Source organism: Crotalus tigris, unplaced genomic scaffold (genome assembly GCF_016545835.1).
Source record: "Crotalus tigris isolate CLP2741 ecotype Arizona unplaced genomic scaffold, ASM1654583v1 scf7180000017999.2816498, whole genome shotgun sequence".
NCBI lineage: Eukaryota > Metazoa > Chordata > Lepidosauria > Squamata > Viperidae > Crotalus > Crotalus tigris.
Genome location: NW_024096765.1, coordinates 123,555 through 267,733, shown reverse-complemented (window position 1 = coordinate 267,733; position 144,179 = coordinate 123,555). Strand labels below are relative to the sequence as shown.

The 144,179-nt window shown below is 42.6% G+C and overlaps 1 protein-coding gene and 1 long non-coding RNA gene across 9 annotated transcripts; one reads left to right on the top strand and one right to left on the bottom strand.

Moving 5' to 3' along the window:
- Positions 1–50,312: 50,312 nt before the first annotated feature.
- Positions 50,313–103,145, bottom strand: GATA5 (GATA binding protein 5). 6 transcript variants are annotated; one of them, XM_039346476.1, is made up of 7 exons: positions 102,940–103,145; positions 91,079–91,770; positions 64,192–64,358; positions 58,470–58,595; positions 55,893–55,983; positions 52,635–52,759; positions 50,313–50,944 (listed from the first exon to the last, which is right to left on the bottom strand). In XM_039346476.1, the coding sequence occupies exons 2-7, from the start codon at positions 91,611–91,613 to the stop codon at positions 50,789–50,791; spliced, it is 1,200 nt and encodes a 399-aa protein (XP_039202410.1). In that variant the 5' UTR covers positions 91,614–91,770; positions 102,940–103,145; the 3' UTR covers positions 50,313–50,788. The 6 variants fall into 6 exon arrangements, with proteins under 6 accessions (XP_039202410.1, XP_039202409.1, XP_039202412.1 ...); XM_039346475.1 differs by lacking the exon at positions 102,940–103,145 and adding an exon at positions 100,257–100,658; XM_039346478.1 differs by lacking the exon at positions 102,940–103,145 and adding an exon at positions 98,538–99,450.
- LOC120309340 lies at positions 101,144–132,478 on the top strand. Of its 3 annotated transcripts, none has more exons than XR_005557065.1 (4): positions 101,144–101,401; positions 102,455–102,540; positions 132,022–132,186; positions 132,425–132,478. It is a non-coding gene; the product is annotated as an uncharacterized LOC120309340 (long non-coding RNA). The 3 variants fall into 3 exon arrangements; XR_005557064.1 differs by lacking the exons at positions 132,022–132,186; positions 132,425–132,478 and adding exons at positions 108,974–109,042; positions 111,463–111,816; XR_005557066.1 differs by lacking the exons at positions 132,022–132,186; positions 132,425–132,478 and adding an exon at positions 111,463–111,816.
- Positions 132,479–144,179: the final 11,701 nt, after the last annotated feature.

The following is a 144,179-nucleotide window of genomic DNA, read 5'->3' as shown; positions in this document are numbered from 1 at the left end:
TTATGATGGTTGCAGTGTCCCAGGGTCCTGTGATCCCTTTCGACAAGCAGAGTCAATGAAGGAAGCCAGATTCATTTCACAACCATGTTACTAACTTAACAACTGCAGTGATTCACTTAATAACTGTAGCAAGGAAGGTTGTAAAATTGAGCCAAATTCACTTACCAACTGTCTTGCTTAGCAACAGAAATATTGGGCTCAATTGTGGTCATAAGTTGATGACCAGCTGTATTAGAGTGCTACCTTCACTGCATGTTCAAATATCCAAGAAAGCAGTGCACAGAATAACCTTAAGAAACCCTTATTTTGGTCAGTTTTCAAGAGGCGTGGCTACTCATTCATGACAGAAATGCTTTAGGGATTTCCTACTTGAGCAGGGGAGAATAGAATAGAATAGAATAGAATAGAATAGAATAGAGCAGAGCAGAGCAGACTAGAATAGAATAGAGTAGAATATAGAATAGAATAGAGTATAGTATAGAATAGAATAGAATAGAATATAGAATAGAGTAGAATATAGAATAGAATAGAATAGAATATAGAATAGAGTAGAATAGAGTAGAATATAGAACAGAACAGAACAGAATAGAATCTTGGAGGTCTTCTAGTCCAGCCCCCTGCTCAAGCAGGAGAACCTATACCATCTCAGACAAGTGATTGTCTAGTCTCTTCTTAAAAATCTCTACGATTTCTGGAGCCAAGCTATTGCACTGGTTAATTGTCCACACTGCCAGGAAGTTTCTCCTTAATTCCAGGTTGCTTCTCTCTTTGATCAGTTTCCAACCATTGTTTCTTGTCCTTCCTTCTGATGCCTTGGAGAATAATTTGACCCCCTCTTCTTTGTGGCAGCCCCTCAAATACTGGAATATTGCTATCATATCTCCCCTATTTCTTTTTTTCTTTAGACTAGCCAAACCCACAGCCGTTCTTCGTATGTTTTAGTCTCCAGGCCTTTGATCATCTTAGTTGTTCTTCTCTGAATTTTTTCCAAACTCTCAACATCTTTTTTATGATATGGTGACCAAAATTGTCTGCAGTATTCCAGGTGTGGTCTTACTAGGGTTTTATAAAGCGGTACTAATACTTTGCATGATCTTGATCCTATGCCTCTGTTTAAACAACCCAAGATTGTATTAGCTTTTTTGGTTGCTGCTGCACACTGTTTAGAATAGAATAGAATAGAATAGAATAGAATAGAATAGAATAGAATAGAATAGAATTCTTTATTGGCACAAGGAATATGTCTTCGGTAAGATCTCCAAAGTCCCTTCCAACTGTAATTCTGTTAAAGGAAAGGCACCTAACATTGAGATGAAACTTTTATCTCTTGTAGGTCTCTAAAGTCCAATTCTTTTCCATTCCCAAGAAGGAAATAGAAGTAATCCCCAAAGTGTGGGATCTTTAAGCATCTCCATATTTTTTTTCTCCACCTCACCTTGTAAGTGCCAGAAACGGCTGGCCACATTTCTCCCATGGCGCCTACCAGTTCTGCTTCTTAAACCTCCCAGGGTTATCACAGCTGGAAGGCGCTCCTGTTGCTGTTGGTGGTGCCTGTAGGTTGTCAACAAGGCAGCTTATCTTCTGAAAACATTTACTTAACCCTTTGTCTTGTAGCCCCCATGGAACAGGGCAGGGAGGGTGGGAGAAAGAAGGTAGAGTCGGTGAAGGATCAGATCGTTGGGCTGAAGAACTCTCTCTGAGAAACGGTAAGATTTTAGGGGCAGAATAAAACCCAGTAAAATGGAGCAGTAAACATTTCTAACCAGCAGTTATGAAATAATATTGTTGAAAAAAACAGAGTGTTTAAGATGAAATTCTATAAGTTAGAAGGTCTGGGGAGATTCTCACTCATTCAAGTCATGGTTCTCCCAAAAGTGCTTCTCCAAAAGGCAAGTGGACTTTCTTGGTTTTTTTTTTTTCCTTTGAAGATGTTCTGAAGAAGCTTCTTGGATGAAAAGCAAAATGTTTTGAAGGAAACAAAGAACACACAAAAATCCAGTTGCCTTTTAGAAAAGCACCTTTGGGATTTAGAAGTTTTTGTTTTTGTTTTCCCTAGAGCAGGGGTAGGCAACCTTGGCCCTTTTATGACTTGTGGACGTCAACTCCCAGAATTCCTGAGCCAGCACGGCTCAGCTTGGAAACCTCTCTCTTTCTCCTCAGCAGGGCTGGCTCAGGAATTCTGGGAGTTGAAGTCCACGAGTCACAAAAGAGCCAAGGTTGCCTACCCCTGACCTAGAGCCTTGACTGCATGCAGAAACCTATCACAGATAGTCCTTGACTTACAACCATTTGTTTAGTGACTGTTGGAAGTTACAATGGTACTGAAAAGAGGGACTGATAACTATTTTTCATACTTATATGACGGTTGCAGATTCTCTGTGGTCACACAATCAAAATTTGGGTGCTTGGCAACTGGCATGTATTTATGATGGTTTACATGTCCCGGCGTCATGTAATCACTGTTTGTAATTTTCCCAGGTGGCTTCCAACAAGCAAAGATAATGGGGGAAGCCAGATTCACTTAATGACTGACCTCACATGAATTAGGGCAAGACCATGTATATCTCCCTTCTATTATAAATCTAAGAGTCCTGCTTTGGTTTTTCTTTTTGCTTTTGCACCATTTAATTTAATGCTTAATACATCCTGGACCATAAGAAAGGCTGAGCACCAAAGAATGGAGGCCTTTGAACTATGGGTGCTGGAGAAGACTCCTGCGAATCCCCTGGACTGCAAGGCGATCAAACTGGTCAGTCCTAGAGGAGATCAACCCTGACTGTTCTTTAGAAGGCTAGATCCTGAAGATGAAACTCAAATACTTTGGCCACCTAATGAGAAGGAAGGACTCACAGGAGAAGAGCCTAATGCTGGGAAAGATGGAGGGCAATAGAAGAAGGGGACGACAGAGAATGAGATGGCTGGATGGAGTCACTGAAGCAGTAGGTATGAGCTTAAAGGGACTCCAGAAGATGGTAGAGGACAGGAAGGCCTGGAGGAACGTTGTCCATGGGGTCGCGCGCGATGGGTCGGACACAACTTCGCAACTAACAACAACAACAGCCTGTTCCCTTTTAATACAATGGACAATTGGCTCTTGATACGTTTCCAGACATCCATGTGGGAATGGTATCTGGGAGAGAAAAAAAAAGCTTTCTCCCAAATATTCTACAAAGATAAACGTCTGGGAATGACCCTAAAATTGTCTGGTTCTGCCCAGCCTCCTATCAAAAGGAGATTGATCCAATTTGTTTCCCCACTTAATGTAAGGTTTGCAGGACAGAAGTCACAGCTAATTTAGCAAGGCCTCTCGGAATGGATCTGAAAGCTTGTAATCCTGGTTTAAGAGCCTGGGTGCTGCAGGAATCATCAATCAAAGGGATTGAGCGGATCTGGTTATACCTCTTTCTGAGGTGCTTGCAGCCATAGGTTGGGTCTAACTCACGCATTAACACGGGGAAAGGAAAAAGGAAGACAGAAGAAGTGAGGGAGACATGAAAGGAAGGAGTGATTAGTAGGAACTCACTCCCATTTCTCCATTCAGTTGGTTGTGTATTTGATGGTGCCAGCCAAATCCAGGGGGAGGAGCTGGGAGCCAATCTCTTATCTCGGGTGATAAGACTCACAAGCTCCGTTTGGATATTACCCGTTTACAGTTTAGTTCTACCTCTCCAGCCTCTGGTTCATATCAGAGTGTGAGCTTAGTATTTGTAAAAAAAAAAAAAAGCTTTAGCAAAACAGATTTAGTTAAACAGAACAAGGAGTACCAAGGGAACTATTAAAAAATTCTGTTCTTCGTTTTAGGACAAAGTGTGCCATGGTTAAACCAGGGATGCTGCAGGAGAGCTGGATTTCAGACATGTTCATCTCTTCATCCGGGATCCTGACTGACCGTGGATGGAACCTAATCAAGGAGAGAAGCAACCTGTATTTTGGATATTAGATTTTGCTATGAGCTGAGGCAAGGGAAATCTTGGTTACCTAAAGCCTGAAAATTATAAATATCAAAGGTTAAATTGGAATATTGACGAGAAACTAAAAATTGGGTAAACATTAAAAACAGGATATGGATTGTTTATGAAGATTGAGTGTAATTAAGATATGTATAAGCTAAAAATTTATTGATAAATGTAATCATGATGTTTTTACTGAGTTGTTATAATAAGAACTGTACTAGCTTGAATACGAGACAGTCAATGTTAAGGGAAAAAGAGAAGAAATATTTGATGATGTAACCTGAGATTTGTACTAAAGATTTTGTTATCAAACTATTGATTAACCCAGTCACCACGTTGCTTTTTAAATACTTAAATGTAAAATTGGAAAATGAATAAAATATTATTTTTTAAAAAAGGAGAGAAGTAACCTGGAATTAAGGAGAAACTTTCTGACGGTGAGGACAATTAACCAGTGGAACAACTTGCCACCAAAAATCGTGGGCGCTCCATCACTGGAGGTTTTTAAGAAGAGACTGGACAGCCACTTGTCTGAGATGGTATAGGGTCTCCTGCTTGAGCAGGGGGCTGGACTAGAAGACCTCCAAGGTCCCTACCAGCTCTATTTTGATTCTTCCAATCTCATGTATTTCAAATGTGCGGGTGGGGACTACAACAACAATGATCTTCTAGGATGGATGCCAAAACCAGCAACTTTGAGCCTGGGGCCCTAATGTGGGATCAAGCCTATCTCTAGAAAATTGGTGAGATGCTGCCCACCTATTATATTTTGTGTTTTATTTTTAATCTTTTGCATTTTATTTATTTTATTCTAAAAACCACCTTACTAGGTGAGAACAGAATATAAAACTTTATGCATGTGAGAACAGAATATAAAACTTTATTTGGCCAAATGTGGGTAGACACAAAACGAACTTGACTCCAGTACACAAACTCTCAGCATACTTGCAAAACAACAGAGAAAATTATATTAAAAGTGTGTAACCAATAGAAGGGGGAAATAAAAGGTAGTAAAAGGATAAATGAAGGTAGTCCTTGATTTATGACCACAACTGAGCCCAAAATTTGTCTTGTTAAGTGAGACATTTGTTAAGTCAGTTTTGCCCCATGTTACGGCCTTTCTAGGCACAGCTGTTAAGTGAAACATTGTAGTTGTTAAGTTAGTAACATGATTGTTAAGTGAATCTGGCTTCCCCATTGAATTTGCTTGTTGCAAAAGGTGATCACATGACCCCAGGACACTGCAACCGTCATAAATATGAACCAGTTGCTAAACATCTGAGTTTTGATCATGTGACTATTAGATACTGTAATGGTTGTAAGTATGAAAAACAGTCATAAGTCACTTTTTTCAGTGCTGTTCTAACTTTGAACAATCGTTAAATGAACTCTTGTAAATCAAGGACTACCTGTAATACCACAGCCACACTTTATGGGTTATTATACATACACATTAGTAGTCACTGTGTTTTGTCAACTGCAAGAATTAGGTGTTCAGCAGAGTGATAGCACAAAGGAAAAACTGTCTTTGTGTCTAGTAGTTTTGGCATGCAATGCCCTATATCAGCGTCCCAAGGGAAGGAGTTGAAGCAGTTTGTGTACAGGATGTGAGTGTTTGGGACAGGGGTAGGCAACCTTGGCTCTTTTATGACTTGTGGACTTCAACTCCCAGAATTCCTGAGCCAGCATGGCTCAGCTTGGAAACCTCTCCCTTTCCCCTCAGCATGGCCGGCTGAGGAATTCTGGGAGTTGAAGTCCACGAACCATAAAAGAGCCAAGATTGCCCACCCCTGGTCTGGGAGATGATGGTTTGCCACTAGTAAAAGTAGGAGATTCATTTGCCATTAATTATTAGTATTTTCTAGTCAAAACCCTGCAGGAAAAAAAAAGCACCATTCCAGACTCAGGTGATCTTTTGAAGGATATTTCTAGGATACAGTTTAAAAATTCAAGATGGCAGCTGCGATGATGTGATTGAAAAGCTTTCTGATGTCTGTCTTCAGTTGTAGTGCTGTGCTGCTATTTTTATTTTTAATTTTATACAGAAATAGAACATCCTGCCTTTTATTATTTTTACAAATCATTCAAGGTGGTGAAGATACCCAACATACCTTCCTCCTCCTATTTTCCCCAAAACAACAACTCTGTGAATTGAGTTGCGTTGAGAGATTGAATTGGTCCAAAGCCACCCTCCTGGCTTGGAAGGTTAAAGTGGGACTAGAACTCACAGTTTCCTGGTGATTGGCCCAAAGTCACCCAGCTGGCTTTGATGGCTAAGGCAGGACTAGAACTCACAGTTTCCTGGTGATTGGCCCAAAGTCACCCAGCTGGCTTTTATGGCTAAGGCAGGACTAGAACTCACAGTTTCCTGGTGATTGGCCCAAAGTCACCCAGCTGGCTTTTATGGCTAAGGCAGGACTAGAACTCACAGTTTCCTGGTGATTGGCCCAAAGTCACCCAGCTGGCTTTTATGGCTAAGGCAGGACTAGAACTCACAGTTTCCTGGTGATTGGCCCGAAGTCACCCAACTGGCTTTTATGGCTTAACCACTGAGCCATACTAGGTCTATTTTGACTTTTTTTTCCGAGCACACCTTGCAGATAATCTTGGTAGAGAGACCAATGTGAGCATGTACTTTGTTGCTTCCTCTTTCAAAAGGCACGCCAGAGCAAACACGAGCGTCCAAAATCATGAGGCTCTTTTCTGTATCTATTAGTGGACGAGGACAATGAATAAGTCATTAAACAAGAACATGCCCTGTTAACGTCCGGAAATCCCCAGATAGGTACCCAACATTTCACCAATGGCTCCTTTGCCGTGTAATATTTCAATGTTGCATTTTTCTATTTAAGACAGATGGCCTGGCTATCATGTGGTACCTGGGCACTGTCAGCAACGTTGGTGCAAACTGGCATTCCCACACGTCCGTAGTGGTGGAAGACATGACCGCATTGGGAATATATCCCGAGACAATTGCAGTAGGAAAATCTCACATGCTTGGACAATGCCAGGAGGGTACCTGGTAAAGCTCACTCAACGGGCTGCTTTCTCTCCCTCCAGTTCAGTGTTACCTTTTAGGCTCTCTAAGATAATGGAAGCTGGCAGGCCTGTTTGGTTTAATCAGTTCAAGGCACGGTTGAATAATATAAATGGCTCCCCAGGGAACAGAAAAGATTCTACATTCCAAATGGCTATGATCAAATGCCTTACTCCTAATTTTAAAGCTGGCGATGGGGAAGGAAGGGGGGGCAGTGTGAGTCGCAGATAGAGCTTTGAACGAAAACTAGCCCTGGGCGGGAAAATTCTCTTCCGTTGTTTTCCCTAGCAGTTCTCGTTTGATCCAGGGAAAAATGTTATTTGCTTGGAAAACTTCTCCCTAAGCCAGTGTTTCTCAACCTTGACAATTTTAAGGCATGTGGACTTCAACTCCCAGAATTCCACAGCCAGCAATGCTGGCTGTGGAATTCTGGGAGTTGAAGTCCACATGCCTTAAAATTGTCAAGGTTGAGAAACACTGCCCTAAGCAGAAAAAGTCCCGCAGAACATTTTCATGCAGAGGTCAGATTTTCTTAATATTTAGAAGAATTTTTTTGTGGCCAACTCATTGGAGAAGAGCCTGATGCTGGGAAAGATGGAGGGCAATAGAAGAAGGGGGCGACAGAGAAGGAGGTGGCTGGATGGAGTCACTGAAGCAACAGGGTGAGCTTCAATGGACTCCAGAAGATGGTAGAAGACAGGCCTGGAGGAACGTTGTCCATGGGGTCGCGATGGGCCAGACACAACTTTGCAAATAACAACAACAACAATTTGTGGCCAAGATTGAACGGCAGGGTCCTTGATGCTCACTGAACTTGGTTGCTTTCTCACAGACAGTTTCATTACCAAACTAGAAGACCAAAACACAAAAACACCTTCTCACCAGCAATCAAAACCCAAATGAGCAGAGATTAGCACCAAGATAAACACTAGACCAGTGGTTCTCAACCTGTGGGTCGAACGACCATTTCACGGGGGTCGCCAAACAACGCAGTCCGCCATTTCCCCCCCCCCTTTTCCTTAGCTGTGCTACTCCCTTTTATTCTATTGGCTTTTGAAAGCCAATAGAATAGACTCTCTTGAATAGAGTCTAATTCTATTGGCTTTCAAAAGCCAATAGGAATTGTCCAGGCTGTCTCTGCCCTGCTGAGCCCGCCAAAAGTCCCATTCTGCAAACGGTGCTGCACCAGTTGAGTACTCCTCGACTTACGACCGGTTGAGTAGTCCTCGACTTATGACCGGTTGGGGGGTCGCGGCATTAAAAAGGTTGAGAACCACTGCACTAGACCAAGAATCAAGCAATACCCCAATCAAGGAATCACTGATTCATTTAATGACCACATGATTCACTTCACAACTTGCAGTGATTTACTTCCCGACTTGTGGCAAAGATGGTTGTAAAAGGGGACAAAAGTCGCTTAGCAACCGCCTCCCTTAGTAATGGAAATTTGGGCCTCAGTTGTTCTCTGTAGCCTTTTCTCCCCAGCTGCAGCAGAAATAGCCACAACTCTGGATATGATAAAAGTAATTACAGCACCAATTAAGAGTTTAGTTTATGTTTCTCGGTAATCTTTGTCCCTTTGACTGCTACTGATGGCTTCTCCCAGGGTTGAGAAGGGCTGGATGCTACCATAAATAAACCTTAATTTCCCATTATTGCCCCGGAGAGAATTATTGCTACCTTGATGATAATTAACAGTGCTGTACCGAGTTGGCACTGCACTTTGGTTTATGACCGTATGTTTTTGATACATGTGGGGGAACCTTTGAACTTTTTTTACAGACCCTCTGAAGGACATTCCTGAATTTCTGAGAAGAAAGGTTAACCCTTTCAAGTCCAAAACCACCTGAGATCGGGAGAAATGGCAGTTACCCATTCATAAGTGCCAATATTAACTTGTATAATCCTCTTCATGATGATTAGAAGGAAGTACTGCAGGCTACTTCTGCTGACTGCCAGCTGCCAGCAATTCAGCAGTTCGATCTTGACCGGTTCAAGGTTGACTCAGCCTTCCATCCTTCCGAGGTTGGTAAAACGACCCAGATTGTTTGGGGGCAGTAGGCTGACTCTGTAAATCAGGGGTCCCCAACCCCTGGCCCGTGAATTGGCACTGGGCCGCAGCATACTAGCAACCGGGCCGCACAAACAAGCAAAACCCCATCTGTGGGATGCAGCTAGTATACACAACCACACCCTTCTGGTCCTCAGAAAAACGGCACCGGTCCCTGGTGCCCAAAAGGTTGGGGACCTCTGCTGTAAACCGCTCAGAGAAGACTGTAAAGCACTGTGAAGCAGTATATAAGTCTTAAGTGCTATTGCTAAGTTTTATTAATAAAAGAGCTGGAAGGGGACTTGGAGGTCATCAAGTCCAACCCCCTGTGCAGGCAGGTAACCCTATACCAGTGGTTCTCAACCTGTGGGTCGGGACCCCATTTGGGGTCGAACGATCATTTCACGGGGGTTGCCAAACAACGCAGTCCGCCATTTTTTCCCCCCTTTTCCTTAGCTGTGCTACTCCCTTTTATTCTATTGACTTTTGAAAGCCAATAGAATAGACTCTCTTGAATAGAGTCTAATTCTATTGGCTTTCAAAAGCCAATAGGAATTGTCCAGGCTGTCCCTGCCCTGCTGAGCCTGCCAAAAGTCCCATTCTGCAAACGGTGCTGCACCAGTTGAGTAGTCCTCGACTTACGACCGGTTGAGTAGTCCTCGACTTACAACCGATTGGGAGTCGTGGCATTAAAAAGGTTGAGAACCACTGCCCTATACCATTTTGGACAAATGGCTGTCCAGTTTCTTAAAAACTTCCAGTGTTGGAGCATTCACTGCTTCTGGAGGCAGGTTGTTCCACTAGTTAATTGTTCTAACTGTCAGGAAGTTTCTCCTTAGTTCTAGGTTGCTTCTCTCCTTGATTAGTGTCCATCTGTTGCTTCTTGTCCTGCCTTCAGGCGCCTTGGAGAATAGCTTGACTCCCTCTTCTTTATGGCAACCTTTGAGATATAGGAACCCATTGCCTTGAGTTCTGTATGGATTCAATTTATGTCCGATAACACTTCAGCCAGAGCAGAAGCTGGCCTGGATAAAAGAGCTAGTTGGGTCTACTGGTTAAGGCATTGGACTAGCAACCTAGAACTAAGAAGCTGGATCTCCAAGGGCCATACTCAACAATGTAAGAACTCTTTTTTTATTAGAGTTTTATAAAGTTAAGGAAGGGATGGGATCAGTATAGGAATTGGGGTTCTGAGTAGGAGTCAGGGCTGGGATTGGAACAGGGAATTCTCAGAATTCCTGAGCCAGCATGGCTCAGCTTGGAAACCTCTCCTTTTTCCCTCAGCATGGCTGGCTCAGGAATTCTGGGAGTTGAAGTCCATGAGTCATAAAAGCGCCAAGATTGCCTACCTCTGGACTAGACATACCAAGTTCTTTCAGTCACTCATCATATGGTTTAGCTTCCAGGCCCCTTATCGTCTTAGTTGCTCTTCTCTGCACTCTTTCCAGGCTCTCAACCTCCTTTTTGTATCATAGTGACCAGAACTATGGTTAAGATGATTGAGCTTCAACGTTCATATTTTTTGTATTCTCATAATGCAGGGGAGGAATTAAGTATAACTTCATGGAATCTCCATAACAGTTCCACAATATAAAACTCTGTCTCTTGATAGGTGGTGTGAGGTGATTGTTGTTAAAAAACAGCAATAGGATTCTTCTGTCTCAGAAACTAGTCAAAATTTCAGGGATCTAATACTATGATTCCGGAGTCAAACCAATGTAATCAAAGGTTTTAAGTTGCACTTGAATTCCAGCTGAATGTCAGAAAACCCTTCCTAATATTTGAAGCAGTTCAAATTATTATGGATCATCGCACAGCTAGCCAGATGTTCAGACTGGATTTGGCATTTTGTCTACCTATCGAGTCCTTACCCAGGACCCAGGATAGGCAGATGTGGATGTTTGATGGTATTACAGGTATCGTTGCAGGATGGAAGCAGTTCCTAGTAAGGCTGCCTTTTGCAATTGACTAATAGCGAATTTGTCAATGCCATTTTCACTATTATTATTATTATTATTATTATTATTATTATTATTATTAATGTTCTATTATGATAAGTGTTTAAACAAAGGGGCTGTCATAGAGAAGATGGGCTCAACTTATTCTCCAAAGCTCCTGAAGGCAGGACAAGAAATAACAGATGGAAGATCATTAGAGAGAGATCCAACTTAAAACTCAGGAGAAATTTCCTGACAGTGAGAACAATTAATCAGCGGAACTGCTTGCCTCAAGATATTGTGGGTGCTCCATCACTGGAGGTTTTCAAGAAAAGACTGGAAAGCTAATTGTCTGGAATAGGGTAGGGTCTCCTGCTTGAGCAGGGGGTTGGACTAGAGGACCTCCAAGAACCCTTCCAACCCTATTATTACAGTATATGTTCTATGTTCTAAAGGTGACAGGGAGGTTAATGTTGGATTTCTACACTGAGTAGGAAATTGACTCTTGATAGTACCTTCTAATTCCAGTGCCTTCCCACTTTTAATAGTAGTAGTAGTAGCAGTAGTAGTAGTAGTAATAATAATAATAATAATAATAATAATAATAATAATAATAATAATAACCCCCAGTGAGGCACTACCTTGACGTGGTTGTGGGGCTTGTGTACTCTGAGGAAGATGAGAGCTATGCCAGAGGTTCAACCATACTGGACAGGTCTCATCAGAGGAGTCAGACAAAGAGTGTCTCTCCCATAAAAAATATGGTGAGACGTAAATTTCAGAATGCCATACCGGCTCGGACGTCGCCCGGGTTAACAAGGTCCGCGCTAGATATTGGAGTTCCTGGATATCTGGTGAAAAATGGGTTACAGGACTCAGGACTGTTGGCTGAGCAACCAGGGCCAGCAGCTGCAGAACTACTGGAAGAAAAGGTGTTTACCCGTCACAGATACACAGTGATGGAAAACAAAGAAATAATGATCTGTTACTACAGATCAAGTCCAACAAGACGAGGATATCTAAAACGAATGCACCAGTTCTGGAAAGAACAACATCCAGAATCAGAAATAACAGAACAGAGACTAGCAGATCAACGCCGATTTATAATACGAAATAAAGTATTCACAGAAACAGAATTGGACGAACTGCAAAGGTTTACCCAGGGCAAAGAAATCAAAGCCTTACAAGAAGTAATTCAGAATGTAGAGGCAAACCAGGGGGAGTTGGCAGTGAAAGAATCCAGTAGAGATATACAACTGTTCTCATTTGGAAACCAGGCACCTCTTCCTCAGGAAGAACAAAACCCTCTAACTAAAGAAATAAAAGAATTGAAACAAAGAATAACTGAGCATCTAGAACAGCACAAAAACAACAGAATAAGGCTGCCTGCATTGAAGCTTGTTCCAAAGAAACAGCTAGCACAAGCATTAAAAGATGCAAATACTGCAATAGCAAGTATAAGCACCAATTCACTGCAAGAAACAAACCAACTAATGTACAGCACAGCTGCAGTTATAACTGAATACCTGGGATGCAAAATCAACAAAGAAGAAAAACAAACAAACAGTGCACCAGAAAAATGGAAGGTTAGACTAGAAAATAAGATCAGCAAGTTAAGATCACATGCAAGCAAGCTAGAACAGATGAAAGAAAAGAAGCTGAAGAACAAGAAGACCAAAGAATACCTAATCAAGAAATACCACTTAGAAACAAGGAAGATCAAGGAAGCACTGGAAATAATAAAGCAACAAATAACAGCTATAGCCAGGAAAATCAGTAGATATGAAGCTCGAATTGCAAACTATAGGCAGAACCTCCAATTTCAATCCAATCAGAAACGTTTCTACCAATCCATCAATGGAGAAACTGCAAGGAATCAGTCAGTACCTGACAAGGAAGAAACAGTGCAGTTCTGGAAGCAGATATGGGATAACCCAAAGAAATACAACAAGGATGCGGCTTGGTTAAAAGAGGTGGATGCAAATAAAACAGAAGTTGAAATGAAAGAACTAGTAATAACAACAAAAATGGTAGAAAAAAGAGCAAAGAAAATCAAAAATTGGTCAGCACCAGGTGAAGATGAACTGCATGGGTTTTGGTTGAAACATCTAACTGTTATACACCCACTCATTGCCAAGCAGTTCAACAATATACTACAAGGAGGAGAAATTGAAAAGTGGCTAACAACTGGGAAAACCTACCTAATAATGAAAAATCCAGCAAAAGGGGCAACACCAGGTAACTACAGGCCAATTACCTGCTTACCAACAACTTTCAAATTACTAACTGGTGTGGTAGCTGATGCAGTACAACAGCATCTAGTTGAAAACAATCTCTTTCCACCTGAGCAGAAAGGAAACCGCCCCAATAGCAGAGGAACAAAAGATCAACTCCTAATAGACAAAATGATCTTGGAAAACTGCAAGAGAAGGAAGACCAACCTGAATGTGGCATGGATTGACTACAAAAAGGCATTTGACTCTCTGCCACATGATTGGATAATCAAGTGCCTAGAAATAACAGGAGTCAGTAGAAACATCAGAAAATTTGTGCAAAGATCGATGGCACAATGGAAGACACAGTTGCAGATCAATGGTGAGAAGCTGGGAGAGGTTAATATCAAGAGAGGAATATTTCAAGGAGATTCATTATCACCATTACTATTTGTTATTGCACTGTTTCCTCTGTCAACAATACTGAATAACTCAGGACATGGCTATCAAACATCAAAAACATCTGCCAGACTATCCCACCTCCTTTACATGGATGATCTGAAGCTGTATGGAAAAACATCATCTGAAATAGAATCGCTGCTCAACACTGTCCGTATATATAGCCAAGATATTGTAATGGAGTTTGGCTTGGACAAATGTGCCACACTTACTATCAAACAAGGAAAAATAGTGAAAACTGAAGGAATCAAGATGCCCCACGAAAATAACATTAAGAGTCTGGATGAGGAAGAGTACTACAAATACTTGGGTATCCTTCAAGCTGACAACATCAAGCACACTGAAGTCAAGAAAAAGATTAGAGGTGAATACATCAAGAGAGTGAAGAAGATTTAAATCCAAACTCAATGGAGGAAATACCATAAAGGCAATCAACACCTGGGCAATCCCAGTCATTAGGTACACAGCTGGAATAGTGGACTGGACTCAAGCAGAACTAAAAGCAATGGATAGGCAGACCAGAAAAATAATGACAATGAATCATGCCCTTCATCCACGCAGTGACATTGATAGACTTTATCTACCAAGGCAAATAGGTGGGCGTGGAATGCTACAAGTACATCAGATGGTTGAAGAAGAAAAAATGGCTTTGGAAGAATATCTGAAGAACAATGATGAAGATGCACTGAAATTAGTATATCAGGAAGGCTTACTAACTACTGGAGAGACCAAACTGGCCTACAAGAAAGACCAAATGAAGAACAGAATAGAGGCATGGGAAGACAAAGCACTACATGGCCAATACATGAAAAAAATAGCTGGGAAAGCAGATAATAATAAAACCTGGCAATGGCTAAGAGCAGGAAAATTGAAGAAAGAGACCGAGGGACTAATTCTGGCTGCACAAGACCAAGCCTTAAGGACAAATGCATACAAAGTCAAAATTGAGAAGACAGCAACAGACAGTAAGTGCCGCCTATGCAAAGAAGCTGAAGAAACAGTGGACCACTTGGTAAGCTGTTGCAAGAAGATTGCACAAACGGATTACAAGCAGCGGCATGACAAAGTAGCAACAATGGTGCATTGGAAGATCTGCAAAAAATATCATTTGCCTGTAAGCAAAAACTGGTGGGATCATAAAATAGAGAAAGTCATAGAAAATGATAAAATTAAACTGCTCTGGGACTTCAGAATTCAAACAGACAAGCACCTGCAACATAACACCCCAGACTTAACAATTGTCGATAAGAAAGACAAAAAAGTCTGGATAGTGGACGTGGCAGTGCCTGGAGACAGCAGAATAGAAGAGAAAGAACTGGAGAAGATAACAAAATACAAAGACCTACAAATAGAAATAGAAAGACTGTGGCAAAAGCAAGCAAGGGTAGTACCAATAGTCATAGGCTCCTTGGGTGCAATCCCAAAACAACTGGAGCACCACTTGAACACAATTGGCATTGACAAATTCGCTATTAGTCAATTGCAAAAGGCGGCCTTATTAGGAACTGCTTCCATCCTGCGACGATATCTGTAATACCATCAAACATCCACATCTGCCTATCCCAGGTCCTGGGTAAGGACTCGATAGGTAGACAAAATGCCAAATCCAGTCTGAACATCTGGCTGACTGTGCGATGATCGATAATAATAATAATAATAATGTAGTTGGAAGAGACCTTGGAGGTCATCTAGTCCAACCCCCTGCTCAGGCAGGAAACCCTATACCAGTGGTGGCGAACCTATGGCACGCGTGCCAGAGGTGGCACTCAGAGCCCTCTCTGTGGGCACGCACGCTGTTGCCCCAATCCCGCCTCCCCCTGTGGCCCCTTCCTCACCAGCAGCCCCCTCCCGAGAGTCGCCCCCGGGTGCAGCTTACGCAGAGCAGCACAGCCAAGAACATGGCAGCCAGGCAGCAGAGATAAGACTCTACCTTCGCGCCCCGATGCGCGCAGATGCTGCTGCTAAGTGTGGGTGGAGGGCATGGCTGCCATGGCATTGCAGGGCTGCCTGGGTGAACTGTGGCGGGCCGTGGAGGTGGTGGGTGGCCCTGAGAGTGGGCAGGGGCAGAGCAGGGGGTGGAGCGGGGGTGGAGCAGGGGCAGGCAGCGGAGCAGGTGGGCGGGCCGGGGGGGCAGGGTGGTTTTTGAGAACTCGGTCTCTAAAAGGTTCGCCATCACTGCCCTATACCATTTCAGACAAATGGCTGTCCAGTCTCCTCTTAAAAACTTCCAGTGTTGGAGCATTCACCATTTCTGGAGGCAGCTTGTTCCACTGGTTAATTGTTCTCACTGTCCAGAAGTTTCTCCTTAGTTCTAGGTTGCTTCTCTCCTTGATTAGTTTCCATCCGTTGCTTCTTGTCTTGCCTTCAGTGCTTTGGAGAATAGCTTGACTCCCTCTTCTTTGGGGCAGACCCTGAGATATTGGAACACTGCAATCGTATGTTTTTTTGTGATTCGTCTTTGGATTTGGCATTTAAAAATAGACTGATTCAAATGCTAAATGTGTGTGAAGGATTGCTTGAGGTTGAAATCCATGAATTAATTGTTGTTTCTGTCATTGTGTCAGGATAAACCGTTGGTAAGGTAATTTGATCGAGTTTGAATCACTGCACACTGAAAGGCTACAGATCTTGAAAGGAGATTTTCCAATGTTCAGAATATAAAGTATGAAATTCCAATGGATGAATTCTGAATGCCTCTGAATTAATAATTTGCCTAAGTGTAGCCTCATTAGTCTTTTGCAGTAAGACTAATGCAGGATCACGGAAGCTAATTTATCACTTCACAGATCAATCTTTCCCTAATTCAGGATCAGAGGCAGGACACATATTTTATATTATTTATTTTATTTAAGCAGGCAAGGACAGCTGTGGTATCACTGATGAAAAATGTAAAATACTGGGTGGATTTTGAGGAAAATATCATTATTATTTTTGTTTCATTTTTAAAAGGTGTGTTAAACCTATCACTATAGTGAGTTTTTTCTCTGCTCTCCACTAGTGGTTTTTTTAATATTTTTTTTTAACCACCTAAAATAAAATAGAGGTAGTCCTTGACTTACAACAGTTCATTTAGTGACCATTCCAAGTTACAATGGCATTGAAAAAAGTGACATGACCGTTTTTCACACTTAGGACCATTGCAGCATCCCCGTGGTCACATGATCAAAATTCGGACGCTTGGCAACTGACTCATATTTATGACGGTTGCAGTATCCCTCGGTCACGTGATCCCCTTTTGTGGCCCTTTGACAACCAAAGACAATGGGGAAGCCAGATTCACTTAACAACTGCGTTACTAACTTAACACCTGCAGTGATTCACTTCACAACTGTGGCAAGAAAAGTCGTAAAATGGGGCAAAACTCACTTAACAAATGTCTCACTTAAGCAACAGAAATTTTGGGCTTGGTTGTGGTCGTACGTTGAGGACTACCTGTACAAAACAAAGAGAAAGAAAGAAAGAAAGAAAGAAAGAAAGAAAGAAAGAGAAAGGAAGAAAGGAAGGAAGGAAGAAAGAAAGAAAGAAAGAAAGAAAGAAAGAAAGAAAGAAAGAGAGAAGGAAGGAAGGAAGGAAGGAAGGAAGGAAGGAAGGAAGGAAGGAAGGAAGGAAGGAAGGAAGGAAAGAAAGAAACCAGACCCTCCACCAGCAGCTTTGTTATTCCATTTTACATTTCAGAGGTTCAAGTCCAGACATCTGGAGAGGCTACAAAATGGAAGATTGCCTGTAGCCTCTGGGCTGAAAGTTGTCTAGTTTGAACTTCCCCAACCTGGTGCCCTCCAGATAATATTGAACCACAACGTCCAGATTTCCCAACCGGCCTTAGTCAGTAGGACTTAGTCCTTGACAGAGATGGCTCCAGCCTCACCTGAAAATTACATAGCTCATCTGTTCTCCCCAGGGCTGTCAGTGAAAGAATCTGAGCTGATTAATCATCTGCCAGGTGTTCAACATTCTGTTCACACTCAAATGTGACAAAGGCACGAAACGCAGATTAAATTCGATGCTTGATTTGACGTGTTCTTGTTTACAACCCATCTCCCTTGAAGATGCAGGTAGTCCTTGACTTATGACCACAATTGGACCTAAAATTTTCATTTCTAGGCAAGGGAGTTGTTAAGGGAGTTTTTGCCCCATTTTATGACTTATTAACCACAGTGAAGTGAATCGCTGCAGTTGTTAAGTGAAACCTGTGGTCATTAAGTGAATCTGGCTCCCCTGGTTGCATTTGCTTGTCAGAAGTCGACTGGGAAGGTCAAAGGGTGATTAAGTGACTGAGGACACTGCAACCATCATAAACATGAGTCAGTTACCAAGCACCCAGATTTTGATCATGTGACACCGGGGATGCGGCCACGGTTGTAAGTGTAACAAATGGTCATAAGTCTCTTTTAAGTCACATTGTAACCTCAAACGGTCACTAAATGAAACAGCTGCCTCCAGAAGCTGTGAATGCTCCAACACTGGAAGTTTTTAAGAAGAGAATGGACAACCATTTGTCTGGAATGGTATAGGGCAGGGGTAGGCAACCTTGGCCCTTTTATGACTCGTGGACTTCAACTCCCAGAATTCCTGAGCCAGCCATGCTGAGGGGAAAGGGAGAGGTTTCGAAGCTGAGCCATGCTGGCTCGGGAATTCTGGGAGTTGAAGTCCACGAATCATAAAAGAGCCAAGGTTACCTACCCCTGGTATAGGGTTTCCTGCCTGAGCAGGGGGTTGGACTAGACCTCCAAGATCCCTTCCAACTTTATTATTATTATTATGAACATTCTCTCATCGAAACTCTTGGAAAGAGGACAATGTGACTCTTCCACAAGTTGTCATTATGACAAACAGTTATGGCCTCTTTGCACTTGTTGCTTATGGTTTTTGCTTTCTTTCAAGCTCTACACATTTCATTCTAAGAGGCTTCCGTGAGACTAAGGTTTATTCTTTTTTAAAAAGAAAACAGATGTCATTCTAGGAGATGTTAGCTGCTTATAATCAAGTATTCATAATTAATTGAGTGCCCATATAAATATTGCAGAGCTCTTTCATAATCTTTATTGTGCAAAGCAGATAAGACACAAAGCTTGCTGGAGACAGGGGAGGTTGAGAGTGTATTTTGCTCTCTGCAAATCTTCCTCTTCTCTGTTCTCTCTGAAGCTGCTTAGTTTGGCTGTGTTTTTTCTTCCTATATTGGTTATTTGCAATAGATGCTGCATTCATGCTACATTCACAGCCTCCTCATTTTCTTTCTTCTATCTTCTGTCTTTCTTCTACTATCTTTCTTCTCTCTCTTTCTTTTTCCATCTTTTCCCTTTCTGTTTTCTTCTTCCATCTTGTTTTCCTTCTTTCTTCTTCTGCCTTCTTTCTTCTGCCAGATTCTGTTTTCCTTCTTCCATCTTTCTGCTTCTTTCTTGCGTCTTCTGTCATCCCTTCTTCCTTCTTTCCTCTTCTCTTTTTTTTTTTCTTCTTCTTCCATCTTCTGACTGTTCTTTCTTCTTGTCTTCTGTCTTCCTTCCTCTGTCTTCCATCTTCTGTCTTTCTTTTTGTCTTTTGCAGAGTTTCTCAACCTTGACAATTTAAAGGCATGTGGACTTCAACTCCCAGAATTCCACAGCCAGCATTGCTGGGAGTTGAAGTCCACATGCCTTAAAATTGTCAAGGTTGAGAAACACTGGTCTTTTGCCTTCCATTCTTGCTTCTCTCTGACTCAACATGGCAAACCATTCCTGCTGCTATAGCTCGGACCTCTTTTAAGGACTTCCTCATCCAGGATGGAGTCCTTAAAAGTAACACGGAGGAAGGAGCGGCCCAGTTTTTCCTATTGAACAGCCTTCCTTCTACATGCAACTTTTTCAGAGGACCTTTGAAATTTAATTGTTGCTGCTATTAACTGGTCCTGGGGCCAGAGTTACTTCTGTGACTACCATTTTATTGTTATATTACATTGTTTTATTGATTGCTGTTTTAATTTTATTACTGTGTGCCTATTTGGGAGTCAACTCCAACTGCAAAGGTCTATTTAAAAGACAAAATATTATTGTGAACGAAGGCAAATATACATGTTCCAGGGTAATGTGGACTAATCCAATCTGGGTTGGTCACCAGAACCAGACATTTAGTCTTCCAAGCTTTTGGACTTGTGCTGGAGCCGATCCTCAGGGAACTTCTCTCTACCAGAATGTGTGCTTTGGGCTGTTCAATGAGTTATATTTATGTGGTGCCTGGTTATGTGTGTCAGTTTACAGGAAGTCCTCGACTTGAGACCACAATTAAGCCCAAAATTTATGTTGCTAAGTGAGACATTTGTTAAGTGAATTTTGCCCCATTTAACGAACTTTCTTGCCAGAGTTGTTAAGTGAACCACTGCAGTTGTTCAGTTAGTAACACGGCTGTTAAGTGAATCTGGTTTCCCCATTTGACTTTGCTTGTCAGAAGATGGCAAAAGTTGATCCCAGGACCCTGGGGCACTGTGACCGTCATAAATATGAGTCAGTTGCCAAGCGTCTGAATTTTGATCACATGACCATGGGGATGCTGTAATGGTCATAAATGTGAAAAATGGTCATAAATCACTTTTTTTAGTGCTGTTATAACTTCGAACTGTCACTAAGCGCACTGTCGTAAGTTGAGGACTACTTGTAGTTTAGTGTTTAGTTTAACGTAGTTTTTAATTTAGCTTTTAGCTTTTGGTTTGGTTTGGTTTGGTTTGGCTTGGCTTGGCTTGGCTTGGCTTAGTTTAGTTGAGAGTCTGGAAAAAGTTCAGAGAAGAGCAACTAAGATGATCAAAGGCCTGGAGACTAAAACATGTGAAGGACGGCTGCAGGACTTGGGTTTGGCTAGTCTAAGAAAAGACGAAATAGGGGAGACATGATAGCAGTATTCCAGTATCTGAGCGGCTGCCACAAAGAAGAGGGGGTCCTGTTATTCACCAAAGCATCAGAGGGAAGGATGAGAAACAATGGATGGAAGCTGATCAAGGAGAAAAGCAACCTGGAATTAAGGAGAAACTTCCTGACAGTTAGGACAATCAACCAGTGGGACAACCTGCTTTCAGAAGTTGTAGGTGCTCCATCCCTGGAGGTTTTTAAGAAGAAATTGGACAGCCATTTGTCTGAAATGGTATAGGTTCTCCTGCTTGAGCAGGGTGCTGGACTAGAAGATCTGCAAGGTCCCTTCCATCTCTATTCTATTCTATTCTATTCTGTTCTGTTCTGTTCTGTTCTGTTCTGTTCTATTCTATTCTATCCTATTCTATTCTATTCAGTTTAGTTTAGTGATTTTCACAATTCTTTTCACCCCTCTGATGATTGGCCTTGGCTGTGACTCTTTGAGTTGCTGGACAGCCTGACGTTTTGCTGCCAAGAGATTGCTTTGCTGGAGAAAACCTGAACAACAGCACAATAGTGGAGCCTTGGTCATGAATTAGGCCTAGTTTGTGTCTGTATTGTGATGGTGTGCAAATCAGGTGCCGCTGAAGCTCCTGACACCGACAGGCTTAGACATGTCTCCAGTCCGTTGTCTCCAGTCCTAGTACTGTTGCCAGCAACTTGGCCTAAAGACATAAAATTTAATTCTATGATGTTTTTCCTGGCTCAGGATAATCATTGTTGAGTTCTGTTACCAATCTTCCAATGCAGTAGAGGCTGTAATTGTGACAGTTTTACTGTGGAAGCTTATTGGGGGGAAAAGGAACAAGGGAGCCATCAAAGTAATTGGGCCGATGGTCTCCACCTCCATCCAGTCCTCCTGCAGAGGGACCTTTTTACCAAGGGATTAGCTGAATTATTTACAATGTGTATTTAGAACAGGGGTCTTCAAACTTGGCCCTTTTATGACTTGTGAACTTCAATTCCCAGAATTCCTCAGCCAGGCATACTGACTGAGGAATTCTGGGAGCTGAAGTCCACGAGTCATAAAAGGGCCAAGATTGAAGACCCCTGATTTAGAACAACATACTCCATCCACCACTGACTATCCCTCACGATGCCATTGAGAAGGAATCCCTTTGCTTTCAGTTTCCTTTGCACAAGACTGTTGGTCCTGCCTTCATGCAACCAAATCCCAGAATCGATGCAGATTTATCTTAATAACAGAATAAGAGAGTTGGAAGGGACCTTGGAGGTCTTCTAGTCCAACCCCCTGCTCAGGCAGGAAACCCTACACCGTTTCAGACAGATGGTTGTCCAATCTCTTCTTAAAAATCTTAATCTTAAAAATATCTTCTTGCTTATGGAAGAGTGCCCAAGCAAAGGCAGGCATTTTTTTGTAATACAGGTAGTCCTCAACTTACAACAGTTCATTTAATGACCGTTCGAAGTTACAACAGCACTAAAAAAACTGACATGCGAGCGCTTTTCACACTTACAATCTTAGCGGCATCCCCATGCTGCATCATGTGATCAAAATTCAGATGCTTGGCCACTGGCTCATATTTATGATGGTTGCGGTGTCCTGGGATCATGTGATCCCCTTTTGTGACCTTCAATGGGGAAGCCAGATTCACTTAACAACCATGTTACTAACTTAACAACTTCAGGTGATTGACTTAACAATTGTGGCAAGAGATGTCATGAAATACACTTATCTGTCTCACTTAGCAACAGAAATTTTGGGCTAAATTGTGGTCCTAAGTTGAGGACTACATGTAAAGAGAAAAGACAAGGGCCTAAATATACTTGATCCTTCAATGCCAAGGGCCAACCATTTTCCACCTGTGTTAATAGTTCAGGAAAGCTCCTGTCCTGAGATATGAAGTTGTCCCCTTCAATCTTCAGCAAAGTAGTTCAACCATTTTACAAGACCTTTCTCCTTTATGAGATAAGAAGGTCTTGCCCTAATACTAATTTGAATAGCACTTCAACCATCCATCCATGAGTTGGCAGAAAATTCTACCGCAGTGTTTCTGAAACTCAGCATCTTTCAGCCGTGCGGACTTCAACTCCCAGAGTTAAAGTCCACAAAGCTTAAAGAGGATGAGGTTGAGAAGCACTGCTCTGGAGCACGACTGCAGAATGTAGAACATAGAATCAAAGGGCTAGAAGGGACTCAGACATCATCTAGTCCACACACACACACACACACACACACACACACACACACACACACACACAGCTCAAGGCAGGAGATCTTGTACCCTCCAGGTCAAATAGTTGCCCAGTCTATTCTTGAGAAGCTCCAGGGATGGAGCTGCCACAACTTTGGGAGGAAATTCTATTGTCTAGTTGTTCTCAGTGTCAGAAAATTTCTCCTTAGTTCTAAGCTGTATCCCCCTTTGATGAGCTTCCCTCCATTGCTTCTTCTGGTGCGTTGGAGTCCATCACCTCTTCTCTGTAAAAAGGTAAAGATTTCCTCTGTCTAGTTATGTCTGACTCTAGGGCAGAAATCCCCAACCTTTTGGGCATCACCGACCAGTTCCGTGGAGAGAGGTTTTTCCACAGACCCGGAGCGGGTGTGGTTTTGTGTGCTGCCTGCATCCCACAGATGGAGTTTGCTAGTTTGTGTGGACCGGTTGCTGGCATGCCGCGGGCTGGTACTGGTCCACGGACTGGGGGTTGGGGACCCTTGCTCTAGGGGACAGTGTTCATCTCTGTTTCTTAGTTGAGGGAGCCAGTATTGTCCGAAGATGCTTCTGTGGTCATGTGTCCAGCATGATGATATGCCGAGGTGCATGGAACGCTGTTACCTCCCACCAAAGTGGTACCTATTTATCTACTCGCATTTGCATGCTTTTGAACTGCTAGGTTAGCAGGAGCTGGGGCAGGAAAGGGAGTTCACGTGGTCATGTGGTACTTGGGTTTCAAACTGCCAAACTTCTGGTTGACAAACCCAACTTCTTAACCGCTAGGCTGCTACCACTCCCCTTTCTCTTCTCTGTAACAAGCCTTCAGTTGGATGTGTGGGAAGTCAGCCTCTCAGAGAAGGAAATATTAAAAAGGGCAGAAAAATATATTTCCTCAGAGGATCTTAAAGAGGCAGAAAAGCATGCCCAGATTTTTTTAATAGCCCCAAGTCTCCCTCCCCCAAGCAGAAACCAGCTCTGTAGAAATGCAGATGTAAAAATACAGGAAGGTTGGAGGCCCCCAGCTGGAAGATTAAGAAGACAAAGACACCTAAAATCTACATACCCACCCAAACTCTAAGACAGGACATAATAGGATTAACCCACAGATGCCAAAGGGCACACCCAGACTCAGGTCAGAATACATGACACAGGAAATACAAAGCCTTAAACAGGAACAGGAAACAACTCCAAACAAAAGGCTCCAGAGGGTATAAAAACTCACTCCCTACATGTGTTCACTCTCTTTTCTGCCAGAGCCATCTTTCTGTCTGGCTCTCAATTTCAATAAACTGCAATCTTCTTTTAAAGCAGTCGCCATGTTATTTATTCCCAGCTTGGACTGAACCATGATGAAGACATTGCCTTCAACAGATGCAAAGGAATGTTCAAGGGAAGAAAGTTGAATGCAAGGGATTCTACATCTGGGATACAGCATCCAGTTTTGGTCACTGCATTACAGAAAAGATGTTCAGACTTTAAGAAAAGTGCAGAGAAGAGCAACTAGGATGATTAAAGGCCTGGAGACTAAAACATATGAAGAAGAGTTGCAGGACCCGGGTCTAGACAAAAGAAGGACTAAAGGTGACATGATAGCGGTATTCCAGTATTTGAGGGGCTGCCACAAAGAAGAGGGGGTCAACTTATCTTCCAAAGCACCAGAAGGCAAGACAAGAAGCAACAGATGGAAACTAATAAAGGAGAGAAGCAACCTGGAATTAAAGAAAAACTTCCTAACAGTGAGGGACAATTAACCAGTGGAACAGCTTGCCTCCAGAAGTTGTGGTGCTTCATCCCTGGAGGATTTTAAGAAGAGATTGGACAGATTGGCTGTCCAATTGTAAACGGTCTCCTGTTTGAGCAAAGGGATGGACTAGAATGCCTCCAATATCCCTTCAGGGTCTAATCTGATTGACTGCACAAGCTTTAGTGACTTTTCATTAGCTGAAATATTTCCTCTGAAAAGGTGATGGGGATAAAAAGTCTGCTTTGAATATGACTCCTACGTACATTGGAGGTGGTGTAGGCCTGTCTGATTCAAAGCAAGCAAGGGAAAGCCAATTCAGAGATACCCCAGACACAAGCTAATTAATGAAATCTGTCTGAATTGCTATGTCTCCAGTATTCCCTCTGTGCATGCATGTCTCTTTCTCTGTGTCTGCTGGCGATAATAAACCCTTGAACCATGTTTGCATTTTAAATAGCATCCTGAATGATTCATCCTATTCAATAACAAAGGTCAATATTATGTGTTCTATCGTTGTGAAAACACACATTTCTTGTCATTCTAAGCTGCCGGCTAGACTGGGAAACTGGAAAATCATTTTTGAAAAAAAAAAGGCGCTGGGAAAGCACTTTAGTTCTGCTGCCAAATAAACTGTGTGGACTGGTCCATGTGGAAGTTGAATTCCAGTCAAGGAAAACTTTTTATGCTCATAGTACAGGAGTCTTCAAACTTGGCCCTTTTATGACTTGTGGACTTCAACTCCCAGAATTCCTGGCTGAGGAATTCTTGGAGTTGAAGTCCACAAGTCATAAAAGGGCCAAGTTTGAAGACCCCTGTCATAGTAGTTAGGAGCAGCATCTAATTAACTTTACCTGAACATGAAAAAGCTAAGCAGCCTTAGATTTGGTTAATAATTGGATGGGAGACTAACAGGATATCCCAGAATGGTAGGCTAAACCATGCTGGCAAGAAAATTGTTTTGAGTGAAGTCTACAGACCTTAAGTTTCCTGAGGTCGAGAAACTCAGAAGTTGCAAACAAATGCACAGGTTAGGACCAGCAAATCCCTTCCATGTATTGCTAAAAAAAATTAAGAAAAACCATGAAGCCACCAAGAGATAAATGCAATGAGGAACGAATTTGATGGTGTATTGCCCCACATTCAATCATAGACAAAAGTAACCTACTGGTAGCCATTTGTCTGAAATGGTAAGGTTTCCTGCCTGAGCAGGGGATTGGAGTAGATGACCTCCAAGATCCCTTCCATCATCATCATTATTATTATTATTATTATTATTATTATTATTCATCGCACAATCAGCCAGATGTTCAGGCTGGATTTGGCATTTTTGTCTACCTATCGAGTCCTTACCAAGGACCTGGGATAGGCAAATGTGGATGTTTGATATTACAGATATCGTCACAGGATGGAAGTGGTTCCTAGTAAGGCCTTGCAATTGACTAATGGCAAATCTGTCAATGCTAATGGTGTTCAAGTGGTGCTCCAGTTGTTTTGGGATTGCACCCAAGGCGCCTATTACTATTGGTACTATCTTGGGTGCAGTCCCCAAAACAACTAGGGCACTACTTGAACACCATTGGCATTGACATTATTGACACCATCATCATCATCATCATTGTTATTATTATTATTCCTCGTCTTACGACCATAATTACGTCCCAACATTTCTATTGCTAAGCAAGACAGTTGCTAAGTGAGTTTTGTCCCATTTTGTCCTTGCCACAGTTGTTAAGTGAATCACTGAAGTTGTTAAGTTAATAATATGGCTGTTAAGTCAATCTGGCTTCCCCATTGACTTTGTTTGTCAGAAGGTCACAAAAGGGGATCACATGACCCCCGGGACGCTGCCCCAGCTCCTGTCCACCTTGCAGTTTGAAAGCATGCAAATGTGAGTAGATTAATAGGTACCACTTCTGGACAGGAAAAACCTTTGCTTTTACCTTAAATGTAAGGACTACAATTTCCATCAGCCAAGGTAGATGGCTGCCTGGAAGGCAAGGAACTTACAACCGAACATTGGTGAAAAAGTACTGAACTGGGTGGGGAAAGCTGTCCTCAAGTTGTGTTTTAAAAATACTGTAGAACTTTATCTGCCTTGCCAGAACATACTGTGTTCTAAAGCTGTACTTGCATGTTGTTTGACATGTAAACTCAGAATGTAAAGTGCATTATGTGCTCGCTTCAACCAACTCCCCCTCCCGCAAGCCTCATGATATGGTTGGCAAACTTTAACCAATTAAAAAAACAAAACCACAGAGTGAGCAGTTGAAACATTTGTAGATTGAACTACAAGGGTTTCTATGGAGATTCTCAGTCATCCAGGTGATGGTTGATTGAGAATCTCCATTGACATTTAGCTATGCACTTTGGGATGAACCCCCTTCGAACGGGTGCGGGAGTATGAATGGATTTCCAGAAAACATTGCAGGCTACAGGAACCATTTGCGCTTCAGCTTGAGATGCAGACAACACAGACTCATCCCCAACAGCTTGAGCCTGTCTTCAACGGGGAAGGGACCCAGGACAGAAAAACATCCTGCGGCCAAGAAGGTATTTGCACTACTCAGGTGACCCTGACGACACAGAAAAACCTCCAAGTGGTCTCAATGACTCTCTAAAAGAATACAAAGGACCAGCTGTCTGCAAAGAGTATAAATCCTTCCATTCCCCACCATCCAGTCAGAGCTTCTTGGATGAGAAGTGAACTGGAGGCTAAACTATATAAGGAACAGTTACTGGAATTGGGTATGTCTAGTTTAATGAAGAGAAGGATGAGGGGGGACATGATAGCAGTCTTCCAATATCTCAGGGGCTTCCACAAAGAAGAAGGAGTCAAGCTATTTTCCAAGGCACCTGAAGGCAAGACAAGAAGCAATGGAGGGAAACTAACCAAGGAGAGAAGCAACCTAGAACTAAGGAGAAACTTCCTGACAGTTAGAACAAATAACCAGTGGAACAACCTGCCTCCAGAAGTGGTGAATGCTCCAACACTGGAAGTGTTTAAGAAGAGACTGGATAGCCATTTGTCTGAAATGGTATAGGGTTTCCTGCCTGAGCAGGGGGTTGGACTAGATGACCTCCAAGGTCCCTTCCAATTTTATTATTATTGTTGTTGTTATTGTTGTTGTTGTTATTATGTCTTCAAAGAAAAACAAGAAAGTCCAGTTGCCTCCTGAAAAAAGCACTTTTGGGACAACTAAAGGGTTACAATACTTATTCTCAGGGTACCCTGGTGCCTTATTGTAACAGGCATTTTAAAAAAGGGGATGAAAGGTGGCCTCTTCTAATATTTAGTACCAGGTAGTCCTCGACTTACGACCACGATGGAGCCCAACGTTTCTGTTGTTAAGTTAGTTTTGTCCCATTTTACGACTTTTCTCGCCACAGTTGTTAAGTGAATAAACTGCGGTGGATAAATGAGTAATCCTGTTTTTAGGTGAATCTGGCCTTCCCATTGATCTTACTTGTTCGGAAGCTTCCAAAAAGTGATCACATGACTGCAAGACAATGCCACCGTCATAAATGTGAATCCGAATTTTGATCACATGATTGTGGGGAATGCTGAAAAGGTCATGAAAACCTTTGAACGGTCACTAAATGAACCATTGTGATTCAAGGACTGTATGCAGTAATACCTAATTATTTGTTCACTTCTGTCATTTTCTCTTTTAATGACTGCTATTGATGTTTTGGTTATGGGAAGGAATTTAGTTCCAAGGATTCAGGATATCTGAGCAGTGCACACCACATACACCAAGTGACTTACACCAACTTTCTTCTCAACGCATGCTAAATAAAGATTATTCCTCCCCACCCCCATTTGTTCTCCACTGAAACCAAAAACTCAGTAATTAGGAGGTGTAGAAACCTAAAATATAATGATATTGCATGGGGTTATATTTTTAAAAGAATAACAGAGTTGGAGGTCTTCCAGTTCAACCCCCTGCTCAGGCAGGAAACCCTATATCATTTCGGATAAATGGCTGACCAGTCTCTTCTTAAAAACTTCCAGTGATGGAGCATTCACAGCTTCTGAAAGCAAATTATTCCACTGGTTAATTGTTCTCATTGTCAAGAAATTTCTTCTTAGTTCTAGGTTGCTTCTCTCCTTGATCAGTTTCCGTCTATTGCTTCTTATCCTGCTCTCAGGTGCTTTGGAGAATAGCTTGACTCCCTCTTCTTTGGGGCAACCCCTGAGATACTGCAACAATGCTATCATGTCCCCCCTCATCCTTCTCTTCATTAAACTAGACATACCCAATTCCAGCAACCGTTCCTTATATGTTTTAGCCTCCAGTCCCCTAATCAATCTTGGTGGCTCTTCTCTGCACTCTTTCTAGAGTCTCAACATCTTTCCTATATCGTGATGACCAAAACTGGATACAATATTCCAAATATGGTCCTACCAAGGTTTTTAAGGAATTTTAAAGAAATGAGCTTTCATTTTTGGGATGAAAAGTCTCCATGCATCTTTGAATACTGAGACTTGAATGAGGTTTCCTTTGAGTGGGGATCAGGGAATATCCTTCTCCTAAAAGAGACCATGATGTCAGACAGCTATATTGTTCCCTGTTCACAATAGTGTGAAGTCACAGCTGCCAGTTCTTTAGCTAGTGTTGCCTTCATACACATGGAGTTCTTCACAGGAACCTAGGACATTATAATGTATTAGCATAGTAAATGTGTGGATCCAAGCAGTATGATCTTTTGCAATGAATATAGTAAATACAGGTAGTCCTAACCAGGGGTAGGCAACCTTGGCTCTTTTATGACTCGTGGACTTCAACTCCCAGAATTCCTGAGCCAGCATGGCTCAGCTTGGAAACCTCTCCCTTTCCCCTCAGCATGGCTGGCTCAGGAATTCTGGGAGTTGAAGTCCACGAGTCATAAAAGAGCCAAGGTGGCCTACCCCTATCCTAGACTTACGACCACAATAGAGCCCAACATTTCCATGTTAAGTGAGACATTTAAGTGTGTTTTGCCCATTTTATGACCTTTCTTGCTACAGTTGTTAAGTGAATCACTGCAGTTGTTAAGTTAGTAAGTGAATCTGGCTTCCCCATTGACTTTGCTTGTCAGAAGGTCGCAAAAGGGAATCACATGACCTGCCTGGAACATTGCAATTGTCATAAATATGAACCAGCTGTTAAGCATCTGAGTTTTGATCATGTGACTGCGGGGATGCTGCAACAGTCATAAGTGTGAAAACCGGTCATAAGTCACTTTTTTCAGTGCCGTTGTAACTTCAAACGGTCGCTAAATGAATAGTTGTAAGTCGAGGACTATCAAGGGCTACCTGTACAGGGTGTTAATTGTCAGAAAGAAAGCCATCTAGATCACCTGAATTCAGTGGACACCGAGATGGCTATTGCACTGTTCTAATTGGTCTTAGAATCTGGTTATATGGAGGGAGAGCTCTGGAGAACTGATCTACTGGAGGTGATCAACCTTCATAGGAGTTTTGCCTTTTTTTAAAAAAAATCACACTTTTGCCATTATAGGCCAGTTGGTTTCCCTTTAACTTTGGGAGTGTTTTTTGAAATTCCTCAGTAGAGGGAGCCTTCCGCTGAATTTCCTTCCATTAACAGGATAATTTCCCACTGCACATTCAGCTGATGGCAAGAGATAATAACTCACTCATCAGTCAAAGCCTGACCTTTCTTTTACTAAAGGTTCCTCTTCAAATCCTTATCTTTTCCAATGTGTGTGTGTGTGTGTGTGTGTGAGAGAGAGAGAGAGAGAGAGAGAAATAGATAGATAGATAGATAGATAAATAGATAGATAGACAGACAGACAGACAGACAGACAGACAAACAGACAGACAATCATCTATCTGAAATGGTATAGGGTATAGGGTCTCCTGCTTGAGCAGAGAGTTGGGAGAGAGGGAGAGAGAGAGAAAAAGAGATGATAGATAGAGAGAAAAATAGAAAGATAGATAGATAGATAGATAGATAGATAGAAAAATAGAAAGATAGACAGCCATCTGTCTGAAATGGTATAGGGTATAGGGTCTCCTGCTTGAGCAGAGGGCTGGAAGAAAGAGAGAGAGAGAGAGAGAGAGAGAGAGAGAGAGAGAAGATGACAGAAGCAGATGAAACTCTCTATTAAGTTTCTGCTACTCAGAGTACAGGAGGTTGGCCTAGACCAGGGGTAGGCCACCTTGGCTCTTTTATGACTTGTGGACTTCAACTCCCAGAATTCCTGAGAATGGCTCAGCTTGGAAACCTCTCCCTTTCCCCTCAGCATAGCTGGCTCAGGAATTCTGGGAGTTGAAGTCCATGAATCATAAAAGATCCAAGGTTGCCTACCCCTGGCCTAGAATGATGGTCAAAGAGTTTGATCTGCAAGAAACTTTGCTGGAATCAGTTGCTAATGCTATCCAGGGTGCATGGTCCAAAAGTACAAGAACTCAAGAGGTTGTGAGTGCTCCATCACTGGAGAATTTCAAGAAGAGGCTGTCTGGAAAGGTATAGGGTTTCCTGCTTCAGCAGGGGGTTGGACTAGAACAGGGGTCTCAAACGCCGGTCCATGGCCCAGTATTGGACTGTGACCCATTGGGAACTGGGCTGCGCAAGCAGTGATTGAGCGCATGAACATGTGAAGTTGCCTTTGCGCAAATGACTGTGCACACGCAAAACCATCCCCTCTCTCCTGCCTCGCTACCGCCGGTCCACAGAGCCAGAAAGACTAGAAGACCTCCAAGGTCCCTTCCAACTCTATTCTATATTCTATATAGATAAAAACAACAAAAGTAGATGTAAGCTTGTGGTGTACGTTCTTTTTCTTCAGAAGTTCAGTTTTGTTGGGTTAAATCAGTGGTCTTCAAACTTGGCAACTTTAAGACTTATGGACTTCAACTCCCAGAATTCCTCAGCCAGGAATTCTGGGAGTTGAAGTCTACAAGTCTTAAAGTTGCCAAGTTTGAAGACCCCTGGACTAAATATAGGCTGTGCATGGCATCTAACAAGACAGCTCTACTTCTCCTGACCTTTCCCTCTACGAGCTGAAAAACATTCCTGGCAAACTATTATTCAGGGGCAATATATATTTTTTTGTTGCTATTGTCTACTCTGACAGCTGTTCGGTCATCAGTACACAGAGAGGCTTGTCATGTTTGTACAATTAATTGCATTTTGTAGGAAGCACGATGATACCGGATGATACGGTCATGGAAATAAATGTTTATTTCCCAGATCGTGGGTTTGCCTGATTTTTTTTTTCAAATCAAGAGTACAAGGAGCCCTGGATTTACAACCACAACTGAGCCCCAAATTCCTGTTGCTAAGCGAGATATTTGTTAAGTAAGTTTTACCCCATTTTATGACCTTTCCTGCCACAGTTGTTAAGTGAATCGCCACAGTTGTTAAATTAGGAACACAGTTGCAAAGTGAATCTGGCTTCCCCATTGACTTTGCTTGTCAATAAGGTTGCAAAAGGTGATCATACGATCCGGGGATACTATAAGCATCATAAATAGGAGTCAGTTGCCAAGCATCTGAATTTTGATCATGTGACCATGGGGATGATGTAATGGTCGTAAGTGTGAAAAAGAATCATAAGTCACCTTTTTTCAGTGCTGTTATAACTTCAAATGGGTCACTAAATGAACTGCTGTAAGTGGAGGACTATTAATAGTTGAGAGAAACCACAGGGAACATCTAATCAACATCTAACCTGCTTCTTCAGAGAAAGAGAGACAGACAGAGAAACAGAGAGACAGTGAGAGAGACAGAGACTGAGAGAGAAAGATAGAGTCAGACAGAGAGACAGAGAGAGACAGAGAGAGACACAGAGAGAGACACACACAGAGAGAGAAATAGAAAGAAAGAAAGAAAGAAAGAAAGAAAGAAAGAAAGAAAGAAAGAAAGACAGTCATCTATCTGAAATGGTATAGGGTATAGGGTCTCTTGGTTGAGACAGACAGAGACAGAGAGAGAGACAGAGACACAGACACAGACACACACACACACAGAGAGAGAGACAGAGACAGAGAGACAGACAGACAGACTGAGAGAGAAAGAGAGTCAGACAGAGAGTCAGAGAAACAGAGACAGAGAGACACACAGAGAGAAATAGAGACACACACAGAGAGAGAAATAGAAAGAAAGAAAGAAAGAAAGAAAGAAAGAAAGAAAGAAAGAAAGAAAGAAAGAAAGAAAGAAAGACAGTCATCTATCTGAAAGGGTATAGGGTCTCCTGGTTGAGACAGACAGAGACAGAGAGACAAAGAGAGACACACAGAGACACAGATACATACATACACACACACACACACACACACAGAGAGAGAGAGAGAGAGAGAGAGAGAGAGAGAGAGAGAGAGAGAGAGAGAGAGAGAGAGAGAGAGAGAGAGAATGTACATATGCACACATAAGCCAGGACATACTATCAAAATGGTGAATATAATTAAACTTACCAAAAAGGAGAATATTTGTAGCTCAGGGTTGACATGAGGGGTCACTGCTGTTCTCTGAGCTAGGTGGGTTTTTGTTTGTTTGTTTGTTTGTTTTACAGATGTTCCATTTCCCAATGAAGGTAACATTGCCCTGTCAGTGTTAGTGATGTTCTCTGGTTGGGCTGTTTACTGTTAGCTAGTTTGACAATTCCTTGATTGGGGCATTGTTTACGTCTTGATTATTGGTCTGATGTTAATCTTGGTGTTAATCTATGCTCATCTGCCTGCTGATTGCTGGTGGGGAGGTGTTTTGGTCTTTTTGTTCCCTATTTTCCAATAATTGATCTCAGGGGCTGCCACAAAGGAGTCAAGCTATTCTCCAAAGCACCAGAAGACAGGACAAGAAAAAGTGGATGAAAACTAATCAAGGAGAGAAGCAACCTAGAACTAAGGAAAAACTTCCTGACAGAATAATTAACCAGTGGAACAACCTGCCTCCAGAAGCGGTAAATGCTCCAACAATGGAATTTTTAAGATGAGACTGGACAAACATTTCTCTGAAATGGTATAGGGTTTCCTGCCTGAGTAGGGGGTTGGACTAGAAGACCTCCAAAGTCCCTTCCAACATTATTATTATTATTATTGTTGTTGTTGTTGTTGTTGTTGTTTGGCTTGTTGGTTGTTTCTTTTGCACAGTATGCACGTTGTTTATAGTTATATGTCTATTATTTTTATTTTAACCCTGAGCTACAAATATTTTGCTTTATCAGGTTCACTACATTAAGACATTGTATTTATTGCCTAGAGTTCCAAGCAGTAGGATTTGTTTTTATCCATTGTTAAAAGTGTATGTTGGATTATTATGTTTCATTTATTGTTACGAGTCCTCACGATTCTTCTAATTGTGATGGGATATACATTTGGGGAAAAAAAACACCCTTCTTCTTCTCTCAAGCCATTATAATAAAATAATAGAATAATAGAATTGGAAGGGACCTTGGAGGTCTTCTAGTCCAACACCCTGTTCAGGCAGGAAGCCCTGTACCAAATGATTGTCCAATGTCTTCGTAAAAACTTCCAGTAATAGAGCATCCACAACTTCTGAAGGCAAATTATTTCCACTAGTTATTTGTTCTCTCTCAGGAAGTTTCTCCTTAATTCCAGGTTGCTTCTCTTCTTGATTAGTTTCCATCCATTGGTTCTTGTCTTGCCTTCTGGTGCTTTGGAGAATAGCTTGACTCCCTCTTCTTTGTGGCAGCCCCTCAAATATTGGAACACTACTATCATGTCATCCTTAGTCAGTGCTGGGATTCAAACGAAGAGAAAGACGAAGGGGGATATGATAGCAGTGTTCCAATATCTCAGGGGCTGCCACAAAGAAGAGGGAGTCAAGCTATTCTCCAAGGCGCCTGAAGGCAGGACGAGAAACAACGGATGGAAACTGATCAAGGAGAGAAGCAACTTAGAACTAAGGAGAAACTTCCTGACAGTTAGAACAATTAACCAGTGGAACAACCTGCCTCCAGAAGCGGTGAATGCTCCAACACTGGAAGTTTTTAAGAAGAGACTGGACAGCCATTTGTCTGAAATGGTGTAGGGTTTCCTGCCTGAGCAGGGGGTTGGACTCGATGACCTCCAAGGTCCCTTCCAACTTTATTATTATTATTGTTGTTGTTATTGTTATTATTATGATTATCTGTGTGGATGCTGCTTCCTGAAGTCCATTCTCAGCCTGGGCAACAAAAAATTAGCCAATAGTTCTGCCAAACTGGTGCAAACTGGCTGAATCCCACCACTGCCCCTATTCCTTCTTTTCATTAAACTAGACATACCCAATTCTTGCAACCGCTCTTCATACGTTTTAGCCTCCAGTCCCCTGATCATCTTTTTTGCTCTTCTCTGCACTCTTTCTAGATTTTCAACATCTTTTTTATATTGTAGTGACCAGGGCTTTTTTTCTCGTAGAACGCCCAGAACGGAGTTCCGGCACCTTTTTTGGATGGAACTTGTAGGGTAGGCAAGGAGAGTTGTATGACGTATGTGAGTTCCGGCACCTTTTTATTTATTTTTTTAGAAAAAAAGCACTGGTAGTAACCAAACCTGGATGCAATATTCCAAATATGGCCTTACCAAGGCTGTGAGAGATACTGCAGTTTCTGGAGTTCGCTGAAGGAAAACGAATAAGACAACTGGAAAATCCTTCTCTTTCTCTTTCCTGTATTCGATCCGTGTAATGTTTAGAAAAAAAGAAGAAGAAAAGAAGCAAAAAAGGCACAGGTACTCCTCGACTTACGACCACAATTGAGCCCAACATTTCTGTTCTTAAGCAAGACATTTGTTAAGCGAGTTCTGCCCCATTTTACAAGCTTTCTTACCACCGTTGATTTTGCTTGTCAAAATGTCGCCAAAGGGAATCACATGACCCCCTGGGACACAGCAACGGTCATAAGTATGAACCCGTTGCCAAGCATCTGAAGTTTGATCACGTGATCATGGGGCTGCTGCAGAGGTCGTAATTGTGAAAAACGGTCACTTTTTTTCAGTGCCGGCATAACTTTTAACGGGCACTGAATGAATTGTTGTCAGTTGAGGATTTCCTGTGTGCATTTGGCATTGGGGATGTGAAGGAAGCCCCAAGGGTTTCCTGCCCACACATTTGAAATGGTCTGCCATGTTTTCTTCCCCCAGATAATAATAATAATAAAAAAAAACCCTGGATCCTTTGGGAACCAGAGTCTGCAGCAAAACAGCATCTGCCCGGAGAGGAGAAATACATCCCTTATTCCAGTCTCTGTTGCTGGCAGCCGGAGGGTCGGAGAAACACTTTGAAATCGTCCTGTTGCATAAATAACATGATATGTCAGCGTGCTGTGTTTGGACACGCTGCTGAAATATCGTGTGCCAAAAGATGAGCTTATAAACATTAAAGCCATATGGGCTCCTCAGCCCAGCCGTGCTGGCCTGGCTGCGGGAGCACCACTCCTGTGCCAAGCTCTGCTGGAGACTTGGCTGGGGGAGAGCGGGGCAACGAACCCAGCCTGACCTCCCTGCATGTAGCCGGCTGGGCTGCCGAGATTGTCCCGAAGGCGAACCAGACCGTTTACATAGGCCGTGGCTCATTTATCAAGCCATAATTGGTTGGGCTCCAGGGGAGACCCTGAAGATGTCAATCATTTCTGCCTTACTGCAGCGGTTTGTTATTACGGCTGGAGGAGAGATTGGATGGACTGTGAGGTGGGGCTGGAGACAGAAATCCTTAGATTAGGAATTTAATTTGTATTAGGGAATGATAAACTCAAACGATACAGTTGGTTGAATAAGCACTGTTGAACTGTATTAAAAAATCAATAAAAACTTATGAAATAAAATGAAAAAAAGAAATCCTTGCTGAAATGAGAGCCAGTTTGGTGCAGGGGTAGGCAACCTTGGCTCTTTTATGACTCGTGGACTTCAACTCCCAGAATTCCTGAGCCACCTCTCTTTCCCCTCAGCATGGCTGGCTCAGGAATGCTGGGAGTTGAAGTCCACGAGTCATAAAAGAGCCAAGGTTGCCTATCCCTAAGATGCTGGCCTAGAAACCAGGAATTGGTGAGTTCTAGTCCCGCCATAGGCATGAAAGATGGCTGGGTGATTTTGGACCAATCACCAGGAAATGGTGAATTCCAGTCCTGCCTTGTACATGAAAGCTGGCTGAGTGAGTTTGGGCCAATCACTAGGAGACAGTGAGTTCTAGTGTTGCCTTAGGCATGAAAGCCAGTTGCGTGACCTTGGGCCAATCACCAGGAGACTGAATTCTAGTCCCGCCTTATACATGAAAGCTGGCTGGGTGACTGTCTCTCAGCCCAACCCACTCCACAGGATTGTTGTAGGGAAAACAGGAGCAGGAAAAAGTATTAGGTATGTTTGCCACCTTGAAGTATTTATAATAAAGATGGTTTGTGTGTATCAGTCTAGATACATTAGTCCTGTGGCATCTTCCCTTTTCTTTTTCAGAACTGAACAGATTCAAACTTGTTTGGTTTGGTCTAAGGCACCAGGCTAGAAAGCATGAGAGCAGCGCGAGTTCAAGTTCCATCTTAGCCATGGAGGCTAATTGAATGAGTTTAGGCCAGTGATTGTCTCTTAGCCCAACCCTCTTCACAGTTGTGTGGAAAATAGGAGGAGGAAAGTGTAATGGATATGTTCACCACCTTGAGTTGTTTGTAAAAATAATAAAGACAGAATACAAAATCAATGCTAGTGCTAATGCTAATGCTAATGCTAATGCTAATAATGCTAATAATGCTAATAATGCTAATAATAATAATAATAATAATAATAATAATAATAATAATAATAATCAAATGGAACTGTAGAATTGAGTAGGAAAGGACCATAGAAGTCACCACTTTATGATCCCCTGGTCAATGTAAGATTCTCTAAATAATCTCTGGCAGATAATAATAATAGAACTGGAACGGACCTTGGAGGTCTTCTAGTCCAGCCCCCTGCTCAAGCAGGAGAACCTCAGACAAGTGACTGTCTAGCCTCTTCTTAAAAATCTCCAGTGATGGAGCGCCCATGATTTCTGGAGGCAAGCTGTTCCACTGGTTGATTGTCCTCACAGTCAGGAACTTTCTCCTTAATTCTAAGTTGCTTCTCTCTTTTTCCGTTTCCAACCATTGTCTCTTGTCCTTCCCTCTGGTGCTGTGGAGAATAATTTGACCCCCTCTTCTTTGTGGCAGCCCCTCAAATACTGCAACACTGCTATCATGTCGCCCCTGTTTCTTCTTTTCTTTAGACTAGCCAAACCCAAGTCTTTATCCAGTCTTTAAAGACTTCGCTTTCCTTGTCAGGATAATTTCTCAGAAGGGCGATATTTGCATAATTAACCAACTAAATGGGTATCCAACATTTGAGAGACAAAGCTTGATTTCATTTCAATGCAAATGGGCAGCACTGCAGAAAATGGCCGCTTTCGTTGTTAGACCCTCCTGATTTCTCTGTTCGTGGCCCATCAAGGATCTTATTTCCCCATAAAATATTTTTAAAGCCTCGTTCAGGAAACCCAACAACTTTAAAAGGGTCGTTAGCTCCTGGCATGACAATGAAGGACTGTATTAGGGGGGTCTTTTCCTTTTTCTTCCATTCATAACAAAAACCTCTTCTGATTTATTTGAGGGAGGCTGCAGCATGGGCCTGATATTTTCTTCAGGACTGGAGACCTTCCTGGTGTTGCCAAATGGTTTTGAGAACTTGACCTGGGAAGGACCAGCCTTTTAAATTACGCTAATTCAGGAAACAGTTGAATTCAACACAGGAGATGGAAAGGTTAAAATGTTTGTGATGAATTGTATTAAATCTTTCTATAGTAAACTCTAGAGGAAGGAATCGACTTATTCCTGGTGTCTTAAAATCCCTCCTGTCTTTTAGAAGGAAATGATCGTTAATCAGACTGGACAACGGCAAGCTAATAAAAGTGGAACATGTTTCTAATTTTTAGCTTTCATTGTTAAAAATTTCCTTCTTTTTTTTTTTTTCCTTACGAGGTAACTGGGGCTCTGCCTTAGCCTTCATTCTGAAATAAGACCTGAACTGCTAATGGTGGTTGTGGGAACCTTCTTAAATTCATATTGATTGGAGAATAAAATGGGACCTGGGAGCTAATTTAATTTAAATTAAATTGAAGAATATAAAAATGTTTTGGTTTTTGTTTTGTTTTTTTGCCGAGAAATTAAGCTTTCGGGTCTTGTGTTCTTTGGCTAGCTATGACCAGGCAGAGCCCTGTGAGAAAGTGACACAATAATATGAAACATTAATGTAATGTAACAGGGGAGACCAACTTTGGCAACTTTTAAGATTTGTGAACTTCAGCTCCCATAATTCCCCAGCCAGCCAGTCTTAAAGTTGCCAAGGTTGGACACCCCTGCTGTAGAGAAACTAATACTCAAGGGAGACTGCCCCTGTACCTGGAGGATCGATTCCTAGCTTTAATTGGATGATGAGCATAACAATAATGGTCTTTCTTCTTGGGGATTTATATTTATAGTGTCTTTGAATGTGATGGCTTTCCCATCATACACTAGACCAGTGGTTCTTAACCTGGGCGATATCGCCCCCCCAGGGGGAGATTTCATTTTTCAGGGGGGCGATGGAATGAAAAGGGGTGACGTGGGGGTGAAGGAACGAAAAGGGGGCGATATGGGGGCGATGGAGCGAGAAGTTTTGGGGACACTTTTGAGACTTTTTTGTACAGTGAATCGCTGCATATCTGTCATACAAAAACATCAGATCGCTCAATTAGTGGATTGAATTGTGTTTTCAAATGTTCCTCCAGCTAGCTTCAGTACAGAACGCCGTACATATGTGAATACGCATCGCTTATCTTCATGCGCATTGTGCAGCAGCCTCTTCCCTTTTTATATTTCTTTTTGCGTCTTAAATTTCACTTGTAATTCAATCATTAAATGTTACTGTTTTTCTTTTCGGGCATTTCACTTTCTTGCAATTGAATTTTGTTTTCAGTGGTGATTACATTTAAGTGTCTTGAATAAATAAGATAATAATGAAATACATGTATCACGAAGTTTGGGAATAAAGTGACGGGTGGCACCAAAATTTTTCAAACAGTTGAGATATGGGAAAAAGACTGGAAATAAACTATTTGCATCAATATGTCCTGATGACAATTTTAAAAAAAAACAAAAAAAAGTGTCTGCATAAATTGAAGAATTATTTCCTATGTTGTGATTGAGAGGTTATGTTGGGGGAGGGGGGCGATGACAACTTTCCCATTGGCTCAAGGGGGCGATTCTTTCAAAAAGGTTAAGAACCACTGCACTAGACCACAAATAAGCCAATTAAAATTTTAACTTACTACAAAACCAGTCCTGGAAAACTGGATTGAGTAAATCATGAGTATGTTAAACACATTTAGCATAAGCTTATCATGCAGATAGCCCCTTTGCATTCTTCCTCCCATTCTTTGCAATCTTACAGACTTCCCTCTTTTGCAGGAAATTGCAATATCCTGTTACATCATGGCCACCTAGGATGCATGCAAATCATAGTTTGCTTAGTTGGGATAAGTCAGCAAATTATGGCTTCCCAGGAAAGCAGAAGGCAAAGGCCACTTAATGACCAGCATGACTTACAACTCCAGTTGTAAGTTGAGGACCACCAGTAGATTGTAGCTGTTTCTCAATTCATATCTGTACATGTAGATTATGTATGGATTACAGATAGTCCTCGACTTATGACCACAATTGAGCCCAAAATTTCTGTTATTAAGCGAGACATTTGTTGCGAGTTTTGTCCCATTTTATGACTTTTCTTGCCACAGTTGTTAAGTGAATCACTGCAGTCGAAAAGTGAGTACCTGGTGGTTAAGTGAATCTGGCTTCCCCATTGACTTTGCTTAACAGAAGGTCACAAAAGGTGATCACATGACACTGCAACCCGTCATAAATATGAGTCAGTTGCCAAGCGCTTTGGACACGTGATCAAGGGGATGCTGCAAAGCTTGTAACTCTGAAAAATGGTCATCAGTCACATTTTTCAGTGCTGTTGAAACTGTGAACAGTCACTAAATGAACCGTTGTAAGTCGAGGACTACCTGTACTGTAGTACAGGGGTCCCCACCCCCCCGGTCCATGGACCGATACCAGGCCACAGCATGCCAGCAACAGGTCTGCACAAACAAGCAAAGCCCCATCCTTGGGATGCAGGCAGCACACAAAACCACGCATTTTCCATTTTCCGTGGAAAAATCTTTCTCCACGGAACCGGTCCCTGGTGCTCCAAAGATTGGAGACCTCTGCTGTAGTATATTTAGATTTGACTTGTAACATTGTTAATGATGCCTATAATATTGTCTCTTTGGGGGGCAATAGGCACGTGGCTGCACAGAATCAGGGTAATTTTGAAGAAAACCTACTTCAACTGTGAGCATCTTAAACACTGTGGCTAAGCAACTGTAATTTGCCATTAAAAGTGGTGAGGTTCATTCAGTGCCAGACAAGAATGGTAGCCATTTAAGATTCTCTCCTATTGTAGGAAAAGAACAGCCTGAGCTGAAAGGCAGGGTTAAATGTGTCATAAATCTGCAGTCATTGCATTACCACAAGACACCTTTCTGTGAATTCCGTTTATCTAGCGCCAATTCAGCTTTTTACCATTAATTGACTAGCACTAAATTCTTATATAGGGGTAGCAATAATAAACTCTTCTGTGCTTTGATTTCAACCAATGCTTTTGGTTATTTGATGTCCACACTGTGTGGTTCTAAAGCATGCAGAAGTACTTCCCTTTTTGATCGTCATCATTGATTTCCAGGCTCGACGTTACCACGGAACTGAAAATAGTGACTTATGACCAGTTTTCACCCTTACAACCAGTGGTGGGATTCAAACAGGTGAACAACTGGTTCTCTGTGTGGATGCCACTTCCGGAAGTCCATTCTGGGCCTGGAAAACAAAAAATTAGCTACCGGTTCTGCCGAAGTGGTGCGAACCAGCTGAATCTCACCACTGCTTACGACCATTGCAGCACCCCCATGGTCACGTAATCCACATTCGGATGCTTGGCAACTGGTTCATCTTTCTCCCTCTGTCCTGGCCAATTTTTACAGAGGGACGATTGAGAGCGTCTCAACAAACTGCATCACTGTTTGGTTTGGTGATAACAACGCCTCAGATAGAAAGTCCATACAGAGAGTGGTAAGGACAGCTGAGAAGATTATAGGAAACTCGCTTCCCGTGATTCAGGATATGTGCTTACAAGCGCTATGTGCTTAGTGCTCTAAGCATTATTAGAGACCCCACACGCCCCCACTTCATGGTCTGCGTCTATTGCTCCCCTCTGGGAGGAGGTTTTGAAGTACTTCCAGCAGGATTGCCAGATTCTGTACTAGCTTTATTCCCTATGCCGTCCGTCTGGTAAACTTGCAAGATTTGTTTTTCTTGCCACATAGATGTATATATCCGAACTAGACTGTCTTGTTTCTCTGTGTCATAGTATATCTGGGTATGTTGGTATAGGCATAATTTATTTTATTTATTTATTTTTGTCATGTTTATGCAGTGTATATTGGAGGTGGTTACCCTTTGAGAGCTATATGCAACGGAATCTCATTTTAATGTATGCTGATTAGTGTACATTTAAAGTGACAATGAAGTTTCTATTCTATTCTATTCTATTCTATTCTAGTCTAGTCTAGTCTAGTCTAGTCTATTCTATTCTAGTCTAGTCTAGTCTAGTCTAGTCTAGTCTAGTCTAGTCTAGTCTATTCTCTATAAAGATTCTATTCTATTCTATTCTATTCTATTCTAGTCTAGTCTAGTCTAGTCTATTTTATTCTCTATAAAGATTCTATTCTATTCTATTCTATTCTAGTCTAGTCTAGTCTATTTTATTCTCTATAAAGATTCTATTCTATTCTATTCTATTCTATTCTATTCTAGTCTAGTCTATTTTATTCTCTATAAAGATTCTATTCTATTCTATTCTATTCTATTCTATTCTATTCTATTCTAGTCTAGTCTAGTCTAGTCTAGTCTAGTCTAGTCTAGTCTAGTCTAGTCTAGTCTAGTCCAGTCCAGTCCAGTCCAGTCATATTTCTGACAGTTGCAGTGTCCTGGGGTCACGTGATCCCCTTTTACGACCTTCTGACAAGCAAAGTCAATAAGGAAGCCAGATTCACTTAACAACCGTGTTCCTAACTTAACAACTGGGGTGATTCACTGTGGCAAAAAAGGTCATAAAATGAGGCAAAATTCATTGAACAACTGTCTTGCTTCTCAACAGACGTTCCGGGCTCAGCTGGGATCCTAAGCCAAGGGCTACTTGTAGGGCATCATCCCAAAAGCCGCCTTGTAGCCTACGCGGAGGGAGAAGCAGATCCTTCTTCCGAGGGACTGTTTCATTTCTTCACACGCTTTTACCCTTTGTCAGGGAATGAGCTTGTGGGCTGTGTTTAGCATCAGTCCATAAATAAACCCCCTGGAGCCATCAGTGTCGGCTCTTGGCGGGGTTCAGAGTTCCCGCGGCTGCTTTAGAACATGACTCATGCCAGCAAGGTCAGATGACCCATTGCTGGTGACAGGACAATTGTCTTTGGACAAAGGATTGCAGTCGCATTGACTTGATCGGTGGATTTAAATAGTCCTTCTGCTATTATGGGATTGGCCTCTACTGGGTGACACCTCATGTTTACAGGCTTGTATTCCTGTCCCAAGAAAAGGCCAGGATGGGGCTGTTCCCGGTTCTATGTATATAGGTAGTTCTCTCATTGTACAGCCATTTGTTTAATGATGGTCCGAAGTTATAACACCACTGGAGAAAAGGGATGTATGACTGGTCCTCACACTTACGACTGTTGCAGCATTCCCCATGGTCACGTGATCAGAAATCGGTCACTGGCATGTACAGGTACTCCTCGACATACAACAGTTCATTTAGTGACTGTTCAAAGGGAGTTATGCCCGTTTCTCACACTTACGACCTTTCTAGCATCTCCATGATCAAGGGATCAAAATTCAGATGCTTGTGGTCACTGACTCATGCTTATGACTATTGCAGTGTCCCGGGGCCATGTGATCCCCTTTTGCAAAGCTGGGCTGTCTTAACTACCTCATTTAAGAACCGTGGCAAGGAAGAATGTAAAAATTGGGTGCAAGTCACTTATCAACCGCCTTGCTTAACCATGGAAATTGTGGTTGTAAGTTGAGGATTTCCTGCACAGTACATGTGGATTGGATGGGGACTCAAGAGGAAGTGCAGAGAGAGGAAGAATAAAAAAAAAACATCAAATTGGTAGTTGCAATGCTATGATTAAAGCCTGGCCCCTTTTCACACACTGAATCACACACAAAGGTGTTCAGAAGATATGGCTGAAATAGTGGCCATGATGATGAGATGAAAGCTTTGCCTGTTTTTTTGTGTGTGTTGCACAAGCAGGCCTTCCATTGGGTGTGCCATTTGGGCCTTTTTGACTGTGTCCTGCAGACACCTCTGATGGCACACATAAAAAAATAGGTGGGGGTTCAACGCTATGATTGCAATCATCACTGTAGCACAGGGGTCTTCAAACTTGGCCCTTTTATGACTTGTGGACTTCAACTCCCAGAATTCCTCAGCCAGCATGTTGGCTGAGGAATTCTGGGAGTTGAAGTCCACAAGTCATAAAAGGGCCAGGTTTGAAGACCCCTGCTGTAGCATTTTGATGTTACTGCACGTGATGTTTATTTCAACCCAGAATCCAATTAATCTGAGGGCCGCAGATTAATTTAGGCAGAAGCCCACAAGTCTTAAAGTTGCCAAGTCTGGACCCCCTTGCTCTAAAACTAAACATCGACTGTATTGATGCAATAAATTGAACTCAGATACTGGATTGTTTTATGGGTTCAGACATCACAGGGAATCATCTATTCATTGATTGACCTAAGTCTGCACAATTCCCCCTTTCTGACTGATCACCGTTAAAAATTAACCAAGTTTACCATGTTGTGCAAATGCATCAGCTAGGTCTTTACCTGACCTGCTTAAATGTGTTGCATGAGAGCAGCCAATGAAAGATCCTGCTATCCTGATTAAAGCACCTGAGGGTAGGACAAGAAGCAATGGATGGAAACAAATCAAGCAGAGAAGCAACCTAGAACTAAGGAGAAATTTCCTCACAGTTGGAATAATTAATCAGTGGAACGACTTGCCTTCTTCTTCTTCTTCTTCTTCTTCTTCTTCTTCTTCTTCTTCTTCTTCTTCTTCTTCTTCTTCTTCTTCTTCTTCTTCTTCTTCTTCTTCTTCTTCTTCTTCTTCTTCTTCTTCTTCTTCTTCTTCTTCTTCTTATTCTTCTTCTTCTTCTTCTTCTTCTTCTTATTCTTCTTCTTCTTCTTCTTCTTCTTCTTCTTCTTCTTCTTCTTCTTCTTCTTCTTCTTCTTCTTCTTCTTCTTCTTCTTCTTCTTCTTCTTCTCCTTCTCCTTCTCCTTCTCCTTCTCCTTCTCCTTCTCCGTCTCCTTCTCCTTCTCCTTCTCCTTCTCCTTCTCCTTCTCCTTCTCCTTCTCCTTCTCCTTCTCCTTCTCCTTCTCCTTCTCCTTCTCCTTCTCCTTCTCCTTCTCCTTCTTCTTCTGCCATATCTGTTATCGGACGCTGGCGATCATGTTGGCGATCCTGTTTTTATCAGCAGCCGCATGAAAAAGTGCTGCTGAGTTTTGTCCAAACCAGTCCCTTAGATTTTGAAGCCACGATGTTCTTCTTCTGCCTGGACCTCGTTTGCCTTCCATCTTTCCCTGGAGGATTAAATGGAGTATGCCGTACTTTTCTGGGTGTCCAAAATATTTTAATTTTCATTTTTTAATTGTTTTGATGATTTCCCTTGTCTTTCCCAGGCGGCTTATCACCTCCTCATTTCTGATCTTGTCAACCCAGCTTTTATACGTAACAGCCGCCTGCAAATCCACATTTCAAATGCTTCTAGTTTCTTCAGGTGGCCTTCTGACGTGCCTCCAGAAGCGGTGAATGCTCCAACACTGGAAGTTTTTAAGAAGAGACTGGACAGCCATTTGTCTGAAATGGTATAAGGTTTCCTACCTGAGCAGGGGGTTGGACTCGATGACCTCCAAAGTCCCTTCCAACTGTGTTATTCTGCTATTCTCTCAAAGTCACATTCCCCTAATTTACACCTTCCTTACTTTTTCATATCCTGGAAAATCTCTCTTGCCTAATGGCTCTTATCAGATTCTGTCCAACTTACACCTCTGTCCGTTCCTTGGATGCCAGATGTAAGTCCCAAAGGTTGCAATTAGCTGTTGCTTCATAATTTACGAAACCTCACTGATCTGTCGGGAATGAACCCCTTCCCCAGAGGGTTGTGTAGTAGGACATTGTGTGCATCTAACATTAGACAAACAAACCACATATTTCTCTTTGACAAGGGAAATGACCAAAGCAGGAAGCTTTCGTACCAGTTTGTTTCCATATAATGAACTACCTTTGGCCAGCTTCCTGATTATATAAATAACTATTGCTGCATTGAAATAGTTACTCCACACTTGGTTGTGATGAACTCATGACAGGTCACCATTGTCTTCCCTGTTTTTTAAACTTCTGATGGGGGCTTCAGCAGTTGGAGGGGACAACAGGGAACAATTCCAAATTCTTTTGGGGAGCTCCTGAGCCATTTCTTAGCGCTCTTCAATTTCCTCAAGATGTTTGAAGAAGCTGGCCCAGAAATGGCAATCTTTGTAACATTAATTTGTTTCACCTACGTTCTGAGAAACTTGGCAAAAATTAATGCTTATATTTAAATTCTGGCACTCAGGGAGCAAACTGCCTATTCAATAGCAGATGCTTGAACAATATCGAGAGAAAAATTGAGAGAGAAAAAAATCACAATATTTTCTTCTACTCCTAAGCATTGTGTAAGAGCTTTTTGATTTTTTTTTTTTTTTACCCTGGCAACATCTGAGACATCCTTCAACTTCTTCAAGTAGTCCTCGACTTACAACCATTTGTTTAGTGACTGTTCAAAGTTACGACGGCCCTGAAAAAAGTGACTTATGACCATTTGTCACACCGATGACTGCATCTCCACGGTCACATGATCTAAATTTGGACACTTGACAGCTTCCTCACATTTATGATGGTTGCAGTGTCCCGGGGGGTCATGTGATTCTCCTTTTGTGACCTTCTGACAAGCAAAAACAATGGGGAAGCCAGATTCACTTTACAATTGCGTCACCAACTTCACAGTTGTGGGGATTCGCTTAGCGACTGTGGCGAGAAAGGTCCGTAAAATGGGGCAAAACTCACTTAACAACTGTTTCACTTAGCAACAGAGATTTTTGGCTCAGTTGTGATCGTAAGACGAGGACTACCTGTTCTTCAGAATGAGATCTTACCATCTTCTTTCCATCTTCTTTGTCCTAGCTTAACAGTGCTAAAACTTTTTATTGGGAGGTTTCTCTTAAATGTTTGCGTTAAATTTGCTCCTTATGAAAGAAATTATCCTGTGTCCTTTTGGTTGACAGTCTACTTCTTCTCCAGCCAGTGGCCTGATGTCTGAAATTATAATCATGTCTCCTCTTAATTTTCCATTCTCCAGATTTAGTAAGTAGACATCTTCCAATGCTTGTTCCCAAGAGAGAATAGAATAGAATAGAATAGAATAGAATAGAATAGAATAGAATAGAATAGAATAGAACAGAACCTTGGAGGTCTTCTAGTCCAGCCCCCTGCTCAAGCAGGAGAACCTATACCATCTCGGACAGGTGACTGTCTAGCCTTTTAAAAAAAATCTCTATTGATAGAGCGCCCACAATTTTTGGAGGCAAGCTGTTCCACTGGTTGATTGTCCTCACTGTCAGGAAGTTTCTCCGTAATTCCAAGTTGCTTCTCTCCTTGATCAGTTTCCAACCATTGTTTCTCGTCCTTTCCTCTGGTGCTTTGGTGAACAACGTGACCCCCTCTGCCTTGTGACAGCCCCTCATATACTAGCACACTGCTATCATGTCTTCCCTATTTCTTCTTTTCTTTAAACTAGTCAAATCCAAGTCCCGCAGTCAAATTCCAGTTTCCAATTTCCAAATTTTCTTTGCCCTTCTCACAATATAGTATCCCAAATTGGGTACATTATTTTAAACACAGCCTGGTTGACAAAGTATAGCTGGATTTTATTTGTTCAGGATTTGACACACTGTTCCTGGTTAATGCAATTTGAGAATCCATTACCACTAATCTCTACAGCAGCTTCCTTATTTCGCAGCTTCCTCACTTGAGCTTCTACCAAATGTCCCAATCAAATATATGCATGCAGTGGAGGGGTGACTGGGGATAAAACCATCTCAAGATGTGTCTTCAGGAACACCATCCCCGTGCTCATTTCCCAGGATTTTTTAACCCAAAACTAAACCATTCTAATACTTGCAGTAGATTAGTTTAATGTATATATCAATAAAATACCTCTTTGGAAATGCATGTGTGACATGACATGCTTGCTGAAATAATTCCTTATTTATTCATTTGGTGTGTAACTGCAGTTCTTCCCAGAATGTCTTCAAGCATAACCCTTCAAGACTTTGTGCTTGAGGTGGAAAAAAATGAAATGTTGATTTTGGGCTTCACTGATTAGATAGATTTGTTGTTATTAAAATGGCTAATTCAGGGGTAGGCAACCTTGACTCTTTTATGACTCGTGGACTTCAACTCCCAGAATTCCTGAGCCAGCCATGCTGAGGGGAAAAGGAAAGGTTTCCAAGCTGAGCCATGCTGGCTCAGGAATTCTGGGAGTTGAAGTCCACGAGTCATAAAAGCTAAGGTTGCCTACCCCTGGGCTAGTTTATACTATTAAGTAAAAGTAAAAAGTTGAAGTTTGATGTTAATGTTCTATTCTACTGCACCAAGTCAACGCCCCCCCCCTTTTTTGCCCTTGCTTTCCCTCACTTTCCTCTTCTCTTTCCTCTTCCCTAACTTTCCTACTATTACTTTGTATTTTCTTTGCATCTTACACTATAAATTAATAAAATTCATAAACAAGAATGATTATGTTTAGAGAGTCCAAAGTTGTAACTGTTTTATAAACACCATAAACTGAAGAGTTAAACCTGCTCTGTTTCTAGTGGATTTTACTATTGAAAATTAAGACCAACTCCATTAGTGGTCAAAAGTACAACAGTGAATATCTAGCATCTCCCCTCTTAATTTATTTCCTGCCTTTACTATTGTTTATAAATACACATGGTGGTAAGCATACCTAATTCTCTTTCCTCCTCCCATTTTCCCCACAATCACCACCTTGTGAGGTGGGTTGAGCTGAGAGTGAGTGACTAGTCCAGGGGTAGGCAACCTTGGCTCTTTTATGACTTGTGGACTTCAACTCCCAGAATTCCTGAGCCAACATGGCTCAGCTTGGAAACCTCTTCCTTTCTCCTCAGCATGGCTGGCTCAGGAATTCTGGGAGTTGAAGTCCACAAGTCATAAAAGAGCCAAGGTTGCCTATCCCTCGACTAGCCCAAAGTCACCCAGCCAGCCTCCATGCCTAAGATGGAATTCAACATCTGCCAAAAATGGTGTAGGGTCTCCTATTGGGCAGGGGGTTGGACTAGATGACCTACAAGGTGCCTTCCAACTCTGTTATTCTCTTCTATCTCCTAGTGATTGTCCCGAAGTCATCCAGCTGACTTTCAAGCCTAAGGCGGGGACTAGAACTCATAATCTCTTACTGATTGACTCAACGTCACCCAGCAGGCTTTCAAGCCTAATTAGAACTCAAAGTCTCCTGGTGATTGGTCCAAAGTCATCCAGCCAAGTTTCATACTTAAGAACTTACACTCTCCTGCTTTCTAACTTGGTGTCTTAACTGTTAAACCAAACAGGCTCTTTTTGTGTGTAGCTTATGGAAGAAATTTCAGAACTGATATGGATGTTTCTTCAGAATTTACAAAGGAGATTCTGGGGGGGAAAGCAGTGCCATTTTATCATGCTCCTTGACCTGGATTGCTCTTCCTAATTTGTGTAGCTCTGTAGATTATAAATATGTATATTTAATTTATGAATTCTATTAAATGTCAATTTAATTCATTAGTTCAATTAATTTAATTTATTAGATAATTATGCTTATACATAATAGTCTAAATGACAACTCCAGCCTCTCCAACTAGCATGGTCCTGTTGAGGGTGCAGAGTTTTAATTCACCCACCTAGTAAGGAGCATAGGTCTCCAGACCTGATAAGCACCTGAAGGCAGGGCAAGAAGCAATGGATGGAAACTAATCAAGGGGGGATCCAACCTAGAATTAAGGAGAAATGTCGTGTGTGTGAGAATTATTAAGTAGTAGAATGACTTGCCTCCAGAAGTTTGAGTGCTCCAACACTGGAGGTTTTTAAGAAGAGATTGGACGACCATTTGTCTGAAATGGTATGGGGTTTTCCTGCTTGAGCAGGGGGCTGGACTAGAAGACCTCCAAGGTCCCTTGCCAAGACACTTCCCCCATTTGAGTTTGCACAGGAAAGAGACCCATTTGAGAGCCTCCACATGTGGCTTTTTAAAAATGCAGATCCCCCCCTTGATTAGTTTCCATCCATTGCTTCTTGCCCTGCCTTCAGGTGCTTATCAGGTCTGGAGACCTATGCTCCTTACTAGGTGGGTGAATTAAAACTCTGCACCCTCAACAGGACCATGCTAGTTGGAGAGGCTGGCAGTTAATTCTGCACTCCTGTCTTATCAGTCTGGCTGATGTTGTCTAGACTCAAAAACCAACCAAAGTTGAATAGCGGATGCCTGAAAATCCCAGTTTGGGTTGGAAACCATCCCTCTTGAAGGCAAGAACAGGTCATGAGTTCTCCCAAATTTTAAAAATTAAGCTCAGCTCAATGTGTTTATGTATGTGGGGGGGGGGGGCTTGAACCAGGAACCCCTGAAACTCCATTTTTCCAACTTTAGTTCACGGCGCATGTGAAGAAGGCGGCCCCGTTTGGGTTTTAATAAATTAAATGACCTTGGTGTTAGATGTTACCATCGTCTTTATTAGGAAGTGGAATAAAATTGCACACAAAGGAGTCATTTTAAAAAAAAAGAGAGAGAGAGGAGGGGAAGGAAGAGGAAGAATCACCGTGAACACAACATAGATTTCGATCTCTTTTGGATGGATCTCGAGAGAAGGGAGAAAGAGAGACTTGTGTCTGAGGTCAGGGCTCCCAAATCCCTTCCTTTTTGATTGGTGAAAGAATATCAACATTTAGAAATTCAAAGGGCCAACAGACTCAGCAGCAAAAGACGGCAGGTGGGGAGGAGTGTCACCTGCCAGTCTCCATAGAGAAGAAGGAAGGAAGTTATTTCCAAGGAACAGAAAACCATGCTGATTACAAGAAACCTGGCGGCTCCAAAGGATTAAAGCCCGGAAGTCTTTTTGTCTGCTCTCCAGTGATGTCCTCAAGGGGGGGGGGGTAGAAAGGATGCCTCGGTTTTCCGAATGGAAGGCTTAGGCCAGGGCCAAGGCACACCAGGAGTCTTGACGAGGGCCAACGTTCAGACCCAACGGCTGGGACATGGCGGATGCTGGGAAAGTGTAGTCTTCTGGCTCGTACTTGAACTGGGGATGGGGGTCCTCCAGCCCGTTTTCAGAATGACTTGGAGCCTGCAGGGATCAGGAATTAGTCAATGAGTTCATCACCACCACAGGTAGGAGGGCTGGCAGTCAAACGCCACAATCCCAAATCCTTATTAATCTCCACCCACACCGACAGCAGACAGCACCAATTCAACTGGAGCAGGGGTCGGCAACCTTGGCTCTTTTATGACTCGTGGACTTCAACTCCCAGAATTCCTCAGCCAGCATGGCTCAGCTTGGAAACCTCTCCCTTTCCCCTCAGCATGGCTGGCTCAGGAATTCTGGGAGTTGAAGTCCACGAGTCATAAAAGAGCCAAGGTTGCTTACCCCTGGACTGGAGCAACACAAAAATCATCGGCCATACTACCACCCGCCTCGCTCGTGAGTTCATCGAAGCCTGGTACTCCACAAGCAGTTCCATCCACACACACATCGACGTACAACCAGCCTACAAACCCCTCAGCATCCAAATCAACCGCACAGCCAGCCAGAGACAGCACTGATCCTCAACCAGCCCACGCAAGCCCCCCATCCCTCCCACCAGTTCATCTCCCAATATACTTGACCTGATGTAGCCTCCCCATCACAAACCTCTCATGATGGCTCCCATCTGACCCATCACAAGATTCATCCCAAGACCCTCACTGGACACACCCACACCTGAAGCCCTTATAAACAGAAGATCACCGACATCCCCTCTAAACTCCGCTGAAGATGTTACCTAGCCTGGTAACGAAACGTTCAGAAACCAACCCACGAACTTGGAGAACAGACCTCCACGCTTATCCTACACCAGAGCTAGAGATATTTGCCTCTATTGCAAATAAGACATTCTTAAAGACATTTGTTGGGTACCGTTCTGGCTCTTGTTACAGGGAGTCCTTGATATACAACCCTTCATTTAGTGCCTGTTCAAAGTTACAATGGTACTGCAAAGAGAGGGACTTACAAGTAGCTCTTCTGCTTATGACTTTCCCTGTTACGTGATCAAAATTCGGACTCTTGCAACCGGCATGGCTGCAACATCCTGGGGTCAAGTGATCCCGGAGTCAAGTGATCCCCATTTGTGACTTTCCTAGTCAATGGGGGGAAGCCAGATTCATTTAATGACCACATGATTCACTTAACGATTGCCGTGATTCTCTTTTAATAACTGTGCCCCCCCCCAAAAGTTGTAAAATTGAACACGACTCGGTCCCCCCAGGTTACTTGCTTAGGCTTCTCAATTTTGTAGCAAACTGCTTTTTTTAAAATACACGCGCGCGCGCACACACACACACACACACACACGGCTGTTTTTGCAATGTGTCTATTGAAAAAAAATGACATAAAAGTTTGTTAGGAATCCAAGTACTTCCTCAACTTGCAACTATTCATTCATTATACGGCATTGAAAAAATTTGGGCGCCTGGCAACTGGCGTGCATTTCCAGTGGTTGCCGAGCAACTAATTTGGGTCACATGATCACTCCTTGCGACCTTTCCAGATGGTTTCCGACAAAATCAGTGGGGGGAAAGTCAGTTTCACTGAATGACTGCACGATTCGTTTAGTGACCATGGTGATTTATTTAATGGTCCGCAGCAAAAAAAAAGTCATAAAATTGGGCACGGCCCACTTAAACACTGCCTCGCTTAGCTATGGAAGGGCCAGTCCCAAAAATTGTGGTTGTAAGTTGAGGACTTACATTGGTGTGAGGTCCCTGCTGATTGTACTGACCTGGGAAGTCGACACTATTGCTTGTCCCGGATATTGTGGGGTAATGGTGGGTTCGGTTTTTAAAGTGACTGTGCTCTCTGAGTTTGTAAGTGAGGAAGGAGAATTGGTGGTTGAAGTTGTGGAACCTGAGAGTGATAGAAAATATATATAAATATATATATTAGAATTGTATATTAAGGAACGCGTCAAGCAGATCAAGCAATTATCACCCACAATTGTCTCATATTGTCATTCATTTGTATTTCCATCGACTTCAAAAGTTTTCACTGCTTTATACTATACCAGAGGTAGGCAACCTTGGCTCTTTTATGACTCGTGGACTTCAACTCCCAGAATTCCTGAGCCAGCCATGCTGAGGGGAAAGGGAGAGGTTTCCAAGCTGAGCCATGCTGGCTCAGGAATTCTGGGAATTGAAGTCCACGAGTCACCAAAGTGCCAAGGTTGCCTACCCCGGCCTAGTCCATTGTTTCTCCACCTCAGCAACTTTAAGAGGTGTGGACTTCAACTCCCAGAATTCCTGAGCCAGCCATGCTGAGGGAAAAGGGAGAGGTTTCCAAGCTCAGCCATGCTGGCTCAGGAATTCTGGGAGTTGAAGTCCACGAGTCATAAAAGAGCCAAGTTTGCCTACCCCTGTACTATAGAGATAGTCTTCCACTCACAATCATTTGTTTAGTGACCATTCAAAGTTATGGCGGCACTGGAAAATTGATTTAAATCATTTTTCACACGTATGACCATTGCGGCATCCCTGGGGTCACATGATCAAAATCCCGATGCTTGGCAACTGGTTCATATTTATGACGGTTGCAGTGTGCCGGGGATCACATGATCCCCTTCTGCGACCTTCTGAGAAGCCAAGTCAAGGGGGAAGCCCCTTAACAACTGCATTATTAACTTAGCAACAGCAGTGATTCACTTAAGAACCGTGGCAAAGAAAGGTGGCAAAATGGGGCAAAACTCAGTTAACAAGTGTCTCGCTTAGTAACAGAAATTTGGGGGTTGTGGGCGTAAGTCGAGGGCTACCAGTACGATGATGAAGGCCAAATGCCACTCCATCTGGTTGTCTCTTGGTTAGGATTCTAACTTATCTTTCCATTAACTTCCCGTTCCATTTATAAGTTGCCACACTGATCAAAGGAGCTCTCCATAGGCTCCAGAAAATAAGCATTAAAAGCAGAAACCCTATAGTAAAAGGGAGATTATCTCAGACCCTGTCAGTGAACAACAATACGGTAAAAAAAACAGTTTTAAACCACTCTTTTGACCCTGAGAAGGCCTTGCTAGGATTGTAGGGGGAAGCCCAGCGTTTTCACAAATAAGAAAGAAAACCTAAACAACTCTGAAGAACTTAATGAGCTCAGTGGCCCTGAAATGCCATGAATACTTGCTAAGTGCTGGATAAGAAAACATTTCAGAATTGGTGGGAGTTGAACTGAAAATACAGGAAGAGGGCAGAGGTAGCAGAAATCTCCAAAAATGTCTGCCCTGTAACGTTTTGTTTGGATTCCGTTATGCATTTATTTACAGTCTTGCTGCCAAAGCACTCAAGAAGGTTTACAGTTCAAAATGACTGAAATCAATCTTTAACCATCATTCTTTGTCAGAGCTAGGCAAAATCATGGGGAGTGATCCATCCTGAAATTGCAGTGCTTTGGGCTAAGAATTTGGATAGGGCAAGGTTGAAAATAAAACACAACTCCCGGTTGTCCCAGAGCTGCAAAAAATGTAGTTCACAAATCAGATGAAGCTAATAACTTGCTTACCCTTAGTTTGTTGAAGTAACTATCACCTATCACTTATAGAACTAAGATGTAAAAACTAAGATCTGCAAGCCACAATGGATGCATTCATACAATACACTAAGCCAGCATTTCCCAATGGGACTCTTGCTATATGCATTGGGACTGCGTTTGCTTTTATAGTATTCCAACATGTCTTGATGCTTCTAAGCTAGACATGGCTACGCTAAGCTAAAATCAACCAAATGACATTATCTGTCAGAACCCTGTTTAAATTCAGTCAAAGAATAACTTAATCAAATCTAGGTTCCTTTCCTAAATCCTTATCTTCTTTCTTTCTGCTCTCCTTCCAGAGAATTTAATAGCAACAGCACCTAGACTTATATACTGCTTCACAGTGCTTTACAACGCCCTCTAAGCAGTTTACAGAGTCAGCATATGGCCCCCCAACAATCTGGGTCCTCATTTTACCAACCTCGGAAGGATGGAAGGTGAGTCAGCCTTGAGCCAGTCAGGATCAAACTGCTGGCAGTGAGCAGAGTTTGCCTGCAATACTGCATTCAAACAACTGCATCATGATGGTTCTGACAAACAACAACACTTTGGGGACTTCAAGATGTCTTCTACTGCAGTGGCCCCCAACCTTTTGGGCACCAGGGACCAGTTCTATGGAGAGAGGTTTTTCCATGGCCCAGAGGGGTGTATGATTTTGTGTGCGGATGGACTTTGCTTGATTGCGCAGCTCAGTTTTCTGGCATGCTGCAGCCCAGTGCTGGTCTGTGGGCCAGGGGTTGGGAACTCCTGTTCTACTGTTGAAAAATGCTATGCATTCTGAGAAGCAATAACAAAGATAGTCCCCAACTTATGACTGTTCAGTTAGTGACCGTTTGAAGTTCTGATGGACCTCCCCAGAGCTATTTATAATCTAGATTCAAAGTTCCAGTGGCCATCCACCCCTCCCTCACCCTGCATTTAGGGCCCACTTGCAGCCTCCCACAATCACATAACCACAATTTAAAAAGTTTTGTTGCAGAAATCTGGCACTTACTTCTGGCTTCCAGCCAAAACAAAAAACAAAAAAACCCCACCCATTAAGGGACAATGGATTCCTTTGATGACCCCCCCCCGTGTTTATTTAACAATGCAGTGATTTGCTTAACAACCAGCCTGAAAAAGGTTGTAAAATCAGATGTGCTTACACACCAATCCACTTAATGACCAGCACTACTTAAAACTGTGTAATTGTCATCTCAATTTATGGACTAACAAATAGAATATCCCCAAAGTATTTTTTTCAAGAGCAGCTGGACTCTCTTTGTTTTTCCTTGAAGATGTTTCGCTTCTAATCTAAAAGAAGCTTCTTCAGTTCAGAGCTTGGATGAGAAGAGAAATGTCTTCAAGGAAAAACACTTGAAGCCTCTTGAAAAAGTACTTTTGGGACCCCCCTGACTTGGATGACAGCGAATTCTCCGTAGACATTTAGCTGTGCACTAACAAACAGAATAATAATGAAACTCACTGTTTGTTGAGGATTTGCTTTTACTGACGTTTTTAGGTTTCCGTTTTCTGGTCTGGATGCTTTCCTTTTTCATTGCCAGAGGTCTTGGCACCTTGACATAAACAAACAAACAAACAAAAGGCATAAACCTTCAATACTTTTGCAGTTTCTGCTCTAGATGGCTACAACACATTCCTTTCTGCATGCGGACCGGAATTTGCACACAATATATCTCACGTCCTTGTCCTTCACTGCAGACTGTTTTCCTCAATGGCAGTCCTTGGCTAGTAAATGAGTGAGGCGCAATCTTTGGGAAACTTCCCAAATGATATATTATCGTTCCTCCCAGTTCTCTGCAACCACCACACAGCATCCCAAAGGTGCTTTTTTCAGGAGGCAACTGGACTTCCTAATTTTTTCTTTGAAGACGTTTCACTTCTCATCCCAGAAGCTTCTTCAGCTCTGACTGGATGGTGGGGAATGGAAGGATTTTTATACTACTTGCAGAGAGCTGGTCATTTGCATTCTTTTAGAGAGTCACTGAGGCTATTTGGAGGTTTACCTGTGTCCTCAAGGTCACCTGAGTGTGCAAATGGGTGTGGAGCCTTCTTGGCTGCAGGATGTTTTTCTGCCCTGGGTCCCTTATCCATTGAAGACAGGCACGGGCTGATGGGGATGAGTCTGTGTTGTCTGCATCTCAAACTGAAGCGCAAATGGTTCCTGTAGCCTGCAGTGTTTTCTGGAAATCCATTCATACTCCCGCACCATTCGAAGGGCGTTCATCCCATTGCAGTCTACGGCAGTGGTCCTCAACCTTTTTAATGCTGCGACCCCCCCAACCGGTCGTAAGTCAAGGACTACTCAACTGGTCGTAAGTCGAGGACTACTCAACTGGTGCAGCACCGTTTGCAGAATGGAACTTTTGGTGGGCTCAGCAGGGCAGAGACAGCTTGGACAATTCCTATTGGCTTTTGAAAGCCAATAGAATTAGACTCTATTCAAGAGAATCTATTCCATTGGCTTTCAAAAGCCAACAGAATAAAAGGGAGTAGCACAGCTAAGGAAAAGGGGGGGGGGGAAATGGCAGACTGCGTTGTTTGGCAACCCCCGTGAAATGGTCATTCGACCCCAAATGGGGTCCCGACCCACAGGTTGAGAACCACTGGTCTACATGAACCATTTGCGCTTCAGTTTGAGATTCAGTTTCAGTTAGTAACAGAAATTCTGGTCCCAGTTGTGGTTGTAAATCAAGGATCCCCCATCCCCTGCTCAAGCAGGAGACCTTACACCCAGTGGTGGGATTCAGCCGGTTCGCACCAGTTCAGCAGAACCGGTAGCTAATTTTTTTGTTGCCCAGGCCCAGAACGGACTTCCAGAAGCGGCATCCACACAGAGAACCGGTTGTTCACATATTTGAATCCCACTACTGCCTGCACCATTCCAGATAATTTGGCTCTTTGGTCTCTTCTTAAAAACCTCCAGTGGTGGAATACCCACAACCTCCAGAGGCAAGTTGTTCCATTTATTAATTGTTCTCACTGTCAGGAAATTTCTCCTTAGTTCTCATTTGGATCTCTTTTTTCCACCTTCTGGTCCTGCCTTCAGGTGCTTTGGAGAATAGCTTGACTCTCTCTTCTTTGTGGCAGCAGATATTGGAACACTGCTATCATGTCACTCCCCAGTTCTTCTTTTCATTAAGCTAGACATACCCAATTCCTGCAACCGTTCCTTGTATGTTTTAGCCACCACTCCTCTAATCATCTTTGTTGCTCTTCTCGGCCCTCTTTCCAGAGTCTCAACATCTTTTTTACATTGTGGCGACCAAAATTGAATGCAGTAATCCAAGTAGGGCTTTAGTAAAGCAGTACATAGCAGTACTGATATTTCACATGATCCTGATATTATTATATTAGTATTATATTATTCCTCTGTTGTTACAACCTAGGATTGCATTGACCTTTTTTTGGCAGACGATGGTTAGTCATGAATTTAAAAGATGCTTGCACCTTGGCAGGAAATCTATGGCAAACCTAGACAGCATATTAAAAAGCAGAGACATCACTTTGCCGACAAAGGTCTGTATAGTCAAAGCTGTGGTTTTCCCAGTAGTAAAGTATGGCTGTGAGGGTTGGGTCATAAGGCAGCTCAGAAGAATTGATGCTTTTGCATTGTGGTGTTGGAGAAGATTCTTGAGAGTCCCTTGGATGACAAGGAGATCCAATCAGTCGGTCCTAAAGGAAATCAACCCTCACTGTTTGGAAAGATAGAGACTGAAGCCGAAGTTCAAATCCTTTGGCCACTATTTAATGAGAAGAGAGGGATCATTGGGAAAGACCCTGCTGTTGGAAAGATGGAAGGCAATAAGAGAAGGGGATGGCAGAGGAGGAGATGGTTAGATGGTGTCCTTGATGCAATGAATCTGGGAGACAGTGGAAGATAGGAAGGCTTGGCATGCTATGGTCCACAGGGATGTGAAGAGTTGGACATGACGTAGCAACAACATCCAAGCAACTATTCCTGAACGATAATTATTGATAATCAACACATCAAAGTATTAAAAAGTATAAATAAATGCAGGAAATTATGCTCTCTTCTTACCCCATGGAGTTTCATGTATAATCCACAGGCGTTGCACACCGGCTCCCCATCTGCGTTCCGTCTCCAGAGGGTTGTGTTGGTCGTGTGACAGTTAGTGCAGCAAAGACCAGCTCGACGAGTTGAAGACTGCCAAGGAAAAGCAGAGAAACAGTCTTAAGAACAGAAGCACATTTTGGGAAGGAGGGAGAGCCAAGGAAAAAAAAATTATGATGAGGCATCAATTAGGAGGCAATCAAAATTAAAACCATTTCCCGAAACATGAAAAGGCTTGATCCCACATTAAAGGCAACACAGCTCATTGGAAGCAATAACAATCTGCTGAGATCATGTCTTTTTGCAGTGTGCATGTTTTTTTTTCTTTTTGAGGTTGTGACATACTCTGGTAATATCCCTTTAAATCCTCTTCCCTGAATTTAAGTGGACTTTTGCCAGAGAAATCTTTCACAAAGCACCAGAGGAGAAGCTAAGCCAAAGATTTAGCACTGTGTGTCCTCTCTCTCTCTTTCTCTCATCTCTCTCTTGCTCTCATGCATTTGTGTGCATACACACACAAATCTATCTGTCCATCCCTCTATCTATCTATCCATCTATCTATCTATCCATCCATCTATCTATCTATCCATATCTATCTATCCATCCATATCCATCTATCCGTCTATCCGTCTGTCTGTATGTCTATCTATTTATCTGTCTGTCTGTCTGTCTATCTATCCATCCATCCATATCCATCTATCCATCCATATCTATCCATCTATCCATCTATCTATCCATATCTATCTATCCATATCCATCTATCCATCTATCTATCTATCTATATGTGTAATCCAAGCCCGATCTGCTTTGATGTGTACCAACCCATCCCCACACAGACACATACAAAACAGACTTTTGCAAAATTCAAGAAAAGTACTGGGTGCTTTCAGAATTGTTTGAATGAGTGACTCATGAAAGCAGCTGCATTTTTGTTTTGCCTTGTGATGCTAAACAACCATGCGAGTTAACCACCTTTTTATTCCCATGATAAACTCCAAGGCAAAGAAATACATACGTGATGAATCAAAGGACAACTTTAAAACATAGCTCGTAAGTTTTCCCAAGATCAAAGATCATTGCATCATCAAAAACTCTCTGGCTCTTTTGCTTTTAACATTTTTAGAATTTTAAAAAAGAGAAGGCCCTTAAGCTGTGCAAACAGGTTTGCATTAAGATCATTTCTCTGCTCTGCTCTGAAGAGTAGGAAACAGATCCTTATTAGAGGCAGTGCTTGACTTATAATCATTCATTTAGTGATTGTTTGACATTACAGAGGACTTATAATCAGTCCTCACACTTATGATTGTTGCAGCATCCCTAGGGTCATGTGATCAAAATTTGGGTGCTTGGCAACTGGCATGTAAATATGACCCTTTAGTTAGGAGAGGCAACTGTGAACATCTAAGTCAGGGGTTCTCAACCTTGGCAACTTTAAGGCTTCTGGACTTCAACTCCCAGAATTCCTCAGCCAGCTTTGCTAGCTGAGGAATTCTGGGAGTTGAAGTCCACAAGCCTTAAAGTTGCCAAGGTTGAGAACCCCTGACTAAGTGTTTCTACAACATGACTACAACATCCATCAACCATTACCCTTGGTCACCCCAACAGGGTCTATGACAAATCACCACAGCCAAGTCACCACAGGACAAATGTGGGCAACTCAGTGCGGGACAAGAGTTACACTCATATCAAATAAATGGTTGAAAAGAATTATTAAAGAAAGGATTGCCAAAGGAGGGGAAAAAAATGAAATGTGAATGACAAAAATCGGAATGTTTTTGTATTTATAATTGTATTTATTTATTTATAATTGAAATGCTTTATTTATAAATTTTATTAATAAAAATAATTCAATTGAATTGTTAAATTGTCCAGTGGGGAGTCATTCCACAGCAAGTTGGTTGTGGCAAATTGTCCCGCAACAAGCTGGCCGTGGTGAGTTGGCTGCAGCGAATTGTCTCATTCTGACCCAAACAAGAGGATACTGGGAATTGTAGTTCAGCAACAGTTGGAAGACTCCCCGTTTCCTTCGCTAGCCTGACCTTTTCTTGACATGCTGACTGTCAAGGGACAATTTTTGGGTGGTGAGGAGGATTCTCCACAGCACAAACGTCTCCAAGGGACTGCTTGCAAAGCTACTATCCCGGTCCGACAGGCTGACCCTCGTCTCGCTTCAGCTCTCACTTCAGGTGCTTCAGGAATACTTTGCAACCTTTGCGAGAGAGAAGGCCTCGGCCTGTGATGATCATAACCCAGCTGGTTTGGAAATTATGTACGCGCCGAAGAATTCCATATCTGTTTACTTTACTATTAAAAACTTGGGACCACAAATGATGGATTAAGTGAAAGAAGCAGGAACTCAAATGCCCAGCTCGGCAAACTTCACAGCGGCGGATCAGCATTTAGAGAAAATGGATGACGTGACAAGGCAGAGAAGACAGTTCAACATTCAGGTTGCAAAAACAGTTGTGAAAGTAGAAAACGCAGCCACGGTGGAAGCTGCCATGAGTCTCTTTCCTGGCCTTGCACAAGATTTGTGGTTGGCTTCTTCTACCCAGACTTCAAGAAGCCAAAAGAGAGGCTTCTGACCTTGTAAAAAGGAGCAGATTATTCCCAATGGCCTTTTGGTGGTTTTAAAGGCACCTCATCCAATGCATGAGAGGTCGCCCTTAGCTGATACAGATAGTCCTTGACTTACAATAGTTCATTTTAGTGACCACACCGGCACTGAAAAAAAAAGTAACCTATTAATGTTTTTCACCTTTACGACTATTGCGGCATCCCCATGGTCACGTGATCAAAATTTGGACGCTTGGCAACTAACTCACGTTTATGACAGTTACAGTGTCCTAGGGTCCTTCTGCAACCTTCTGACAAGCAAAAGTCAATGGGGAAGCCAGATTCACTTAACAATCGTGTGACTAACTTATACAATGGCAGCGATTCACTTAACAACCATGGCAAGAAAAGTCGTAAAACGGAGCAGAATTCACTTAAGAGCTGCCTCATTTAGCAATATAATTTTTGGGATCAATTATGTCGAGGATTATCAGTGTGTTACAGCACACAGCCCCTTCAAGGAAGAAGGCTGCTCTTCTAAAGCCGACTTGAGTAACACATTCCTTTGTTTTGACATTTGGCAACACCAATGAAATGAGGGGAAAAAAAAATCTGTTTGGCTAATGGAAAGGGAGGGGGAACCTTCAAATCACTCCAATAGTTTTTGCAGAACAGAGAGTGAATTTCTTCTCCTACTTACGTCTCTGGAAAGGGTTGACCTTGCCCAAAGTTGCCGATTTCAGTGCTGGGCCAACAATGTTTGTTTATACAAAATCAGGCTGAGTCCTTAAGCAGAAAGCTAATCACCAACTGTGTAAAGCAGCCCAAATGTAGTTGATAAGCCCTCCGCATCGTGAGTTTCCAAGTGTGTTTATTCAAAACACGCCCAGAAGTTTCACCCGCTCTCTAAAGCTAGAGGACCTTACTGGTGATGCCTTTCTTTCTTTCTTTCTTTCTTTCTTTCTTTCTTTCTTTCTTTCTTTCTTTCTTTCTTTCTTTCTTTCTTGTGATTTATTGCAAGAGAAGAAGAAAGGAAAAGAAACCCAGAGAACAGAGATCCAAGAAGAGGATCAAAACAATAACATCCTCATCCCAAATAGAACAGAAACACAGCTCTTGTAAGGTTTTTCTTGATTAAATAAAAACTCACCACAGGGAGGAAAGAGACCACTGACTTTTCTCCCTTTTAATAGTTTATCTGCTCAGCTTTTATCTACTAAAGTCCAACTGCAGGAGGCACATTTGAGGTTGTATCCATAGGTCTGTACAATTCCTCCCCTCCCTACTTCTACTACAAGACATACTTTCCTCTCTGGTTGCTTTCAGTTATACACACTTCAAAGGCCGAAGAGACATTATCAAGACTCTGGAAAGTTCAGTGTTTTAAATTTCAGTATGGGATCTCAAGGACGAGGTGATGTTTTTGCAGCCCACGTGGCATGATCTATTCTCCAAACAACTGAAAGTGGGGGGGGGAAATGCTACATTCTTGAATGTTTGGTGAGTAACCCTGGAGGACGTGCAGACACACACAAACACACACAGGCGGGCACACACACAGAAGTACAATCTGCTAGAATGAAGTGAGAAACTCCGAATGGCAAAACATGGACCATTTACGGCTTATCCTGGGCCATGGTTTTTCCAGGCCGTAACTGGGAGTCAGTGTGGTTTCAGAATATATGAAGCCTGAACAGCCGAGGCTGAGAAGCTGGTTTGTTGGTTTGATGGCCCACTTTGTATCGGTTTGCAGAGCACAAACAATTATTTGAGGTACAAATGCTGTAAAAATATTCTGGAATTCTCCCTCCTTCAATACAGTAAGATACGATACAATACAGTAAGCACACTGGCAAATGTTACAAATGAAATTCTGTTGCCTGCTCCCAAAAGAAAGTATATATCAACTCATAAGATACATAACACACATACACATGCTATATACATTCTGTCTCTATCTCTCTATTTCTCTATCTCTCTATCTATATCTATAACTAAATCATCTATATCTATATCTACACCCGTACATATATATTCATATATATACATATACATGAGAGATCTGTACACAGGTAGTCCTCGGATTACAACCATTCACTTAGTGACTGTTCAAATTTACAACAGCATCGAAAGTGACTCGTGCGAGGCTCGTGCTGTCGCCCCTGCGTGAGAATCGCGCCACGAGCCCCAACGATGCCATCCTGGCAAAAGGTTTACACCGCCACTCTGACACGAGGTTCGTGCCACTGCCCCTGTGTGAGGATTGCGCCGCAGCCCGCAGCGATGCTGCCCCAGCATGAGGCTCGTGCCACGGCCCGTGCGAGGATCGTGCTGTGGCTCATTTGCCACTTGCAGTGCTGCCGCCGCCTGCACAAGGTTTGTGGCAATGCCGCCACCTGTGGGTGGTGCACCGCCACCCACCTGCCGCTCGTGGCACTGCTGCCCCCTGTGCAAGGTTTGTGGCAGCACCACTGCCCGCACAATACTCGCGGCAACAGAGGCACGAGGGAGGGTGAGCATGTGCACAAGCACGTGCACTGTCCAGCTACTCATGCGGCCCAGTGGCCAAGAGGCTATAGCCTGGTAGTGGGCCGGTCACTAAATTTACATGAATAGGGAGAACCGGCTGGCTTCCAGAAGTCCAGGCTAGATCTCGGAGGCCTGGACGAGTCTTCCCAGGCCTAGAACAGACCACTGGAAGTGTGTGGATGCCACCTCCGGAAGTCCGTTCTAGGCATTGGAGGCCTGGAGGAGTCCTCCCAGGCCTAGAACAGCCCATCGGAAGTGTATGGATGCCACTTCTGGAAATTCGTTCTAGGATCGGAGGCCCATGCCTGCATCAAATATGGGAACCGGTTGTTCAGATATTTGAATCCCACCACCAGCTGCAGCCCATAGGTTGGGAACCTCTGCTCTATAGGCAAGGTGAGTTGCTAGATGCTTTATATCTGACTGGCCAGGATCAGCTTTCCCCTTATTATTTCAGAGTTCAAAACCTCCAAGCATGGAAATCCCATTTCCCCTCTCAGACTGATGTGTCAGGACAGTGAAACACATGTTAGAGATACTATCAACGAGTAGTATCCTTTAAACATTCCTAGAAAAGCAACAACTCAGCCTGAGTCAGACTTACCAGTCTTTTCTGTGGCTTGATAAGAGGCCTGTTGATCCCGTTCATTTTGTGATAGAGGCCACAGGCATTGCACAGATAATGCCCTGTGCCATCTTTCCTCCATAAGGGGGTGGACATGGCCCCACAGTTAACACACTCTCGGCCATCGGGAAATTCCTCCAAGAACTCTGAAATGAGGTGGAAAAAAGAGAATGGTGAGAACTGAACCTCGGGTAGCAATCATGTCAGCCCTTCAACTGCTAATACATGCAGTCCTCAACTTACAACAGTTCATTTACTGACCGTTCAAAATGACACGGATACTGAAAAAAAAAACGACCTCTGACTGTTTTTCACACTTGCAACCATTGCAGCATCCTCACGGTCACAGGATCAAAATTCAGACTCTTGGCAACTGACTCATATTTACGAGGGCTGCAGTGATCCCTTTTTTGCGATCCCTTCTGACAAGCATAAGTCAATGGGGAAGCCAGTAACTTAACAACTACAGTGATTCACTTAACAACTGTGGCAAGAAAGGTCGTAAAATAGGTCAAAATTTACTTAACAAATGTCTCACTTAACAACAGAAATTTTGGGCTCAATTGTGGTCATAGATTGAGGATTACCTGAACTATTTTTATTATAAGGCTACAATAACTGAATGTATCTGAATGTGTTTTCTTTTTGTGTCTTTATCTTTGTGAGAAAAAGGGAGGGGTTTGTCCAAGACGCTTCCTCAGGTTACAGTTCTGTCCTGGAGTCAGATTTCTGTTATCAGACCATTTCTGTTAACAGACCAACTCTTCTTTCTGTTCTTCAGGATTATTCCTTCAACCCGTTATACATCAAGACACACAACCCATAATCTAACACTTGTAGCAATGCTTTACTGATCCTATCCATCAGTGGATCACAATATATGCGTCTATCTGATGGACTCAAAGAAGGACTCAAAGGAGGAGTTCAGCATTTCTGCCTCAGAGGACATGGTAGACCTCAAACTAGGCAGCACGCAGAGCCCTCTTTGGGGGTACACATGCCGTCACCCAGCCCCGCCTGTCCCCGTGGCTCCCTCCTCACCAGCAGCCCCCCGGGAGGAGAGTCGCCCCCGAGCGTGGCCCATGCGGAGCTGCACAGCCAAGGACATGGCAGCCGGGCAGCATAGACAAGACTCCGCCCTCGCGCCGTGTCACGTGCAGATGATGCTGCGGGACATGGGCGGAGAGTATGGCCGCCATGGCACTGCTGGGCCGCCTGGGCGATATGCTGCAGCAGGCCGTGGAGGTGGTGGGTGGACCTGTGGGTGGGTGGGATGGGGGGCAGGGCGCAGTTTTGGGGCCCTTAGTCTCTAAAAGGTTCACCATCACTGCTCTAGGAAAACAGAGACTTTACCAATGTCATTAAACAAGGGATGACTAAAGTCACATATACCAAAAGGTTTCAAGCTCTCTAAGAAGCCTTCAAAAATATTTTGCACACACAATTGTTAACTGATAAGGTACTGACAAATCTGTCTCATTTGTAGCCAGCATCTACATAACCAGGGTTTTTTTTTCTCATAGAACGCCCAGAACGGAGTTCCGGCACCTTTGTTGGATGGAACCTTGTAGGGTAGGCAAGGCGGGGTTGTATGACGTGTGTGAGTTCTGGCACCTTTTTTTTTTTTTAACAAAAAAAGCACTGTACATAACCCATCTGTTTTCTCTTCCTAGATCTGAATTTAAATCCTACATTAGTGTAGCCCAGTGTTTCTCAACTTTGGCAACTTGAAGATGGATGGACTACAACACCCAGAATTCCCCAGCCAGCCAGCCAGCCAGCCAGCCAGGTCCATTCATCTTCAAAAGTTGCCAATGTGGACAAATATTCAACTAGCCATTCTGTGAAGCTGAGGAAGCGAGTTTCAGCTCACAAAAGCATCTGCCTTTTAATAAAATTTGCTAATCAAAAAAGATGCTACCAGATTCCTCTATTTTTTTTTTTTACTATGGTAGATGAACAGACTTTCCTACAATGTCCGTGGTATGCCAATGCAGCGCATGCAGATGGATGCAACGGATGGAAACTAAGCAAGGAGAGAAGCAGCCTACAAGTAAGGAGAAACTTCCTGACAGTTAGAATAATTAACCAGTGGAACAACCTGCCTCCAGAAGCGGTGAATGCTCCAACACTGGAAGTTTTTAAGAAGGGACTGGATAGCCATTTGTCCGAAATGGTGTAGGGGTTCCTGCCTGAGCAGGACTAGAAGATCTCCAAAGTCCCTTGCAACTTTATTATTATTATTATTATTATCATCATCATCATCATCATTATGCTTAACCCCCAGAAATCATGGGCACTCCATCACTGGAAATGTTTAAGAAGAGACTAGACAATCACTTGTCTGAGATGGTATAGGTTTTCCTGCTTGAGCAGGGGGCTGGACTAGAAGACCTCCAAGGTCCCTTCCACCTCTATTCTATTCCAATTTCTAAGTTCATGTACATTCCCTGGGACTTATCATGTGTTTGCTTAGCCCACATTTCATTTATTTATTTATTAATCGAATTTATATAGCCACCCATCTCAGAATCAGAAGAGAAGCAGAATAGAGCTGGAAGGTACCACCTTCTAATCCAGCCCCCTGCGCGAGCAGGAGACCCTATACCATCTCAGACAAGAGACTGTCCAGTCTCTTCTTAAAAACCTCCAGGGATGGAGCGCTCACGACTTCTGAAGGCAAGTTTGTTCCACTGGTTAATTGTCCTCAATGTTAGGAAGTTTCTCCTTAGTTCTAGGTTGCTTCTTTCCTTGATTAGTTTCCATCCATTGTTTCTTGTCTTGCCTCCTGGTGCTTTGGAGAATAAGTTGGCCCCCTTCCTCTTTGTGGCAACCTCTCAAATACTGGGATACTGCTATCATGTCCCCCTTTAGTCCTTCTTTTCTCTAGACTAGCCTAACCCAAATCCTGCAACCGTTCTTCATATATTTTAGTCTCCAGGCCTTTAATCATCAGTTGCTCTTCTTTGTACTATTCCCAAAGTCTCAACCAAGAGACTTTGTTTAGGGTGACTCTAAACCAGTGGTTCTCAATCTTTTTAATGCCGTGACCCCCAACCGGTTGTAAGTCGAGGACTACTCAACTGGTGCAGCACCGTTTGCAGAATGGGACTTTTGGTGGGCTCAGCAGGGCAGAGACAGCCTGGACAATTCCTATTGGCTTTTGAAAGCCAATATAATTAGACTCTAGTCAAGAGAGTCTATTCTATTGGCTTTCAAAAGCCAATGGAATAAAAGGGAGTAGCACAGCTAAGGAAAAGGGGGAAAAAAGTGACGGACTGCGTTGTTTAGCGACCCCCGTGAAATGGTCGTTCGACCCCAAATGGGGTCCCGACCCACAGGTTGAGAACCACTGCTCTAAACTCTGAAACTTGTTGATTCAATGTGTTCTATAAATCCAGATAGTAGGCTAGTTTAATTTGATATCCAGGTTAAGTGTGCGAATAGAGCCAGTGAGATGATTAATATATACCAGCCTAGCTGAGCTCCACTAAGCCAGATTTTCCCTCTTCCAATGCCATAAAATCTGTTGTGCTGCAACTGCCATCAATCACTGTTTACATCAAAGCTGTACTCCCATAACGTATTTGGAAGACACCAGTTTTTTAAAAAATATTTCTATAGGGTAAAAAAGGGCAGGAAACCACACTGATAATAAGATAAAGGTAGTCTTTGACTTACAACTATTCATTGTTGTTCAAAGTTACAGCTGAAAAAAAAGTGACATGACCATGTTTCACTCTTATGGCCATTGCAGCGTCCCCATGGCCACATGATCAAAGTTCATACACTTGGCAACTGACATGTCTTTATGCTGGCTGCAGAGTCCCAGGGTTATGTGATCACCTTCTGTGGCATTCTGACAAGGTCTGAAAGTCAGACTGGTTGACAAGTGTCAAAAATGAGGTCAATGGGATTAGGGGGACAGCCATCAGAACATTAAATAGTAAGTAGCTTTTCAGTGGCCTGTTATAATTTCAAACAATCGCCAGGTGTCCCATTGTAAGTCAAGGACTACCTCTATTTTTTTTTGTTATTATTAAAAATCAGTTAAAATCAACAGCTTGAAATCTACTCCTTTCTCCCTTGCTCAGTGTACACACAGAGCCAGCGCAGCATCACGGAAGAAAACGTGTCGATGAATTCTAAAAAGGAAAGGCCGCCATCTTGGTCTTGAGGAAAAACAACCTATGAAATCTACCCCACACCATGCCTTCGGCAGGCCAGTTCAACAGTTTTATAACACTGGGCAAGGTTTTGCATTTTCAGAACGCTTCTTTAGGGAAGCTGGCAAAACTCCAAAGGAATTATAAAAGAATAAATATGGGAGGTGGTCAAGCCACTTTCACAATAGTTCTAAGCTTTGGAATGTGGGTGTGGACATGCAAATGAGCTACTCAAATAAAAAAATTAAATTTGTCTGTGTGCGAGATTCTTCCTTCACAAAAATCCACAACAACAGGCAAAGCATTGTTCCTTTCCTCTTCTGAAGAGTTTGCATCAATGCAATTTAATGTCACCAGTGCATCCACCAGGACTGAGTGTCTGCCTTCAGTCTAATTCCTGCTAAAGCCAGCCTAAAATCATCTAGACCGGCAGTTCTCAAATATTATATCTATTGATATTTGGTGATGATGTTACTTAGTTGTGTCATGAAATTTCTGCAAGCAAATAACCAGGCTTAGAGAGCACCAAGGACTCCACAGTTCAACCCAGAGATATACACATTCTCTTCTATTGATATTTACTCTATTAGAAATTAGAACTGAGAAATATTCAGATATGTATTTGATTTCATGGAACCCCCTGAAAAGAACCCAGGGTTCCCCCAAATCACATTTTGAGAACCGCTATCCTAAAGGAGTGCAGATGTGAACCACCAGTCATGTTTAGTTCTCTTTCTGATTTCTGTCTTTTTAAAAATCCCATTTGCCTGAAGAAGTATTTTCAAAGTTCAAATGTGTGAAATGTGGAATGCTTTGTAGCCTTGAAGTGGGTTAATAAAAGACGTTGGATGGAAAAAGCAAACACAGGATTCCATCTTTTGCTCATCCAGGGTCTGTGTCTGGGTATAATGTAACCTGCTTGAAGTACAGTGGTACTTTGGTACTCTCCTCCTTAATTGGTTCTGGGAGGTTCAATGAGTACCAAAAACTATGAGTACCAAACAAATTTTTCCCATAAGGAGTAATACAGTGAGGCAGCCAATACTGACAAGTTCTAGCTTGTGCATTGAGTACCAAACAAACAATGAGTACCGGGACAAAACGTTCATGTCAAAATTTATTTGAGTACCAAATTTGATGAGTTTCAAAGCAGTTGAGTACCAGGGTACCACTATAAGTTTTAGTTGTTTGGTGATAAGTCCATGTGTGTGATTGCAACAAAGATGAGGGTTCTAGAGGATAAGCCATGCGATGAACGATTGAGGGAACTAAGTATATCTAGTCCAGGGGTAGGCAACCTCGGCTCTTTTATGACTCATGGACTTCAACTCCTCAGGAATTCTGGGAGTTGAAGTCCATGAGTCATAAAAGAGCCGAGGTTGCCTACCCCTGATCTAGTCTAACAAAGAACATGATAGCTATCTTCCAGTAGTTGAGGGGCTGTCAAAGAGAAGAAGGGGAGTCCACCTATTCTCCAAAGCACCTCAGGGCAGGAGAAGAAGCAATGGATGGAAACTTATCAAAGAGAGAAGCAACCTAGAACTAAGAAGAAATGTCCTGACAGTGAGAACAATTAATCAGTGGATTAATGACTTGCCTCCAGAAATTGTGGGTGCTCCATCACTGGAGGTTTTTAAGAAGAGACTGGGCAGCCACTTGTCTGGAACAGTACAGGGTCTCCTGCTTGAGCAGTTGGGTTGGACTAGAACAGTGGTTCTCAACCTTTCTAATGCCGCGACCCCATAATACAGTTCTCCATGTTGTGGTGACCCCCAACCACTTATACATCACCGGGTGCCAGGGGCGTGGTCAAAGAAAAGGGGGAAAAAATGGCGGACAGCCTTGTTTGGCGACCCCCGTGAAATGGTCGTTCAACCCCAAATGGGGTCCCGACCCACAGGTTGAGAACCACTGGACTAGAAGATCTCTAAGGTCCCTTCCAACCGCATTATTCTATGTTCTACCAAGAAGGAGGGAGAAATTTGGTATAACAGTAGAAAGGGGGGGGATCATTATGGAGAAGTATTGTTTAATTAGCTCTTGGACCTTGCTTTAAACATGCTTCTAAACTGGAACATTTTGGCAAAGACAAACCTGGTAGAAAACAAAAAAGAAAAAATATCTTGTTCATCTGAAGAAGGAAGTATTTCTGTCACTGGCAAGGAAAGAGACAAACAGGAGGGACTAGAAACTGAAATGTTTTCTTCTGTTGCACGCAACAGTTAGGTTCCCGCTTTCGAACATGGAGAAACAAAGCCAAAGTTAATGATTACGAAGTCTCCTTTGCAAATTCAGTTCTTGCAGGCCTTAAACTTGACGTTACATGTACACTGTACACAGTCACATGGGCACAGACGAAGGGCACAGAGGTAGATGACAAAAGGGCAGCCTGAATTGCTTTGTTCCAAAAATCCCTGCTTGTAATTTGTACAGAATTGGGTTATAGGTGGGCTTTTAAAATTCTCCATCTGATTTGCGGACAGAGAAAAAGTGGGCGTGATTTCTCCAAGCGGAAAGAGGACATATCCCAGTTTTGTTCCCTTAAAATGCTACAGTAATATCACAGCTGAAAAAGTCCCTGTCAGAAAATTTATTTTGGGGATTGAATGGAAACAGGGAGAGCTGGCGAGTTTGCACACCACCAGAAAGATTTTTTTTTTTTTTAAAAAAAAAGGATGTTCATCCAGATTAATGGCAGCCACTTGGAAGATGTGTGGACTTCAACTCCCAGAATTCTCCAGCCACCCATGACAAATATTGGTCTATGTCAGGGGTAGGAAACCTTGGCACTTTTATGACTCATGAACTTCAATTCCCAGAATTCCTGAGCCAGCGACGCTGAGGGGAAAGGGAGAAGTTTCCAAGCTCAGCCAGGCTGGCTCAGGAATTCTGGGAGTTGAAGTCCACGAGTCATAAAACGGCCTAGGCCTAGGCCAGGGGTAGGCAACCTTGGCACTTTTATGACTCGTGAACTTCAACTCCCAGAATTCCTGAGCCAGCCACGCTGAGGGGAAAGGGACAAGTTTCCAAGCTGAGCCAGGCTGGCTCAGGAATTCTGGAAGTTGAAGTCCATGAGTCATAAAAGAGCCAAGGTTGCCTACCCCTGGTCTATATCTACCAGCCATCTCTAATTAAATAAGAACAAAAACATCATGCACCACCCAATTTTTTCTCACTTTGAAAGCAAATTTTGAAAGTCAGTTCTCCAGCATCACATTGAAATCAAAGGGTTTTTTGTTTATATGTTTATTTTTAGACAAAGTAATATTCCTGCCTGCCTCAGTCTTCTAGCACAGTCACAGGATGGCTCCAAAACCTATTTGGCCATTTATCCGATGCTGATAAAGCTAGTCCTCACTTTACAACCATTCATTTAGTGATCATTCAAAGTTCCAAAGGCACTGAAAAAAGGGACTTATGACTGTTTTTCATACTTATGACCGTTGTAGCATCCCCATGGTCACCTGATCAAAGTTCAGATGCTTGGCAACTGATTCATATTTGTGATGGTTGCAGTGTCCTGGGGTCATGTGATCACCTTTTATGACCTTCTTACAAGCAAAGTCAATGGATAAGCCAGATTCCCTTAACGACCGTGTTCCTAACTTAATAGCAGCAGTGGTTGACTTAACAATTGTGGCAAGAAAAGTCCTAAAATAGAGCAAAACCCATTTAACAACTATCTCATTTAGTAAAAGAAAGCTGAATTGTGGTCGTAAGTCGAGGACTACCTGCGTATAACGCGGCATATGCCCATGATATTCCCAATACATCATGAATTCGAGCAGCAATTTCCCCGTGGGCTGTCTTAACCTCCTAAATTGGAAAATACGTTCAAAAGAAAACCCACTAGACTCACTCATTGAAAAATTGCCCTCTTGAAAGACCAGCTATGTATAAAACCAATTATTATTACTAATTTCGTTAAAAACACGAATCCTGGATATAATCATATTATAAAAGCAAGCAAACATGAACACCAGGAAAAATTTAAAACTAGAAACATTTAATCAAATGCCAAGCTTTCATCGCCCAACTGCCGACATCATCAAGGCTTAAAACCGGTCGATGGGAGTCTCCTTTATAATGCTGGTCAGTGTATGCACACGGCTCCTGGACCTTGTCATGCAGCCCAATCAAGTAGGACTGATGACGAGGTCCAGGAGCTGTATGCATAAATTGACCAGCACTATAAAGGAGACTCCCATCAACCGGTTTTAAGCCCTGATGATGTCGGCAGTTGGCCGACAAAAGCTTGGCATTAGATTAAACGTTTCTAGTTTTAAATTTTTCCTGGTGTTCGTGTTTGCTTGTTTTTATAAAACCAATTATCTACACCAGACCCAAAGCAAAGAGTAGGATTTTTCCCATGCAAAAATGTGGATGGAAGAACACAACAGAGTGTTCAGTTTCACAGAGATCCTGGAACATCCTGATCTGAACAGCACAATTTGAGAAGACCACCACCAAGTATCAAATTACTTGCCACCTATTAGTTGGAAATCTGGGTCACGTTGACCCAAAGTGAGACAACCTGAAAATATTACTCAAAAGTGCTTCAGCAGCCAGTTAACGTGAGATTATTCACATTATTGATGCAAGCGTTTATATAGGCTTGCATTTCATGAAATCTTATCCCAAAACTAGACACATATAAAGATGGTCCTCGACATACAGTCATTCATTTAGTGACTGTTCAAGGTTGCAACGGCACTGAAAAAAAGTGACTTACAATCGGTCCACATACTTACGGCCATTGTAGCATCCCCCCCACCAGGGGTAGGCAACCTTGGCTCTTTTACGATTCGTGGACTTGCAACTCCCAGAATTCCTGAGCCAGCATGGCTCAGCTTGGAAACCTCTCCCTTTCCCCTCAGCGTGGCTGGCTCAGGAATTCATAAGTCATAAAAGAGCCAGGGTTGTCTACCCCTGGTCTAGTTTAATGAAAAGAAGGACCAGAGATGACATGGTAGCAGTCTTCCAATATTTGAGGGGTTGCCACAAAGAAGAGGGAGACAACCTATTCTCCAAGGAAGGACAAGTAGCAATGGATGGGAACTAATCAAGGAGAGAACCAACCTAGAACTAAGGAGAAATTTCCTGACAGTGAGAACAATCAACCAGTGGAACAGCTGGCCACCAGAAGTTGTGGGTACAGTGGAGGTTTTCAAGAAGAGACTGGATAGCCCTTTGTCCACAATGGTATAGAGCAGGGGTAGGCAATCTTGGACCCCTCATGACTTGTGGACTTCAACTCCCAGAATTCCTGAGCCAGCATGGCTCAGCTTGGAAGCCTCTCCCTTTTCCCTCAGCGTGGCTGGCTCAGGAATTCTGGAAGTTGAAGTCCAAGAGTCATAAAAGGGGACTAGATCTTCAAGGTCCATTCTAACTCTGATATTCTGTGTTCTATGTTCTACACAAGAATGGCAAGCAGAAAAGAGGTAAAACATTCCAACTTGAGGTGTTCAGCTATCAAAAGAAGCTTTTCTGTATAGGTCATATGTGACCTGCCAAAACCCCTTTTGTGATTTTTTTTTGAGGCCCTAGAATAACAAAAAAGCTCCAAACTATGCTCTCTGTCTCTCTCTCTCTCTTTTTTTTTTTTTTTTTGCATTTGGGAGAGATTTAAAGTGCAAAGGTGCACTTCAAGCCTTCCAGATGTTTAAAGAAGTTAATTAAAAATCCTGAAGCTAACCTCTGAAAATTGCTATGTTCTCACTCACCTGTGCAAACTCTGCAATGGCCCTTGAGTTAAGGTGTACATATCTTTGCGTTGTACCTTTTAGCATTTCTCTTTCCTACATATTACCAGATCAACTGCTATTTTTTTGCTAACCTGTCCCAGTTTGTATCCTCCAGAAATCACAACTACTGTACAATTCCCAGAAATCTGCAGTTAGCATACAGGTAGTCCTTGACTTACAATCTATCGCTTAGCAACCATTTAAAGTTACAAGGGTCAGCCCATCCCTCTGGTCATGGGGTCACACTATGGACAGATCAGCAACTGACCCTCATTTATGACCGTTTCAATGTCCTGGCGTCAAATGACCACAATTTACAACCTGACCTGGGGTTACTTCCAGTTTCTGGCATAAAATAATAGCTGCACTTAATGATTGCCACCATTGCTTAACAATTGCTCACGGTGATGAACCACTTAACAACTGGCAGAATTTATGACTGTATTTCCAATTCAATTATCGTTCATAACTTGAAGTATCTATAACCTTTGACTTACAAAATTCTGGGAAGTCTCTCCAAAGAAACTCACCAACGCTGGGATCAGCTACCTTTGCAATGGTTTCACTGATAAAATTTCTTTTCCAATTTGGATCGATTTCTAGAAATAATTTTTACCTTGCTGTATGTTTTCAGAATAATCAGGATTTTAAACAAGCAATTATCCAGGTTCCACAGAATTATAAATGCCTACGGTATTTTCACGGATAGCCAGTGGCAGGAGAAGACAAGCTTCTTCTAAACAACTGCAAAGCTCTCAAAATAAACCAAGCTTCACCTATTGTATATATTCTTCCTCAATGATTGGACAAATGGCCTCTGCCTCAAGAGTTTAAGATCAGAGTACAAAAGATAAAGGATTGTTACGTTGTGGCTTTTTAATGTTGGAAGCCATGCAGAGGGTCTTGTGTATGAGTTGAGCAGCCATTTAAATTTGTATAATAAAAATAAATAAATACCGTATTTTCCTGTGTATAAGGCGACTCGGCGTATAAGACGACCCCTGACTTCGGCGCACCGATTTCCATGCCTAGAAAGTCATCTTATACGCCGGAAACTATCGTAATTTCCGACGTATAAGACAACTCGGCATATAAGACGACTTGGGCGCTGATTTCAACGCTTTAGAAAGTTGTCTTATATACCGGAAAATACAGTACCAATAAAGGAGAGTGTTTATTGAAATTAGGGGCCTTTGCTGCTCTCTGAGCTTGCTTGTTTCCTTGCAGAGGTTTCATTACCCAAACACTGATGATGTTACCTCGTTTGGTTATGAAATGTTTGCAAGACGAGCACCAAGCTCCGAGAGCAGTAAAGGCCCCTCAAATAAATAAACGTCCACTCTTATTCTGTTACTTTCAACTTTACTTTTAAGAGGTAGAGTAGCCTATTTTTTTTTTCCTCCTTTTTGATTTCAGCACATCAACCTATTCTTTTCAAGCCTCCCCCCACCCCACCCCTTGGTTCATTTCTCTCCTTTTTTTCTTCTAAACTCCCCAATCATTATCTTGTCTTGCTACACAATGGCAGAAACTAATGGCCGTTGACTTCTCTGCAGGACACGGAGGGGTGTCTTACTAAAATTTAACATAGCAACACCCCCCTCCCCCTGTCATGTCGTTTGCAAGGGCCGGGTGACACGCAGCAGCCCGGCTTGGTTGTAAAAATAAATGATCGAGATGATGTTATTGTAAGATGATAAAAGGGGAGGACAAGGAGGATGAGGAGACTTCCCTGATTTCAATCAACCCATGTTGCTTGTTGACTGCTGGCGACAGGCAGGCTGGACCAGGCCTGCTGGAATGTCTTGGCTGACGGAGAAAGTCGGCGTATACTGAACTCTGCGTATCAATCACTCCGACAGCTTAGACCTGACAAATGACAGACTCTCTACAGAAGTAAGGTTGTGTGTGTGTGTGTGTGTGTGTGTAGTGGAGAAGGGCGAGAAGGTACCTTTCCCATCCATTTTACAGCTTTATCTCACCCAAATCCTGACTTAAAGGCAAGACAAAGATGAAGGGGATCGAGTATATGGATGGAAACTAATCAAGGAGAGAAGCAACCTGGAATTAAGGAGAAATGTCCTAACAGTGGGAAAAATTAACCAGTGGGACAGCTTGCCTTCAGAAGCTGTGGGCGCTTCATCACCGGAGGTTTTTAAGAAGAGACCGCTTGTCTGAAATGGTATAGGACAGGGATAGGCAACCTCAGCTCTTTTATGACATGGACTTCAATTCCCAGAATTCTTGAGTCAGCAGCTGACTCAGGAATTCTGGGAATTGAAGTCCATGAGTCATAAAAGAGCCGAGGTTGCCTAGCCCTGGTATAGGATCTCCTGCTAGAGCAGAGGGCTGGACTGGAAGACCTCCAAGGTCCCTTCCATCTCTTATTCTATTCTAGTCATCCTTATTCTCTACTAGAATAAGCCCTAGGCAATGATTGGGGTTACAGCTGACCTATTGTCTTTGGTGGGACCATCAACACGACGTTGATTCATCCAGAAAGCTCATTTCGAATTGAGAGGTTTTGCTTTCCTTTCCATCGAAATGGATGGATGTCCCAGGATCAATAGAAGGATTGGATGAACAACTGAAGGACCAGGTTAGTCAACAATCTGTTGGGCCAGGTATATAAAGCAGGAATGACCATGACATGAGAGGGCATGAAACATCCGAATGTCATTATTACAAGGAACCTCTCTCAAATATGGCTGACAATTATACCAACTGGAAGCTGTCATTGGTCGCCAAAGCTGGAGACACCCTAATTTCCGTATTCCAAGGAACCTCCCCCAAATATGGCTGACAATTATAGCAACTAGAAGCTATCATTGGTCACTAAAGCTGGTGTCTTCACTCATTGTGAGCTACAGCCCAACTCTTCACAGTCCTGATGGGAACTAAGACAGAACAGCCTAGAGGAGCCCTGTAGTTCAATTCTGATTAAGGAGAAAGCTGAGAAAATTATCCTTCCATAAAAGTATTGGTGGGCCTAAGCAAGTCATTCGTTCAAATATTTAATTCCAAAGTGATTTGACCAAGCTTCCGATTTCACAACCAGGTTTCCAAATTGTTTTTTAAAAACTTTGCTTTGATTCCTTAGGCTTATTGATTGCATGAGAGCACTTTTCTCAAATCAGTCCCAAACATACAGGTAATCCTCAACTTACAAGAATTCATTTAGTGATCGTTCAAAGTGACAATGGCAAATGTCTCACTTAACAACAAAAATTTTGGGGTCAATTGTGGTCCTAAATCGTTTCTGAATCAAAACTTAAAATCACCTGGAAAATCCAGATATGGGACAACAGGCATCTGCCTAGTTAAGTCACCACAATTGACTGTTTTCTGTAACACCATTTTTTTGTGTTGTTGTGGTACAGCAAGGGCAAAAGAAGCAGGAAAAGATGGTTGTAAGTCCTCGACTTACAGTTCATTTAGTGACTGTTTAAAGTTACAAGGGCACTGAAAAAAGTGACTTATGATCGTTTTTCACAGTTACGACCATTACACCATCCCCATGACCATGTGATCAAAATTCAGCTGCTTGGCAACTGGTTCATATTTATGACAGTTGCTTTGTCCCACAGTCATGTGATCCCCTTTTGTGACCTTCTGATAAAGCAAAGTCAATGGGGAAGCCAGATTCACTTAACAACCGTGTTACTAACCTAACAACGGCAGTGATTCACTTAACAGCTGAGGCAAGAAAGGTCATAAATGGAGCAAAAACGTACTTAACAAATGTCTCACTTAACAACAGACATTTTGGGCTTAATTGTGGTCATAATCACCTGCATTGATTTTCTGAATCAAAACTTCAAAATCACCCGGAAAAATGAGTTATGGAGCAACATGCATCTGCCTAGTAAGTCATCACAATTGACTGTTTTCTGTGATCCCCTGTTTTTGTGTTGGTGTGGTACAGCAAGGGCAGATAAAGGAGAAAACGCTGGTATAAGAAAAGGGTGCATAACTTTATCAGGGTTGAGCCTTGCTCTTAATCCAAAAGCTGCTGCTGTTGCACATGGAACTTTGTGGCTGTGTTTGTGGAACACAGAAGGCAACCACTTCTAGTGTCCTGCCAAATAAATCCAAGGTTATACCAAGGACATGCCCTACAGCAACACCAGGGAGGTGGTGGCAACCGAGAAGGAGAGCAGATGGAAGAGAAGCAGGAACTTTGGAAAATCAATCCGTCACTGCCACCACGACAGCAGCAACATGTTTTTTGCAAAACAGCTTTGTGCCAAGGAAAACACAAGCCTTGTGCCATTTTTAGAGCTTACTGAAGAATGATTTCTGCTGGAAGGGGTTAAGTGCTGGCCCTGAATACTCCATTTGACCCCGGCTTGCCCCGTAAATTTGCAGATTGAGGAAGGGACAGAAATCCAGGGCATTCTGGTCAATTTCAATTATTGACCCGCTGTAAGGAATGCCAGATTGTTCTAGTGGTTAAGACACCAGGGTAGAAGCCAGGAGACTGTGAGTTGTAGTCCCGCCTTAGGCATGAAAGCCAGCTGGGTCACTTAGGACCAATCACCAGGAGACTGTGAGTTCTAGTCCCTCTTTAGGCATGAAAGTATGGGTGACTTTGGGTCGATCACCAGGACATTGTGAATTCTAGTCCTGCCTTAAGCATGAAAGCCAGCTGGGTGTCTTTTGCCTATCACCAGGAGACTGTGAGTTCTAGTCCTGCCTTAAGCACAAAAGCCAGCTGGATGACTTTTGCCAATCACCAGGAGACTGTGAGTTCTAGTCCCGCCTTAGGCATAGAAGCCAGCTGGGTCACTTAGGACCAATCACCAGGAGACTGTGAGTTCTAGTCCCTCTTTAGGCATGAAAGTATGGGTGACTTTGGGTCGATCACCAGGACATTGTGAATTCTAGTCCTGCCTTAAGCATGAAAACCAGCTGGGTGCCTTTTGCCTATCACCGGGAGACTGTGAGTTCTAGTCCTGCCTTAAGCACAAAAGCCAGCTGGATGACTTTTGCCAATCACCAGGAGACTGTGAGTTCTAGTCCCTCTTTAGGCATGAAAGCCAGCTGGGTGACTTTGGGCCAGTCCCTCTTTCTCAGACCTACTCACCTAACAGGGTTGTTGTTGTGAGGAAAATAGGAGGAAGGAAGGAGTATTATGTCTGGTCACAGCTTTAAGTTATGTGAAAAATACTAAAGGTGAGAGAAAGAAAGAAAGAAAGAAAGAAAGAAAGAAAGAAAGAAAGAAAGAAAGAAAGAAAGAAAGAAAGAAGCTGCTGATTTCTTAATGCTTTCTGTACTTGACCCAATGTCTCTCTGTTGGTCCATCCCTTTGGTTGATCCCTTGTTAAAGGTTTGGTGTTCCCCCCCCCCCCATGAATTCCCTATCATGGCCACTGCTGAGAATCTAGAGAATTGTTGCCCAAATAGCTGGAGTTTTCCATCTTGGACAAGACATGTTCTCAGAATGAGCTTTCCACTCTCTTTCGCTTCACTCCCAGCAATCTCCTCTTTTGCCCCGTTCCTCACGTCTTTGTTTCTGATAACCATAGGTGGGGACCAAGGAAAGAGATGAACTGACTGTAGCTATGTGACCAAGATGACTATCCTGACAGGCCAGCTTAAGAAGGAAATAACTCATGTTGACATCTGATCATTCTAATCTTCTCCATCAAGAGAAAGTTTCGGTGATTCTGCCCGATTTCTTTTGTCCTGCAAGTTGTTTTGACAGTCTCCTAAGCCAAAAAACATCTTAAGGAAGAAGCAAAGTTGATATAGGTTGCCTTAGAGAGATTCTGATCAAGGCCTATCATCACTGAATAAGAGATTGGAGTTCTGTTCTGTTCTGTTCTGTTCTGTTCTGTTCTGCTCTGCTCTGTTCTGCTCTGCTCTGCTCTGCTCTGCTCTGCTCTACTCCACTCCACTCCACTCCATTTATTCTGTTCTGTTCCACTCAGCTCCACTCTAGTCTACTCTAGTCTACCCTACTCTGCTCTCCCCTGCTCTATCCTATCCACTCCACTCCACTCCACCCCACCCTACCCTACTTTACTCTTCTCTATCTCCGGATGTTCAAAGCTCCAGAATTTCCAGTGGCAACTATTCCCACCTTCTTCCTTCCTTATAAAATTAACAGATGTAAATCTTTTGCACCAGGCTGGAGATGCTACAACATTGCAAAGTCAATAGAAGAATGATTTGGAAGAGCCGAAGATGTAATTTTGATGTATCCTTTCTTGGGCTATCTACATTCAGTGTCATATTGGTTGATGGTGCAGCTGCTCTCTTGGTGGTACAGATGTTGGCAAAGTGTTTCAGGAACATCTCAGAAGGCTTCCAGGAGCAGCAGGTCCATCATCCCAGCATCCTATATCTACACTGAGGGTTGGCACAACACAATGGTCCAAAGTAGTACAGGTGGTCCTCGACTTACAACCGTTCATTTACTGACCATTCGAAGTTACAACGGCACTGAAAAAAGTGATTTATGACCGTTTTTCACACTTATGACCATTGCAGCATCCCCAGGTCACGTGATCAAAATTCAGGTGCTTGGCAACTGGCATGTAGTTATGACGGTTGCAGTGTCCTGGGATTACGTGATCCTCTTTTGCGACCTTCTGGCAAGCAAAGTCAATGGGGAAAGCCAGATTCAGCTCACAGCTGTGTTACTATCTTAACAACTGCAGTGATTTGCAGAACCATGGCAAGAAAGGTCGTAAAACAGGGCAGCCCTCCCTTAGCAACTTAGCAACCAAGGTAGGCCTGTCCAATTTCCCACTCGTCAGCTCATCCCTCCCAGCAGAACCAGGACCACATCCTGATTGTCTTAGGGATAAAATGAGGGAAGATCCTATGGATGCTACCTTGAACTTCCAGAGAACAGGCAAGATAAAAATGCAACAAAGAAATAAACATTTGCTATTGCACCGTGATAGATGGGTGTCCATCAACCGAAGCACTGCAGCCAACATGACATTAACTGGGATTGTATTCTTAGCCTCAGATATGGAACAAGCATACTGTAAATGCTAAACATAAAAGGGCAGCCTTTGGAAAGAAATGTCCACGTTGTCCATCAGCCTATGTTTCCCCACTCTGTTATTTATATTATGAGTAAAATGCATCTCTCTATATATAGTCGTAGGTTTGAGGACCGTTCAAAGTTACAATGGCACTGAAAAAGCTACTTATGACCATTTTTCACTTATGACGGGCCGCATCGCCCTGGTCACCTGATCAAAACTCTAATGCAGTGGTTCTCAACCTTTTTAATGCCGTGACCCCCAACCGGTCGTAAGTCGAGGACTACTCAACTAGTCGTAAGTCGAGGACTACTCAAGTGGTCGTAAGTCGAGGACTACTCAAGTGGTGCAGTACCATTTGCAGAATGGGACTTTTGGCGGGCTCAGCAGGGCAGAGACAGCCTGGACAATTCCTATTGGCTTTTGAAAGCCAATAGAATTAGACTCTATTCAAGAGAGTCTATTCTATTGGCTTTCAAAAGCCAATAGAATAAAAGGGAGTAGCATAGCTAAGGAAAAGGGGGAAAAAATGGCAGACTGCGTTGTTTGGCAACCCCCGTGAAATGGTCGTTTGACCCCAAATGGGGTCATGACTCACAGGTTGAGAACCACTGCTCTAATGCTTGGCAATTGGCTCATATTTATGATGGTTGCAGTGTCCCGGGGGTCAAGCGATCCCCTTTTGCAACCTTAAAATTACCTGGAAAATCCAGATATGGAACAACAGGCGTCTGCTTAGTAAGTCACCACAACTGACTATTTTCTGTAACACCATTTTTTGTGTGTGTGTGTGTGTTGTTGTGGTACAGCCAGGGCAAAGGAAGCAGGAAAAGATGGTAGTAGGTTGTAAGTCCTCGACTTATAGTTCATTTAGTGACCGTTTAAAGTTACAAGGGCAGTGTAAAAAATGACTTATGATTGTTTTTCACAGTTACGACCTTTGCAGCATCCCCAGGATCATGTGATCAAAATTCAGCTGCTGGGCAACTGGTTCATATTTATGACCATTGCTTTGTTCCAAAGTCATGTGATCCCCTTTTAAAATCTTCTGACAAGCAAAATCAAATGGGGAAGCTGGACTGACTTAATAACCATGTTACTAAGTTAACAATTGCAGCTGATTGAATTAACAACTGTGGCAAGAAAGGCCGTAAAGTGGGACAAAATCCACTTAACAACTGTCTCGCTTAGCAACAGAAATTTTGGGCTAAATTGCGGTCATAAGAAGAGGACTGCCTGTATGGACACAGAAGATGTTAATTTCCGTAGGATTGCTTCCATTCTGAATTTCTCGCATCTCGGAGACAGCATCTTCTTTAACAATAGCTTCTTTTCTGTCTGAACTATAACCTAGCATCAACTTTGTCTGGTTAAAACAACATCCATGATATGACCCAAAGGTTACTGAGTCAATTTAACCGGGGACAGGTTAGATTAATTTTAATTAAAATGGTGCATTTTCATCTGACCCTGGATTCTGCTTAACTCAGAAAGTGAAAAATTGCCTGGTTTACTTTCAGCTGACGCTGATTTTTGTTTTTTAAGATTCAAAGACAGATGCTAAGACACTGAAAAAAAAAATCCTGTTCATTTGCCATCCAATCAGATCCTGAGCAGAGCAAATTTGGAAGCTATTTCATTGATTTTTCTCTTTTGCTCAAAATATTTTTGCGGTTATTGTTCTGGAAAGGGTGCCTTAAAAGTAGGAAACATTGGAAGAAGAAGAATCGGCAGATCTTGAACAGTAAAGGCTACAGATAGTCCTTGAATTGCAACAGTGACTATTAGAAGCTACCACAGCACTGAAAAAAGTGATTTTTGACCAGTCACATGATCAAAATTTGGATGCGTGACATCCGATTCATATTTATGACGGTCGCAGTGTCCTGGGGTCATGTGATCCCCTTTTGAGACCTTTTGACCAGCAAAGTCAATGGAAAGCCAGATTCCTAACTTAACAACTGTCACTGATTCACTTAACAACTGTGGCAAGAAATGTCGTAAAATGGGGCCAAACTCACTTAACGGCTGTCTCACTGAGCAACAGAAATTTTGGGGTCAGTTGTGGTCATCAGTTAAGGAGTGCCTGTATATTAATTCTGCCAAAGCTATGTGAACACCCCAAGATTTAATCTTCTTTTCAACCTGGTTTGGGCCATAAATAGAAACATTTTTTTTAAACTCTATAAATAGAAGTTACTTAACATCAGCCTACACATCAAATAAGCTCTTGGGATTTCCTTGCAGGGCTCTGTAATCGTGGCTTTGATTAAACATTTTTGCAAGGTAATCCCAAATGTTTTTATCTTTACCGTTACCGAAGGTGGTAGCAGAAAAAGACAAAATAACATAAAAATGTCTGGGGGGGGGGGAGAAATCAAACAAACTCAAACTAAATTTTGACCCCCTTGCAATCTAGCTAGAAGTAAAAAAAAAATGTCTCCAGTCAAGTTTACACGGATATAACCCTGTTGTTTTCTTAACAAAGGGATAGAAATAGCTTGTCACTGTCCTCTGGGAATTTTTTTTTTCAATTTCCCAGTCTAATTTACAGTCTTCCATGTTTCCGTGTTGTCACCCCTCCAAGTACTAACCAGGACTGATCCTGCTTAGCTTCTAAAGACAGAAGCTCTTATTTGCTCAAGGGTGAACTTTGAATAGGGAAGAAAGAATTAGCTCACAACTCACACAATTCAATATTATATTGTGTGTAGTGTGATTCAGGCATGCCCTTTATTCACCAGTCATTCACATGCCCGCTTTTTTTCTTAATCAAATTATTTCTTCCTAACAACCCACTTCTATTGCCTGCTTACATATAAATCTGCTCCACCCCTAAACTTTAAAACCACTTTTTCTAATTTGAATGCCCTGAATCCACCCTAAGGATGGAAGATTTAAAAAAGAATCAGCAAGAAAGAGTACACATGAAAGAAATCAAATGTGCATTCATTAGAAAAAGAATGTGCAGGCTTAGAAGATAATTATTCTGCAGCTTTTAACTTGCTAACTGATACATTAAAAGTGATTTAAATCACCCAGTTCAAGGGATGTGGTTTTCAGATGAAGCTTATGATCTTTATCTTAAACGGATCCATTATTTAATTTCTGTTTTAAAGAGGCTTGTTAAAGTCAGCGTCATTTTTATTTTGGATTTTCATTTTAAGGGATAAATAAAAATGCTGGGGGAAAGTAATTATGTAATTTTTAGCATTCACTTCCAAATATCCCATATTTTGATGCCGGTTGAAAATTGGAAATTATGTTTGAAATGGGGGAATTCACATGACACATAAGTTGTTTTTGCACATTTTAATAAAATGAAGAAAAGAAATAATACTACATTTATCCTGTAAAGATGTAACTTTGTCAGTATGCCACAAAAATCGTTAAAGGACCATACACATGGGCTAATAAAAGAGAGAGATTTCAGCCGAAGAATTAAGAGGGGAAGAAAAAAAAACTGATGCGTTTTTCATAGAACTAATTTCCATTTAAGGGAATTTGGGATTAGGATCCGGCTTCCAAATTCACTGGGCATCAGACTGCATATTCTTTGCCAATTGCACTGTTATATACTCAACCATACTTAGGCGCCCGTGTTATTAAAGACGAAAGACTGTTGCAATTTTATTTCGTTGGATTTTTAGCGAAAGAGGCATTAAAATCCGGCTTCCGAATCAGTCCCGCAGACTGGGAGAAAGTAAAATAAAAACGGAGAATGCATAACGGAAAAGCGCAATATTTTCCTGCTTCGGAGCTTTAAAAAATTGGGAAATATTATTATTATTATTATTAATAATAATAATAATAATAATAATAATAATAATAATAATAATAATAATAATCCGGGAAAAATACATAGTTTTGAAAACGGCTGGGATTTGAAGCACAGACCCCAAATCTCCTAGTTTTGAAAACTCTCCGCGTCAGCACGAAAAAAGTCTATGAAATAAATACATCGAGACGGGAAACGCGTCTTTAATTCGACGGCGCGTTTCGGATAAAGGAGAACAAAGCAAAAAGGGGGCGAAAAATGCGGGCAAATCCGACGCGCCGAGACCGCAACAAAACCCCAGAAACTGACCTCGGGAATCCAAAGGGGTTCTTGCGAAACCAAACAACGACAAATCAACAACAAACAACGCTAAGCCGCGTCAAAGGGGTGATGGGCTTCACCCCCAAATTCACTCAAGCTCCCTTTGACTAGCCGCGCGCCAGTTTCGGGGAGTTTTCTCGTTTGGAGAAAACTTCTTGCGTGCTTTCTAGGTCGTGTGAACTGAAAGCCGAGCGGCTTCCAAAAGTCCCGTGTCCGCGCGGTTTTCCAGGATCTCAGCTGATGGGTGCCATGGAGGGCGATGCTTGGGGTGTGTGTGTCTCTCTCTCTCTGTGTGTGTGTGTGTGTGTATAGGGGGGGGATGAAGATAGACCACGAGATTTTCCCTTAGTGATTTAGGAACTCTGTTGGCTTCTAAACTCATTTTTTCCCCTCTCCGAAATTACTTAAAAAAAAAAAAAAATAGCGGAGCAGCTATATAAATCTGCTCCCTTCGTTGAAACGCCAACCCGTGTCACTCCTGAAGTCAGTATAAAAAAAATGGATAATCAGCGAAATAGGGGTTGAGAAAAACCTCTTGACTTACTGCTTTCATTTTAACCCCGCGGGATAAAAAAAAGGGGGGGAGAAAAAAATAACCCGCGGAGTTTCTCGCCTCTCTTTCGCTTTTAAACTTTGCTTTTAAACTTTGCAAGTTTAAAAAGGGGAGAGAAGGAATACCTCCAAGTTGCCGCTAGTCCCTGGAGAACCGAGATTCGGTGTAGGAATCGGGGCCCCGAAGAAAGTTTTCCCCCTCCTTCCGGTGGAAAAGTCGAGAGAATTTTATTTGGAATAAAAGTAGGGTTAAGAATAGGCTGGCAGAAGAGGGAAAGTTAAAAAGACTAGGCCGTTATAAGTCCCCCCCCCCATACCCATTTTCTGCTCCAAAAAACCCCCCAGTCCTTTAAATGCACAGCCCTCTCCACAAATCAGCAGAAAAATCTTCCCCAAACTATGTACTGGTTTTTAGATTTTCAACTTTTTAAAACAACAAACTCGGCTTCGACTAAAATTGGGAGCAATCAAAATAGCCGAGCCTTTGGAAGAAACATTTTCAATGTACAGACTTTAACACTGGTGTCAGAATAGGAGTTAAGTCTTACTCTTCGGTTACAACTGGACTCATCTGTTCAATCAGCTCTCTCTTCTATGAATTTTCCTACCAGTTGAAATTATTTCCATTTTTTTTCAAAGGGTTGAAGCTGAATGAGTCTTAAACCAAAAGATGAACATTTAACACTCGGTAGGAAGATGTACAAGTTTATATAGAGCAGTGTATCTCAACCCTGGCATCTTGTCTGGAATTCAACTCCCAGAATCCCCCAGCCAGTATGACTGGCTGGGGAATTCTGGGAGTTGGAAGTCCACACATCTTCAAGGTTGAGAAACTCTACCTTAGAGTAAGGTGCTAGTCCCTTTCATGGCAATGAAAAGAAAAAAGAAAAAAACTGGGGAGGGTGAGAAGGGAATTAATTACATTCCCTTGAGTATGTCTAGTTTAATGAAGAGAAGGACGAGGGGGGACATGATAGCTGTGTTCCAATATCTCAGGGGCTGCCCCAAAGAAGAGGGAGTCAAGCTATTCTCCAAAGCACCTGAAGGCAGGACAAGTAGTAACGGATGGAAACTAACCAAAGAGAGAAGCAACCTAGAACTAAGGAGAAATTTCCTGACAGTTAGAACAATGAATCAGTGGAACAACCTGCCTCCAGAATGCTCCAACACTGGAGGTTTTAGAGAAGAGATTGGACAACCGTTTGTCTGAAATGATAATAGGGTTTCCTGCCTGAGCAGGGGGTTGGACTAGAAGACCTCCAAGGTCCCTTCCAACTCTGTTATTCCTTTAACTTCTCAGGCATGAAACCTTTCCCCAAGGTTTACATTTTGCTGAGCTGAATGTTATCTAAATAACTTATTTCCCACTTGGGCTGGCTTTTTGACAGGCTCTGCAAAGGGGTGGGTGGGGGGGAGAGATCCAAAGGCATTTTATGCTGATGAAGTATGCATGCTGATGTGTGCACACATACCATGCCCAGGTCAAATCTCAAAGTCACAAACTCCAAAGTACACTTGGCAACAGGTCAGGCGTGTTCAAGTCAATGCATGTTTGGTTCAATTATGGCTGGGTGGCACCTTGTTTTTTCAGCATCTATCCAACATGTGATGTGCAAACTAATGGCACTAAACTTAGATCCTTCTTAAAAAGAGGGAACTCTGGAAATAAAGCTCAGCCTTCTACATTTCTGTGTCTGGCCAAGGACACTTTGCATAGAGACTAATTAATGGGTACTTGGTCTTCCTTTGGAATTCATCTTTAAGAGGTCTTCAGAATACTTTCCTGTAAATGACCCTGTCTGTTTCCATCCCACACTTAAAACCTTTTAGCTTTTCCTGTCTTCTCTTTGGCCAGACCATTGTAGTATTCTGTGATTTCTGTTAAGTTGGGGTGTGTAGCTTTGTAAAGTCACATCCATGAAAAGATACTAACATACACGCATACCTCCGGATACAGAAAAATACACCAGCACGCAAGTGTCTACGAAGAGTCTCAATCAATACAATTACATACAATTGTAATTAGTAAAGCTTAAAAACAGGATATAGATTATTATAATCGCATGTGATTGATGATTTTTGTTTGATTGAACTTTACCTAAAACTGTATTAATTTTAATAAGCAATATTATATTTAGGAAACAGAGAGGAAATTTTTTATAATTAATTTGAGCTATACTTTTATGATTTTGTCTTTGAATGACTTTGACACCCTGACCACCACGTTGTGTCCTTAACTGGAAAAAAATGGAAAAAACCAATAAAACTTTTTATAAAAAAAAAGTGTCTCAATCATCCAAGTCATGGTTATCCCAAAGGTGCTTTTTTTTTTTTTTTTGCAAAAAGCAACTGGACTTTCTTGATTTTTTTTTTCTTTGAAAACATTTTACTTCTCATCCAAGGAGCTTCTTTAGTGAACTGGAGAAGCTTCTTCGATGAGAAGCAAAACATTTTCCAAAAACCCCTCCCCCCCAAAGAAGTCCAGTTGTCTTTTGGGGGGAAAAAGTACCTCTGGGACACTGGCATGGAAGTTACTCAGAAAAATCAGAAAATCCTAATGGACATAGAATCAGACACGTTGGATTTGATTATTGATGGGAAACTAACAATTGGGAAAAACTAATTAGGACACTGATTTGTCTAAAACAGACATGTCAAACACAAGGCCCGGGGGCCGGATGCGGCCCACAAAGTGGTTTCATGTGGCCTGCGAAGCCATCCTGGAAACAGTGAGGTAACGGCCCTCTGCTGCCTTGGCCCTGGCCCAGACCGGCCAGGAGCCAATGTACAATTTTGTGGTGGCCATCTATGCTGAAACGTATTAGCTCCACAAGGCCGTCTGGAAACAGCGAGGAACCGGCTCCTGCCGTGTCACCCTCGCCCCCTGGGTGCATGCTGGGGAGGTGTCACCCTTTGTGAGGAATGAAGAAATGCACCATCGCCTGGAAGTGGCCAGCAAATGGCCCTCGCCTACTTCACCTATCTGGCTTGATGGGCTCCGGGGGAGGGGTTTCTGCAGGCAGTGGGATGCTCTCCTCACAGCGCCAAGAGGCTGAGCCCCCACAGGCACCCTTGACGCAAACAATGTAGAGCTAGCCATGCCCACCCAGTAGGCCACACCCACCCGCCCCCACCAGGGCAACCGCAATGCTGATGCGGCCCTCAATGAAATTGAGTTTGACACCCCTGGTCTAAAAGGATTGAATGTTAAAGTAACTGGGATATGTATAGATTAAAAATTATTGATAAACGTAAGAAAATTATTTTTATTTAGTCGATGTAATAAGAATTATATCAGTTTAAATATGAGACAGTAAATACCAAGGGGAAAAGAGAGGAAATGTTTAATGTAATACTCTGAGATCTGTACTAAATATACTTGTATGTTATTGAATTATTGATCAACTCAGCCACCACGTTGCTTTTCAAATATTTAAATGTAAAATTAGAAAATCAATAAAGTTCTCTTTAAAAAAAAAAAAGAATCAGACACAATTGATCCATATTTAAGAAGTGAGAAATACTGGGCTATATCGACAACCAGATTCCCACATTTGCTAAATAAATAATATTGTCTGTTTGGCTTGGTGTGAATTCAGTCATTCTTGTCTGCTAAACATCTCACTGCTTAGCACAATCTACAAATCAGGTTTGCAAGTATCTTTTCCATCTAAGCTCTTAATTTAAGCAAATGTTTTGTTAACATTCAAGGTCATCCAGCCATTTTTGTATAGTGACTTTCACACTAAGAATAATAGAATTTAACTGCTAGAACTGTATCCCACTATACAATCATATTAGAACACACCAGAACTTTTCTTTACAGTTTCTAGTCCTCATTGTTATAAGAAACTACTTTCTTATCTTCAAGCAGCTTTTGATAAAAAATTGTGGAACATTAAGGTTCTGGCAATTATTATGATTTATTAAATTTATTGGCAGCCCATTTATTCCACAGAGTAAGTAGATTTTATTTTTTTTCCCCAGACTCCCCTCTTTTAATTAATATTTTATGTTGTAACTCATCCCCTTGTAAAGCCACTATTCAGACAACAGATTTGAAACCATTTCTGAATAAAGCACAAAACTGGGAATCACACCTTGGAGACTTTTTTAAATTAACTTAAGTGCCTGAGAAGATTCCATAATATAAACCAGATGCCAAAAGCCTTTGGTCAAAAGGCTTTTTTCAAGTAATTGATAAACACTTGACTCTGTAACAAGGATTTCAGTCAATCAGACTAAGAACTGGAAGGGATCTTGGAGGTCTTCTAGTCTAACCCCCTACTCAAGCAGGAGTAGGAGGACCCTATACCACTTAGCCCTCAATAGGTCTGTTCAGCACAGAATTATTGATCCAACATTTTCAGCTCTTGGCTGAATCTAACTTACCCTTCTCACTGCCCCCTGTGAATGCTACTATGGCATGATTCAAGCATTTCTGCCTTTTGTTTTTGTGGCTGTTCCCAAACTCTGCAGTTTACAAGAGAGGCTACCAGAAAAAGGCTTTACTGTCAAACCATTCTTTAGACCTAAATCACTGGTGGCAAATCATTACAGGAGGCTGGCATTGCTACAATTGGGGATAGGAGAGCCAGTTTAGTCTAGTCACTTGGCTCTTTTATGACTCATGGACTTCAACTCCCAGAATTCTTGAGCCAGCATGGCTCAGTTTGGAAACCTCTCCCTTTCCCCTCAGCATAGCTGGCTCAGGAATTCTGGGAGTTGAGGTCCACGAGTCATAAAAGAGCCAAGGTTGCCTACCTCTGGGCTAGACCTAGGCCACTTTAAGACTCATGGACTTCAACTCCCAGAATTCCTGAGCCAGCATGGCTCAGCTTGGAAACCTCTCCCTTTCACCTCAGCATGGCTGGCTCAGGAATTCTGGGAGTTGAGGTCCACGAGTCATAAAAGAGCCAAGGTTGCCTATCCTGGTCTAGTGATTAAGGCACCAGGCAGGGGATCATGAGTTTGAGTCCTATCTTAACTGTGAATGCCAGCTGGGTGATTTGAGCCAAACACCAGGAGACTGTGAATTCATGCCTTCAAAACCGTAGGCATGAAAGCAGCTGGATGACTTTGGGCCAAGCACCAGGAGACTGAATTTTAGCCTCATTTTAGGCATGAAAGCTGGCTTGGTACTTTGAACCAGTCCCTCTTTCTTAGTCCAGCCCACCTCACAGGGTTGTTGTTGTTGTGGGGAAAACAGGAAGAGGAAGGTGCATTGGATATATTCACCACTAGGCTATTTGTAAAAATAACAAAGGCAGGATACAAATAGAAAAATAAATAAATGTTACATACCGAACGTGGATCTCCGGCCAGGCAAGGCTCCTTGTCGTGTTTGGAGGCTATGCAAGACGCTGCTCTCAAAATGGCTGGCGGGCCAGGATGGAGGCATCTCCGCTGGGTTCACATAAGCACCGGGGTACGGGCTGGAGTAGGATCCATTGACAGAACGCATCAGAGTGTTGCCGTACTGGTCACGCCCTCCAGTGCCCAGCAACAGTGGACTTTGGTAGCCCCCGTCTCGACCAGCAGTGCTCCCTCCAGGAGGGCTGTGGGTGTAGGAAAAACTGGACGGTGGGTGAGGGCTGCCAGCATTGAAGTGGGAAGCCTCAGCGCTGGCTGGCTGACCCCACCCAGGGTGGCCACCCAGAGGATGGCCTTGATGGGTGGGATCACAGCTTTGCAGGTAGGGTAGGCTTTGGAGCATGGAGGAAACTCGACTGGTGGGGACATACACCGCTGGACTTGCTGGGGAATGCAGGAAATTGCTGGAATCATGGGGGTAGGCGGACTGGCCAGGATTTGGAGCAAGTGCCAAACTCTGGTACATTTTATGTCCTTCAAAGCACAGTCAACACTGGATCAAAGCAAGTGGTCAGGACTCCGTCAAGGCAAGCCAGCAACTTGGATGGGAAAGGACCAGAACAGGAAGACAAAATGTTTGGCTAAACTTCTGGGCTGTTACAGTCAAAGGAATTGTCAAGCACCTGGAAAGGGAAAAAAGAGTAGTCAATATTACAATAACAAAATCTTTAGTACATATCTCAGGTTACATCATCAAAAAATTCCTTCTCTATTTCCCTTAACATTTACTGTATCATATTTAAGCTAATAGATTTCTAGTTATAACAAGCTCAGTTAAAACATTTATATTTTTGCTTATCCATATCCATATTCTGTATTTAAGTTTTACCTAATTTTTAATTAGAATATTCCAATTTAACCTTTAATATCCATAGTATTTAAATTCTGGATAACCAATCACCACGCTGCTTTCCAAATACTTAACTGTCAAACTGGAAAACCAATAAAAATTAAAAAAAGGAAAAAAAAGAGAAAAATCAAGACCCCCACTAGAAACACCAATCTATTTAGCTTCTTGTTCTAAATCTGGAAGGTGGATTAGAACCAGCAAAGAGGCAGGAAAAAAAATGTAGCTCATGAGATCTAAGTTTAAAAAGTGTCATCTTTTAGAAACCTGGTTGGCAAAGTTTTCCACCAGGATAATTCTCATGATAAAGCTCCTCTTCCTTTTTCTTATGGAGGCCAGGGCAATAAAAGGATAGACATCTGGCTGAATGCTACCTGTTTAATCTTCTCTAAGTCAGCTCTGGGTCATCTCCTCAAGGAATTACCAGTTCCACACTTCCAACAGGGAAGTAGCATGTAATTGCCTTTCCCCCAAAAAAACTTCCCAGCCTAGCCTACAACATGGACTTTCCAAGTGGTCCCTCTTCCATAGATTAATGAGGTCCAACTAGCTGACTTTCAGGCTGACAGATGAGAGAAAAAAAACTGTGCCCTTAAAAGCTGGAATCTTCTCCCCAAACCTGAGATTGTGCTAGGACTACATTTTCAACCATATGCTTAAAACGTCCTACTGGCTACTTGGACCAACATAGAATTCTGCAGAAGGTTAAAAGGGCATTTTCCCACCTTTCAACATCTAAATCCTTCCACAGAGGGGCCCTTCTTTGCTAATCAGTAGCTTTTGTGTAAGTAAAGTACCTTATGACAGGTAAGAGGGTCACCTTGTGAAGGCAAAGGAACTCAGGAGAGCTTGGAAATGACTTCTTCAGCTGAAAGTGAGTAGCCCAATATTCAAGAGGAATTACTTTCAAGGAGCAAAATCTCCCCAGGACAGTGGATCTGGGTTGCTTCGCAATCTAAAAGCCCTGAGATCAACTAAATAAATTGCTTTGCTGATTAGACATTTCTCTAGTCATTACTATTTTCCTACTTGGGTAGAATCTTAAAAAGTGCAACTTTAGCTAACAGTTTGCAGCTTACAGTATTCTTTAAGATGCTTACAACTGCATGCTATGGTGATTGCAAGCATATATCTCTTGACTGAAGATTAAATAACCATTGTTAATCTTAATCTTAAATGAATAATACAAATAGTCCTCGACTTACATTTCTGGGGGCTAAGTGAGACATTTGTTAATTTTGCCCCATTTTACAACTTTTCTTACAGCAGGTTAACAAACATTGTTAATTGAATCCCTGCAGCTATTAAGTTAGTGACACGGTTGTTAAGCAAAAGGGGATCATGTGGCCCCAGGACACTGCAACCGTCATAAATATGAGTCAGTTGCCAAGCATCTGAAGTTTGATCACATGGCCACAGGGAGGCTGCAAAGGTCCTAAGTGTGGAAAAACGGTCATAAGTCACTTTTTTCAATTCCTTTGTAACTTTGAATGGTCACTAAATGAACTGTTGTAAATTGAGGACTACCTGTATCTTAAAGCACCCTTCCCTGTCTTCTGGATATGCTGCGATTACAAATTCCCAGCCAGCAAAGTGATTAGCTGAAGTCAAAGGTCAACATATGAATCTGGAGGCTAATTGGAAAAAGTTGCATTAAACATATGGATCAAATCATATGCTTTGCATTTTAAAACTGGAAATAACAGCCTTGAGAGATACAGTTAGGAGCATGGGAAAGAGGGAGATTCTTAGTATCAAAATGTTGGAGGGGGGTCCTTGAGGCCATCTAGACCAACCCCTGCTCAGTAGGAACCCACATTAAAACATTCAGTCAGAGAGCTGTCCAGTCTAACTACCAACTTCTTTCAAAATCAGTTTCATGCTTTCCAAGATTCATACATCCATGGCTATGACGAATATCCCCCAAAGAAGCTATCATCCTCTCAAAAACAATTCTGGTTAGGATTGTTTTTGTTAGGAGTGATTATGTTACCCCTAACTTGGTTAATCCTGGTTAGGAATGACATAATACAGAGGATGCCCCTGGAGGAAGATTGCCTTAACACAGAACAGAGAATAATAGGTAGCAAAGGGACTTTGGAGGTCTTCTAGTCCAACCCCCTGCTTGCCTTAAGATAGAATCGGACAAATGGCAAATTTCAAAAACTGCATTTTGGTTCAGTTGATCGAATGTAGTGTATGGGAAATCGCAAGCTCATGTATATTGATTAAGGAGAGCCTTCAAAGAGTTTACAAATACTGTGTTAAATCCAATTCAGAGATTCTCTTGCAGAGGATCAGATGAGAATAGATCTTTGGGCTTGCAATAATTTGGTCTTCCATTTGTTGCATGTCAACCGATGTCAACCAGTTTTAGATGGATAATGGGTCAATTGGGGGGAAAAAATTCCCAAACCCTCTTATCTGACACCCTTTGAAATCCTCCCATTGCCCTCAGACCTAACTAAAGGGAGCTAGGAAAAAATGCAAAAGGGTAACTTACGAATTACAACCCACTCATTGTACAATAGATAGGATTTATAGCAAGAAAAATCCAGTGTACACATTTCCAGTTGACACCTACTCAAGACTGTGATGGCCATTGACTTGGAAGAAATAAAGCATCTGATACAAAGGTAGAGAAGCTTGTTTACATCTAACCATGAAATACTAAAAGCTGGAAATAAGAGACGCCTATAAAGAAACCCAAAAAATCAAGATGGTGGCCCAGCCATGACATCAAAGTATCCTTTTTTTAAAAAAACATATGTGGTGCTGCCTTTTGAAGTGGGATGTTCATGAAGCCAGAAGCTGGAAGTTGGTCTCCATCCCTCTTGTTTAATGAGAGATCTACCAGTAGTGTGTTTCTCAACCTTTGCAACTTTGAGTTGTGTGGACTTTGACTCCCAGAATTCCCCAACCAGCTATGCTATGCTATGCTTGCTGGGGAATTCTGGGAGTTGAAGTCCACACGACTTAAAGTGGCTAAGGTTGAGGAACACTGTACTCCAGCTTCTGATAAATGACCATCCACTGTCCATTTGAAGACTTCTACCAAAGGAGAACTTACCGCTTCATGTGGCAGCCTGTTCCACAGTTTATACAGTAAGGAATTACCTTTCTGATGCCTAGCCTGAACTTCTAATTTTAACCTACTGCCTTCGGGGAGGGACGATAAAGCAGGGGTCTTCAAACTTGGCCCTTTTATGACTTGTAGACTTCAACTCCCAGAATTCCTCAGCCAGCATGCCTGGCTGAGGAATTCTGGGAGTTGAAGTCCAAAAGTCATAAAAGGGCCAAGTTTGAAGACCCCTGCATTAAAGACTAGGTCTGCATCTTCTGAGAGATGTCCGGATCTCTTTCTCATCTACTCCTGACAAGTCCTGGTCTCTTTCCTAGGATTTGAAACTCTATAGATATCTGGCCACCATATTTGAACATGGGGCAGAAGGTTGGACTAGATCAGGGGTAGGCAACCTTGGCTCTTTTATGACTCGTGGACTTCAACTCCCAGAATTCCTGAGCCAGCATGGCTCAGCATGGAAACCTCTCCCTTTTCCCTCAGCGTGGCTGGCTCAGGAATTCTGGGAGTTGAAGTCCACGAGTCATAAAAGAGCCAAGGTTGCCTACCCCTGGACTAGATGATCTCTGAGGTGCCTTCCCCATTCTGTGATTCTAATCACGACTCACATTCACAGCCACTGAACTAAACAGTGCTTCCTGTCACCCAAGCCTCTCTTCTGACCCAACCCAGCCATTTTATCTGCACTGAAGAGAGAAGCTAGATATTATTTTGGTGTTTATTAACCTATTTATATGCAGCCTTCACCCAAACCTTGAGATGGCTCATCCTAGCCTAAAAACAATGAGACACAACTCTCCAGGGAATTGCAACAAACATTCCACAGGCATCAGCTGACCATAAAACCAACATTAAAAGGCCAGAAGAAGTCCCTTGGTCAATTGACTCTTTCTTTTGGAGAAACTTATGCCCCCCAAATACCAAGAAAAGAGAAGCCAATAACTCTTTTGAAAATCAGTATGGAAGGTGACATTCCCAGCCTCAAAAAACAAAAACAAAAAGGGGGATGGTGGCCGATGAGATGCCATTGCAGAATAAAGGATCTGCAACTGTGAATATACACAGCTCAAATACACAAAGTTGTGTTGATTTCCATTAGGGTTGATTGTAGGAGAGGAGAAAAAAAAGGTTGACTGAGAAGATCTCCAAAGTCCCTTTCCAATTCTGTTATCCCAGTCTGAATCTAGTCAGGAACAAAAAGCATTGTAAAAACTAATCAGCCTTCTTTAATCAACATCTGGGTTTGTCCTTCTCATTCAACCCTAACGGTGGTTCCATTCTCCAGGCCTTGCTGAACGTGGAACCTACTGCTTAAGGCTTTGCAATACAGGCAACCTAAGCTGTGCAAAACAAAATAATAAAAAAGCTGAAAAGGCAAAGACAATCTGTTTCTATAATGCAGACAACCCCCCCCCTACTCAGGTGAGACCCAAAGGTGCTTTTCCCAAAAGGCAACTGGATATCTTGTTTTTTTTTCCCCTTTGAAAACATTTTGCTTCTCATCCAAGAAGCTTCTTCAGTTCATTTAGCTTCTTGGATGAGAAGAGAAATGTATTCAAAGGGAAAATTCAAAAAAAAGTTTTGAAAAAGCATCTTTGGGATAACCTGGAGGACTGCAAATCTCCCTAGACACTCAGGTGAGCTGGAGAAGAATGTTTTTTTTTTCTTGGCTGCATATTGCAAGCAGTTTGTCCTTGCCTTTTCAGGTTTCTAGTCCAGCTTACAACTCTGAGATTTCCTTGTGGTTCCTCACCTCAGTACAAAACAGATCCAGTACACTTAATATCTTCAAGAGAAGCCAGTCTCCTGAGTGGACACTGTGAAAATGCAACCAGAATTACTCACTAAGGATGGAGTCCTGTCAATTAAAGGGAGGTGGTCCTTCTTGAGAGTAGATTAGGCTGTATCCCCGCACTAATAATGGCCATTTCAGTTAGTGCAGATCAGTGGAATTCTCTTTCTGGAATGAACCTAGATTTCAAATGGGTTATAAGCCATCCTAAAATAATTAATTCTGCTTACCAAGAAATTAAAAGACGCTTGCTCCTGGGGAGGAAAGCTATGGCAAATCTAGCCAGCATACTAAAAAGCAGAGACATCACCCTGCCAACAAAAGTGCGTATAGTCCAGGCCATGGTTTTCCCAGTTGCAATGTATGGCTGTGAAAGTTGGACCATAAGAATTGAGGCCTTTGAACTATGGTGCTGGAGAAGACTCCTGCGAGTCCCTTGGACTGCAAGGCAGATCAAACTGGTCAGTCCTAGAGGAGATCAACCCTGACTGTTCCTTAGAAGGCCAGTTCGTGAAGTTGAAACTCAAGTACTTTGGCCACCTAATGAGAAGGACTCACTGGAGAAGAGCCTGATGCTGGGAAAGATGGAGGGCAATAGAAGAAGGGGACGACAGAGAATGAGGTGGCTGGATGGAATCACTGAAGCAGTAGACGTGAGCTTAAATGGACTCCTGAAGATGGTAGAGGACAGGAAGGCCTGGCGGAACGTTGTCCATGGGGTTGTGATGGGTCGGACACGGCTTCGCAACTAACAACAACAACTTAAGAGACAAGACCTCAGAAACATTGACATTGTAGCAAAAATGCGGTGCTGAAGCTATTTATCCTGGCTGCAAAGGATAAAATGAAAAACCTCCTTTAAATCGAAACTCAAAGTTCAATGGCTCCTAGATCTCAACCTTGCCTTAGAAACACCCTTGAAATCCTAATATTGTTCACCTCCTGCCCTTCTAACACCGCTCAAGTTATTTTTGTACATCGATGGACAGTTCCAATTGGGAAAAAAAAATGCATGCGTTTTCTGACTGGATCTCAACTAAAATCTCAAAACAGAAACCACCAAGTCTCTTAAACTGACCTCAAAATCTCAATCCAGCTTTAATTCCCCCCCCCCCCAGGATTAAAATCCTAGAAAAAACGCTCCATGTCCAAATTTGTCCTTTGGTGGAGAGTAGAGTAGAAAGAGAAAGAGAGAGAGACTTTGCACCATAGAGGCAAGAAAACAGAGAAGCAGTGTCCCAACAACAAGGTTAATCCAATCATAGCTTGTTTCATCAAAGCCGTTTTCAAGGTTAAGTCTCTTGGGGGGGGTCCCGCCACCCCCCACCCACCCCCGCAGCCAGCCAAGTGGCAAATCAAGGCCCTTGCACCATAAAGGGAGCGGCTAATCTGGAATCTGGTGTTCCTGGAACACCAGAGACAAAAACGCGATCCCTTTAAATCTTTCCAGAGAACAGATCCCCCCTGATCCTGAGCGCATTTTCGTTTGAAGAAAAGTCGTCTTAGAAGACGGGGGCTTCGTCGTGCCGTTTTCCAGGCGCAAAATGCGGCTAGCAAAAAAACAGCTCCAAAAGCAGCTTCCGGAAAGGAGGGCGAGGAAAATAAAATAAAACAAATCCAAACGTTAGTTCAAAGCTCTTGGGACAAATAAACCTATTCCATAATTTACTTTTTCATTGATGGAAATCGGGGCGCCGGTCTCTTCCGAGTTCTCTCCCACCAAAACCAAGTCTAGGGATTAAAAATCATCTTATAAAGACGCAGAGAAAATGCTTCTTTCGTTGGAAAAACGAAACGAAAAAAAAACAAAACGAAAACTGGACTTTCCCCAGAGTTTTTAACTCGGAATATTGTTCCGAGGGGAAAAAAGGAAGGTAGTTAGCGGTCGAGCCGTATTTAAACGAGAGACTTTTTTTAAAAAAAGGCCCGGATCGGATTTACTCGGGAGGAGAAAGGGAAAGAAAACGAATAAATCGTATAAGACTTCAAAGAGTTGCGACCCCCCCTTTTTTTTCCTGTGTGTGTGTCTGTGTGTGTGTCTGTGTGTGCGTGCGTGCGTGTGTGTGTGTGTATGGAATGAAAGTAGCAGTGGGAATCAACGAACGAAGCCTCCTACTCGCAAGCAAACCGGCGTTCAGTTTTTCCAGAGGCTTCTTGAAGGCAGCAAAACAAACCAGAACGCTTTAATTCATTCAATCTCCACCGACTTCGGAACTAGATTTTGCCCGAGGAAGCGCCAAGGCCTCAATCGGCTACGAGTTAAAACCGAATACTCGATTTTTTTTTTCTTCCCAAGTAAAAAAAAGAAAAAGAAAGAAAAAAAAGGCGCAGCGCAAAGCAGCCGGAATTAGCAGGAAGTAACAAAATTTCTTCCTTGAAGTCAGAGGAACTACTTTTCCTCCCCCCCTCCTTTTTTTAAAAAATCAATTAACGGCTGGCTTTGCTCAATTGTGGCTCCTGGGAAATCGACACTCAATAAAAATAAAAATAAAAAAATAAAAATAGTCCCAGTCCGGTTCGAGCCCTTCCAACTTTATTATTATTATTATTATAGAACCAACTTAAAAGTTGATTTCACGCCCGCGTAAATTGGACTCTATGGGTCGATAGGAATTGTGTGCGTGCGTGTGTGAGGGGGGGAGGGGGGGCAAAAATAATAATTAAAAAAAATAGGAAAAAAAAAGCAGGCCCGGTCCTCGGTGGTGTCTCCGGAGGCGTCTGGCGAGGGTTGGGTTTTCTGCAAAGCGAGCCCGCCTGTTTTCTGCGGCTGGAAACGAAGCGCTTTTGCTTGGAGAGTAAAAAAAACGCGGAAAGAACCAGGCAAAAGCCGAGCGCCAAACGAAGCTTTCGGGGTGCAAGATATACAGAAGTATATAAAAAAAAAAACCGGAGAGGGTCACACTTTTTTTTTTCTTTTGGCACGGTCCTTTCGAGAAGGAAAAGGGACGGGTCTCCCCCCCCCCTTCTTTAATCTCCCAGATTAAAGCCAGATCAAACTTTTCTATAAAAGTCGGGGGGGGGGGAGTAGAAGGGAAGAGGAATAAATAAATTAAACCGTTTGCCCAAGTCGTTCTAGGAAACTCGTATCTGAACAAAGTCTGGGCCTTTAAAAGGAAAGTTTGGGGGGGAGGGAAGAGGGGTTTTTTTTAATCAGCAGACCCATAAATCACTCGCGCGCTTATCAATAGTGGCAAAACTAACGTCTCTCTTTCTCTTTCTCTCCGTTTCTCCCTCTCTCGGTCTCCCCTTCCTCCTCCTCTAGCTTCTCCAAGCGCGACACTATCTGCTAAGATAAGCCCAGCCGAAGACGAGATAAGTTGGCTACAGAGGGGACGGAGGGTTTAAATAAAAAAAAAGGGGGGGGTATGGATAGTAGAGTAGTACTCACGTTATTACAGACCCGGAGGAAGGAGAGAGAGAGAGAAAAAAGCCAGACACTGGCATGAAGCAGGGAAAAAGAAGGTCAAGGCAAAAAAAAAAAAAATTAAAAATAATCCTGGTTGCAAAAAAAAAAAAAAATTAAATTAAAGAAGGCAATCCGAAAGGGGGAAAAAAAAATTCCGGTGCAAGCAACAACAACAAAAAAAAAAAGGAAGAAAAAGAAAATTGGGCGGGGGGGCGACGTTTTCCCTTCCCTCCCTCTCTCTCTTTTTGAAAAGGCTTTTTTAAATTTTTTTTTTAATTTTATTTTCCGTCCGGCTGTTATCTCAGCTGCGCCCAGCCAGCGAGCGAGCGAGCGAGCGCGCCTCCAGCTCCGCTCGCCCCTCACCTCGGCCTTCGAGTGATGCCTCTTCTGCAGCGGCGGCGGTTCGGCCCCTTTACGGGCTGGCCGTGGGGCAGAGTCACGTGACCTCCCCCCACCACTCTTCCCCCCCCCCGGTGAGCCAGACCGTCCAGGCGAGAGTTAAGATGATTTGGGGAGGGGGAGGAGGGAGGAAAAGGTGGGAGGGGGGGACACCTGGCTAGGAGGGAGGAATTGGACTTTTAGATTACTTCCACTTTTTTTTTTTTCATTTGTGAGAATATTTGGGGGGGGGCATTCTGTCTCTCTCTCTCTCTTCTCCCTGCCCCCCCCCCGCCCCCAAGAGTCAGGAATAGGTGAGTAAAAAAGTTCCTCGGTTACTCATTAGGACTGGGTGCCAATCAGCACGCCCCCTCCCCTTCCCCACCTCTCCCCCCCCCCGAACATTTCCAGAGATTTTCCAAAGTAAAGTTCGCGTCGGGGAAACTTCAGCCTCTCTTCCTTTCTCTCTCTCTCTCTCTCTCAACCTTTCGCAGCTTTTCTTTTCTGCCTGCTTGTTTTCCAAATAAGGGCTGGGGGGGGGGAGAGGGCGCAGGACCCGGAGGAGCGATCCTCTGCCCGAAAGCTTTATTGTGAACCGTGGCCGGTGGAACTCCCGGCGACTTTTTGTTTTCTTCGGATAAGCGCGGGTTTGGGATCGGGTTTGTGGGTCAGAGAGAGAGAGAGAAAAAAAGCCTGTTAAGCGCTCTCGGATGTTTGATCATGGCGGCCTTTTACACGTCTACTCGGAAGTAAGTCATTGTTCCCTGCGAAGTAAAAGATGGAGCCTTGTCTTCCTCGCGGCGTTCTCCTTCCGATTTCTTCATTTTTCTCCTCGGATTTTTTCTCTCTCTCTTTGTTTTGATGTTTTTCATATTTTTCCTCCCTTTTTTGGGCGGGGGGGGGGCGACGTTTGTAGTTGTTTCAATGTCTTTAATCAATAAGCTTTATTCCGTAAGCTCTCTATTCTTTTCTCCTTCTAGACCCTATGCATCCAATTTGTCACCAATTTTTTTTTCCCTTGTGCAAAAAAAAAAAAAAAAAAAAAAAAGTAGATTCAAGCCGATTGGTTAAACCAACTGGCGGGTTATTTTATTTTGGTGTTGAACAAATAACAATCCCCTTCCCAAAATTCTCAGACGCCTAATAAACACGTCTGGAGTTCAGTTTTTTTTTGTTTTTTTGACCCTTCAGTTGGTCTACAATGTTATAAGCGTTTCTCTTTAGGGGAATCAAGTTTTCCGAGCTAGATTCGAGTTTACTTCTAGAAACTGACAAGATACATAAATGTGTCGAAGATGAAATCCGGAACGAACATTTTAAAATTCCTTCCACCATAGTGTGTGTGTGTGTGTGTGTGTGTGTGTGTGTGTGTGTGTGTGTGTGTGTGTGTGTGTGTGTGTGTGTGTGTATTTTGAATTTAAGGAAGACGATAGTCGGAGTTGGAGGACTCCCACCACTTTTAGGGCATATTCTCCTGTATAACTTCGACGGACGATCAGCTTTTTCCCAATTCAGTGCGGCAATCCTATTTAATTAAACTTTACCCTTCTGGTTGACTGTGTTCCCACAAATACGTCCTCCACCTGATCATTTGTCAGCCGCTGCGTTCACACCAACCCGGCCCGTTTGGTTCCTTTACGGGGCAATGCATAGCGACCCCCCGGAAAATTGGGTTTAATTTGGCAACTCGGAATAAGCGCGCGTACTAAATGGATTTGGCTTTAGGCATTTTAAGCAAAAGGTAGAAGAAAAGTAATGCGAAATTCGGTTTGATTCTCTCTGTTCGATTCTCTTCCTTTCAGTATTTGGACCCTGATCTCTTGAAAGGGATCAAGCTTCAAGCCAGCTGGTCCATTTCCAGAAATCCCCGAAACTGCTTTAACTAAAGGTAGGCCTCTCCTTAAGCAACCAAACAGACCAGGATCGACCAATATCGGCCCCACTTCGCTTTCAGCGCCCCAAATTCCGGCGGGTTTTTTTTGGGGGGGGGAGGGGGCTGCTTCTCGTTTCTCTTTCCAAGAGAGTTAAATTGGCTTTGAGAAAACAGGGGAGCCTCAAAAGCCTTGAGGAGCTGCCCCCCCCCCGGGAAATGGGGTGACAAACCGGGATTGTAATGGTCAATGGCCAAAAGTTGCGGGGTAATAATAATAATAATAATAATAATAATAATAATAATAATAATAATGGCCCAAAGTCCTCTCCTTTTCGACCGTAACCCGCTTACGCCCATCGTTATCGACGATTACGGCTACTAACCAAGCTTAAACAAGCTAGCTCCATACGTTACCTTTCTTCGTAGCTTAACCAGGCTTAACCAGGCCGAAGACGTCGTCGAGATTTTTCGCTGCTCAGGCGAACCGAGGCGCAGTCCTGGGTCTCTGCTCGACGGCGGGGAAGTTGGGCGAATTTTGTTTCTGCGTAGGTGGTGGGGGCGGGGGCTACCTCGGAAAGAAAGGGCTTTTTAATGACTCCGGCTTCGAATCGGATCGCTGGTCTTAGCCCGGTTTAAGGGGGAGGGGGATGAATGTCTGCTCCCACCACCGAAAGGTTTGGAAGAAGAGATTGGACAGCTGAATTGATCTGAAACGGTATTGGATCTCGCGCTGGGGCAGGGGGTTGGACTAGAAGATCTCCGAGGATCCCTTCCAACTCCGTTTTTTTTCTGTTAAGCTCCTCAGAGGTAAAGCGGGGCCAACCCCTTCAGCCCCTACACCCCTTCGTGAAGTTTCCATGGTTCATCAGTTTCCGGAAATTATATGAATTTAGTTTATAATTTAATAAATGGTACTTTAATGGTCCTGCTGCTATAGTAATTATATTACTATATATATATATATAGTAATAGATGCACACACACACTCACACTCCAAAGGTGCTTTTTCCAAAAAGCAATGAGTTTTCGGGTGGTTTTTTTTTTCCCCCTTTGAAAACATTTCACTTCTAACAGTTAGAACTGCAGATGCTTCTTGGTTGAGAAGGAAAACGTTTTCAAAGGGAAAAAAAACCCAAAAAAGTTCAGCTGCCTTTTGGAAAAAGCACCTCTGAGACAAGCGTGACCTGGATGATTGAGAATCCCCAGGTGTAGATATATATATATATAGATATAAATATAGATGCTTTATATCTATATATATATCTATATATCTCTATATATCTCTATCTCAGCTCGAAATAGTTATCCCAGTCCCCCTTAATTCTTTGTTAGCAATCCAAAAATTTAGTATGTATGTATGTGTGTGTGTGTGTGTATGTTGTTGTTGTTATTGTTAATTGCGAAGTCGTGTCCGACCCATCGACCCCATGGACAACGTTCCTCCAGGTCTTCCTGTCCTCTACCATCTGTGTGTGTGTGTGTGTGTGTGTGTGTGTGTGTGTGTGTGTGTGTGTGTGTGTATATATATATATATATATATATATATATATATATATATATATATATATATATGTAGGTCTTTGGTTGTTCGGGTTTTATATATATGTGTGTGTGTATATGTATATGTATGTATATATATATACACACACACACTATTTCTTTATATAGTGTACATTGTGTATATACATTATATATCCAAACCTGAGTAATAGTAATGCTATTAATAGTAATGCATCGACTTCTTGGATAATTCCATCAACCTTTGGGGGGGGGGTCAATATCGACCACTTTGGAGCCCCATAATCTACAGGCAAAGCTGTCAAAGTTCTCCCTTGGGTTCAGCACAGCTTGCTCTCCAGGCCATGCCAAACAGAAGGGCGCTCCGAATGGAGGCGATCCGAATCCAGGAACAGAAACAAGAGATTCCCTTAGGATCCAATCTGGGTCGGTCACCGGGGACCAGAGGTTTTTGTCTCCCGACCTTTCGGACACGTGTTGAAGTCCCATCTCTCCGAGGATGGGCTCCGGCAGGCGTCCGAAAGCTGGGGAGACAAAACCCCGGGTTCCCGGTGACCGACCCGAAAATTGGATCCTGCAGCCTCCTCCTGGGACGCGTCTCCTCGCCTTGGTTCGTGAGAGATTCATTTAACCCCGGATGGTCGTGTGAAGGACGGCCTCAGTTAACCCGCGTCGGACGGAGGTGAATTGGTGTTCGGGGCGGCCCAGGGTGGCCGGCCAGGCAGGGGAGCATTCCAAAAACTGACCCCCAAGGCCATGCCGGGGCTTACTTGCCTCGAATCTTTCAGCCATGCATCCTTTCCCTTAATGGAGATCCATTAGCAGCGGCGGCGACTTGGGGCCTTGAACTCGGCTTAGGCTTCAAAACAACAAAAGGGCGAAACAAAAGGGATGGTTGGCTTGTAGCCCAGATGCCCCGGAGCCTCAGAAAAACGCCCAATCCCTAAACTGGGCGGCCGATAAATTATAAAAATAAATAGGAGGAGAACGGCAAGAAAATTCCTTACCCACCACCCATCCATCTCCTCATCCACTCCCCGCCTTCAGCGTTAATCACTGCACAATAAGAGGAATTTCCACCATTAATAAATACACCCAGGCGGTTCCTTGGGCGCCGGGGTATTCAAAAGCCAATCGCTCCTCCGTTTCCTTCTTGTCCCCTCTTTAATCAATTCAATAATACTGAATATTAAACTGTGGGAAGTCAGCCCCCCCCCCCCAGAGAAGGAAATATATTTTTTGTTAATAATGTTAAAATTATGGAATAAATTTAAGAATCGAATAAATAACTTCGGTTTATGCTCTCGCCTGCCTGCCCGAAAAAAATAAAAGCTGACCAGACGCTTAAATCCACCAGAGAGGAATTCGGGGGGGGGGGGAAGGGGCGCAGGGGCTTCTAAAGTCGCCCCTCCCCCATAAAGCTTATATCTCTTTTGACCCTTGGCTGCCCAGGCAGAGATTCAACCGATGTAGAACATAGAATAACAAGAGTTGGAAGGGACCTTGTGGTTCATCTAGTCCAGTGTTTCTCAACCTTGACAATTTTAAGGCATGTGGACTTCAACTCCCAGAATTCCACAGCCAGCAATTCCACAGTGCCCTAGTCCAACCCCCCCACCTCATTCTCCCCCCCACCCAGGCAGGAGACCCTACACCATTTCTGATAGATGACAGTCCAGTCTCTTCTCTTTTTTTAGTAACAATATTTTATTAAGTTTTATAAGGGTAGGGAAGGGATAGGGTCAGTGTAGGTATTAGATAGGGTTCAGGGTAAGGTTCAGGAATGGGATTGGGATAGGTACAACAATGGGGTTACCCCCAATAACCTTTCCAAGCTTTAGCAAGCAGACTATTGTCCGGATACAAATAATAAAACTAATGAATTAATTAATATGATAGTACATAGCTATCGTCAATAAGAATGACAGTGATCATAAAGAGTCTCAATTAATCAGCAAATGCCATGCATCTTATTGAATTTCACAATCATTGCTTGCTAGTTCACTTTCCTAACCCTTGGTAGAAATTTTCCCATGTTTTAAAGTAGACTGACTCACTGGAGAAGGGCCTAATGCTGGGAAAGATTGAGGGCAATAGAAGAAGGGGACGATAGAGAATGAGATGGCTGGATGGAGTCACTGAAGCAGTAGGTGTCAACTTAAATGGACTCCAGAAAATGGTAGAGGACAGGAAGACCTGGAGGAATGTTGTCCATGGGGTCGCGATGGGTCGGACACGACTTCGCAATTAACAACAACAACAACAAAGTAGACTGAGTTTTCTTTCTCTTTAATCTCTAGGGTTAGTCTGTCCATTTCTGCACATTCTAACATTTTCCTAATTATGATCTCGTCAGATTCTATATTTTCATTTTTCCAATATTGGGCAAATGCTACTCTCGCTGCTGTCAATACACGTAATATTAAATAGTCCAGTCCAGTCTCTCTTCTTCAAAGCCTCCAGTGAACAGATTTGGGCTCTGGTGGCTGAAGTATTTTAGACTTAATGGCTGGGGGAGGTGTGATTCATTCCCCTCCCCCTCACTGCCTCCCAGTCAATGTCAGTGTTTTACCTTCTTTGTTAAGGGTGGGCAGGGAGGGTTAGGAGGAAAGATTGAAGTCAAATCACTCAGAACAATAGTTGGAAGGGACCTTGGAGGTCTTCTAGTCTAATCCCCTGTAACCTCTGTAAACCTCCTCTGAAGCCTATGAGAAACCCCAGCTACTGATCCTCGTCTTTTTTAAAAAACTAGGACGGTAGTGCAACTGGGTCCCTTCGCACGGGCTCCTTAGAAATACTCCAGCGTTTCTTGCGGGGGACCTCTTGAGGTCATCCGCTGCCCCAAGCACCTTCCCAAAAAAACCTTCGTTTCAGGTGCCCCAGCCGCCTTGACATTTTTCTCCGTCGAGAAGTAAATTTACTTGCCTTCAAAAAAGAAAAAGAAAAAAGAAAAGCTCTCGGTTTTGAGAATGGCCGGGGCGAAATTCATTTTTTTTTCCCCAGGCAGGCGAGTTAAAAACACAGAGAAAGCAAAGCAAGTTTTTTTCTTCTCGGAAACGAAATTCTAAAAAAGACCCATGGAAGACGCTTCGGGAAAGCCAAATATTGCGCGGGAATTGGCCCCCGCGGCCTGTTTCCATTTTCTCCCAGATGCTAAAAGTCCCCCAAAATCCTTTTTTTTCCCCTCTTTTTTTTTCCGCTTCGGAAACCGATCAGTTGCCCCATATTGACTGTATTTTAAGCGGGAGAAACGACTTCCTATTCGGCAAGCCGATCAATATTATTATTTGGCTCTATTGCTAGTAGATCTTATTCGGCAAAAGTCGCATTTGTTAGTCCCGGAATCTTCACCCTTGAAAGGAACTTCGCTTATATTAGTATACACGGAGAGAGAGGGGGGGGAGAGGGAGAGAGAGAGAGGGGGGAGAGAGGGAGAGAGAGAGGGAGGGAGAGAGAGAGAGAGAGAGAGAGGGAGAGAGAGAGAGAGAGAGAGCTAGGAGGATCATTGTGTATTAAGGGATTCCTTCCATTTCACTTCACCCTCTGAAAAAGAGAGAGGGGTTTATTTATTTATTTATTTATTTATGAGACTTATATACCGCTTTTAAGTGCAAGCACTCTCTAAGCGGTGTACACCAGTAAGCAATGTATATATATATTTACATTGCCCCCAAGAATCTGGGTCCTCATTTTACCTACCCCGGAAGGATGGAAGGCTGAGTCAACCTTGAGCCGGTGAGATTTGAACCGCTGACCTGCTGAACACAGTCAGCTAAAGTGGCCTGATAAAACCACAAAAAAATTACTTTTCCTTCTGGAAAACGGAACCGCGCTTTGGCATCCCCAGCCGTTTACAAACACAGCTTTTGGAGAAAGGTCGACTTCCGGTTCCTAAATTTTCCCTTTGCGCCCTAACCACATTTTCCGGGAATTCAATGAACCCAGAATTTTACTTCCCTGCATTTAAGGGGAGCCTTGCTAGGCATTGCCACAATCCATAATGAAGTAGGCAGTTCTATAATTCCCTCCCCGCCCAATAAAAATTATTTCTATTGCAGCAAGGGATGAGAAGGTAAAAATATAAAATAAGATAACCTTTATTGTCATTTTTTTTTTACCGTGGGCACGCTGGCACACCTTAAAAATGAGATTCTGTTGCCTGCTCTCCAAAGTGTACCCGTGCATAACACACATATAAACATGCTGTATACAACACATGTATGCAACTACACCCTCACATATAAATACATATCAATATTCGTGCTGCCCATCTTGAACCCAGAGCGGAAAGAGGAAGCTTGAGAGTTCACAAGGTTGATATTGTATGGAACAAAACTGTGACTGAATCTGGATGTTCTGCTTTGGGTTAACAAGGAAACAAGGAAAACAGGTCCTAAAGAGGATGTGTAGCATCCCAGACAATCTTGTGGACCCCACTCCAGCATCGCTTATTATCACCTTGAAGTTGCCCCTTAACCTACAAGCCAAACAGCAGTTGTTCCCATTTCCAAATAAGTAGGAACAGGATTAAAACGGAAAGCTCAAAACCCATTTTACTGTTCTGAAATCTAAATGAGAGAGATCAGCTATCTTTGGAGTCAACACGGGCAGATTTCAAGGGCTAAGAGTTGCACACAGTCCTTTTTTTGCAAAGGAGTTCTTTTGCTTGCGGCACCCGAGTTAAGTTTGGGAGCACAGTTTAAAGCAGATGGGAAGAAAGCAAGCTGGGTGCAGAAGGAAACCCAGATAGTCCAAAAGGACAGGCAGAAAATTAAATTCAAGCTTCCATTGGGGATTATCAATACTCCTAGTAGGATTGTCCTGCCCCCCCCTGTATTATTCTACTATTCTACTGTCCTGACTTGAATTGTTTGTTTTGCCTTTAAGCTTCTATCTCTCATCTCTAATTGGCTTGTCTTCATTTCAAAAGGACTTTTCCAGGTGGAACTTGAGAGATGCTTTGGAACGATAGCCACTCAAGGAATTCAGTTCTTTTAAAGTCAGTGAGACTACTTAAGTCTTCTCTCTCCTCTTCCCCCCCTTCTCTGTTGTATGTAGACTTCTAGGGCAAGCTGGGAAAAGACGGCTGTCGCAAGGTGGGGTAGGAGCGGAGCCAAAATGAATAAGCAGCTTGCCAATAAATCCCATTCTTAGCTATTTGAAATGCCTTTTTTTTTCTCCTGAAGAATCTTTTACTAATGCAATTGGGGTGAATATCTGTAGCTCCGGTGTAGGATGAGGGTGGAGGTCCATTCTCCACGCTGGTGGGTTGGTTTCCTAACATTTCATTACCAGGCTAGGTAACATCCTCAGCGGAGTTTAGGGGTTGTCAGTGTTCTATATGGGACAAACGTGTCAATTAAAACCAGGATCCACAAACACCACCTGGCAGTCAAATGCCACCATCCCAAATCTTTAACCTCTACTCACACTGACACCAAAGAGCACCCGTTCAATTGGAGCAACCCAAAAGTCAGCCACACTACCAGCTGCCACCCTCATGAGTTCATTGAAGCCTGGCACTCCACAAGACATTCTATCCACAGAGATATTGACCTACAGCCAGCCTATGAACCCCTCAGGATCCAAATCAACCAGCAACCACAGCTGAAGAAGCTTCGTGGATGAGAAGCGAAACATCTTCAGAGAAAAACCAAATGTATAGGTATAGTACAGGTGGTACCTTACTCAATAGTAGTAACTGTGAGAGCGATCTTGGAGTCCTAGTGGACAATCACTTAAATATGAGCCAGCCGTGTGCTGCAGCTGCCAAACAAGCCAACACAGTGCTAGGCTGCATTAACAGAGGGATAGAATCAAGATCATGTGAAGTATTAATACCACTTTACAATGCCTTAATAAGGCCACACTTCGAATACTGCATCCAGCTTTGCTCACCATGATGTAAAAAACATGTTGAGACTCTAGAAAGAGTACAGAGAAGAGCAACAAAGATGATTAGGGGACTGGAGGCCAAAACTTACAAGGAACGGTTGTTGGAATTGGGTACGTCTAGTTTAATGAAGAGAAGGACGAGGGGGGACATGATAGCAGCGTTCCAATATCTCAGGGGCTGCCACAAAGAAGAGGGAGTCAAGCTATTCTCCAAAGCACCTGAAGGTAGGAGAAGAAGCAACGGATGGAAACTAATCAACAAGAGAAGCAACCTAGAACTAAGGAGAAACTTCCTGACAGTTATAACAATTAACCAGTGGAACAACTTGCCTCTAGAAGCGGTGAATGCTCCAACACTGGAAGTTTTTAAGAAGAGACTGGACAGCCATTTGTCTGAAATGGTATAAGGTTTCCTCCCTGAGCAGGGGGTTGGATTAGATGACCTCCAAGATCCCTTCCAACTATTAATAATAATAATAAAACAAAACAAAACAAAAAAACTCCAGCTGCCTCGTGAAAAAGCATCTTTGGGCCAACCAGAAACAGCGCTAACCCTCTCCCCCCACCCAACCAGGAGTTCACCTCCCAATGACCCTGACCTAATGTAACCACCCCATCACAACACCCGTCACAAGACTCACTGATGACTCACACCTGACCCGTCACAAGACCCTCACTCGATACACCTACACCTGAAGCCCTTATAAACAGAAGAGCACTATCAGTGACATCCCCCTCTAAACTCCATTGAAAATGTTACCTAGCCTGGTAATGAAATATTCAGAAATCAACCCACAAGCTTGGAGAATGAACCTTCACCCTCCGTCTTTTAGTAATGTCTATGTTCTATTGTGACGCCTCCAGAAGTCATGGGTGCTCCATCACTGGAGGTTTTTAAGAAGAGATTGGACAAGCATTTGTCTGAAATGGTATAGAGTCTCCTGCTTGAGCAGGGGGTTGAGCTAGGAGACCTCTTAAGGTCCCTTCCAACTCTGTTATTCTGTTATTTCTACTGATGGAAATTTGGCTGCTTGAGTTCCTGATCTCTATGCATAAAATCTTGCCATGTAACAGCCAATTCCTGACATTCTTTTTCATCAGTGCTAATATAGAAATGAACCATATTTTAATGTTTGGGGGGTTGTACAAAATATTTAGAGAGCCATGATGTAAATTGAGTAGGGCTGTGTCATGTATACGAGCCCAGTGGAGCCACGTCTGTTTTTTGGGGGTGTTTCTTCCTGGTTCTATCTGAAGGGTAATTTAATTTACAAATTGTTGCTGAGATGAAAAGGCATTTTAAATAAATAGCTGTTTTAGCTTTGAAGCTACAGTTTCATGTGTTTCTTGCTTTCCCAATAATGGGAATCCATAGAATTCATGGTCAAAGATATGTTACAGTTTTGGTAATGTTGATTACCATTTTAGCAGATTCAAGAAAAGCTGTTTTGAATGGGGATTGGCAAATGATTGATGTATTCATTTGAGCAGAGGTTAATATACACATCTTTCTATTGTTTTCAGCTGAGCCATCCTGAGCAGCAATTGTTCCATTACTGGAGGTTGTTAAGAAGAGATTGGATACCGCCATTTGTCTGAAATTGCATATAGGGTATACTGCTTGAGCAGGGGGTTGGACTAGAAGACCTCTAAGGTCCCTTCCAATTGCATTATTCAATATTTGGCACAAGACTGAATTGTTTTGCTCTGTTCTCTCCAAAATGAACCTTGTATATTGGGATGAAGGCACTTTGGCCCATAAAGGGACAAGAGTGTTAGAAAATAACTTTCTCCAAACTTTTCCTGCCTTTTTGAGAAGAAGAGAATCGGGGACAAATCTACAATAAAATCCTTCTCAAATAGAGGAGGTTGGCTTGTTTTAGCATGCAAGAAAATTATGTCTTCCATCCTTCCGGGGTAGGTAAAATGAGGACCCAGATTGTTGGGGACAATGTATATATATATATATATATATATATATATATATATATATATATATATATACATACATACATACATACATACATACATACATACATACACATATACATTGCTTACTGGTGTACACCGCTTAGAGAGTGCTTGCACTTAAAGCGGTATATAAGTCTCATAAATAAATAAATAAATAAATGTCATGTAATTTCCTATCTGCACAGTGCAGTAATAAAGATAAGGTGAGAACAAAACTCAACTTAAATATGAAAGTAATGGCTGGATTAATAGATATTTCTTTTCCTAAGAAATACTGGAAGAAAAGATATTTTAGACTCCGGTAGCCAAATTTAGAAAGAGTCTGAGAAAACATGTGCCATGTGTTAGTCTGAAAAGATGTTACCGGAGTCCTTCTGATTTTTGAAATCAGAATGTGTATTTAACATATTGTAGCCTGGTGATGTATTTAGGATAGGCATATGGACTTTTTCAGCCTGCAATTCTGTTGTTAAGCTAAAATTCCCAGCATTTTCATCATCAAACATGCTGACTTTGCCTACTGGGAGATCTTTGAGAGTCAAGAATCAAAGAGAAGAATCCTGGGACACAATTCATAGGACTGAAAAGTTTTGAAAAAAGTCTACTACCTGGATTTGACCCTGATTAACTGAGATAAAGTCTGGAGAGCAGAATGGAGTAGGATAGAATATAGAATAGAATATAGAACAGAACAGAGGATAGGATAGGATAGGATAGAAAAGAATATAGAATAGAATAGAATAGAATAGAATAGAATAGAATAGAATAGAATAGAATAGAAAATATAGGACAGGACAGAATATAGGATAGGGTAGGATAGAACAAAACAGAACAGAACAGTATATAGGATAGAATAGAGGATAGGATAGAATATGGAATAGAATATAGAATAGAATAGAAAATAGAATAGAGTAGAATAGAATATAGAATAAAATAGAAAATAGAATAGAGTAGAATAGAATATAGAATAAAATAGAAAATAGAATAGAAAGAATAGAATAGAATAGAATAGAATAGAATAGAATTAGATAGGACAGGACAGAATGGATAGGATAGGATAGGATAGGATAGGATAGGATAGAATAGAATAGAATAGTATATAGGATAGAAGAGGACTGAATAGAATAGAGAATAGAATAGTATATAGGATAGGATAGGACATGATAGAATATAGGATAGAACATAATATAGAGTAGAAGGTAGGATAGGATAGAATAAAACAGGGGTGTCAAATTCGCAATGTCACGTGAGGTGTCATGATGTATTGCGACTTTTTTGCCATTGCCAGCAATGGGGTAGGCATGGTATTTGACACCCTCGGAATAGAGTGAGGATAGGATAAGATAGAGGATAGGACAGAGGATAGAGGATAAGATAGGCTAGGATAGGATATAGAATAGGATAGGATAGACTATTAGCCAAATGTGATTGGATACACAAGGAATCTGTCTATTCTCTCAGTGTGCATACTTATGCAAAGTAATATAAACATAAGACACCAAAAGGAGAAGGTAATAGAAAAGATGAGAAGCATAATAGTAATACAGCCAGACCACATGGGTAAATATCCTTAGACATAAGACATCCAGTGATCATGGGCTTAATGGAATTAGGAGGAAACTTTTCACAGTAGTAACCTTGACCATTTTATACAGGATGAATAATGATAACTTCATTCCTAAGACTCCAGTGGAAATGCAGAAGCGTTTGTTCCCTGTCATTTCCAAGAGGAAAAGACACAAATAAACAGTGACTGGCATTCACTGCTACTCCCAAATTAAAGCGATGATAATGATGATGATGATGATGATGATGTTACCCAGTTGTGTCTGACTCTTGGCGATTCTGTGGCCTAAGGTCTCTCCACATCTTTTGATCTTGCACTACTTCTTCCAATTTTTCTGGCTGGTGTCACCTTTGAGGATTGTCCAGCAGCTACCATGTTCTTTGGTGGCCTGATTTCCTTTGCCCAGCATAATTGCTTTCACCAGTGAATTGACATGGCCAAAATAAGTGAGATGCAGTTTTGTGATTTTGCCTTCTGTGTGGTGTTATGCACTCCAGTACTTGCTTGTTGGTCACCTTTGCTGTCCAGGGAAGTCTTCTCCAGCACCCCAACTCAAACGGAGTCCATTCTCACCCCGTCCTGCTTTTTTTTTGAAGGTCCAAATTAAATTAAACAAATTAATAATAGAACAAAATAAATTCAACAGTAATAAATGAAACAAATTAAAGTGGGCAGGGTGCTTATCTGGCTGACATACAGTTGGGATGGTATTGAAAAGTGATGGACTGACCGCTGCTGAGGGAGAAAATGCATTTCAACTTTCACCCGGCCAGTCTTAAAAAAAGTCTCTGGAATGTTTTATCCAAACAAGATAAGATGCTCAGGTTATTTGCTATAATGGGGTCTGGGTGGTCAAGAGTTCATCCAAGTTCAGGGTTTTTTCTTTATTGCAAGAGAAATGTATTTATTTGTTTGTTGTTATGCCTTTATCTCGGCCTTTCATTCAGGAATTCAAGGCAGTTAGTTTAATAATAATAATAATAATAATAATAATAATAATAATAATAATAATAATAATAATAATAATACAAGCACCTGCAACATAACACCCCAGACTTAACAATTGTCGATAAGAAAGACAAAAAAGTCTGGATAGTGGACGTGGCAGTGCCTGGAGATAGCAGAATAGAAGAGAAAGAACTGGAGAAGATAACAAAATACAAAGAACTACAAATAGAAATAGAAAGACTGTGGCAAAAGCAAGCAAGGGTAGTACCAATAGTAATAGGCTCCTTGGGTGCAATCCCAAAACAATTGGAGCACCACTTGAACACCATTGGCATTGACAAATTCGCTATTAGTCAATTGCAAAAGGCGGCCTTGTTAGGAACTGCTTCCATCCTGCGACAATATCTGTAATACCATCAAACATCCACATCTGCCTATCCCAGGTCCTGGGTAAGGACTCGATAGGTAGACAAAATGCCAAATCCAGTCAGAACATCTGGCTGACTGTGCGATGATCCATAATAGTTGGAAGGGACCTTGGAGGTCATCTAGTCCAACCCCCTGCTCAGGGAGGAAACCCTATGCCTATCCCATTTCAGACAAATGGTTGTCCAGTCTCTTCTTTAAAAACTTCCAGTGTTGGAGCATTCACCACTTCTGGAGGCAGGTTGTTCCATTGGTTAATTGATCTAACTGTCAGGAAGTTTCTCCTTAGTTCTAGGTTGTTTCTCTCCTTGATTAGTTTCCATCCGTTGCTTCTTGTCCTGCCTTCGGGTGCTTTGGAGAATAGCTTGACTCCCTCTTTGTGGCAACCCCTGAGATATTGGAACACTGCTATCATGTCCCCCCTGGTCCTTCTCGTCATTAAACTAGACATACCTAATTCCAGCAACTGTTCCTTATATGTTTTAGCCTCCAGACCTCTAATCATCCTTGTTGCTCTTCTCTGTAAGGATGACTAGAATAGAATAGAGATGGAAGGGATCTTGGAGGTCTTCTCGTCCACCCCCTGCTTTAGCAAGAGATCCCATACCATTTCAAAACAAGTGGCTGTCCAGTCTCTTCTTAAAAACCTCTAGTGATGAAGTGCCCACAGCTTCTGAAGGCAAACTGTCCCACTGGTTATTCCCATCCGTTGCTTCTTGTCCTGCCCCTGTAGTTCCCTATAACTCTCCCTGCAAGGTAGGATGGGCTGAGAGAGAATGAATGGCCCAAAGGCTCCTATAGACAGATGATGGGATTATGTTTGCAGGATCCGCCTTCCCTGGATAAACTTAACCGTGGTTTATTCAACTCAGTTTCCCAAGATCTCATAACACAGTGAACCATAAACGAAGCACATAAATTCTGTGCTGTATGATTGGCTAGCTTAGTAGATCACTTTAAGTGCTACTTTGTCATCCCTGGTTTCCAAGCTGCAGTTAAGCTATAAACAATCGGAACACATGAAGTTTTAATATAATGAATGGTTCCAAATGCACTTTGCAACTGTATACTGAACTCAATGGGACTTAAAGGTGAAGGTCTGAACTAGAAGCGAGGAGGTCCAGGTTCAAATCCAGCCACAGCAACCTTAGAGGATTGTCGCTGTGGGGAAAAATTGGAGGAGGGAACCAATACGTTGAGGAAAGACAGGACAGAAATTTAATACACGAGATAAGAAAGTCACCTTCTTTAGGCTCAAATATTCCATTTAATTCTCTAGGATTTTTGCCTGTTCCTTAGAAGGTAAAAACTGTGCTGAGAGAAAATATTAGCCTTGGTGGCTTAAGCAACCCAGCAACATACTATAACTATTCTAATGGTTGGTATTCCCACCGGTGACTAAATGATAATGATGATGACGATGACTTTATTCATTCAGTCAGGACTGACTCTTGGAGACTTTACGGGCCAGGTCTTTCCACCTACCTCTTCTGATCATGCACTACTTCTTTAAGTTGTTCTGTGCTCTGTTTGGTGTCAGCTTTGAAGGCGTCCATCAACCGTGTTCTTTGGTGGCCTGGTTTCCTTTTACCACTAACTCTTCCAAGCAGAATGGATTTCTCCAGTGAATTCCCCCCCCCCCCACACACACAACATGACCAAAATAATTGAGACACAGTTTTGTGATTTTGCCTTCCAGTGACCTCTCTGGTGTTATGCGCTCCAGTACTTGCTTGTAAGTCACCTTTGCTGTCCCAGGAATATGCAGGAAAGAGCCTTCAATTGTGATCAGAGAAGATACCAGCCTTGGTGGCTTAAGCAACCCAACATCAATCAAAACAGTAGAGTGGAGTAGAGTAGAGTAGAGTAGAGTAGAGTAGAGCAGAGTAGAGTAGAATACTGGAAGGGACCTTGGAGGTCTTCTAGTCCAACCCCCTGCTCAAGCAGGAGAACCTATACCATTTCAGACAAGTGACTGTCCAGTCTTTTCTTAAAAACCTCCAGTGATGGAGCAGCTATGATTTCTGGAGGCAAGCTGTTCCATTGGTTAATTGTCCTCATTGTCAGGAAGTTTCTCCTTAATTCCAGGTTGCTTCTCTCTTTGATCAGTTTCCAATCATTGTTTCTCGTCCTTCCCTCTGGTGCTTTGGAGAATAATATGACCCCCTCTTCTAACCTAATCATCTGTATTCTCACCGGTGACCAAGACAGTGAATCAAACTTTATCATGGATCGAATCCAATATTTTTTATGTATTTTGTGGACTTTTACCTGTTGCATGAATGTAGCCCCAATATATCTCCTTATAAAAGATCTTTTGCAATTTCCATAGAGTTGGAAGAGACATTAGAAGCTAGCTTTGCTCAGTAAAGATCTACTGTAACTAGAATATCTCACAGACTCTAGCTGAAACCTCCTGGCCCCATCTACTCAATGCAATGGATGGAAACTAATCAAGGAGAGAAGCAACCCAGGATTAAGGAGAAACTTCCTAACAGTGTGAACAATTAACCAGTGGAACAACCTGCCTCCAGAAGTTGTGGCTGCTCCATCCCTGGAGGTTTTTAAGAAGAGATTTGTCTGGAATGGCATAGTGTTTCCTGCTTCAGCAGGGGATTGGACTAGAAGACCTCCAAGGCCCCTTCCAACAATTAGAGCAATTGATCAGCGAAACAGCTTGCCTTCAAAAATTGGGGGTGCTTTATCAGGCAGCATTAACAGAGGGATAGAATCAAGATCACATGAAATATTAATACTACTTTACAATGCCTTGGTAAGGTCACACTTGGAATACTGCATCCAGTTTTGGTTACCACAATGTAAAAAAGATGTTGAGACTCTAGAAAGAGTACAGAGAAGAGCAACAAAGATGATCAGGGGACTGGAGGCTGAAAAATACAAGGAACGGTTGCTGGAATTGGGTATGTCTAGTTTAATGAAGAGAAGGACAAGGGGGGGACATGATAGCAGTGTTCCAGTATCTCAGGGGCTGCCACAAAGAAGAGGGAGTCAAGCTATTCTCCAAAGCGCCTGAAGGCAGGACAAGAAGCAACGGAGGGAAACTGATCAAGGAGAGAAGCAACCTAGAACTAAGGAGAAACTTCCTGACAGTTAGAACAATTAACCAGTGGAACAACCTGCCTCCAGAAGCGGTGAATGCTCCAACACTGGAAGCTTTTAAGAAGAGAATGGACAGCCATTTGTCCGAAATGGTATGGCGTTTCCTGCCTGAGCAGGGGGTTGGACTAGATGTCCTCCAGGATCCCTTCAAACTTTATTATTATCACTATTACTACTGCTGCTACTAGAGGCTTTTTAGAAGAGACTGGACGGACATTTATCTGGAATGGCATAGGGTCTCCCATTTGAGCAGCGAGTTGGACTCTAGTCTAGAAGACCTCCAAGGTCCTTTCTGTTACTCATCAAGGAGAGCTAACTAGAATTGAGGAGAAATTTCAGTAAGAACACTTAATCAGTGGAACGGCTTGCACTCCAGAATTTCTGGGTGCTCCAACACTGGAGGTTTTTAAGAAGAGACTGGACTGCCATTTGTCTGAAATGGTGTAGGATCAAAGGGGGGGGGTTGGACTAGAAGACCCTCAAGATCCCTTCTAACTCTGTTATTCTGTATTCTATAACAGAGGTCCCCAACCTTTTGGGAACCAGAGACCAGTTCTTTGGAGAGTGGATTTTCCGTGGACCGGAGGGGACGTGGTTTTGTGTGCTGCCTGCATCTTACAGATGGGGCTTTGTTTGTTTGTGCGGACCAGTTGCTGGCATGCCACGGACCAGTACCTGTCCACGGACGGGGACCCCTGACATAGCCCATCAATCATGGTTAATAAACCACTACTTAGCCAAATGTCTGAATCAGATCTGTCTCTTCTGTGATTTCTCCTCCCAACTCTGGAGCATACAAAGCCTTCCACCAAGATGGCTAGTTAGATCATCACCCTGTTTCACACTACCCCATAATGCTTTGCACCACCCAACCTGTTGTTGCCATTTGCACAACCCTCAAAATAGGCAATCAGTTCATTGATGAATAATCATCAGAACCAGAACAGAGTTGGAAGGGCTCTTGGAGGTCTTCTAGTGCAGGAGTCCTCAACCTTGGCAACTGTTAAGACTTGTGGACTTCTACTCCCAGATTTCCTCAGCCAGCTTAGAAAAAAGTCAATGGTGTAGGCCAGGGGTCTTCAAATTTCTGGGAGTTGAAATCCACAAGTCATAAAAGCACCAAGTTTGAAGATCCCTGTTATAGGGTTTCCTGCTTGAGCAGGGGGTTGGACTAGAAGACCTCCAAGGTCCCTTCCAGCTGTTATTCTGGTGTTTATCTTCCTTGCAGGAGGGCTTGGAGGCAATTTCTTGTTATTGTAAATAAAGCACTGAGTTGGGTCAAATAAATTCTGGGAATTGAAGTCCACAAGTCATAAAAGGGTCAAATTTGAAGACCCCTGGCCTACACCACTGACTTTCTTCTAAGCTGGCTGAGGAATTCTGGGAGTTGAAGTCCACAAGTCTTACAATTGTTGAGGCCTCCCAGCAGGCTGGATTACCCCAAGCCGAGTTGCCCCGAGCCATTCCGCCCTTCTACTCCGGCACCTCGTCGGAGTCGCCCCGAGCGCTGTATTCGAACGCTGGGCAGCCGGGCCGGAGGGAGGGCCGGAGGGCGGGCGAGATTTAGGAGGGCTTCGCTGCCCAGGTGAAGTTTCTCCTCCCAGCTTCCAGGACAGACAGAGCGGCGCCCTCCGGACACCCCCTGCTTAATGCAGACCCCCTCCCCACTCATTCCTCCTTTGATTTGCGGCCTTGCGTCCGGCTCGAGACGCGCGGCCTTTTGGTGGGGAGGGGGTGGGCGAGAGAGGAGGGGGAAGGTCGCGGGTTTTCCCGGGAAAAGAAGCCAGGGTCTGCCCGGGTTTGGAAGGAGAAGGGAGGGAGGGGAGGAAGCAAGCAAGCAAAGCGCAACCAGACACAGCTGGGCTCCTGCGGTGAAGGGAGAAGGAGCCCCGATGCAGGCAGTCCTCGACTAACGGCCATGAACGTCGCTGAGCAGGAGAGTTGTTAAGGGCGTTTTGCCCCAGTCGAGCAGCTTTCTTGCCATTCGGTTGTTAAGAGGTTGCAGGGGTTCGTGATATGGTCATTAAGGGGTTGCAGGGGTGCGTGATATGGTCGTTAAGAGAATCTGGCTTCTCCCCCCCCCACTGAGTTTGCTGGTGGGAAGGCCGCAAAAGGGGATAACGTGAGCCCCAGACATGTTGGGACCATCATAAATACATGCCAGTTGCCAAGCACCCAAATTTGCCAGGTCATAAAATAGGGCAAAACTCCTGTAACTCCTGTATCAGTGGAAATGCTAGGCTCCTAAGTCAAGGACTACCTGTATAACCCTTCAAATATGGAGATATATATATATATATATATATATATATATATATATATAATATATATATATATATATATATATATATATATATATATATATATATATATATAATAATAATCTGATCATGTTCTGTAGGGGGAAAGTTCATTTATTACATTTTAGTGCCTTCCCCAAATTACTAAGGTGACCAACTTTTTTACAATGAGAAGGAGGACACAAATAAATTGAAGAAAAAAAAGTGAGTCTAATGCGTGTGTGTGTGTGTGTGTGTGTGTGTGTGTGCTGTGTCATGTTTCGGTAAGAAGTAAACAAAGCCACTTGCGTGCGGCGCACTCTCTCAAAACAATTCTGTTTGGAGTGCATGCGTCTCATAATCCCGTCTCGCCGCACTGTACCAAGCCTTGACGAATCGTCATGTCAAATACAAATACGTCACATCACACGCAACGGATCGGATCAGCATCGATCGTATACGGAGATTTACAGATTAGACTTCAAATATCGAAAAGAAGGACATGTAGGAGGAGATCTTTCGAGAGAGGACAGAACTTACAAAAGGAGGACTGTCCTCCCTAAAGGAGGATGGTTGGTCACCTTATAAATTACAATATACCGCTCTGTTAACCTCACAACAAGCTTGGATGGTAAGCTGTGGTGGATAAACCTGGCTTCCCCTAATAGGTTACAATATACAGCTCTGTTAACCTCACAACAAGCTTGGATGGTAAGCTGTGCTGGACAAACCTGGCTCCTGGTTGATCTCTAGAGGGACTTGAGCTATAGTTTCCTTGATCCTGGCTTGCAAAAATATATATACATATAATTGACTGGTTTCTCAGAAAGCATTAAATTATACCTATTTCAACTGAATAGGAGATATATAGAGTCCAACTCCTAGAATCCCCCAGCCAGATACTTGGGGCATTCTGGAAGTTGAAGTCCATGCATTTTAAAGTTGACAAGTTTGCATATCACTGGGCTACTGTAGGTCCTTGTGATCCTCTTTCAATCACTCTTATGATATACTGAGCAACACATTTTTAAAAGAGCCAATGGAGTACAATGGGAAGGCATTGGATTGATACCACAAAGACCATGCTCCATTCCACTGTCTGCCACAGAAGATCACTGAATGACCCCAGGCCAGTCCCACCTCACAAGTTTGTTGTTGAAATAGAAAAAAGAAACACTGTATTCACTCAAAAAAAAATTGAGCAGGATCTAAAGAAATAAACACAGTACAGTATAAGGCAAATTTTGCCATTCCACATGTTAGCTAAACTCAGTTTATGTGACATAGCGCATCAACTGTGGTTAAACAAACCACTACTTATGGCAGTGGTTCTCAACCTGTGGGTCGGGACCTCATTTGGGGTCGAACGACCATTTCACGGGGGTCGCCAAACAACGCAGTCCGCCATTTTTTCCCCCTTTTCCTTAGCTGTGCTACTCCCTTTTATTCTATTGGCTTTTGAAAGCCAATCGAATAGACTCTCTTGAATAGAGTCTAATTCTATTGGCTTTCAAAAGCCAATAGGAATTGCCCAGGCTGTCTCTACCCTGCTGACCCTGCCAAAAGTCCCATTCTGCAAATGGTGCTGCACCAGTTGAGAGTCTTCAACTTACGACCGGTTGAGTAGTCCTCGACTTACGACCGTTTGGGGGTCGCGGCATTAAAAAGGTTGAGAACCACTGACTTAGGGAAATGTCTGAATCAGATCTATCTCTCCTGGGCTTTCTCCTCCCAATTCTGGAGTGTACAACGCCTTCCACCAAGATGGTTAGTTAGATCATTGCCCTGTTTCATCCTACCCCATAATGCTTCGCACCACCCAACCTGTTGCTGCCATTTTCACAACCCCCCAAATGGGCAATCAGTTCATTGATGAATAATCATCAGAATCAGAGATGGAAGGGACCTTGGAGGTCTTCTAGTCCAGCCCCCTGTTCATGCAGGAGACTCTACTATACCATTTCAGACAAATGGCCATCCAGTGTTTTCTTAAAAACCTCAAGTGATGGAGCGCCCACGATTTCTGAAGGCAAGCTGTTCCACTGGTTAATTGTCCTCACTGTCAGGAAGTTTCTCCTTAGTTCTGAGTTGCTTTTCTCCTTGATTAGTTTCCATCCCTTGCTTCTTGTCCTGCCTTCTGGTGCTTTAGAAAATAAATTGACCCCTCCTTTTTGTGGCAACCTCTTAAATACTGGAATCATGTCCCCCCCCCTTCTTTTCTCTAAATAAATAAATCTGATGGAATGATTGCTTGAATGCTGAGCGTATACAGGGAACTCATAAACTTAGGTTGACATCTAGCAAAGCATCTTTTAGTTGGGCATAGATTACCTGGCTGAGCTAAGGAAGCTAAGTGTTTTTCTTTGAAGGCAAGGCTGGGGTTGGGAGCATCCGAGGCCATTGCAGTCGGACAAATAATGAGTGGCATACTTACTATTTCTCTGTTGGTTCAGACACTGCCTCTATTTTCCCATTGCTGGCTGGGAAATTCTGGGATCAATTGTGTTCGTAAGTCGAGGACTACCTGTATAGATAAATGAGTCGATATTATTTTGCAACCCGGTATTTTCTATACATGTTTTGTAGAATTAAGTGCAAGATGGAAAGTGATCTTTGGGCAGACAGGGATACTGATACTATATAGAGATTCAAGGGTTCAGGTAATAACTATCATGTTGAGTCCTATGAAAATCTGAATTCTGAATTCTGAAGTCCAGCCATCACAAAGGGCCCTAGAGCAGTTTTTCTCAACCCTGATGTGTGGACTTCAATTCCCAGAATTCCCCAGCCAACTTCCCCTGGAAGTGGAAGTCCAGACACCCTAAAGCAGTGGTTCTCAACCTTTTTAATGCCGCGATCCCCAACCGGTCGTAAGTTGAGGACTACTCAACCGGTCGTAAGTCGAGGACTACTCAACTGGTGCAGCACCATTTGCAGAATGGGACTTTTGGCGGGCTCAGCAGGGCAGAGACAGCCTGGACAATTCCTATTGGCTTTTGAAAGCCAATAGAATTAGACTCTATTCAAGAGAGTCTATTCTATTGGCTTTCAAAAGCCAATAGAATAAAAGGGAGTAGCACAGCTAAGGAAAAAGGGAAAAAAATGGCGGACTGCATTGTTTGGCGACCCCCGTGAAATGGTCGTTCGACCCCAAATGGGGTCCCGACCCACAGGTTGAGAATCGCTCCCCTAAAGTGACTAAGGTCGAGAAACACTTCCCTACAGGAAGAGCAAAACCTTCTCTTCTTTCCACAAAGAAAGTTTTTTTTTTTCCTTTTCATTGCTCCCCCTCCTCTCTTTATAGCAGACCCCATCACTTTGTCTTCTGCATCCTCCAGAAGGTTCCCACAGCAGAAAGTGATGCCCAGTGAGTGGGATGGTGGGAAGCCCCAAAGCCCATTTCTTACCAGTTCGGCCTCTCTGTGCTCAGCCCGGTTTTACACCACAAGGAGCCAGGTGAGCACCTCCAGACGCCTCACCTGATCACCTTATTGTCAAAGGTGTTCCAGAAAGCCTTGGAGAGAAGACCCAACCCAGTGAGTAGAAAATCTGTGAGGCTGCTTCCTTCCAGACCTTTTCCAGGGAGAGCACGAGGGAGAGAGGGAGGGAGGGAGGGAGAGGGAGGGGGAGAGAGAGGGAGGGAGATATTCTGATTCCAGTTTCTGTGAGCAAGGGGATGGACTTGAAGACCTCCAAGGTCCCTTCCAACTCTGTTTGCCTGTCGTTCCTCTAATAAATTGACCTCTCAGCTTGGAACCCACTTCTTAGCATGGGCTATAAAAAGCCTTGGTATTACAGGTAGTCCTCCACTTATGACCACAATAGGGAGCAGAATTTCTGTCGCTAAGCAAGACGGCTGTCAAGTGAATTTCATCCAATTGTATGAGCTTTTTCGCCAGGTTTGCCGTTGTTAATTGAATCAGGCTCCCCCCATTGACTTTGCTTGCCAGAAACCTGCTAGAAAGGTCAAAAATAGGGAATCACATGATCCCAGGATACTGCAACCATCGTAAATAGATGCCGGGTGCCTAACACTTCAATTTTTGATCCCGTGACTGTGGGGATCTGCAATGGTTATAAGTGTGAGGACCGGTCACAGGTCACTTTTTTTCAGTGCTGTTGTAATTTCGGTCACTAAACAAATGGTTGTAAGTCAAGGATTAGCTTTAGAAGCATCCACACAGAATGTACGCCATGCTGCACTCACTATTGGGAAGAAGATGGCTGTATTTGTAAGACAGATAACCTTTATGGTCATTTTTTCCTGTGGGCACAATGGTGCACATTAAAAATGAAATGTAGTTGCTTCCTCTCAAAGTAACTTGAAAAGGGGGGAGGCATTATTATTTTTTTTTTTAAAAAACACTAGGTAGGCTTGCCTGCACTACAGACACTGTCCAGGCTCACTTACTTTTCCTAGGCAAGTCCAAAGTTCAGAGTCCCTCTGATAAAATGTATATTAATTGCTTGCCTAACCCCAATGCCATTGCTTTTTTTATTTGGGGAAGGGGTTTGTCCCAGGCTCACATTGTTTCACTGGGCGTGGTATCTATTGCAAAGTTTAAAAACAATGTCCTGTAGTTTGCCTCCCAAACAGTTTTGAGCCAATGACCCACCTCCGGCATCTTGCCTTTCAAGCCTATTTGAGCCAAAATGGACCTTTTTCTCTGTGGGGGGGGGGGGAGATTTAATGGCACTCTTTGTACTTAAGATATTTTTAGCCTAACTGCAAGGCAAATCCCCTTATCTTTGATGGGATTGGCCTTGCGGCCTTGAAACTGATGTCACAGGAAGCTCTGAGGTTCAGAAATGGTGATTTCCTTAGATGCTCAGGGGTGTTCCTCTTAACCAAATACTTCACCTGGGCCATTGAATTAACCCACTTCTCTGGGTTTTAATAATCCTAATGCTTAATAAGGTCAACTGGAACCCTGAGCTCACAAAAGGGTCTGGGCTTGTGCAATCCAGCAAACCATCTCAAAGGTGCTTTTGAAAAGGTGACCCCGACTTTGTTGTTTTCCTTGGAAATATTTTGCTTCTCATTCAAGAAGGGAAGGTTTTCAAGGACAAAAAACCCCCCAAAGAAGTCCAGTTGCCTTTTAAAAAGCACTTTGGGGATAATCATGACCTGGATGAAAAAAACACAAAGCAAATCGTGAAAATTATAACAAGGCAAAATTGACCGTACCGTCTCATCTGGTAAAAGTGGATTGTGTGAACACAGTTACACTGTTGCACGAAGCCCCCCAAAGGAATGAATTTAAGGTTCAGTGTGTTGTGTGAACTCAGACAAATCAGGAAACTTGGTGAACCATAGTTTAGGTAACCCATGCTATAGAACAGTGGTTCTCAACCTGTGGGTCGGGACCCCATGTGGGGTCGAACGACCATTTCACGGGGGTCGCCAAACAATGCAGTCCGCCATTTTTTCCCCCTTTTTCCTTAGCTGTGCTACTCCCTTTTATTCTATTGGCTTTTGAAAGCCAATAGAATAGACTCTCTTGAATAGAGTCTAATTCTATTGGCTTTCAAAAGCCAATAGGAATTGTCCAGGCTGTCTCTGCCCTGCTGAACCCTCCAAAAATCCCATTCTGCAAATGGTGCTGCACCAGTTGAGTAGTCCTCGACTTATGACCAGTTGAATAGTCCTCGACTTACGACCGGTTGGGGGTCACAGCATTAAAAAGGTTGAGAACCACTGCTATAGCATGATGTATAAACTTGTCTCAGGGTAGCTAATTTAACATTTGTTTTTTTTTTTCTCCCCATTTCATTTGTTGTTGCCTGAAAAAATGCAATCCTTCCTATTCTACCAAATCCTTCAATAGCTACCATATAGTCCTTGACTCAAGGCAAATCCTTCAATAGCTACTATATAGTCCTTGACTCAAGGCAATTGGGATTGCGACTTGGTTATTATGCAAAACACACAGTCCTTAGGGGAATAGAGCTTTCTCCCTTGAAGTTGTAGCACCCATTAAGGACAGCTGGCTTTTCTTTCTGCTATGCTTCATTTAAGCACACAGTCTCCCTTATTCCCAAAGAATTCACCAGCAAAGTTGAAGAGAAAGATGTTTTATTTTTTTTAAAAAAAAAGAGTTTTATAATGGAAACCTTTCAAAAGCACGTTTCAAAACTTTTTTTTTTTTTAATTTCCAGAGCTTGATTCTTATTTTTGAAATAAATATTGTGGAATCTCTAGTGCTCAGATTGAGTTTTCATTGATGGGCATTCGGGATGAAACTGAATTAAGAAGTGATGGGTTGTATATAATTGTATATAATCATAGGATATACAAAAAGTGGGGAATGAGGGCTTTTTTTTTGAGTTTGCACAAATATGATCTGCTTCATGTCAAGATCTTTATATTATCTGGTATATACAGCTCTGGCTTCTCAGTCTGACCTCTAACCTCTCTGACATCGAACCTTTTATAATGTTGATATTTTAAATACATTTATTGGAATTGAATAAGTGGGCCTTGAAGTGTTCTAAGGAGAATGTACTGGTGAGTTATTAATGTGTCAGGGAACAAACAGGGGAAATAGTTAAAATTAAAAAAAAAAGACAACCTTAGTTATGCACAATCCACCCTTCACTTGCTTTCTAAATTTGCGAAAAACAGGCTGTGGATTATGACACAAATTACCTTACCCAAATTAGTGGTGTACTTGAATGCTGTCCAAAAATAATAAACAGCAGATAATAAAGCAGATAAAATAGCCAAGAACAACCTAGTTTTTTTAAAAAACAAAAGGCATTCAAAAAGAAAGGAAACAAAAATAGTATAAATTTTAAAAAAGACTTAAATGAGAACACCAATCAAGGAGAGAACCAGCCTAGAAGTAAGGAGAAATTTCCTGACAGAATAATTAATCAGTGGAATGACTTTGCCTTCAGAAGTTGTGGGTGCTCCATCACTGGAAGCTTTTAAGAAGGGACTGGACAGTCACTTGTCTTGAATGGTAAAGGGTCTCCTGCTTGAGCAGGGGGTTGGACTAGAAGACCTCCAAGGTCACCATCAACTCTGTTATTCTGTTATTTTGTTGAACTTCCTGGGAAAACTAAACAAAAGAAGAAAAATGTCCAGGTGTGACCATTTAGCAATTTAACCTTCTGCAGCCTTTGACGCTGTCTCTGGCCCAGCAAAGGTATGTCTTCCTCATAATACTATAGAGATGTAGATTTTACAGTATTTATGCAAATACAAGTTTTGCATTTGTACACATTTGCACCTTCACGCACTGCTGCCCTGGGCTTTTTATGATGGAAATTCATGCTGTTGTATGAGACAAACTGTCATGTTAAGCGTCTTGTGATTTCAGCTAGGGCATTAAGGATTGCCATCAATAAAGATTAAATTTTCTGCTGACATGGCTAGAATCTATCCAGGAATATGTTAGAACTCAGGGTATTTTAGTGAGAGTCCCAGAAAAATTATGTGCTTGATGTGCAAAGTTGCAAATAGGCTTGGAAAAGTTAACAAGCTATACACTTCTGCTTTTCCCTTTTAGCTGTTCTGCCCCAAACAATAATAATCATAGGCTGAGCTACTGATTTTTTTTTAAAAAAGGATGACTTTCCAATGCAAATAAACTTTCATATTTGGAAAATTAGAATAGAATAGAGCTGGAAGGGACCTTGGAGGTCTTCTAGTCCAGCTCCCTGCTCAAGTAGGAGAACCTATACCATTTTAGACAAGTGACTGTAGTAGTCTCTTCTTAAAAACCTCCAGGATTTCTGGAGGCAAGCTGTTCCACTGGTTAATTGTCCTCATTGTTAGGAACATTTTCTTTAATTCCAGGTTGCTTCTCTCTTTGATCAGTTTCCAAACCATTGTTTCTTGTCCTGGCCTCTGGTGCTTTGGAGAATAATCTTTGGTTCAGCCCCTTAAATACTGGAATACTGTTATCATGTCTATTTCTTTTCTTTAGACTAGCCAAACCCAAGTTCTGCAGCCATTCTTCATATGATTTAATCTCCTGGCCTTTGATCATCTTAGTTGCTCTTCTCTGAATTTTTTCCAAAGTCTCAACATCTTTCAAATTCAATGGAAGTTTCTTATTATGCAAAGAGTGTGTCTCTTTTGAAATCTTTCATAAAAGGAAAGGACAGGACAGGGTTCCCCCCAATGCAAAGAATTCTAATAGTTCACATCTGCCTTACCATTGCAATTACACTAAAGATGGAAAAAAGCAGTGTGAATTTTGTCATATTTTCTGTTCCATTTTTATTATTGCAAGTTGCTTAAATCAGTGATCCCCAATCTTTCTGGCTTCAGGGACCAGTGTTGTGGAAGACAATTTTTTCGCAGACCGCAGAGTGGGGGGATAGTTTCACATACAACCTAGATAGAATAGAATAACAGTTGGAAGGGACCTTGGAGGTCTTCTAGTCCAACCTCCTGCTTAGGCAGGAAACCCTATAACATTTCAGACAAATGGTTGTCCAATCTCGTCTTAAAAACTTCCAGTGTTGGAGCATTCACAACTTCTGGAGGCAGGTTGTTACACAGATTAATTGTTCTGTCAGGAAATTTGTCCTTAGTTCTAGGTTGTTTCTCTCTTTGGTTAGTTTCCATCCATTGCTTCTTGTCCTTGTTCAGGTGCTTTGGAGAATAATTTGACTCCCTCTTCTTTGTGACAGCCCCTGAGATATTGGAACACTGCTATCATGTCCCCCCTCGTCCTTCTCTTCATTAAACTAGACATACCCAATTCCAACAAATGTTCTTTATATATTTTAGTCTCCAGTCCCCTGATCATCTTTGTTGCTCTTCTCTGCACTCTTTTTAGTGCCTCAACATCTTTTTTTATCCTGCACATGCACAGATGAAGCTTCTCTCGCTTGCCTGCTGCTTGTGTGGCCCGTTCCTAACAGCCACAGACTGGTACCGGTTCACAGCCCAGAGGGTTGGGGACCCTTGGTTTACACCGAAAGAGGGAGCCGTGTCCTGTGAGAGAGACTAGATACCTGTTTTTTTCTCAGAAAGGAAAGGAAACTCTAGCCTAATCATTATTACACCACTGGCCAAGAGGGACTTGCAGTTGATGACAGGGAGATGTGGGGTCCTTGGTGTTCTCTGAGCTTGGTGGTTTTCTTGCACACGTTTCATTATCCTACCAGGGAACATCGTCAGTGATAGCCAGGGAAGTGGATGGCAAGACAGAAGCTTGCTAAATTAAATGAATTCAGGTCTTCAGGGCCAGGGGGATTCCATCTTAGTGATTATAAAACTATTCTTGGAACTCCTGGAGGACTTGTGAAGTCCCAAGGCTGTGGGACATAAATCTTCAAGACGAAGGGCCCAGGAAGGATTTCTAGAAGACCCCATTAGTTTATCGGACAACCCAATCAGTTTATCCCTCCGAGAAGACAGTTGGGTTGAGCATGAACATGCTTAAGAAATTGTCCCAAAGGTGCTTTTCTAAAAGGCAACTGGACTTTCTTGTTTTCTTTCTTTTTTTTTTTTAAAAAAAAAACATTTCACTTCTCATCCAAGAAGCTTTTTCAGTTCTGCTTCTTGGATGAAAAGCGAAAGGTTTTCAAAGAAAAACAAACAAACAAGAAAGTCCAGTTTCAAAAGTCCTTTTCGAAAAGCACCCTTGGCCTGGATGATTGAGAGTCTCCATAGATATTAAGGAAGTTTTTGCAGGATTTGAGAAGTCTCCGCAATTCATTGTGCCTGTGCCCTGCTGTAAGTTGGGCCAGCCACTCCCTTTGAGTCCTCAACAAGGTGAAACACAGGTGTTTTTGGCTTCTGCAGGTGTTCTCTCCATGGGCTGAGTTATTAAGGACTCCAGAGCATCCCGCATCTTCCGGTCTCCAATCTAGAGCAGGGCATTCTTTCTCCCTTCTAGCCACAAGAATAGAAAAAATGACAACCGGGACATACTGATATTATGACCTATTGCCCATTTGTATGTGCAAACTGATATTAGATACAAGTGTGCAGGGTTTGTGTTGTGATATCACAACAATGTTAAAAAGTGGCCATTCTTTTGTCTGCATCGGTAGAGATTGGTCATCATCCCTTTCGAACTTCCAGAGTTTCTGTAGTGTTTGCATTGAAGCATCTGCAAGAAAACCACCAAGCTCAGAGAGCATGAAGCATCCCATAGTGCAGAAATGGACAGATTGACTTTAAAGGTAAACGAGAAAGAAGACTCAGTGTATTGTAGAACATGGGATAATTTCTTTCAATGGCTAGAAAAACGAGTTAGAGAAAAAGGAATGTGATATGCAACTTGGAATATATATTAGCAAGAAGAAGACCATCGAGCGATTAATTAACATTGTTTATGATAATTAACTATTATCTATTATTGTTTGTTAAATACATGAACCCAGACATTATGCTGTTTGCTAAATATTGAGAATGTTAACCCTACCCCTAACCCAACCCGAACCCCAATCCTAACCCAAATCCCAACCCCAACCTCGACCCTACCTTATTCCTAACCCCATAAAAACTAATAAAATTTATATATATAAAAAAGCATCCCATCCTCCTCCTCCTCCACCTCCTCCTCCTCCTCCTCCCTGCAGACCCAGCTCCCTTTTAGCATTGACGATGTTACCTAGTTGGGTCATGAAACGTCTGCAAGAAAACCACTAAGCTCAGAGAGCATCAAGGGCCCCACAGTTCAAACCTGAACTACCAATAGTCTCCTTTATTGTCCACCTCTGTCTTTCTGATGTCTCTTCCCTTTCCAAATGCTGGGCTAGTGAATGTTTTGGAAATCATAGTGAATCAAGTCATGGGCCAAGGAGCTATTTTGAAGGTGGTCCTGTGAATTGTGTCACCTCACTTTCGGAAGTCTAGAAAGCAGCTCTGCTGCCAGCCATGGTTTTATGATGGCCAGCTCTACATAAATACCTTTGAAAGGCACAGATTACAGGAGTGTTTTTCAACCATGATGCTGGGGAATTCTGGGAGTTGAAGTCCATCCATCTTCAAGTTGCCAAGATTGAGAAATCTACCAAAACCCGTGCAAAAGCAGCCATTTGCAGTTTCTCTAGTAAGCAAATAGGCCCTCCTCGCAGTAACTCAATCTTCTCCACCTCATGCACTCCAGGAGTATGGCACTCCAGTGCCCATCCTCCCCACTCAGATGGTGAGGGGCCCCTAACAGCTGTTGATCTCTTAAAAAATCAAACCGGGTCCTTTCCAGGAGCTTCCCTTGGTTGGCTTTTTTTTTTTTGGGGGGGGGGGAGGCAGCAACGTACAGGTAGTCCTCATCTTACGACCACAATTCAGCCCAAAATTTCTGTGACTAAGTGAGACAGTTCTTCAGTGAATTTTGCTCCATTTTACAACCTTTCTTGCCACCATTGTTAAGTGAATCGTTACAGTTGTTAAGTCAGTAACAAGGTTATTAAGTGAATCTGGCTTCCCCATTTGACTTTTGCTTGTCAGAAGGTCACAAAAGGGATCACGTGACCTTGGGACGCTTGCAGCCGTCATGAATATAATAATAATAATAAAGTTGGAAGGGACCTTGGAGGTCATCTAGTCCAACCCCCTGCTCAGGCAGGAAACCCTATACCATTTCGGACAAATGGCTGTCCAGTCTCTTCCTAAAGACTTCCAGTGTTGGAGCTTTCACCGCTTCTGAAGGCAGGTTGTTCCACTGGTTAATTGTTCTAACTGTCAGGAAGTTTCTCCTTAGTTCTAGGTTGCTTGCTGAGTGTCTCAATATTGATCCCGTGACCGCGGGGATGCTACAACGGTCAAAAGGCTGAAAAACCGCCCTAAATCCCTTTTTTCAGTGCCGTGGTAACTTTGAATGGTCCCTAAACAAGCGGTTGTAAGCCGAGGACTACCACTACGCCAGTTGCAAGGTGGCCTTGTGGGAGCATCTGATGATCCTCAGTGAAAGGGAACCGGCTGAAGGAAGCTCACCTATCTGGGAGCATTAACCTTCTCGTGGCCAGGTGAAAAGTTAAACACTCTTAAAAATATGTCAGATAGATGTTGGAAATGTAAACATAACATAGGCACGTATTATCATATTTGGTGGACATGTGGGAAGGCAAAGGCTTATTGGAAAAATATACATATGTGGTTAGAAAAAATATTGGGCGAACAAGTGGATTTTAAACCTGAACCTTTTCTACTAGGCATTATGCCTGAAAAGACTAATAAGCAGAAATTATATTTAATTTTATACAGCACCACAGCAGCGAGAATAATTTTTGCACAATACTGGAAGAACGAAGGATTGCCATCAGAAGAAGAAATAATCAGGAAAATACTGGAATGTGCAGAGATGAACAGATTAACTACTATCCAATTTGGAATTTATTTTATTCTTGGTTAGAGAAAAGAATGAAGGATTAGGAATGGAACATGTATTAGTTTAGCAAACTCCAGACAACTTTGTTGATTGGAAAAATTAACATATGTTGATGAAAAAAATAATAATAAAAAATAAAGAAAGAAAGAAAGAAAAGTGAAACACTCATGACTCATAGAAGCTGCAGAGGCAGCACTTTGTTACTGTGTGTGTGTGTGTGTTTGTATGTGTGTGTGTGTGGAATGCAGGGGGCTCCATGGAAGGTCTGAGTAATTTTTAAGGGAGGGGGAGAGAGCCCGGCTCCTGTCTGACGGCAAAGGGCCTTGATGGCTCTGGGTTTCATTTCAAACTGCCAGGCCTCCTCTATCTCTCCACTCGCTCCCGACTCCTGCCTTCATGCCAGATCCTGGGAACTATTTGCGGAGACAAATTTATAGAGGGGGAGAGGAGAGGCCAGGAGAACAAGGGGCCCAGAGAGGTCTCCTTCAGCCAGGCTGATCTTCTAACCTCCTGAAGGGATGCTGAGCTTCCTAGTTTGGCCTTCCATCATGGGCCGAGGCAAGCATAACCACTAGGCCAGGGGTAGGCAACCTTGGCTCTTTTATGACTCGTGGACTTCAACTCCCAGAATTCCTGAGCCAGCCATGCTGAGGGGAAAGGGAGAGGTTTCCAAACTGAGCCATGCTGGCTCAGGAATTCTGGGAGTTGAAGTCCACAAGTCATAACATAGTCCTACCCCTGCCCTATACCATCCTGGTCAAATGGTTGTCCAGTTTTTTCTTGAAAACCTCCAGCAATGGAGGACCCACAACTCCAGGAGGCAAACTGTTCCCGTGATTCATCATTCTCACTGTCAGGAAAGTGAGTTGGATCTCCCTCCCCCTTTGCTTCTTGCCCTGCCCTCAGATGCTATAGACAAGACTATTAGCGGCAGGAATAAAAGAACAGAAGGTCTCACAGCTCAGGTTTATGATGGCATGGAGGCATATGCAGGAGGGGTCAAAAACATCAAGGAGAGAACTGGGATGGAGCAATAGAAACTCTGCCTCTTGTTATGCATTGTGGTGTGTGCGATGCAGATGGGCTTCTTGCGATCATGGTCTTGGCTTCTCTGACACATGGACACACCCAAGTGAATGTCTCAGCTTTAGTGCCCTGGAGTGCATTTCATGAGATGAATTGTGTTTAAGTTGCTAAAAGACTTCCATAAGAAATAATGGAGTTTATTTTTTGGTGCTGGTGGGGTGTGTGTGGGGCAACCAGAGCCAGCAGTTTCCTTAGTTTTGCAGCCCTAGGATCCCAGTGCAAAATTTGGTAGCAAAATGACCAAGTCTTGAAAGAGCTGGTTGGTTTTTCCCTCTGTGAGATGCCCCCATTTATTGCTGAAACCTATCTGGCATTGGGAAGTTAAGCCCTGATTTATTTGACCCAACTCAGTGCTTTATTCACAATAACAAGAAATTGCCCCCAAGCCCTCCTGCAAGGAAGATAAACACAGTTGGAAGGAACCTGAGGAACAGTTGGAAGGAACCTGCCTGGCTGAGGAATTCTGGGAGTTGAAGTCTAAAAGTCATAAAAGGGCCAAGGTTGAAGACCCCTGCCATATATCATTTCTGACAAATGGCTACCCAATCTTTTATTAATGTGCCGTTCTCCCAGAAAGGACAAAAATATGGTTCTCTTTTACCTGGCTGTTCAGGGTCTTGATTCTCCACTGGAAAAGCATCTTGACTTCTATGTCGGCAGTGGAATCATGTGAAGATGTCTTGGACATGGCAGCTTCTTGTGACAAAGATATCTGCAGAGTTCACAGAGTTTGGGAGAGAGAAACATTGCAGCCTTACAAAGTCCTGTGATGGTCACAATGACTATGTTAGAACATAGAACCGGGAATTATATGGTTAGGAGAGACCTCAGAGGCCTTCTAGTCCAACCTCCTCCTGCTTAAGCAAGAGACCCTATACCAGGGGTAGGCAACCTTGGCTCTTTTATGACTTGTGGACTTCATCTCCCAGAATTCCTGAGCCAGCATGGCTCAGCTTGGAAACCTCTCCCTTTTCCCTCAGCATGGCTGGCTCAGGAATTCTGGGAGTTGAAGTCCCTGAGTCATCAAAGAGCCAAAGTTGCCTACCCCTGCCCTATACCATTTCAGACAAATGGTTGTTCAATCTCTTTTTTAAAAAACTTCCAGTATTGGATCACCCAAAATTTCTGGAGGCAAGCTCTTCCATTGGTTAACTGTTTTGTCAGGAATTTTCTCCTTATTTCTAGGTTGGTTCTCTCCTTGATTTTACCAAGTGAAGCTTTCTGCCATCTTCACTAGTTGGGCTTTGCTGTAGAAGAAGCCCAGGTGAAACCACAAAATCTTTACTTAATATGTTCAGTGTTGCTCCCATTTCTCCCTAGGCCAGATGCAAAACACTTTAAAGTGGTGGTTCTCAACCTTTTTAATGCCGCGACCCCCAAACGGTCGTAAGTCAAGGACTACTCAACCGGTCATAAGTCGAGGACTACTCAACTGGTGCAGCACCGTTTGCAGAATGGGACTTTTGGCGGGCTCAGCAGGGCAGAGACAGCTTGGACAATTCCTATTGGCTTTTGAAAGCCAATAGAATTAGACTCTATTCAAGAGAGTCTATTCTATTGGCTTTCAAAAGCCAATAGAATAAAAGGGAGTAGCACAGCTAAGGAAAAGGGGAAAAAAAATGGCGGACTGCGTTGTTTGGCGACCCCCGTGAAATGGTCGTTCAACCCCAAATGGGGTCCCGACCCACAGGTTGAGAACTGCTGCTTTAAAGAAAGCTTTATTGAGTGACTCCTAAATTTGAGATATCATGCCATTTTTACCTGTTTCTGTTCAGTTGATGATGTTTATTGAATTTATTTAATTTCCACCTTTGCTAATAAAGTCAATGCAATGAACATACCTGATACATCCGCCTCCTCTATTTTCCTCACAACCACCCTGTGAGGTGGGTAGAGCTGAGAGAAAGAGACTGGCATCCAGTCACCTTTCAGGCCTAAGGCACGACTAGAACTCACCCGCTCCTGGTGATTATCACAAAGTCACCCAGATGGCTTTCATGCTTAAGGCCGGATTAGAACTCACAGTTTCCTGGCGATTGGCCTAAAGTCACCTAGTCGGCTTTCATGCCTAAGGTGGGACTAGAACTCACAGGCTCCTGGTGATTGCCCCAAAGTCACCCAATTGGCTTTCATATCAAAATGGGACTAGAATTCACAGTCTCCTGGTATTTAACCTGGTGCCTTACACCCACTACACTAAACTGGTCCTCCGGATTTGAGAACTGTATGTCTCTAATATAACCAACTGACCAACATGGCTAGTGTGGGTGTTGTTGCCTGGACAATTTTGGAGAGTGTATTTGTGCTGCTCTGGGCTATTGCCCTTTTTAATCTTAGATGATCAGTGTTCACAAGGTATAGTGGTGAAGATATTAGACTACAAGTATGGAGATCCATCTGGAACAGGCATGTCAAACTCACGATGTCACATGACGTTGTGCGACATATCACCACTTTTTCCCCATTGCCGGCAATGGGGTGGGGGCGGTTTCGATGTGACACATTGAGCCCATGGACCGGCAGTTTGACATGCCTATCTAGAAGTTCATCCCCATCCATGGCAGTTTACCCAGCTTACTTTACAAGATTTATTGTTGGGAGTGGGTGGGCAGAAATGGGAGGAACATGGACCCTCACTGAGAGTTTCCTGCATTTGTAGTTACCCTCACCCCAATATAATATATATGGCTTGGCCTGAGGTGGAGATGTATAGAGATGTATAGAAATGCATAGTGATATATAGAGAGATATGTAATGAGGGCCATCAGTGTTCTGATGATTCCTGATCTAAGCTAATAAACCTTTTCCAGTGGCTTCATTTAAATGTTAAAAAGCATGTATTGACATTAAATGATTCCTACAGAAGATAATATTTCTAGCTGGGGTTGAGTTGTGGGGTCCTTCCTCACCCTGAGTTTGGTTGTTTTCTTGCAGATGTTTCATTACCCACTAAGTAACATTATCAGTGATGTACAGGTGTAATTTGGTAATGAAATGTCTGTAGGAAAACAACCAAGCTCAGAGAGCACCAAGGACCTCCCAGTTCAGCCCTGAGCTAGAAATATTTGCTTCCATTGGAAATATTTAATTTTTATAATACTTTTTAACATTTAAATGAAGTCACTGGAAAAGATTTATAATTTAGATCAGGTAACATCAGAATACTGATAGCCCCCCCCTCCGCCCCCCCACTCACTTCTAGCACTGATGGAGTGGAGTGGAATAGAATAGAATAGAATAACAGAGTTGGAAGGGACCTTGTAGGTCATCTAGTCCAACCCCTGCCCAAGTCCCAACACCATTTCTGACAGATGGCAGTCCAGTCTTTTCCTGAAAGTCTCCAGTGATGAAGCACCAACAACAACATATGAAGGCAGTCTGTTCCATTGGTTGATTGTTCTCACTGTCAGGAAATTTCTCCTTATTTCCAGGTTAAATCTCTCCTTGATCAGTTTCCATCTGTAATTCCTTGTCTGGCCTTCAGGTGCTTTGGAAAATAGGTGGACCCCCTCCTATGATGATGTTCCCTAGATGGGACATGAAACTTCTGCAAGAAAACCACCAAGCTCAGAGAGCATCAAGGACCCCTCAATCTGAATCCTATAGCAGTGTTTCCCAAACTTGACAATTTTAAGGCATGAGGACTTCAACTCCCAGAATTCCACAGCCAGCAACACTGGCTGTGGAATTCTGGGAGCTGAAGTCCACATGCCTTAAAATTGTCAAGTTTGGGAAACACTGTCCTATAGAATGCTTTTCATCTGAATAGCCAACACTTTCTCTCCAAGCTTTCAGAAAAGGAAACCAGCACATTATAAAACCCAACAAAGTCAGGGTGCAGAAAGCCTTCTTAAGACTATATGCTACCATTTCTTTCCAAGTAGGTGGTGCTATCTTGTTTCCCCACAAAATGTCGACAAACTTGTTGATCCTGTTGATAGCACCAGCCCCACTTCTACTTCACCCTGGCCAGCACCCTATTCCTTGCTTGCAATCCACAAGATGAAATGAATTCCAGACAATATCACAAGACATTGTCCCTGTTATCGTCCTTTAAACATTCTGCTTCTAAATCAAGACTCAAGCGAATTTGAGATATTTTATTGGTGGGAAAGTACTTCAAATTCTTACAGCCACCTGCCATTTTGCACCTCCTAGAGAAGGTAGCAGCTCATCTTAAACCAAGTTGCTGGGGTGTTGTCTGCCAACACATTAACACAAGCTGGGTAATTTGTGGTCAGTGTGTTATGGAAGCCCAACATTGTCCATGAACCAGATCGTCCCCTTCAGAATATGGTTTATTTGTTAACTTCCATTCCAGGATCTAGGTAGGAGAAGAAACAATTGGGTTTTATTAACTTGAGTTTATAATGTGTGAACCCAGGGAATTTTTTTTCCCAAAGCGTGCTAGGAGGAAATCCAATTACAGAATAAAAGAATTAGAAGGGACCTTGGAGGTCTTCCAGTCCAACCCCCTGCTAAAGCAGGAAATCTATTGTTTCTTCTTAAAAATCTCCAGTGATGGAGCACCTACAACTTCTCGAGGCAAGTCACTCCACTGATTAATTATTCTCACGGTCAAGAAATTTCTCCTTAGTTCTAGGTTGGGTCTCTCTTTGATAAGCTCCCATCCATTGCTTCTGGTTCTGCCTTCAGGTGCTTTGGGGAATAGGTTGACCCCATCTTCTGTGGCAGCCCCTCAGATTTTGGAACACTGCTATCATGTCACCCCTAGTCCTTCTTTTCTTTAAACTAGACATACGTTTTAGCCACAAATCCAAGATTTTTGTGTTCTCCCTGAAAGCTTTTCTGTTTAGAGCTGACGCCAAAAGGACAGACAGTTTTATCTACTTCTGCTCTATTTGCATTTCTCATCTCGGCTTTTTTTTTTTGAAGACCCAGAAATACCAAAAATTGCTGTGTTCATTTGATCCTCCATCTCTTTCTTCTCACATCATCATACAAACCTTTTTTCTTTTCCAAGGCTTTTTAAGCCCTGAAGTCAATGGCCCAGTAGACAAACCCAGGCTAGGAATCCCGAACAATCAAACAACTCTTGATGTTATCTGTTAATCCATCAGTTTTGCTGCTTTACATGAAAATAATGATTTCAAGTACCAGAGGTTACTTAGACCATCTCAGCATGTGGGCCCTGGAGTAATTCCTTCTATGGCTCTCCCTTAGAAAGTTCCCAGATCCGGACACTTTATTTTATTTATTTTATTTTATTTTATTATTTTATTTTATTATTTTTTATTTTATTTTATTATTTTTTATTTTATTTTATATTATTTCAATTTTTTTATTTTTTGTTTTGTTTTTATTTTATTTTATATTTTATATTTTATTTTATTGTATATGTTATTTTATATTACAGTATTTTATTATTTTATTTTATATTATATTTTATTTATTTTATTATTATTTGATTTATATATCAATACAATATATAATATATATACAGTATATATACCATATATTGATTGCATTGTATACGATATATATTATTTCATATTACAGTATTTTATTATTTTATTTTATTTATTTTATTATTCATTATTTGATTTATATATCAATACAATATATAATATATATACAACATATATACAATATATTGATTGCATTGTATGGAATTGCATTTTCTTCAAAAAATCTATATGCTGCTCCACTGTGGATGCTGCAGGGTGTGTGAGGATCATACCGGCTGGTTATAAGAGAAGCAACTTTGTGCTGTTGTGTCACAACTATTTTTTGTACCTAAATTATGACTTGAAGCCCTCTCCTTGTGAAGGCTGCTTTCAGTCACATTGTTGTGGCCACCATCTTGACATTTCCCCCCTCCTGTGGAGAATAAGAGATTTTCTTAGCTCAGCATTCTTGCTTACTTATACCCCCTCCTTTCTTTCTTCTATTTCCCCTTTTTCTCACCCTTCCTCCTGTAGTTAATTAAGCTTAAAATAACTCAATCAGTTGGTGCCATTTAAGGCTCTGAAAATATTAATTGTTCTGGAGATTTCTTTTTCTAAGGGAAGAGCCTGGTGTAATAAGGAGAAGTAGATGTTGGCCCCTGAAGTAGCACGAAACATCTTCAAGGAAGACACGACTGGTGGCTGGCATTTTCAACAGGATTGTTCCATGCTGCAACATTCTCTCCCCCCCCAGGATCTATTTGTATTTGCCAGCCCTGTGGAGTAGGGCAGGAGTCCCTTGGAGTTGAGCAGCTATAATAGGAAGGGAGGGAGGAAGGAGTAGAAAATGGGAGGAAGGAAGGAGTAGAAGATCGATAGATGGATGGAAGGAAGGAAGGAAGGAAGGAAGGAAGGAAGGAAGGAAGGAAGGAAGGTGTAGAAGATGGGTGGAAGAAAGGAAGGGAGGGAGGAAGGAGTAGGAGGAAAGAAGGAAGGAAGGAAGGAAGAAAGAAAAAGAAAGAAGAAAGAAAGAAAGAGAAAGAAAGAAAGAAAGAAAGAAAGAAAGAAAGAAAGAAAGAAAAAGGCCTGCAGGGATTCCAGAATACTCTTTATTGTAGCGAGTAGAATAATAGAATTTTTAAAGCCTGTCTAAGTTCCTCCCCACCTCATCTTTGGTGTACAAGTTTGGTGTAATACAGTTTGGTCTAGCAATAGCAATAGCACTTAGACTTATATACCACTTTACAGTGCTTTACAGCCCTCTCTAAGTGGTTTACAAAGTCAGCCTATTGCCCCCAACAATTTGGTCCCTTATTTTACCAACCTTGGAAGGTTGGAAGGCTGAGTCAGCATGGCTGGCTCAGGAATTCTGGGAGTTGAAGTCCACGAGTCATAAAAGAGCCAAGGTTGCCTACCCCTGCTCTAGGTAAAACATTCTCACACCTCATTTTTCTCCCCGTGTTTGGTGTCACTTTCTTCTCCAGGTGTGTGCTAAAAACTCCATACACATTTGTGGGCTAGAACATTTTAATGAAATGTAATTCTCTTTATCCCAAAACTGACCCTTGGAAATGAAGAAAGACAATGTCCTCTGTCAAGAGCAGGTTGAAAGAACCGGGTATGTCTAGTCTAATGAAAAGAAGGATTAGGGTGACATGGTAGTAGTCTTCCAATATCTCAAGGGCTGCCATAAAGAAGAGGGAGTCAAGCTAGTCTCCAAAGCACCTGAAAACAGGACAAGAAGCAAGGGATGGACACTAATCAAGGAGAGAAGCAACCTGGAACTAAGGAGAAATTTCCTGACAGTGAGAACAATCAGTGGAATGATTTGGGGGGCAGGAAATGAACAAAAAGAGCAAAAAATGAACAAAAGGCTAAAACATACAAAGAACGGTTGCTGGAATTGGGTATGTCTAGTTTAATGAAGAGAAGGATGAGGGGGGACATGATAGCAGTGTTCCAATATCTCAGGGGCTGCCCCAAAGAAGAGGGAGTCAAGCTATTCTCCAAAGCACCTGGAAACAGGACAAGAAGCAAGGGATGGAAACTAATCAAGGAGAGAAGCAACCTAGAACTAAGGAGAAATTTCCCAACATTGAGAATAATTACAGATAGTCCTCGACTTATAACAGTTCGTTTAGTGACTGTTCAAAGTTACAACAGCCTCGAAAAAAATGACTGATGACCATTTTTTCATACTTATGATCGTTGCAGCATCCCCACGGTCATGTGATCAAAATTCAGGTGCTTGGCAATTGACTCATACTTATGACCATTGTTGAAGGAAAGAGAAGAGGAGAGGAAGAAGAGGGAAGTAGGGAAGAGAAGAAAGGAAGAAAGAAGATAGAGAAGAAGGAATGTGGATACAGTGAAAGGGGAAATGGGCGAGCAATACCAAAAGTCATGTGTATGTATTTATTTCATTTTATCAAAAGTATCTTATATATAAATGTAAAAAGAATGCATGTTAACATCTGATAAATATCACGGTATATGTATGGGGGAGAGTTTGGAAAAATAAAAAATTATTAAAAAAAAATACTTATGACCATTGCACTGTCCCAGGGTCCCCTTTCTGCTCTTCTGACAAACAAAGTCAATGGGAAAGTCAGATTCACTTAACAACCTTGTTACTAACTTAACATCTGCGTCGATGCACTGAACAACTCTGGCAAGCAAGGTCATAAAATGGGGCAAAATTCATTTAACAAATGGCTCGCTTAGCAACAGAACTTTTGCGCTCCGTTGAGGTTGTAAGTCCAGAACTACTTGTAATTAGTGGAACGATTTGCCTCCAGAAGTTGTGGGTGCTTCAACACTGGAGGTTCTTAAGAAGAATTTGGACAGACATTTATCCAGAATAGCATAGGCTTGTGCAGGGGGTTGGACTAGAAGACCTCGAAGGACCCTTCCAACTCTGTTACTCTGTTCTGTTATGTACATTGTATCAACACCATTAACACTCCTTTTCATTTCTCTTTCTTTCATTCTCATCTTCTTGAATGCTGATGCAAAAAAGTACCAAACATTGAGAAGGTTCTGCAGCCATCTTCCCCAAGCTAGTTCCACCAGCTGTGTGGGTCTTTGAGGTGTGGCACATCTGTATGGTTACATTTGTATGGGGCAAGGTGAGGCAGAGGTTGACCATCCACTTGTGAGAACAAACAAAAGGATTTTTGGTTGCCCAGACTGAACTATCAGGCAAGGATCATTTTGTTTATCTTAGGGATTTTAGGTGTGAAAATCCATGATATGCTTTAGGACAGCATGCCGGTTTGTCCAATGACATACTTAACTGGGCTTATTTTTCATTGTTTGTGGATCCTTCCCTTCCCCTTCCCCTCCCTCCCTCTCTTCCCCCTTCCCTTCCCTTCCCTTCTCTTCCCTTCCCTTCCCTTTTGCTTCTTTTTCCTTTCCTTTCCTTTCCTTTCCTTCCCTCTCTTCTCCTCTCCTCTCTCTCCTCTCCTCTCCTCCTCCCCTCCTCTCCCCTCCCCTCCCCTTCCCTTCCCTTTAATACTCGATGCCAGACCCAATTTATGGTTACAGCTTCAGAACAGCCATTCCTCTCCAAAAAAAGATGCCACAAAAACAACGGGTTCAGGATTAAATTTTCCTTGGAATCTCTGGTCAAAATCTTGTGTTTTACAACAGCACCTGCACCATAAATCATTGCAACATTCTCCCTCTCAGATCCAACAACAGACCTGTCAACATTTGTCTTGGTAGGCAAATTCTGCTTGGTCAACAAGTCCGGGAACACTGGCGGGTCAAGGTGACCTTAACTTCAACTCAAGAGGGCAGTTGGCATATCAGTGGACCTCTCGGGCAGCTGACCTTAGCTTCCCCGGGTCTCCAAACTGAGCAAGGCTGGTCAGGCATTCAGGAAGCTCTTAGTAAAACATGGATTAAGTCCTCAGCCATTTACCTGTACAGAGGCCAAGGGGCCAGGTGCACAGAAACAAATCCCCCCAAATGACAGCTGAGATTTTCATCTGAGAGGGCCTTTCCCAGCCTGCCCACGGCCCAAACTCTCCCCAGGAGCCTTTTCTTTCAGCCATGTCCCCATTGCCTTCTTCAGTCCATGAACGGGACAGACTCATTAAGTCACCCTTAGCTATATCTAAAACAATATTTAACAGAAGAACAGAGTTGGAAGGGATCTTGGAGGTTTTCTAGTTCTACCCCATATGTTCAGAAGACAAAGTCAGGATCCAAAAAGATCTTGACAAACTTGAACAATTGGCCCTATCCAACGAAATGAGTTTCAGTGTGGAGAAAAGCAAAGTTTTACATTTAGGCAGGAAAAATCAAAAGCACGAGTACAGACTGGGCGAGACCTGGCTCAAAAACAGTAACTGTGAGAGGGACCTTGGAGTCCTAGTGGACAATCACTTGATTATGAGCCAGCAGTGTGCAGCAGCCGCCAAAAAGGCTAATACAATCCTGGGCTGTATAAACAGAGGCATAGAATCAAGATTACATGAAGTATTAGTACTGCTTTATAAAACCCTAGTAAGACCACACCTGGAATACTGCAGCCAATTTTGGTCATCACCATAACATGAAAAAAATATGTTGAGAGTTTGGAAAAAATTCAGAGAAGAGCAACTAAGACGATCAAAGAACTGGAGATTAAAACCAGGGCTTTTTTTGTCACAGAATGCCCAGAACGGAGTTCCAGCACCTTTTTTGGATGGAACCTTGTAGGGTAGGCAAGGCGGGTTGTATGACGTATGTGAGTTCTGGCACCCTTTTTTTTTTTTTTTTTTTTTTACAAAAAAAGCACTGACTAAAATATATGAAGAATGGCTGTGGGAGTTGGGTTTGGCTAGTCTAAAGAAAAGATGAAATAGGGGAGATATGATAGCAGTGTTCCAGGATCTGAGGGGCTGCCACAAAGAAGAGGGTGTCAAATTATTCCCCGAAGCACCAGAGGGAAGGACAAGAAACAATGCTTGGAAACTGATCAAAGAGAGAAGCAACCTGGAATTAAGGAGAAACTTCCTGACAGTGAGGACAATTAACCAGAGGACAATTAACCAGTGAGGACAATTAACCAGCCTCCAGAAATTATGGGTGCTCCATCACTGGAGATTTTTATGAAGAGACTAGACAGTCATTTGTCTGAGATGGTATA

Excerpts from the sequence above, each read along its gene's own strand:
- GATA5 (XM_039346476.1), bottom strand. The coding sequence starts at position 91,613 with ATGTACCAGAGTTTGGCACTTGCTCCAAATCCTGGCCAGTCCGCCTAC. Across the intron at positions 64,359-91,078 it reads TGGCCGGAGATCCACGTTCG|AGTTCTTGGAGGAATTTCCC; the intron begins GTATGTAACATT and ends ACCTCATTTCAG. Across the intron at positions 55,984-58,469 it reads TATACATGAAACTCCATGGG|GTGCCAAGACCTCTGGCAAT; the intron begins GTAAGAAGAGAG and ends GTTTATGTCAAG.